The following is a 106,872-nucleotide window of genomic DNA, read 5'->3' on the forward strand; positions in this document are numbered from 1 at the left end:
TAATGTTAACTACAGCAGAAAGCAGCTGCTAAGACTCTGCCATAAGGAGAAACCCCCAACAGTGCTGTGATGACACCAAGCCCATTTAACTGAAAACCAACCAAGACACCAAATCTCAGCCCAGCAAGAAGTGTTTCCTTGGTAAGGTGCCATCACTCCTGCTCTACTACGGCATTGTTTGCCTGCCTCACTGAATGTGAGATCCAGTGCCATCTGGGAAATCCCCACTGGTGTGACTTGGCCATGTTCCCCAGACAGCTAAGGCGACCAAAGCCAAGGAGTCCTCCCAGCACAGAGCCACGTACACTGGAACACACTGTCCCACTTGCTGTGTTTGTTTTACGGGATTAGGAACATGCTTAAACCCAAGTGCATGTTGGAAACGGCGTTTCACACGCAATGCAGTCTGGTTTGGAGGGAACTAGCAATGTTTCTATGATTAAATGAAAATAATTGGGGTTAAATGGGGAGGAAAATGAAATTTCCTTGCAATTACTTAGATTTATTGTACCAATGAGTGACATATCTTGTCAGTTTTATCTACTCTCCATAGTTTTCCTTGTATGATTTTTTTTTTTCTCCCCTTTTAGAAATTAGTTTGGGCTCCTTTGACTCATTAATGAGAGATTACCTAGCTTGGCAAGAAGACCTGTGTATAGGAAAAGAGCCTTACTGATGTGGCTCTGAACCACTGATGTGCTCTTCTCCTCCAAAAACCTTTTCTGCTAAAACACAAACAGAATAACATATGGAATTAATTCTCTTCTTAGTGGTTTTGGTGTTAAGAATCAGAGAAAGCTGCTAATGTTGCCTGCTGTCTGTAAAGCCTATACTATATGATTCTCCAGTCTGTGGTAGCTTGTGATTAATGAGAGAATAACTCATTCAATGCACTTTGTTCTACAGATATATCTGCTTTAAATTAAGGGGGAAAAAAGCAAACAGACAAACAAACAAACAAAAACACAGATGAGTCCTTCCTGTTGTGATGTATGAGGCATAATCATACATAATCAATTCCTCCTTTTTTTTTCCAGCTGGAGTGAAAATAGGATGGAAATTTCAGTCTTTTCAATCAATTAAAATAATAATAATAATAATCAGCCAAATGAGAATGTTTTCAATGCTATGTTTGGAAAAACCATATGAATAGTGAAGATGTAAGTATATTAACTATGCTTTCTCAGCTTTATAAAAACATTTATAAGACATGAATGAATAACAGGGGAAATACTTTTATTAACAAACAACAAAACCCACAAGCTTTTAATACCTATTCCAGGAAGAAACATTTATCTTATTCAAACAGCAGTGTAGAAACCAGAAACAAACAAACCAACAAAATTAGATACTTTCCTGTGAATTTACATTTTAGAGTTAAAATCTCTTGATGGCTTCCAGGGAAGCCTTATGTCAGTTGTAGTTCTCAGGAAACAGCATTGCTGACTGCAGCATAAAGCAACTTAAATTGTGCTGATTTGGTAGGCAAAGCCTTTGAAGCTTGTGGAGGAGTCAGAATCTTAAGAAATGCCAATATTATTTCAAGGGGGGAGTGGGGAAGGGAAAGCTCTATTTCCAAAAAGAGCAAGTCTGGAAGGTAATTAAACTTAGCAGCATCCTAGAAGCCAACTCAAGGCTTAACTTCTGAGCTTAGCTTGGACTGAAGCTCGTGGCTGAAAGCTGATATGGGCTTTTCCTAAGTGTGGGGATAGTTAAAGTGTGGTCCAACAGAGCTGCAGCCTGAATATACTCTATTTTTAATCTCTGAGAAACAGCATGGAGACCATGCAGCGATCTGGCAAAGCCTAGAGAGTTAGGAGCAGAATGGTGGTTTCCACATTGTTATTTCTGAGGACCTCACCTCTATATCATCTGGATTGGTCTATCATGTATGAATCAGGTTTAGCCCTGGTAAATCATCAGTATTGCCTGATGCTAAGCAAGGACTCTCTGCCTCTGTTGAAAAGCATGAGGTATATCTACTCCTGATGCTCATGTTTGGTGAAAGAAAAACTATTTTGAGAAGGGAAAGAAGATACAAAAACTCTTCTTTCATTTTCCATTCCTTATGATGCCCTGTTAGGAAGGAAGGTTGTTTAACTACCGTGACCAAAGACATTCTCTGGTACATTAACTTAGCTGAAGAATACATTAGTTCTGGTTGCTGAGTCTTAACCTCCGATGCTTCAACAGAATTCAGTTTTGTAAATGTCTAATGAAGAACATGATGGACTTTTTTAATGAGAAAACCAAGAAATGGAATTTGCTTCATATTTTAAGAAATTAGACTATATCAAATGTGTAATAAAAATATTTTCTATAGGATTTTAGAATATATACATATATAAACTACCTTAATTTTTAATGCCCTGTTGATATTGATGTGATCTCTACAGTATCTAAGTGTAACTAAATGAGGCTGCCCAGCAACCTCCTTTATACCTCAAACAGTGATTACAAAACTTGAAGCCTTGTCCACACTGTAAATTAAACCTGCTTGAAAACAGGATCTGAAATCATCCATCAGACCTGATCCAGCACCCACTGAATCTAGGCTAAATCTATTCCTGACAGTAGGAGCTGGATTAGGCCCTAGACACAGACTCAGACTGATAGGTCTCCAGCTCCATTGGCTGAGCAACACTAAAGGCACCTGAAGGAGTTACTATGACTCTTAAGGCATGTCCTGATAAAAATGAAAAAATATTAGATTTTTATTTATTTATTTATTTATAAAGAATATTAAGAAATACTTAGACACACTCTTAAGACAGTTTGGGCATATTTGCATTTCATTTTGAATAAGGGCCCAAACTGACTATGCGTCCTGGACATACCCTGTGCTCCTATACAGAATATAGTCTTTAGTCAAGCTTAAGGCGCGATGAGGGGGATCATGATTGAGCAAAGAGCATTTATGCCCTTATCCTTCCTGCAGCATACATCTCTGTACATTCACTTGCTTGCCCAGTCCATGTAGAGAAGATAAGTTGGCATCAGGTCCCTAGAAGAGCTCCTATGTCAAATGCCTGGCAGAACCTCCATCATGCCCACCCCACCACAGGGAAACCTTGAACTGGTGACAGAGACAGGACCAAGAAGCACAATGTGCTTTATATTACAGTCTGGCCCTATGTCTACCCAGAGTACCATGGACTTAGTTTGAGGTTGATCCTCCAGTACGCAAACAAATCCAGTTTGCGTTCCTGTTTAATCTAGCACTGTGTCTAGAGCAAGTTCAGATTCATATTTCATGCAAGGTTTGAAGCAGTGTAGACAAGGCGTAAGGGCCAGATCCTGATCTAACGCAGGCAAAATCTGCCATTATCGTTGGCCTGAGCTCTTACCCTTGCATTATACTTTAAGGTAGGTAGCATGTGAGTTCTCCTGCTTTAAAGAGTTAATATAGGGAATTTGACCACCAGCAGAGGCAAGTTTCTCACTGAGCTTTCGGTTCATCAGCTCCATGTGCCTGGTATTTTTCCTAGCTTGCCGGAGAGACCTCTTGACTTTCTTCACCCGATCTCGCAGCTGTTTGTTGCGCTTCTCCAACGTTGCCACCTTCTGCTGCAGCTTCTTCACTCTGTCCTCCTCCTCAAACAGGGCTTTCTGGACCGAGGAGCACATGAGCTGAGGGGACAGATGAAATGAAATAGGAACAGATGAGCTTTACACAGAAGCTTATTCAAGTAAGGATTTATTCAGGTGTTCCCCAAAGGACTTCACAACTTTTCAAACGCACAACAGCTTTTTCGAAACTCTATTGACTCTTTTTATGCCTCTTCTGCTAAAAAATTTTGCTTTCATTTCTGTATTCAGATAAGATGCAAAATTGTAGATTTTAATGACACTGATTGTTCACAATGACTTCTGGGGGCTGTTTTGAAAGACCTGTTAAGCCCATTGAAGTTTGATTCATGGAGGAAGGTTGACTTGTTCATGATCTGAAACTGGAGTTCAATCTAAGGATGTATTGCTATCAAAAAACTAGGCTTGATTCAGTTAAGAAGCCCTTCAGAATCTCCAGATTTTGATGCAAGTCTGTCCTGTGTTCTTTATTTCAGTATGTGCTATAAACACAGAACCTGCAAAACATAGGACAAGCCGTTTTTATCGTTTCATTCCTAAAGTTATCTTAAATATCTCATTTAATGGACTTCTCTCTGCTGAAAACCCTGAAGTGTAAAATCTCAGCAGTATCCAGGAGCATTCAAGATTCCATAACTTTATCAAAAGGTTTTTTTTTTTGGGTCATTGACTGAAGACCACTTCTTTTATTTTACCCACTCTCAACTTATTGCAATACTGCCCCCAGTAGAGTCATTAAGCTCTTGATGTTTTCTCCCAGCTGGGGCTCTTAAGTAAAAATAAAATAAAATAAAATAAAATAAAATAAAATAAAATAAAATAAAATAAAATAAAATAAAATAAAATAAAATTATAAAAGGAACCAGCTTCAAATATATTTCATTGTGCACATGGAACTTTCAGCTGATTGCTGCCCTGTTGCCCTGTTACACCGTGAGGGAAGACAGTGCTTTCTGCTGAATTTGTGTCCTATATACATCTATGTTTTATTGTGAATCCAAGCACTCCTAGAGCTATGATGGGCTTTCTCTGGCAGAACATTTGGAACAGAGAATGTAAGCAAACAAGTATATCCTCTGTAAAGTGATGAAGAACTGCTTGTTTCTTTCCACCTGTCTTTGTAGTATTTTCAGCAACTGAAAGTGAGGGAGTCCACTTTGATGACTAACATTTGATTTGCTTTGGAAACCCCCAGCAGCAAAAAACATGGTTGGTCAACAGAACAACTGCTTTCAGTAGCCATAAGCTCATGTTTCCTGCACAAAAGCATCACAGGGTTTTCCTGAGAAGGAATTGCTTACCCCAACTGCCCTCTCACCAGGAATCTTTTATAAATGCACACTAGGAAGGCTGTGAGTTCTCAGATGAAGGCCAGAAACTACACAAAAGAGGAGGGAGTTTGATTTTGATCACAGCTCATTCCAAGAGCTTTCTGAAAACAGCTGGTACCTTTTGGCTGTTGTGTTTGCCAAACCCCTGCAAGCAGAACTCATCTTGAATTTAAATCCCTACACAGGAGACCATTGTGTGGACGAGATGTTTGCTGGGAATACAGGAGGTGGAAATTCCCCTTCCTTCTTGCATTTTTCCTTGTGTACTGATGGACAGCCATGTACTGATAGGCATATCATAGAAACTTCTCATGAAAGCCAGACAGCTCATTTGCTCACATCATTCCTTTCCCAGATCTTCACTCTCCAGCCTGAATGCAATGGTTTAATGTTTAAATTACCTGGAGACGTCAAAGAGACCATTGGAGCAACACAGATATAAAAACTAAGACCCACATAACTTTGCCTACCAGTGGGGCAGGCAATAGGTAGAGCTTCACTGTCTAATAGGACACCTACCTGAAATCACAGGACAACTAGCTGAAAAATGAACTCCTTTTATCCTTCTATGCAAGGAAAAGCAAGAAGGCGAGGTCCACACATTCTCACCAGCTGGTTGCAAACAGCATTTCTCACAGGCTCTGCAATAAGGATCATGTCTAAATGTGAGTTCTGTCCTACTCCTGCTGCTGCTGCCGGAGCTGCGGTTCACATGGGTGCACTCAAGTTATTTTTAAACTGTTAGATCTGATGCTGAGAACTGTGCAAATGTGACAGCCTGGAGCTCAGTCCAGACAGTGTAATTAACCAGGAATAAATAGGTGAGGAGAAGCCAGCTTTTGGTTCATGTTGCTACTCGACAATTTTTGTTTACTGCCAGCTGAGATATCCCCACTTTGGGCAGTCTTTCCTATGGAGCATATCTATAAAGAGGAATCTCACACCCCATTTTGTCCAGTCTCACAAGTCCATAAATATGCAGAGTTTGCACTGATGAACAACAAGACCAAGCCTTAATCCAAAAACATTACTAGAACTACTAAGAACTGACTTTCTTTTTCTAGGAATGACTCATGCTCCCATTCTCCATGACAGCTTGTCATGCCAAGTACACTAGAGAGTTAATGTCCTCTTTTTTGTTTCTTTGTGACATCTCATTTAAAAGATGATACCGAAATCTTCATCCAGCAAACTAAGTCACTCAAGAATCAGCGGCAGGTAGTTAAGCAATAGATCTGAACTGCTGTACTTAGCACGGTGTACATGCCCACAGACCTGGGAAGTGGAGTGAAGACATCGTAGTCCTTCAGACAAATATGTGAATTGTTTTTCAAGATTTCCTTCAGAACTCACGTTATCAAATGACCTACAGAAGATTTGTTTGCATTGGACATTTCTGTTTGTATACTCCACAGTTGGGTCAGCAAGTCGTCCTCAGTGGTATTTAAACAAATCTGGAGCAGTAAAAGATGTAGCAAAAAAGGTAGCACAAAAAGATCCACACACATTCTTATGTTTTAGACCAGACAGCACACAGCTGTGAAACCACAAATTACATATATTCAAGCATTTGTCTGAAACATCCTGTCACAAATACACCCGGTCTTAAGTTTCACCACATCTAGATGATTTACTCAGTCTGTCTATCTGCCAAACGAATCAGCACTGCATTACATCAAACTGATTTTTGGAGTGTCACATTACAGGCGTGTGAGCCCTTTGCTAGATAGTCTGAATTGACATGTGTAAACATTCTGTCTGATTGACAAACAAATCTGCCTTCTGAAAGTGTCATTAGAATGAGACAGTGGATGAGAAAACTTCCACTGACAAAGGTATGATGGTAGTGTTCATCCAACACAGTTTGTCCATACATGGCTGGAGTCAGTGTTGCAGAGCTCAAGTCACTCAAAACAGCATTGGTACCCAAGTTTTGGCCGTCATCTACCAAAGGGAGAGAAGTTGAGATCTAGCCAGTTTCTAATGCATACTTCCAATGGGTTACACTGCTAAAGAACACTGGAGAGCCATTTAGGACAAGACTTTAAGTTGCACCGGGGGAGATTCATATTGAATATTAGGATAAACTTCTCAGAATGAGTGGTGAAACATTGGCACAGGCTGCCAAGGGAAGTGGTGGAGTCACCATCCCTCAGAGTGTTCAGGAAAAGGGTTGATGTGTCACTGAGGTTCATGGGTTAGTAGGCATGGTGAGATGGGTTGACATTTAGACTAGATGATTGTCTTCTTTGACCTTAATGATTATGAAGAAGTCTTTCATTTGAGATCTCCTAAAAATATCTTTCATGGAGACCTGGGGATAAGTCACTTTGGTTTCTTGTCCCCATAATATTTTCAGGACCCACACTGCTGACTGTGCTCATGCTACCATGGGATGCTCCCTCAGCACCCCAAACTGAGCATCACCCTAACACAACCTGTTGGGAGCATCCAATGGAAACACAGCCCAAAGGCTGAGACTGAGAAGTGGATCTTCTGTTGTGCTGCCGAGCCTCCTCCACACTGCACCCCAGCAGTTCATCACAACCCCACACTGCTCTCCTCTCTCTCTTCCCTTCTGTAAGTCTGTCCTGCAGCAAAGGTAAAAGCTGTCTGAATCTGCTGCACGTTGATTTACTGCTCTGTGCTTTACCACTGTTAATGCTATATAGGACATCTTAAACTGAAACTTTATGCAACATGAAGCACGTTCCTCCAGCTCTATTTGTCTCAGCACAGTCGTAATTCATGCACTCTCTCAAGAGGGGCTTTGGAGCCAAACATAGATCTTTATTTTTCTTTAACTCCACCAGGATTTATTTCCCCAAGCCCTTCTCTGTCCTTAGCAAAGCAAGCTCTTGGTGAAACTAACAGGGACACGACACAGCTCAGGCAAGCAAACCTTGTCTCTCCTGGCAGAAGTCCTCTCTGAGCCATGCCTTGCCATCGACAAATTTCAGACAGTGAGCATCACTTTCTCCTTTTGTTTGGCCCCTTTGGGCAGGTTCACTGGGAGCAAGCAAGCTGGATGGACAGAGAGATGATGTGGTGAGGGGTAGGAGGAGGGATCTGGCAGCCCTCCTCCAGATGGGGTTTGGGATGGAGTCACTTAACCTCCAGTTACTGGAGCTTTTCAGCCAAGACTAACACTCCTGCTGACGTGTGGAAAAGCCCTTGTCAGCACTGTTAAACCATCATGTTGGGGAAACTTGGTTAAACTACCACTGCTTGCTGCAAGGCTTCACCTTTCAGAGGTTCTGAAACAGGGTCTGAGGGCAAATCCAGCAACACTGCCATTACTGGGAATAAGCTGCTATTTCCTTCCATTGCTTTGTACAGAACACCAGGGTACATACAGCCAGGATAGAAAAATTAATGGTGGTGGCTGTTCTTCTAAGGATTACTGGATCAGCATTTCTGCATGATGGACATGATTTGGTGGGCTTGGTGGTAATGAATTGATGGTTGGACTAGATGGCATTAGTGGTCTTTTCAAACCTTAATGATGCTATGGTTCTATTTACTGTGGGAAGTATAAGGCTTGTGGCATAAGCTATCAGCTAATTCAAACTGTTAGAAGCAGAGATTCACTGGGATAGGAAGCACTGTCTGCAGGGGCCTCTGTCAGCTTACAGACACCCTGACATGTTTTAACACTGCAAATAATGTCTTTCTTGCCCATTCCACTGCCTGCTAAAGGCAGATTTTCATTTTAAACCTCTAATAGGCAGCCAGTCAAGACAAGTAATCTCAACATTCCCAGTCATCAATGGAAACAAATGGCCATGTCAACAGGGAGACTTCTAACCTGACTTAGGCACTTACTTGGAGAGGGTCACTTTCTGGGACCCTTTTCATTACTTCAGTAACTTGCACTGACTGAAATGGATTGCACCCAGAGACCCACAAAATGGCAGCTGGCATCACTAGCTACCAGGGGAAGCTGCAATGGCAGCATAAAGATATTTGGAGGTTGGAGGAACTTGCCTTAGCAACAGAAGTAAACCCATATTCTCCAATCAGGGGACTTTTAAAGCAGCCTGGTTGGTTTTGATCTGCATTAAGCTGCTGTGTGGTAGAAAACCACCTGAAGAATCACTCAAGGGCCTGCTGGGGCAGCTCCTGGCCTGTGTTTTGGCAGGTCTCTTGGTTGATGCTGTGCCCTGAGCAGATGACCATGGGCCATCTCCCTGGAAAATGTGAATGGTATTTACAAGCTGTGACGTAAAACCTGAGTGCCAGCAGCTCCACCAAGGCACCGACTCAGCACACAGGATGGTTAATTTACTGGGAAGATTATTTTTCAGAAGGAAAAACACCCGCAATCTATTCTTTTTCTTCTGATCTTTTTTAAAGCAACAACCTTAAGCTGAACAACAGATTTTTCAAAGAAGATCCTTCCCCACAATGAAGCACTTTGAAAAACCAGACCTTCCTCTCTGGCAAGAGGTCTGAATGAGGTGACTCTCATCTGCAGTGGGTATGGCAAGCATCCATTTTAAAACCTTGCCCTTCAAACTTGCAGGCCTTGACTCTCTGCAGCCAGACTAGGACGGTTTTGGATAACACGGGGTGGGGGTCTGGAGGCCCATTAGGGATAGTAAAACTACTTTCATCCCTGAAAATACCTAGATAGAGGTCTCTAGCTCCAAAACCACACAGGCAGAGCATTGCCTGGGCTCTGCCTTCCCTGGAAGCAGTGAGTCCTGAAGCCTGAGATTCTGCTCAGGGGGAAGATGTGAAGATACCAGGTGACAGCCTGGCCCAGTCCCTCCTGATGGGATGGGGGATGATGTTGGAAATGTGAGTCCTTGATACTTGCCTTGATCACTGTCAGCACCCAGGAAAGAACCAACTGAATTATTCCTCGTATTTGCAGAGGAAAGAGGAGATGCCTTAAAGAGGAGAGAAACCACACGAATCAAGAAGACAGGAAAGGAAAAAAAAAAGATGTGGGGTATGAGCCAGGCTGCCTACCACAGGCACCTCACTGGTGCCAAGTGAGCAGATAAGCCGGTTCCGACAGCAAATCCTTAAATTCCCTGCACAGCCAGTGGGAGACAAGGTCTGTAGGAAGAGAAAAAGAAATCACTTTGGTAGGACCTCACTTTGGTACACCTCAAAGCCCCTTCCCTCTCCTTGCTGAACATAGAACGGTGTGGGTGAGAGATGTGCACCGGGAGCCAGCCAGCTGCTTTTTTCCATTTGCTCTGAGGTGGAAGGGCTGCACGCTTGTCTTGTTTCCTTTGAAAGCATTCCTCCCAGCAATTTGCCCAAGATGCCACAGGAATGCGGTGGTGGATCTGGGAGGGGAGAGACCAAGTCTCACATCTAGGCAGCTCAGGAGGAGCAGCCATCCTCCTCCTTGCTTCTTTGGAGATGCAGAAGTAAGGGCTGAATATTGGGCTCAATCCCACTGTACCTTGTGCTTCCTGCATTACCAGCATCCCTCCCAGCTCAAGGCTGGGCCACACTTGGGTGTCCAAGGTGGAGCAGGGCATGGGGGTGGGGAGGCTCCCATGGCCACCCCAGGGGTTGATCTCTTTGCCCAGAGAGGTTTGGGTTTTTTACCGAGAGTAGTTATGGATCCCATAGGCATTCAAGGCCAGGCTGGATGTCGCTCTGGGCAGCCTGGTCTAGTGACGGGCGGCCCTGCACTTAGCAGAGGGTTGAAACTAGATGATCATTGTGGTCCTTTTCAACCCAGGCCATTCTATTATTCTATGACTCTAAGATTTCCACAGTTGTGGTGCTGCCTTGACAGCCTCTTTGCTGAGACTTGTGTCTCTTCTCCATTAAAAGTACCCTGAGTGGGCAGTGAAATAACAAACAATGGGTACAAGGGCATGGAAAGGCAGAGAGCAGCCATGCCTCTGCTCCCGGCTTTCCCCATCCCATCACTGGGGTTACACACACAGAGGGCAAACCAGCGCTAGGGCTTTGCAGCACAGCTGCAGTCCAAGGCAAAACAGCAGCTGCTCTGGTTCCTTCTGAGCACTGTCACAAGTAGGAGATATTCCTGATATTTCCTGTCCCTGGGGAATGTAGTGCATTAATTATTAGTTGACTAGTTATAAGCAAATGACACTGAAGTTAAAAGTGCAGTACCAGCTCAACCAGTGCAGCTCAACCTTGCTGAGCTTGAAGGAAAACTGTGTAAAGACAAGATTAAATCATGTTCTTAACAAGGAAATAAAAACATCTTCTCTCTGCCGCTGGAAGCAATTTAGATGCTGAGAATGAGCGAGTTTGTAGGTCTGCCTCACAAGCTGTGCTGCTTCATGGATTTCTGCATGTTATTCAGCCTGAATTCTGATAACAATTGAGCTGTTGCTTTTTTTTCCCCAGTCATTTTTGTCTCAGAGTTAGTGCTGGAGTTTCAGTTGGGCTTCGAAACTCTCAAAGAGGTTATTTTTAATGTAGCTTGTACAAAAACATTCCACTTCCACAGACATCAAAGTTTCCAAAACTCACAATCCACTATCATTTCCAACTCTGCTTTTCCCTACAAGGTATTATTAATGTCACAATGAAGCTAATTAGCTCTGATATGCCTGTAACTACTTTGCCAACATACCTTGCCTCAAGTGTATTGTTCCCTAATTGAAAGTTGCTGTGTGACCGTGTCTATACCTAACCTTGTTTTGCTTGGCATGTATTTCAATAGGATTAGGTCACCATTCCCCCTACACATGCACACAGTGAATTAATTAAATATCAAGGAAGGGAGACAACCAGCAAGACCCAGAAACAAAATTGATTGTGTCTTTCCCTCTCACTGTTGGGAACACAGAAAAACAGGGCACGGCTGAGCAGAGTGCATGGCAGCTTATGCGCTGCTCATTGCTATTGAAACGTCCATGTTGGTTTTTGAATGAGCTCACCTCTGCCTCATGCTACAATAGCTCCTGGAAGTTAATTTAATGGTTCTGTTAAATGTGCACCCTTATTTAACAGGGTAACAGTGAGGGAAGAACAGCATATTCAAATATATCATCCCTTGAAGCATCACGGAATCATTAAAGAAAAGACCAATACTCCAACTGCCAACCCAATCACACTCAAGCCAAACCCTCCCAGCGTAACTTAAGGCCATTACCTCTCATTCTATCATGTTACCTGCAACTCTAGATGCAGCTTAAGCTAAGAACTAGCATCAATTGGTGCAGAAACCAAATCCAATATTCATTTGGATGAGGATTATACTTGTTTAGACCGACCTTACGCCTGATTTGGAGTGTTTGCTTTAAGCATGACTTACTTCAGAGCAATATTTTACAGCCTGTAGGAGTTACCTGGAGGCCCAGCAGAGATGATCAATGATTTGGAGTGGCAGGTGAATGTCTCCGGAGATGGGGCATCCACACACATCTCTGGACAACACACTTCAGTGCCTCACTACCCTTATTAAAAAAAAACAAAACAAACTTTTCCTTGTATCCAGTCTAAATCTCCCCTTTTTAGACTGAAACTATTTCCATTTGTGAGCGATGAGGTGAGAGGAGAAGGGAGCTGAGCACTGTGTAAACGAGGTTGACTGGGGTCACAAACCCCTTGTGAGTAAGGCAATGCCAGCAATCTGTTATACACCCAACAGGTTCAGAGCATGGATGGTGAGTGCCTGCATCCTCTATGCTGAGAAGTCAGAGCAGCAGGAGACCTTCTAGCCTCCTACTTCCTCATCCCTGGGCTTATTATTCCCAGCTGGCACATACATAAACTTTTGCTCCTCTGTCACTTCTGAGGCCAAATGGAGAGAGAGAAGCAGAGCAAATCCCAGCAGGGACGTATGCAAATGCTCAAGGTGTGAGTACAATGCATTCAGTGACATCTCTCATGAAGTCACAGAAGCGTGGACGTTTGCTTTAAGTGGTGCTCGTGTCTCCTCCTCATCACATATATCATACTTTGGGCAACTCTTATACACGGGAGGGAAGCCCATGCTGAGAAAGGCAAATGTTTAAAGTTAACGCAACATCTATAAAAGTCATGTTCCCCTATAAATCCCTCCACTCTGGACGTTTTGGCTTCGTACTTCACATAAGCTGCTGCAGCTGAGCTGCCTCTACAAACAGATGGGATTTCCTTGGCCACAGGCTCAGATAGAAACGGCATGTAATGCTGCTGCAGGAAAGCTTCTAGATTTTGAAGAGCAAAAGTAGGCGCTGTGAGGCGACCTGCCATCCTCTGATGCCTCTGGGAAGCCATCACTCCTGAACAGGTAGAGGAAAGGCCATAGATATTTTACTTAATTATTTGTCACATCCACTTGGGTGTAGGGAAGCAGGGGGGAAGGGGGAGGAGGAGGAGGGTTGAAAAGGGCACACTCCAACCTGTATTTGGCTGAGTTTGGTGCATCTTTTCAGAGAGTCTTTGCACCACCCTACTTAATGCATCTAACCTAGATCCTGAGTAGGAAACATTGGTTTTATGGGCTATTTTGACAGCCTGGAGAAAAAGAAAATTCTCCGGAGGATGAGTCAGAGCAACTAATTCAGAGCAGGAAAGTGAGCACTAGAAATAGTGTGGAAACAGCTCAGTGTGGTGCTTACGCAAACAGCTGGAGATGCCCCTGACACAGCAGGAGCAGCACTGACACTCTACCAAAGCCTTTCCCAGTAAGCATGAGATACATGAAACCTTAATGGAATCAAGAGCAAAGGCACTGAAATCAGCCTGGAGGAAGGACAGGGGCTTGACAAGAGACATCTGTGTCTGCAGAGAGCCAGGCTCCTGAGCTACACCATGAGCCCAACCCAAGCCAGAGACCTCAGCAAGGAGCTGGTGGCTTTGCCCCTTCCAAGCCAGAAGAGAATCATAGAATTATAAAGGCTGAGAAAGTCCATTAAGATCATGTAGTCCAATCATAAACCCATCACCCATGCCTACTGAAGATAGGCATGCTCACTAGAGGTGACGGAACAAGAGGTGATGACATGTAGGCAAAGGAGAGGATGAGGCCTGTTATTAATTCAAGGCACAGATTCCCACAGAGGTGAAGAGGAAAAGCTTCACTGAGGGTGGGGAGAGCAAAGACAAAGGCACGGCAAAACAAATATCTACTATCTGCAGGCGCTCTGTGGCTAACATCATGCTGAGAGAGAAGCTGAGGAGGCAAAATGCTGGGGAGACTAATCAGCAGCTCCAAATAACAAACTCAGAGTGCTAACATCTGGTTGATGGGTTGCTGCTCTCTGATAGTCCTGTCCCGCTGTCCTCAGCTCCGAGTGCTGCGTGGGCTGTTAATCCTGAGTGGCCCCAGACCACCCTGCATGCAATAAATGGGCAGCAGACTGCTCTGAAAATGGCAGAGTTTGGTAAAAAGGTTCTGGGATGCCGTATTTCAGGGATTACCCTCCTGTCTGCCTGAGTTTAAACGACCCCAAGCATTCAGGGCATTAATTTCTACTTTCTATAGGAGTCAAAGGCTGCTGCTTCTCTCCAGTACAACCTCTCAATAGGGTCCTGCTCCTGAACCAGCATTTGAATTCTCCCTAGAAACACTGGGTCATGGAAACAGGGTCATATTTAATGACTCAAGTCTCTCTCTACAGCTTTGCTATGCTTTATATACACACAGAAATATCTGCTGGGCAACTTATTGCCTTCTACAGGGAAAAGCTTTTCACACAGGATGGCTTACAATGTCCATAGAAAATAAGGTCTCCAAATAAGGGTGAGTGTCCCAGTGCACACAAGCCTGCAGCTCTCATCCCAGCCTTTTGAGAGGTGATGAAGGAGGCAGAGCTGCTCAAGTGACAGCCATAGCAGCTCTGGACACCATGTCCCCAGGCTGATGAGTGCCATGTGGTGAACTCTAAGAAGAACCTAAATTGGAAAGCATGCACTCAGCTGCTGGTTCATGTAACAACGGTGACTCTCAGCTGTTTAATCCTAAATTAATAACTGTGTTGGAGGGGGATAATTACACTGCGCTGCACACTGAGCACACAGTGACACCTGAGTCACAGTTCAGTTACACTCCTGTTTTCTTCACTTTTTTTTGTGAATAACTGCCTTGTAATATGCAAAATCTGGTAAGATCCTGCTGTCATGTGCACTTACCTGTAAAGTCTGCTTTATTATTGGCTAAATATTTATGGATAGGCATCAAGTGTGTCTCTGTAAGTCTGTACTACCATTTGTATATGTGCTTTTCTAACGGTATGAAGATGCTGTAGATATTTATTTTGTTTTTATTATAGTTCTCTGACACTCAAGTTAAACATGCTTCGCCAGTTTTGTATTGCACCCCATTAGCAATAACAAGAGCCAGGACCTGGACAATCCTAAATAGTATATAAGATTGTTGAGGCACTGGCACAGTCTTCCCAGGGAAGTTGTGGATGTTCTATCCCTAGACGTGGGATAGAGCATGATCATGGGGCGCTGAGCAACCTGATCTAGTGCCTAAGCTGGCAACCCTGCCTGTTGGATAGATGATCTCTGAAGTCCATTCCAACTCCAGCCATTCTATGATGCTATGATTCTGTGAAATGAATTGCCTCCCACCCCTGCAGCAGTAGCAGCTTATAATATCTGCACCAGAAACCATCCATACAAACTGCCTGACATCACAGTAACAATAGAGAACAACAACAACTACAACAAAACACACTGTGAAGAAATCCAGACCTGGGCTCCAGTCTACTCTCTTAACCAGCACACTTCTGTTGTCTTTTGGCAATGGTAATTTCAGAACAGCAAAACAGCAATTATTTTGAGCTCCGTTATCTGAACAGCTTGTTCTCATTAAGCAACACACACACTTCGCACCTAATCAAAGCAGGCAGATAAAATGAGTGTCCTAATCAGCGGAAAGAAACTAGATGTCTCCTTTATGGAAAGGGCAACCATCAGTTAGTGGAAAAGCAAGAACTAGTTTCTCTGTGCTTCATTCTCTCTCTCTAAAAGGGATAACAGGAAACATGTCATTTTGAGAGTTCTCTGAGCTGATATATTCAAAAACTAGGAAAGTCTACATTCAGAGTTTGGATGGTGTAAGAATGGAAGTAATAAGGGAGCCAAGACCTGTGGTCAGATCCTTCACTTTCATGGAGAGTGATCTCAGTGCTTCCCCATGGAAATTCAGAGGCTGAGACCAGAACCCACAGTTTTCTGCATTGCCTGCCATAGTATCCCTGTCTCCAGCAATCTGGAAACTCATTTTCCAGGAAGGATCCTGAAGAAATTGCCCAGCATTGGAGCGTATGACTGGTTGAGCTTTCAATAATCAGGAGTTTAGTCAATAAAATTTGTAACACAAAATCTGCATCTCTGAGTGTCGCAGATTAAGGCATGTAAATCCACATTATACAAGAAGAGGAAAGTTCCCGGTGTGTGAATGTTTGGGTCAGATGGGTTAGTGGCATCCACGGGATCTGTGTGTGTGTTGTATCACATTTGTGATAGATGAGAGGAATTGTCAGAGATGGGAAGATCACGGATCCTAATCAAAATGGGGACACTTTTGGAAATCTCCACACAAGTCTCATTTGCCAAGAGTTTGCTCTATTTGTCTTATTTGAAGACAAGTGTAATCTTGTTAAATATGCTGATACTATTATCTGCTGAAGAGAGAAGAATGAGATGTAGATGATCACATATAGGGCTGTGCTCTCAGAGGTTTATAACACTGAACAGAGGGATCCACGTGGCATTAAATAATGATTATTCTATGTTTCTGCCTGTCTTGCAGGCAAGGATATACCTGGTCAAGTGAATGAAAGTGGAGCGGTGTTCTACACGTGCCTGCTAAATTACAAAGGACAAAAAGCATTTATTTCCCTGTAAAAACACCCACTAGGAGCCATGTGTTTGTTGGCTAAGAGCTGTCAGATAATTATCTGTCATCTAGATGGGACAACTGTGTCCTCTGCTAAGTGTGTGGTCACTGACACATTGGCAGTGGAAGGGCATAGGCATGTCCATGCTTCTTCTTGGCTCCAGATGTACCTGGTAGAGGATGCATGCAGATGGTTGGGTGCTAAAGTCCCAAGACCAAAATTTTCAAGCATGACCAAAGGAACAACTTCCAGTAATCATTCTCATTAGGATATGGATGAATAAACTAACCGTCCTTTAGTCCATGTTGATCAACAGGGACAAAACAGGTGCAAGCACCTGGGCACTAACACGCCAATGGTCCCACCTCTTCTGTATTAACGTGCCAACAAAACATCAGAAAAGCAAGCTGACAAATACAGAGGGGATTTTTATAGAAAGGACAGGAAATATTTATTATCATTCATTGGCTGTGGCAGAAATTTGAGCTTGTGTGGGAGAGTATAACAAGAACTGAGCACTGTAGGGGTTGTTGAGACCCTTTCCTGCAAGTATCTGAGGCCTCTTTCCATCAATTAGATGTGATTTAGGCATAATACATGCAAACTGCAAACTGCAGCACAAGCTCATCTGGAAAGACTGGATAACAAATGCGTTTAATCTGATTCCAACACACACAGATCTCCCAGTTCTGCCTTGGTCTGTTTAATGCTGTTAATAAACACATTATTGTGCTGATATTCAGCACCTACAGTTCTAATGACAGCCGATGTTATTGAAAGATAACACAAACGGGTTATCTACTCCGCTCACTCAGTATATCTGTAAGCCATTTTAAGTGAAGAAGCACAATAATAGTAACTTTTTTTTCTTAATTGCATGATTTCAAGTCTTTTTCCTTCCATCCACTCCCCACCCAGAGATCCTGCTACTTACTAACACATCTTTATTTAATCTTTTCCTAAAATAACCTTCTTCCACTGAGAAATTTGCAAGTGTTTGGGGAGGGGAGGTGTTGTTTGCTGTTGTATTGGAAGAAGAGAAGGGAAATTATTTCCTGGCTGAGATTTATGTGTCAAGTTTTAGCTTGCAGCCAGACGTTTTAGCCAAGTTATAAAATCTGAAGATAATTCCAGCTCTCCTCCTCACTGACATTTAAGAAGTAATTCCTGGTATGTGTCAAAATAAAAGAAGGCTTTGCACTGTGGAGACTTTCAATAGAAATGAGACCTACCTTTGCCTAGAAGCAAAGGGCAGGAAAAGATGTCACTCTAGAAAGAGCTGTTCATCAGAAGGAAGGAGCTCAACTAACTTACTAAAAACTGGTTAATACATTGTCAAACCCATGAGCAAGAGAGAGAAAGCACACAACTCTTGCACTTGTCAGTGGATAAAATGAAGATGGGCTTGGTTGAGTCATCAAAATCATTGGAAACTTCCATAAATACCATAAGGATGCTCTTGATCTGCTGAGAATATACAGATCATCTCTGGAAGGTGTTTTGATCCTTCAGGTAAAAGGATCCATGAGTCATGGGCACTGCTGTGCTCCTCCTTCCTTTCTGTCACATTTGCCACATCAGACCAGGCCAGATCATGCTGGGAAGTGAAGTGACCAGAGCAGTCGCCAATGGACTGTCTCAGAAGGAATAGCACAGAGGCTGCAGAGATGAGTAACCACATCTACTTCAGTTGAACCCACTGAGAAGGGGTTAAGACTGTTGGCTATATCCATGCTAGTAAGCTGGAGCAAAGCTCCAGTAAGCTGGGAAAGCTTCATTAAAGAGTAGCCCTCACAATCAATGCAGCACAGTGCAGCAGCTGCTTTCTTGACTCCTGTCCTTCCCCATGGGCCCAATCCAACCTCTCAAGGTCTCAGAGCTGGGCTCAGATGCAGATGGGAGGTGGTGATGAATGTGCAACCACTCCAACCCACACAGCTCTGGGGTTGTGTAATCCAATTGTAACACAGAAATAGAAGCTGGCATCTTCCCAAAGAGCCAACTACTACAGGAGCTTGCTGAGTTTCTCTTACTTTCACTGAAAAGCTCAAGCAAAGAAGACGGCTGGCTGGGCTCTGAAATAACCTCCCATAATTTCCCTCTACTCCCCAGCCTGCAAATCTTTACAGTGCTGACATATACACTCTCCCAAACTCCCACATTTTTTTAAGAACAGTTGAACCAAATGCTGGGAGAAAGCAAATCTTGTGAAGCCACCTTGGCTGTATTTTAATGCCTTCTGGAAAGATCCTAATGCAAGACAGACGTTCACGATATGTTTGCACTTGTAACTAAGCACTGGCTACACTCGAGCTTGGCTTTAACAAGCTTTCCCCAAAATACCACACATGAAATACAGGCAAAGAGACAAGGATGTTGGTTTCAGAGTTACGTGTGACAGAAGGCAGATGTCTAGAAGCTAGAAGTGAGTAGAAGTAGATATGAGGATTTCCATACTCGCTCCCATCTCTGTTATCTACTGTCCACACCTAAAAGCCTGTTTAGAGTTCAGTTAGATCAGAATTAATGCTCTGCTGTAGACTCAAGGCAATGAGTCCAGGGCTTTGACAACATGACCAGATAAGAATTTGGACAAGGTGACAGAAAGATGAAATTAACATGATAGTGAACAAATAAACTGCCATTAGTCCAACAGCCACATGACAACTTACATCTACCTTTTGAAGTCAGTTGCATTATTGTTGGATAGGTGAAAGCTCACGCCTTAGGTCATTTATTTGAATACTCAAATTGAGTAAAGACTGTTGAAAATGCAGGCCACAACCCTGTACAACATTTTGATTGCTGAAGAAAAGTTTCCCAGACATTTCAAAGCTTCGTATTCAAAGGCCTTTTCAGACTCTTAAAATAAAACTGATGCATTTGTAACAAAAGTCAAGAAACAAGAAAATTACAGGGATAACCCAAAATGAACACTACTTGATTCAGTTTCTGAGCTGAACTCAAAAGTCCAGTCTCATTCTTTGGTTTGCAGCCTGACTTGTGCCCCTTTGACTGGACAAATCCAAACCCACATCTACTCCAGACATTAAATGATTAAAGAAAAGCTCATAGAGCAGTGTTTCACCTTTACTGCTTTATCTTACCAAAGTATAACAATACCCTAAGCTAATAAAGCCACTTTTAACCAAAAATTTGGACAATGGCTTTAGATTTCAAAATCATAGATTACTTTATTTTGATATTGTGAGTCACAGCTCACAAGGTCTACACAGAATCATGTAGGAGAAGAGGAAAACTGAGAGATCCCTTAAATGAAAAGATGGGTAAATATCCTCCTGTATCAACTCACCTGGATGTTAAATAGCAACAGTAATGATAAATCAGCAGTTCTGATCTGAGTTTTGAATCATGGGCTGTGGATGGAGCACAGTGAATGCAAATGCAGTTTGCTTGGACTTCAGAATTCCCTGTTAGGAAACAATGAAGTTACAGTAAGGGCCACAACAAAGCATGTCTGTAGGAACTGCAGCTGGGCACTCAGTCTTCAGTGTGTGTATGTTACACATTAAAACCCCTCTAGGCACAAATAATTCACACACAGCATCTGCAAGGCCTGCAAGAGTGCAGGAGAAAAGGAATACAGATGGAAGAAAGCCACTGCTCAGCTCTAACAAATTACAATCAATTCCCTGTTACAGATTTTCCATGTCACTAAGGACAATGTGGTGTTATGGGGCACTTTCACTCCTCATCATCAGCAGTAAAACCTTCCCAAAGGCTACCTCAAAAATCCCTCCCTGGATTACTGTGAGAAGCCTAAAAACTCCCCTCAGCAGCTGTGAGCAGATGTTCCTCCAACATCCCTTCTGACAGCTGCTCTACACCTCTGAGAGTGAGGCCACGCCAGCAGGACCCGAGTGATGCATGGCCACATCCCTGTCTGGTGGCAGGTCAGCAACATGCCACAGACCTCCGGCTCCTTTCTGCTCCTCTTTTTAACTTCACAGTGCTAGTTGAGTGGAAGCAGTTTTCTGGATGCTTTCCCATTTCCTTAATACTTCAACAAACAGTACTAAGAGCATGGAAAGGCTCAGCGTGCATGTTTAAGGAAACCCAGTCTTGACAAGTACTACTTGGCCATCACTACTGTGATGGAGATGTACTGGCCTTTGCTTTTCCCCTGTTTTTAAAGCTGCTGTACAGAGTGCTTTATTGCATTTGATGGGAAGCTTTAAAAGGCTTCTGTTCTGAAGTGGTTTTAGAAGGCAGCCTCCATACAGCAATGCTTTTCCTCACTCTGACTCTTCAGCTATTGTTGAGCATAGTAAAACTGTGCAACAGGCAATTTTCAGTCTTGCTTCCAGGGCTGCTTCTTGTTCATTCCTGTGGTTGGATTTCCTTGCTAAAGATCATAGCTGTACCAGGTTTCCCATGTCTGAAATGGACGAAAATCATTAAGGATGGGCTTTGCAGCAAGAATACTGAATGCTCCATCACATCATGCATGGCTCCAAAAAACACACTTTATGTTAACCAGTCTAGAAAATATCTGAGAAATAATATATGAAAGGTTAGGTCCAGTGTGGCCCAAGAAGAGATTTGGACTGGATATGAGGAAAAGGTTTTGTATGCTAAGAGTAGTGAAACAACAGAACAGGTTGTTTAGAGAGGTACTGGATGCCCCATCCTTGGATACACTCAAGGTCAGGCTGGATGGAGATCTGAGCACCTGATGTAGCTGTGTTGTCCCTCCTCATTGCAGGAGAGTTGGACCAGAAGACCTTTAAAGGTCTCTTCCAACTCTAGTGATACCAAGATTCTACAATACTAGGAGCAACAAAAATCAATCTTGATCAGAGCAGATTAGCTTATACAGTTGAATCTTTGATCTGATTTCCTGCACAAAGTTGTCCAAAGACATCACTTATGCTCACTGAATGACCTCAGCAAGTACATATCTTTCCTAGAAAAAAGATCCAACCCCCTTTTCACTGGTGGGGAATTCATCATGACCTCTGGCAAAGTAAAGGAAAGATTAATGATTTACTTGGGTTTAAAAAATGCTTTCAAGTTGGGTTACATATACATATATTGCTACCAATTTCCAGTTGCAGATCCAAAAAAACAAAAAAGGAGAGAGATCTAAAGCAGAACACTTCTGGTTTGATTTCTGAGTCAGGAAATCCTCTCTGTAATTGCAGTCTGCCAGGTAAGTCCTATACTCCCACCCACACTACATCCAGGTGTTTAAGGAGGTGCTGCTTTCCTTTCCAGAGAATTGTGGTGGCCTCCAGCAATCCCTAATTAGCACCTTGCTGATCCACGAAGCACTGAATACCACTCGCTTCTCTATCACTCGACTCTGTAACCAATAATTACATATTTGTCAGGCTGCCAAGATGCTCACACACACCTGCACACTGCCCACACGGTCCTTACAGAGAGATTTATAATAATTAATTGTAACATTCCTATCACAAATCTCTTATCCTGCTTCCAGCAGAGGCATGCAAGTCTGACGACAGGCATGTCTGACTTCCCCCGCTTGTTTACCGAGTTCAAGTCAGTTAAGACTGTCTTCCCTCTGTATCCTTTGATGCTTTAATTCATTATTAGTTTTTTTCTCTTGACATCTAAATTTACATCTGGGTGAGGAATGGTGCTTTTAATTCTTCTTCTTCTGTTTTCTTCTAGTTATTTGCTCATGTCTTCCTGACTAGTCTAGACAGCCCTACCACTTGCAATTTTCCCAAGATGGATGCTTGCCAAATTGCACGTCTCTCCTCCCACAGAAATTGGGCCCAGTTTCACAAAACCAAACCTCTTCCCACAGCTCACCATTTCCCCAGCTAGCTGTTGTCTTCCAGAGCTGAAGGGGTGAGAACTGAAGGCTTTGTAAGGCATTCATCACCTCCTGGACCCTTCCCACTTCCCAAAGGTATACAATGGCCATGCAGCATCCCACCAAGCTACATCCCTCATGCTGGTGTTCCTGTTCCCTCTCTACTTTATGCTCACCACGGAACATCCCAAGTTGCTAATGCAGATGAGTACTGCTGTAGTGCTCTTCTTGTTGGTCATGATGCTGCCCTTCTTTGCTAAAGCAGAAGGCTTTGTTCAAATCTGTCTTCTCCCTGATTTGTTTCTAATCTGTTTTGCATGTTCTTCTTTTTCTTCTTCTTCTTTTTTTTCCATACAATATTCTGTTTTTACGTTCTTCTCAGTTTTCACTTTCTCTTGCAGGTTGCTGGCACTGTTGACATCCATCTGCATTTAATCTTTTTGGGGTTAAGTCTTACACACAAATATTTGCTTTCCCTGTTGGCACTTTCAGCAGTCTAAGCAAAACTTTGAAATTTCCCTGTGGCAATAGCTGTGGGAGGTCCCAGACAGTGAGAGAAGGGGCTTCATTCCCTCATTCCTCATATACTTGCATCTCATAGCATTTGTGGTAGTTGATTCCCATCCAGGATAGGGCAGAAACCACCTCCTTTGAGGCTTAGCCATCAATACGGTCTGCAACTTTGAATCCTGCACTATGGGAGGATTACAGGACAGAGACCTACACACTCATAAGCTCCATGGAGAGAGTAAATAGACTGACAGTATCTTCCATCAGAAGATCTGGGTATAGCAGATGGCATAGTATGGAGCATTCTCAAATCAAACAGGAAGTGATGATTCTCAATGAGACCGGACAACTTAAGGAAAGATAATGCCACTAAAATCAACTACACACAAAACACACCACCACCAACAACAAAACATATATATAAATTAATTCACAACAGAGTTATTGAACTGAAAACATTGGAGGTCAGGAGATCATCAGGAGGAACCAGCATATCTCATTGCCTCCTTTGTACAGTCTTCCCTGGATACCTGTTTTAGCTGTTTGTTGGGTTTCCTTGTGGAAGCAAACAGGTGTGGACCATCTTTCTTTACATATGGAAAGAATGAATGGTTACAACTGGCTCACTTCAGCTCTTTCACAGCTAAGCAGTTGCCAAAGAAAGTTTCTGCTCTGAAGCTCAGCTTTGCCTGATAGCAAGACATTACACATAGATGTATTTACCCTCTGTGTGCCCAGTGATGTAGACAACAAGATTTTCACACTGTGCTTCTTTTTGATCCACAAAATTTGTGTCCTTCCTCTTTTCTTCCTTTATCTTTTCCATCAATAGGAAATAGTTCATAGCCATCTTTAGAAGGCAGGTCCAGGAACAGAACTATGAGTACAGGTCCTATGGCCATTCTGGAAACATACGGCCGGCAAAGAGGCCTTCATTCTGATCCAGTACAACCATTCTCATTTTATTACTAATAAGATGGGATAGCTGTAATACATAGAATCATAGAATAGCTTGAGTTGGAGGGACATTAAATACCACACAGTTCCAACCCCTTGCCATGGGCAGGGCTGCCACACACCAAATCAAGCTGATGCCCTCAGAGAGGACCGAATGCTAACAGTTGGCTGTTAATGTTTAATATCCTCCAAACTTCCTTTTGAGAGAAACATTTGAGGAAAGTTTAAAGAAATTTTATTCACTGTTGAAAAAAATAATAATAAATTTCACCTCAAGTGTGATAAGAACAGCTATCAGTTGTTGGAAGCCAAAAAGAGGAATGTCACCTTCCTTCTCATGGCTGGGGAGAAACCACCCTGCAGCAGGTGCCAGAATGGCACTCCTGCCACCTTAGAGATGCCTTGAGTTAAACAACTAAATGACCCAACAGAGCATGTGAAAGCCCTCGCAGCTTACTGAAGTCACTGTTTGCTAACACTGGAGCAAAACCATCTTGTTTACTGCTGTAGTTCCATCTGTAAGCATTTATGAATCTGAAATCACAAAGCTTGAGTCATTTTGATTTATTAATGGCGCAGTACCATGCTGATTGCTGCTGTGTCTGACTGCTATCCCATTAACAGAGTGATAAACGAGGTCCCAAACACAGCATTTCATCTCCAGAAGGTCTCATTTGGGTTCCCCTGGAAATGAATCATATGAAGGAGAAGTGAACATGAAGATACGGCTGGTCTCCTCTGGGTCCCAGTACTGTTGGCAGGGAAAGATGCCCCTCAGGAAAATCACCACCTACTTGACCACCCAAAAATGGGCCAGTGTTCACTTCCTACCCTGCCAACAAGTACCCAGGCTCACAGGTCTCCTGCAAGACCTCCAAAGAAGTCAACTTTCCTTCACAACCCTTGGCACAGAAAAACGGATGTTCAAGCATCCCATTAACTTATACTACCACTTTAGTGGCTTCGTAGGAACTTCTACATGATGCCTCCTGCTCACATTGGACTTCAATTGATGAGGTTTCTGAAGGTTGGGGTTATTTAACAGGTATGATGATAATCTGTGTAAAACTGTGCGTTTTCCACTTCATTGGCTCACCAGGTACAAATTCCTCTTGACTAGAACAACACTTATACTCCTATAAAGCTAAAACTCTAAGACTTTCTTCAGGGATGCTTTTCATTCACATATTTATCTTCTTGCTGAGATGTTTTTTGCACAATTACTTTGACCCTTCAAACCTTTTTTCCAAATCTTTTTGAAATAAGAAGAGAAAAAATTGTAGTCTTTTACTCCAGTTCACAACCTGCAGAGTTGGATTCAGCTCCAGGTTAGACAACCGACTCTATGGAGATAACCCAGTAGCCTATATAGAGGCGCCTGCTCTCCTTTCAGTCCCTGTCCACCATCTGCTGCTTCACTTTCCATGGAAGCAGGACAGGGCCTCAAACTACTTCTGATGGTACAAAATACAGGAGATATGGCAATTCAATGAGTTGCTTCACTTGTATGTAATTTAATTGCTACGTCAGCTTTTAAAACCAAAACAGCACAAAACTCCCACTCCTTTTGTAGTCTAAACTTGCATTCTCTGCGTTTTCCTCATAAGGCAACTATTTTGCACTAATTCAGGGCTTCCAATATTGGAACATTTGTCAAAAGAATTTCTGTACTCCACTCTGTTGGCTTCAGAACTTTAGAGAACTGTATGGAGTGAAATTCAGCCTTTCTTCCCATTTTGCAAGCAATATTGAAGAGGACAAGCTAATGCCTTTCAAACACTACTCAATGCATATAAATATGTATATATATATCAACCACAAAGCCAATCCCAAGCCAAAATATTTATGCATAAAATATGTGGAAAAAAATATGTTTAAAATCCCATCAAGAATATATATTAGAAGATCAAATAGAAAAAGCCCTAAAATCAGTGCTGAAATAATTCAAAAAGCCTAATGAAAAAGGTTGTCTTACACGGTACTAACAATGCTACCTGGATTAGAAAGCTTATTGTGGTTGTTACTGCCAGCTTTGGGGTCTAAGGTATTCTGTGATTAGAGATATAGTTTCCTTTTGATAAAGTTCTGTTAACATGTGTTTTCATTTCTTTTTTTTCTCTCCTCGCACCATCTTGAAAAAAATTCTTTTTTTTTTCTCTGTAAATAGAACTATTTACACATTTTGCACCATTTCCTAAATCAGTCTGTAATTGACAGCAAGCTTATAAAACAAGAAGACTAGGGGCTTTGGAATTTCAAAACACATGGAATTGCTTTAAAACAATTTAGAAAATTGGATTTAAATCCACAAACTAAAAGTCGATGTCTTACAAGCACTCAAGAATTCTTATCCAAAAGCATCTTAAGCTAGAAGATAAAGAATCCAATAGGCATCATAAGCTCTGAGCAAATTCAAGCCACCTGCTCCACACAGCATTGCGCAAAGGAGGACCCTGGGCTGGCTGCAGTGCTTGCCTCAAGCTCTGGCCTTTACTTGAATCCACTGAATCTAAGCCCAGAATGTCTGTATGAAGGAAAAGCACATGGTGAGACAGACCCACAGTCATGATTAGGGTACTGTAGAATAAATGCTGCAGGAACACACCAGTCCCTTTTAGATCACATTAAGACCAATCACTGCTCTAGACAAGAAGTTAGAGATGCCACATGCAGCTGACAATGCAAGCACAACTTGGGTCAAAGAAAGAACTGGAGGAGTGATTCCCTTAGCCCTGCAGAAATCATTAGTCACTGATAAATACTCAGACTGGTTTTGGAAGCATTCAAACCAAGCCTACCTCCCTAGACTACTAGACTACCTCCCTATCTACACAGGACGGTCCAGTGGCTCTGGCACTAAAGATCTGGATCTCAGTCCCAGAATCAATCTTTAGTTCTAGGAGAGAGCCATCAGCTGCTTACTATAAGGGAAGTGGAAACCTTTCTACTGCTGCTATATGAACTGCCCATGTTGTCCCCAGGCTGACACTGCAGAAGGTGAGGTTCGGGTGAACAGTAAATCCCCAGAATCTGTAGATGAGGGAAAAAAGATGCTGCCCCCTGTCAGATACTGCGGTGCTTCAATATCCACAGCCCCTGCATGGGGTACAGACCAAGCCTGGACACTACCAATGGTATGTTAATGTTTAAAGCTACATGTGGGATTAGGAGCAGGTTAGAGTACATGATTCGCCCTGGGCAAGCCTGAGATTACTCCATTTCAAAACAGAGGAAATGCTGTAAATACCACAGCAAATGTAATTACCAGAATGTGATAAACACCACTTTGTTAGCAGCAACCATGGGAGGCTTCTCCTGTTTCAGATGATTCTGACAGTGAGCAGAAAGCAAATTCGAGGTCAATCCTGATGTCTGGATACAGAACCAGGTAGGAATGGCTCTGCTTTGGGCTTCTTTTTAATTAGCTCCAGTACGTGTTTAGTCCCAGGCGCTGATGTTGTGATAGAAGGATCCCACTCCTTCTCATTCTCAATGTCATTAAAGTGATTTGGGAGCAGCAACCGCCCGTAAGAAGCAGCTCCTGATTGCCACTGATTTGGAAGCATTGGGATATTTCACATCAATATCTCAGCTGCCCATATAGACATAAGTTAAATATTTGGATTTTGTCACTGAATGTGTTTTTGAGCCATTTCTATTGCAGCAGGAAAGATTTGAGCGTAAAACACTATTTCCTGGATACGTTTAATCAAAGTTCTTCACTTTTGGGAAAGGAACCAAGAATCACATTTGCTCCCTGTCCTTTGAAACTGAGATTTAGGAAAACACCGGCTCAATTAAGATTTTAATGGGCAGATCGTGAAGGGGCAAATCTCTGAACCCAAAACATGCTGCTGCCCTAAAACATATATAAGGCAGAAAAACAACTGCTGATGGCAGCAACAACTCTTCCATGGGGCATTATTAAAGCTGTTTCCAATCCACATCACTACCTTATCCCAAAGCTCTGTCATGCCCCATGCAATAGATAATCCTCCAGAGGCAGGAAGACTATGGAGAGTCTCTTCTGACTAACAGACTTACTGCAACCTCCCAGCTTGAATCAAAGCATGTAAATAATGGAGATTTCACCACATTGGTTGGCTACACATTTCAGTACATTATATCCTCATTTCCTACCTCTATGCTTGTTTTCTTTCTCTTATTTATACCCATTATTTTTTCTTTGTCTCTACTTACAGCTATCACTCCAATACAGACACATGCAGACCAAGAACAATCCACCTGCATCCTTCCTACTGATAAACCATGTACATGGAGATTCTCAGCTTAGAGCACTGTTTGTAGGCCAGGAATAAACTTGTAGCATTTCTTATCCATTCAAGAGCACAGGCTGGTGTCCAACACAGCTCTCCCGTGGAGCTCATCATTCCTCCCCTTAGAATCACAGAATCATAAAAACTCATTAAGTTTGGAAAACTCATTAAGTTTGGAAAAGACCAATAAGATCACCCAGTCCAATTATCAACCACCATGCCCACTAAACCATGTCCCTCAGTGTCACATTTACACTTTCTTTGAACACCTCCAGGTATGGTGACTCCACCACCTCGCTGGGCAGCCTGTGTCAATACCTCACCACTTTTTCTGGGAAGAAATTTTCCTAATATCTAACTTGAACCTCCCCTGGCACAACTTAAGGTCATTACTTCTTGTCCTATCGCCATTTCCCAAGGGAAGAGGCCCACCTTGCCAAAGCCTCCCTTCAGGCAGTTGTAGCGAGCAATAAGGTCTCTCCTGAGCCTCCTCTTCTCCAGACCAAACAATCCCAGTTCTCTCAGCAGCTCCCCATAAGACTTGTGCTCTAGACCATTCACAGCTTTGTTGCCCTTCTCTGGACATGCACCAGGGCCTCAGTGTCACTTCCACAATCCTACACAATGCTTTTATGTGGAAAGAGCTTTCCTGCTCCACAACAAAACAGAAGATATTGAGTAGATGTGGCTGTTATGTTCATGCTTCAGAGACTCTGAAACAAAACTTTTCCCCATGCAATGGAAATGGGGACTTACATCATCTCACTTTCTATTTGTGTCCTCAGCCAGCATCAGCACAAGCTGTTCTTCTACTCTGACTTTCCTTTCTCTCTCTCCCCAACTACCATCCAGTTATGCAACTGAGTTTTTTCCACAATATATATATATAATCAAGAACATCCAGGAGAACATAATTGTGCTTTGTAAAGTCTCTGGAAAGACCGAAAGCAAGACAAACAAGTGAACGTGCTCTGAAACAGGTTTGCAGTGAAGATGAATGGAGGTGACAAACACATTGCATTTTGAGGCAATAAAGAAAACATGTGCCATCATCATCCAACAGCATATTTTGGCTTGAATAAGTAGTCAAACCCCAGGTGCTCACATGTCACACATCTGAACACATGTCCCCAAGGATAGGATAAGACATGGATAGGCAAAGGGAAGGGCACAGGAGATAGAAAAATTAGTTAACAGATTACAGACAATCATTTCTAATCTCCTTGGAGATAAATCCTAGTTCCTTGAACTAGGGAACACAGCCTCGCTTCTACCATCCTCAGAATGAGATAGCCCTCCCTCTGCTCTTTTCACATTACACAGCGTCATGGAAAATTGCTTCTCTCACAGTAAGTTTTTTTTCCTATTGGACTTCATTTTACAGATAACTGGACAGCAGTTGTAGCGGTATCGTTCCAAAAAAAACCTCTAATTGTGGCAGTGAAAGGAGGTAGCCACTGTGTCAGCTGCCAGAAGCACCTGCAACAATTCTGGCAGTAACCAGCTGCAATTGGCCATGCCAAAACCCTATTCTCCCAGTGCCCTGAAAATGGTTTGCATTGGCTCTGTGTTCCAGGCTGGCAGCAAAGCTAAACCTGCAACCACGTGGCTGCCCATGCCCAGGTTCCATGGGGCATGGACATTTCTGCAGGGAAATTTGGAAAGTCACTTGGCTGGTGGAGGCAGTATAGATATTAGAAGGCTGCATCACAGCTTCCATTAAGGACTTGAACTACTGCTGCCTCTGAGCCAACTTGGCTTCCCCTTCATGAAAATAAACATCAAAATACATGGGCTGGGAGAAAATATGTCCCTGACTGAAAGACCTCATCTCCCTTCAAGGCAGAATGGCTGATCCGGTTACAGGCAACATTATAGGCGTCCCATCTGCCAGCTGGATTTCCACAGTTGTTGTTTTTAATAAACATTTTCTCCTTTTTCTTTTCTTTTTTTTTTTTCTTTTTAATGTCACAGGTGAATGAGGAAAGGCACAAGTGGAAATAAAGTACTTCTCATTGCATACAGGGTTGACTGTGGCCAATAACTAAACCAAAGTCCGGCTCTGCTCACAGCAAGACAAGTCTTCGTACCAAGGACAGAACTTAGCCTGGGACTGCTGGTTCTGGACCCCATACATCATCCTTCCCATCTACTGAAAAAGACAAAGCATGAATCTTCACATGCAAGAACACCTAACACATCTACAGACTTACAGATTAGAGAGAGTCTCCCATATTTGGGTTGAACAACAGCTTGGGAGCATCCATCATTCGCTGTGTCTGCTCCTGGCCCAGAAAACCTTCCAGATATTCACTATGAATACAGTCCTCAGAATGGCCAGCCCAGATTGTGACCTAGGAGATGTCTCTTCAAACTTTCCACTGCCTTCCACAGGTATCTGCCTCTACCAGACTTCATGCTAACACAGAGGGAACATGACCAGGCTGACAAACATCCCACATCTCCAATCTGCCCTGAGACCATAATGTTGACATCTCACTTGTGCCACACTCTGTGGATTTGGCCCCATCCGGTTTGCTGCATCTTTCTTATACTACTGGGAAACATATTGCTTCTGCTCTTGGCTATGAGTAAGAGCCCGGGTGCTTGCAAAAAAAATCTTTATACAGCTGAGCAAACACTGAAGGAGAAGCCAGACCAAGAGATGAAATGATCTGCTGTGGTTGGGGTCAGATGCCTGCTCATGTACAGAAGTAGGTAGCCTCATGCCATGAAATCCAGATTAATTTAATGCATTTGGCAGAACTTATTGAAAATGTGGCTCTGTATAATTAAAAGCAGCCTGAAGCCATGTGGGTCTCCGCTCATCACTAGTTCCTGGAAGGATTGCCTTCAGAGGCAGCAGCCATGCACACATACTCATGGCTGCCCAGGCATTTCCTCGCCTGGCAGGCTGGAAGCAGGATAATTTTGAGGATATCATGTACCTCAATGTGCATAGTCAGAGCAGGCTGTGCTCTGCAGCAATCTACATCCACTGATGGTGAGCACTATGGTCCAGATTTCTCCACCAGTTGGTGGAACACTGATATATTCTCACCTCTTCTTGCTTTGCCCTGCACCAGGCTTCCAGAGTTCAGAGGGTGGGGAAAAGCTCCCTTTTCAACCCCAAACTGAGACTAATCACAACTGATATCAAACTGAAGACTTTGTATACTGCTTCAGGTCAACCCTGCTACGTGGCACCGTATGAGAACAAATGGTAAAGCTACCTCATAATAAAGAAAAAGGGTGCCTCTATAAGGCACTCTAGTAATAGAGACATTTCCCCATTTCCCTGCTTGGAAATACTCTAAACACCTTCTGGGTGCTACAAATAAAGGAATGATCATGTGCAATGGAAACATCCCATGGATTTTGAAGTCTTCCATGGCCTTTTGTTCTCTATTTTATCAGTCTGTGTTCATGTGGGAAGACAGAAAACTGATAGGGAGTTGCTTACCACATCCCTAAGGATCTCCCATCACAGGCTGAGTGGGAAATGAGTCCATGCCATTTCCACACCAAAAGACTCCAAGGGACATTACCCAAATATATCAGCTATCTTGTGGTTTCCCTTCATCCCAGACACTTTTCAGCAGTTGTCCTTCTCATTTAATGCAGCTCACAACTATGCAAATCAAACACAGATTGTAGGGCAGGGATACTCTCCTTGGGTGGGTTATTGGAAGGAAAACAAAAGCACAGTAGAACATCATTAAAATGAGATGGAAGCAATGGGCATTCTCTGTCATGGTATTTTGCTGCTTCAACAAGCTGCAGGGAAAGAAACCTAATGTAAAAAAAAAAAAAAAGAATTTCAAACCTTTATTGGACCCTAATTTTATCTACTTTGAGGTCATTTTGCCTTGCCCTTGACACACTGGAGTTTTAAAGAGAGTATTTTCTATTTCCTTAGTCCCTCAGGATCAGGATAGGGAGGATCCTTCATGTAGCTCATGCTGCAAGAAAAATCAGAAGGCCAGTACATGGGAATTAAAGAAAACTGCCTTAACCAGCTGGACTACAGTGGGCTCCACAGAATGCACTAGAGCACAAGGATGGGTTACCCATGACTGGCACTTCCCAGGCTTCCAGTTCCTCCCCTAGAACCGAGAGCAGAGAGGAAACCACGAGAACAAACATCCAAGTCATTCTCTGGTAGCCCAAGGAGCTGTTGTGGAAGATGCTGTTTCTCCATGATTTAAGCCTTACTGGTCTTACGAAGTGTCTCTGAATGTGAGCCATGACCATCCACCCAGCTGAGGTCACCAGGACAAGGAAGAGGCTACAAGCACTGCTGCCCAAGGATGGGTTCAGGGAGTGACTCAACCCAGTGGCTCCCAATGTATTCACATGCCCTTTGTTGAAATACAAATAGCTCTGAAACTATTTCCTCCATTTCCGCAGAGGAAGAATGCCATTTAATTCAATTTATTTCTTTGTATAATAATGGGAAAGCCAATTATGCAATTACAATTGCTTTTCTTATCTGATTCCTTTTTTTAGCTGCTTCAAAGCCTTGCAGGTGTTACAGATGGTCATGAGGTGCTTGTTACAGCAGCCAAAGTGCCACTGGAGAGGAAGATGCTAAGCAGACATTTGTAGATTGGCTCCTAACTAGTTAGTTACCTTGCTTTTTATTAGGAATGCTGACAACTTCCATGAAAGCTTCATTATTACCCATAGAAATCTCTAAGGGTCTCTCCGAAATTGAGAAGGAAAATAATTCACCTAAATCAGCTGAAGTAGCAGCCGGGATGCAGGTCTGATGATTGAGAGGGGAAAAAGCAATTCATGGAGAAAGGCTCAATAAAATCTCCTCCTGCAAACTGAATAAGCCAATAAAAATGAGCCTCCCCATCAATTTGTTAACAAAACCAAGAGCTAAAACTCCTCTGAGTAATAACTAACTGCAAGCATGTTCAACACTTCTGTAGAGTTGACCCTTATACTTCCATAGACTCTCCATAAACCGGGCCTCAAGTTACCCTGATGTAATCCTTTCTATGCAGAAAAGGCAGCAAGGTCTCAATTAAGAGACTGCGCAGCCCTACAGAAAGCCATTCAGGGGGAGAAATGTGAGCTACCAGCTTTGTACTGAAATGTGAAAGCCTGCATGGGGCACTGCAAGAGGGGAAACTGCTTTCTCATCACCTCCTCTCAGCTTCAGCAAGCAGAAATCAACTCTCTGCATGCAGAAAAGTACCACTTAGCATGTAGCAAAATCTGTTACGAGAAAGAGGCATTGGCGCATTTGGATAGCAAGGAGGGTGATGATGCAATGCTGAATGCTCATATCTATCATCCAAAGAAAACTCTGAGGAATTGGATTTGATGATCCTTGAGGGTCCCTTCCAGCTTAGGATCGTAGAATCATAGAATGGCTTGCATTGGAAGAGACCTTAAAGATCTTCCAGTTCCAATACCCCTGCCACTGGCATGGTTGCCAACCACAAGATGAGACACTAGATCAGGTTGCCTAGCACCCTGTTCAACCTGGCCTTGGAACACTTGGGATATTCTATGATTCTATGACCTCTAGGACTGCTTTTGAGCAAAAAAAGAGGTCCTAAGGCTGCTCCCTAAAAGCATCAGGAGCTTTCAGCAATGCAACTCCAGTGCTACTGGCTGCACCAACCTACAGACAACAACTGGGTGTAATGCAGGGTTTAGTGAGCAGTGTCAGAGGCACTGGGGGAAGAATTGGATAGAGGTCAAGAGGACTCCAGGGCACTTCCCAAAGCCAGAATGGAGCTGGAGGTTGTGCTTCAGCCAGCACAGCACAGCCCAAAAAGTGCACATTCTTTGATGTATCCGCAGGTCTTCCCTCGGGCATCAACTTGAGGCTTGAGCACAAACACAGAGCTTTTAAGAATTTTAATCAGGTTTTTATTACTCCTTAATTGGTCCTTTCTTCAATAAAAACACCTTATTAAAGGAAACTGCTGTGACTGCAAGATTTATTTTATAGGCAACTACTGCATTTCTCCAATGGGCTGGAGAGTGGGAAGAGCAACCTAAAACCGTAACTCCAGAGGGGAAATGTAGAGTTCCTGTATCATTATATCCACCAACATCAGCTCTTAAGCTTTAAACAGAAAGGAGAGGAGTTGCAGTGATTCGTTAAGCTCCAGCTGTGGTGCAGTAGAAGCTCAGGGCTTTAGCACCAATCTTGTGGTAAACCAAAGCAAAGCAGGAGGTCTGTGAACATCTCCGAGGGGCTGAGAAAGGTCAGGATAGAGCCTAACTGAACACAAGCGTGGAGGCCAAAATGAAACTGCCTGAAGAAAGGACAGCTGAGCTACTGTTGCTCTCCAAAATGGACAGAACAAGAACCTGAGTAAATTCATCAGACTGTGGAGTTGTTGGAAAACCATGGATAGCAGCACCTGGCCCCCAGCCCAGACGGAAGGGGCTTAAAGATGCAGCTGGAAACAGCTTCCAGCAGCAGTAGCAGTCAGGACGAGGAATGTGTTATTCCCAGCAAACTGTCTGGGCTCTGGTCTCCTTTTACCATGTGCCCAGGGGCTTTCCAACAGTTGTAAGGTTTCCTGTGCTCCGTATCCCTTTACTGTGTCAGTGTGTTGAGGATTTGCTGCACATCTATTTGCTCCCCAAGCGCTGGGCAGAGCAGGAGAGAGGAGGAGAAGGAGCCAGCAGCTTTTCATTCCATGGGACGGCCCTGATGGGGCTGCAGGGAGCACTGGGAAAAAGCCTTTTGGAGTCTTGTTGCTGACAGAGCCACATGTGAAGATAACCCAAGACTCAAAGGTGGGACCCTCAGTTCCTCAAACTAGACCTTCACCTTCTGGTTTGAGGACATCAGCACCTCTGTCTCTTCCCTCAGACTTGATCCCATCACCATTAGATCTGATAAGGCAAAGCAAGGAGCGAAATGCCAACAATGCATGTTGGGAAGAGATTCCAACCCATGCTGGGAAGAGAAGGGTAATGCTAAGAAGGGGAAGCAAATTCTTAATGCGGTGGTAGCCAAGAAGCCTATCTATCTCCAACACAAGAGCACAGATGCATGGGCTGAATGGGTGCACAATCCAAACTATTTTTAACTAGTGCAGAGGAAGCTTTTACTTTTCACTGCAAAAGGAAGCAGACAATGTGGCCATCAGTTGAGCTCAGTTTATTCCCTCACAGGGTGTGTGCAAAGGTATTTAAAGCCCCCAGCTCTGGCTGTAATTCCCTTTAATCTGCTCGCAGCTGTGTGGGGTCAAGGAGCACGACAGCTGAGATGCACTTTTGATCCATGTGCTCTAGGTTCTGCCTGTGGTTTCCATTCCAGTGAGTTGTACCATTGGCATCACTAAGCACCAGTACATCAGGGTCCCCTACATTTGGCTCCAAATGTGTATTTGAATGTCAATAATCCCCCTTCTCTCCCCAGAATGGGACAATGGCATTCTCAGGACATCCCAAGGACTGGGATCATGCCCATAGTGCCACTGGCACCTGGTGAGCAACACAGCAGTTCAAACTTAGCCCATGGGAAAAGTCTTGGTTAGCTGCTGCCAGAGCTTCTGCCATCACAAATATTGTGTATGAATCCACAGGACACAATAGATCATACATGTCCCCTTCCATCCTGACCTAAAGAGATGCTTCAGATGTTCTCAGCTCCCCGTGGAAACCACCAGCCTCGTAAAGCAAAGTTTGGCATTAAAAGAAAGAGGTCTCCAAGTTCCAGTTCCGCAAGTGTATATACCCAGAACATCACTGCAGGTTGCTCCTCTCTGCCAAAGAAGTGTTTATGAAAAGCTTGCGTTTATTACAAACACTACAGCCCCATAAAGCTCAGAAGCCACAGGCAACAGACACCAGCGGACTTTCCGTGCTAAAAATACACTTTCTTCAGGGAGAGTTGCCTAGAGGGTGAATTACTACTCGTGCTCTCCCTTGGGAGGAGAAAGGCACCTTATTCAGCTTGCTCCAAAGCAGGTGCTGGCATTACTCAGATGAATGTGCCCTCAAGAGTCTTTATTCCCCCGGCAGCTACAAAGGCAGCTTAGGACGATTACCTCCGAAATCAGTGTTTATGCTGCTGTGTGAATTAGGCAAGAATAATCCCTCACAGCCTGCAGTGGTCCAGACAAGAGCCAAACCAGGAGCCAAAAAGCTCTACTCCCAAACATTTCCATTGAAATAAAAGTGCGGGTTCTGCAGACAGCAAAATGACAACAGGATCTTAATTGATTCTGGTTTTCCATCCATTGCTCATGATCAAATCAATGTCAGGCTTTGCTCAGCCCCAAGGGAAGTTAAAGGGTCAGCAAAGAGGTGAGCACTGAAAGCAGAACTTAACATCTCCTCACCAGCAGGGTGTTGTCTGCCAGTGATGGTGCCAACAGACCAGGAAAATTAGGGGCCAGCCAATCTACATACATATATACATATAGATGTATACGCATACAAATGACACTTGAATGTCTGCGCCCACCTAGAAAACAAAGCACCAAAGAGCAAATAAATCCCTTACTCGATTATCTTCTTGGATCTCCCAGTCGCTGGAGAAGCTCAGGGCATGCTGTGCCTGCGAGCAGTTGGAAAACTGGAAAAGGCTGGCAAACATCCTCCTGTTCTCCTGGGTGTCCGGGAAAATCGCCTCCTGGAAGTTCACCCCATGTGGCAGGAGAATGTAATTCTCATCCATGCTGAAACACAAAACATGGGGCAGCTGCTTTAAGGCTCTATTGCAGAAGTCACCGTTGTCCCCCAGCTCAGCCAAGTGCCACCAAAGCTGCATGGACAGACTTTGAGCCATCGCATGGCTCTCAGCAGTTCTAGTACTTTGCTGCCTATATTCTCCATGGATTTGACCTGGTAGCTGCAGGGAGGACCTGGCAGGCTCCTGCTGCCCTGCAGATATCAATGAGCTCCCAAAATACGTCAACTCTCTCTTTAGGTCTTCGGTTCCTACTGAATTTGTGTTGCTTTGCTCTTGACCCCTGAGTCAAGCTCCTTCAAAGTCAATAAATAACTTTTGGAAGGCATGTCCTTAAAGATATTGTCCCAGACTGAGCACTGGACAGCATCAGAACTTGTTTAGCTACGCACCAAGTGTAAGGATATAGCGAGCATTTCGAAACAAGCCACAAAGCAACATTTTGCAAATGCTTCTGGATTGAAAGGTCAGGGCAATGGCTTTGTTCCCACATTGTGGTTTATTTTCTTATTCTTTCAATGAGCCCAAAGTCACGATTTGGCTGGGACCAACAGAATGCTGCTGGGTGTGCATTTGGGGATTGCTCCTATACTCTCATGCCAAACTTCGGAGAACAGGCACTGGCCCTTCTCCAGCGCTGGAGAAGAGCTCTGTTCATGAAAAAAACAAAAGCAGCAGCACCCAGGGGCTGCTTAACAGCAGCTCAGCATTAAAGCAGTGCTGGGATATCCCAGCTCCGGATGTTTCTTTGGGGTGGATGTGAGGAAGATGAGATACTACGTGGAGAGCAGCGGGATGGGACCAACCCTCCCAGTCCTGGAGGATGCCCGGTTATGTGCCACGGCACCCAGACCCCCCCGGACCCCCGAGTTTGGGACTCACCGGAGGAAGAAGAAGTAAGCGTAGCCCTGCATGACGGTGTGCGAGTGACACGAGAAGTAGCCGAGCCCTGTGAGGTTGAGTCGGGAACCGGCGGGCACCTCCAACATGCTACCCCACGCTTGATCGCACAGCAGTTCGATCTCAGCCGAATAAAAGAGTCCCCCCGGGTTGTGCTGCGAGCTGGCACCGGAGGGGAGGTCCCGTTGCCAGGGCAGATAATTGTAAGCCCCGTAGGGATCGGGATGAAGAGCCAACACCCTCGCGTAAACGATGATGGAAGCCAGCTCGGCTCGGCAGCCCTCGCTCAGCGGTCGCCACTCGGCCGGCAGCTGGCAGCCCCCCCCGGCGCCCGCCCCGGCCCCCAGCCCCAGCGCCAGCCCCAGCAGCAGCAGCGGCCCCGCGGGCGGCGGCATCGCGGGAGGCTCCGAGCCGGGGGGGGGCGAGCCCGGCTCCTCTCCTGGACCGGCACCGAGACTGGGGAGTGGGGATAGGAATAGGGGAGAAGAAGGGTAAGGGACAGCTCGGAAATGTTATAGGTGAAAGGGGTAGGGAGGGGGTGGGGTTGAAGCAAAAGGTGGGAAAGTCAAAGGTGTCCCCCGTAAATTAAAATGATAATAATGAAACTTAGAGGGTTTGGGGAGTGAAGGAGTGAAGATGCAAAGGGGTGAGGGTGCGAAGGGGTTGAGATGAGAGCAGCTGAGATGCAAAGGGGAGGGCTGGGAAAAGGCAGAGACATGAGAAGGGGCAGAGATGCGAAGGGGAGGGAGGGAAATGGGAGAGGTGCAAAGGGGGAGGTGAAAAGGGAGGGATGCAAAGGGGAGGGATGAGGAGGGAAGAGGTGGACGGGACGGACGGGACGGACGTGCAAAGAAGAGAGAGATGAAAAAGGGCGGAGATGCAAAGGGCAAAGCACAGCTCCGGGGGGTTAAAGCTGCCGCTGGGCATCCCCGGACCCTACGGGGAACACTGGCGGTACCCGGGGCTCGGGGAGGTGGAGACAGGTCGAACAGGGAGGGCAGGGACTGAGGGAGGTGCCAGATCCCACTTGCGATTTCCTTTCCTAGAAGCCTGCAACTCTTTCTCAAAATGCAGCTGATGAGAAAGGTAAAAATAAAAAGGCGGCTCTCTGAGCGGTCACTTCCCACCGCTTACTCCATAGAACTGCGGCACCCTGGGGCTTCTCCAGCCTTCGGGCAGATGGCTCCGAGCCCGACCCTTCTCCTGGCACATGCACTGCTGCGGAGCTCCCGAGCATCCCCAGGGGCCCCGCACCATCTGCAGCCCGAAATAGCTCCTTCTAGTTCAAGTTTTCGTCCTTTTCCCACATTAGATCTGGCTGGTAATAACGTGGCCAAGAAAGAGCTTGGGATGCTGAAAATAATAATAATAATAAAATAAATAAATAAAGTCTTCTGTTGGAATATGGATATCATGCAGATGTGGTCCTGGTTAAGTCTCTCCCTAACGCTGATGACTACTGAAAGTTTGACTGTAAGTCCTGGCTGAATCCTTTAATCCTCTCCTCTGTCTGTCTGTCTGTCTCCATCTGTTTCTGCTCTCCAGAAGGACTGGGAGCCATCAGGAGCAGAAGATGCCTTTTGGTTCCTTGTTGGTTCTGCGCCCAGGGCTGGGGGTCCCCACGTATGGACAGGATTGGAAGCACTGTGCAAAAGAATGAACCACAAGTTACACGACACTAAGCCAAGTTCACGACAGGGAGACATCTTCAGTGACAAGTGTCTCCCTCGGTGATAACTTCATCACATCCAGCTGTTGGCAGGAAATAGCTTGAGGAGTTTCATAAAGGTGATATTCCTATGTCATGATGGCACAGTCCCTCGATGAATTTAAAGGTAGTTTTATGCAAGAGAAGCAAAGTTGCTAAAACAGAAGCAGATATTTTTGTCTCTTTTTTCTCCTAACAAATCCTCCGGAATGATCGATGGAGCTTTTATAGCATTTTTTTTTTTCACAATGTGTTTCTTGGAAATCAACAAATGGTTTCATAACCTTCGGAAAAAAATCTGAACAGGCAATCTGAAAAGACTGCTTTGAAGGAAACATCCTCAGGAAATCCCAATAGATCAACAAGTTTAACTGTATTTTGAATAGCGTTAACCACCAGGACAAAGTGTTTCTCTCTGCTTTGGAAACTGAAGGGAATACATTGTGGTAGGGGAGGCTTCGCGGCTTTATTCAGTACATTTTAGATATGGAAATAAGAGCAAAGGAGGAAAATAAAGAACTGAGGCTGTTGCTGACTCAGAATGGTGGAATCATTCAGGTTGGAAAGGTCCAATAGGATCATGTGGTTTGACCATCAACCCACAGTTGATGCAGTATTTGGAGCCATGGGTTATTTTGTCCCAGGAACCGAATTCTTATGGTAACATAAGACACAAGCACTATTTCTTCAGTGTATACCTAAAAAATTGATATCTTCTGGAAAGAAGAGAGCCTGTTTTAAGCTCCATCTCTGTTTACTGTGTGTTGCAAGTGAGTAATGGCCAACTGTCCCCAAAGCACTTGGAAATATTTAACCTCAGCTGAGCGTGTTCAGCCATTGCTCACGTTTTTGTTAGCAACCACGTAACAGCTGTGAAGAGGACAGGGAAAAAGAGAGAGGAACACAGGCAGCTCAGAGCCAGAATGTAGAAGTGTCTTTAATTAACGCTACTGTTAATTGTCTGAATTAAACTGCTCTCATGTGAGCAGAGCCCTGGAATCAGTGAGCCATCTCAGAACACACAATAGCAATTGCTAGCACACACTGGCTCTGTTTGATGCTCTCCAGTTCTCCTTTTGGCGGTGATTACCAGAGTGTGGAAGCAAGTAATTAGTGTTCTTTGGAATTTCTCCGTGATCCTGCAGAGGTGGTAGTGTCAGCACTGTGAGGACACAGAAGGAGTCCACAGGGCTGATTCAGAGCTGAATGAGCTGAAATGAGGTCTTGGACCCAGTTCTTGAACAGATACAGTACACATGAAATTAAAATACCTGACCTTAAAGCGCCTGGATTCCTTGCTGTCTCCCATTTATGCATGCTGTATCTGGTACAATTGTAAAGGTTTGGGGTGACTCCTCTCATGCCCCATGTGAGATGTCCCCTGCTGGGCCCTTCCCCTGTCAGAAGCTCATCAGCATGTAACTTTGCCTTCCATCCAAACAAGCTGCTCCCTTGGGCTGTTTTTCCTTGAGCTCATAAACCACATTCAGATCAGTACTTTAGTAAATAATTACAGCCATCTGCACTTGGATCACAATGATTAATGACATTTTGCTCTCAAGTTTTTCTCTACCGAAGTCAATTTTCTCTACACCGTCAATTTTCTTCCTTCTCCCTTTGTTTCTGAGGTAGCGAAAAGAAGCACGAGGACCCGAATCCCTTCCAGCAGCCTTCTCTCTTCCAGCTCTTGATAACATGGAATCAGTGACTCAAAGTAAGGATTTAGGAACCCTCCCTGGAGGCCACATCTTTCAGATCTGTGTTTGCTTTCTCTGCAGGGATCCACCATCTGATCTGAGACGGACTTCAGTGCAGCATGAATATTTCTTTGCTGTGAACTCAGCATGGGTCTGACAAGTGCTGTAGCCAAAACCCAGCTAATCAGAGGAGCGTCAATGGAGCCAATTAGCTCTCAGGCCATTCATGCATGTGCCACAGTTATTCACTCACTTCCTCCTCTGAGATAGGCTTCTAGGCTTTGTGACAGGCCTATGGCTTTCCCAGGCAGGAGCTCTTCCTTCTCTTTCTCACATCTTCACAGATATTCAGACCAAAGGTTTCTCCCTCCAGACTGTGTGATCTTCTTTGCTGTTTCTATGGTGATACAGGTGATTTAGGCCTTTCAGTAAAATACAGCTTGTCTCTGCCTCTTCTTGCCTTTAAAGTATTGAGAGAGTGTTAGTCCAGGTATTAAACGAGTGCACAGTACTTGGAGTCTGGTTGCCCATCTGATGGGTGCAGGTGATCTGAAACCTCAGCTCAGCTGTCTTTTATTCATACATCTGCAATGATTCCTTTGTAGCCCAGGCTACAGAATATCAAAACCAGATTTCTTCCCCCACGTCCGCCCTTCTATAAAGTAGGAAACCCACAGAGGAGCATTCAGCTACATTAGTGTCCCAACAGGAAGAGATGCTTTCATTACCTGCGTCTGTCTGTGCTTCTCTAAGCTGAGTCATTCTTCTCATGCATTCTGATGTTTGTTCCATTATATTTAATTGTTTTTATGTAACTGTCTGGGCTGGGTGATTCCTATTTAAAAATAATAATAAAAATAAATAATAATTAAAAAAAAAAACAAACACATGTTTTGTAGTTCTTTTAGTTCTTCTTGCTCTCCAGTTTGACCAGCAGGTCCCAACTCGGACATGTTGATCTGTTGCCTTCCTTTCCTGACTTCCTACACCTGGGGATGATGAGCTCTTCTGCTCTAAGGAAAGTAAAGAGCTTCCTCAGCTTGGACTTCTCTCTCCATTCTCAGGGTCACGTAGACCAGATGTGACCTTTCTGACCACTCGCACAATTAAGTTGCTGTTCAGGCTCTTTTCTCTAATGTCTTTAGTCCTGCAGCTTCTTTTCCTGTGCAGACCCAGTCTTGGCCCACCGCTGTCCACCCAGCTTGGACCTATACATACTGATTTCCCATTCACAACTCATCTCCATCGTCCACCCACATCGAACCCCTGCTTTATGCCAGCTCCTATGGGCAAGTTCTGAGGCAAGGACCTCCTCAGCTCTGTATTTCTCCAGCATCTGGAACATGAGTTGTGACAACAGGTCCAAGAATAAGAATAACAACAGTGTGCAGGCTGATTCCAGCCCAAGTCAGCAGAGGCCAGCAGCGCTGCGCTCAGAAGGCTGTTCATAAATCAACATGAAATGTGCTGTCTGAGCACAGCTCCCGGTAGACACACATCTGCATAACACATACGTACCACCGACACAACTGGTGATGGGAAAAATATCGTAACATACCATTCCCACAGCCATAGAGGAATGAGTAAAGATGTCTAATTCTCCTGTCTCTGGGGTGAACTCTGGTTTTCAGTGTTCTTTTTTCCTGCACAGACCAGAGATGAACATTGTATTATAGAGACTGATCTTCAAAAAGCCAATGAGGGAGTAGCGCATCCACTTCTTCACCCAAGAGCTGTGTTTATCCTGCTAGAAAGGGTTGAATAAGGATGGAGCAATTTGCATTGGTCACTCTACAGAAAAAATCGTAATGGCAAAGTAAAGTTTGCATTTCAGTCATATCTCAGTCAAGTGAGGTAACTCTGACCACATTTTTTGCCTGTCATTGTCCCTTCCACACCCTGTCATTCACACTGGGTATCTTTGACTATAGAATCACATGAAAAAAGCAATGTTGGTCAAGTCTGAATCTTAATGCAGGGCAGAGACAAGAGGAGAGAGGCATCTATAGTGAGCAACCTTGGCACAATGTATAGTTAATGCAATTGAGCTCACACTGTGCTCAGTTTTCACAAGTGGGTTCTTACCCTGATGAGTTAATTCCCTTTGATGTCCCTCATGTTACTCCCCTGCTTTTTCTGAGTCTAAAATAACCCAACTGTCCATCTTGCTTATGGAATTACTGAACTTTTAAGAGAACACAAAGTGCACTCACATGAGGATTTGGGATTAAACTTCTCTTGTTTATGTTAAACATAACATCTTAATTCTTCCACTGCTGAAGGGCAAATGAATCTCTGCAGCCCCAAAGAAACCTGCTTTCAAGCCCTAGAGCAAAGGTCAGTGTGATTTATTTCTCATTAGAGATGTTCTTTCCAGCAAAGTTGCCTCATGGTATATGACAGACCTCTTAGAAAACACCTTCATGCAATTTACCTCATTTTTACTTAACTATAGCCCATTGTAAGGCAATATGTGCTTAATATTCACCACGTTTCTCCTCGTCAACTGCAGAAATTAGCAGAGTATCTGAATTTTTTTCCAGGGATGTGAAAAGGGACACAAGTGCCTGCTATCTATATCTCACCAGCACCCAAGGACCTCTGGATTCAGGGATTGAATCCCATTGAATCTGACAGTTCTTCCAGAATTTGGCTGGGATCTCACCTCCCAGCTCTGGGGAGAGTGGGGAAAAGGCAGAGGGGAGGTGAGTGAAAAGGCAGAAAAAGACTTGGGGTGAGAGAAAAGGGTAGTGAAGAAAGTAACTCATCAAGGAAAATTTAAGGCAGTGTTGGATTAAGCAGATCTTGCTCTTCTCTGGTCTGATAGGGCTTTCTGGATCTTTGACACACACTTTTGTGTTTGCTAAGCAGTTGACATAAAAGCACATCATCCCTGCCATTGTGCAGGGGGTTTATTTGGATGTTAGATATTGTCCTTAGCAAAGGATAAAATCTATGCTTAACTTCGTGAGTTGGCTCAAGTATGGTAGTGAAACCGGCTCTGATCCAGTTCTCCTGGTGGAGATTGCTTCCTGTTCTCATGAATCGGATGGCTCTTTGCTCATCAAAACTGTCTGATTTAGCAGTTGATGACACACGTACAAGACAGGTAATACAGGAGCTACAAAATCCATCAGCAGCAAGACAAGCAAATACTTTGCTGGATTGTACTGCCTGTTAGCAAAGCTGCTAACCCTGGCTCCTCCTTGGGTTATATTAACTATTTGGGTTAAAATATCATGTTTTGCATGTTTATCTTGGGTAGACGTAAGGAAAACATTTTGATGGTCTCTTCATCAAGGCTAAAGAGGGATGTCTTATTTTACCTGTGTTGAAGACTGTGCTTCTGTGAGTAGAGACAAGGCCTATATATACGGCTGAAAGGCTGAGATGGAAAAGGAGATTGACTGGAAAGATAAGATTTAGGAACAAAAAAGTCAGGCCATCAATACTAGCTTCTTACTGCATAAAGCGATTGTGAAGGTGCAATTCTTAACATACTAATGAACTCAGATAACTGGAGACAAGCATCACAGGAAAGTCCACCTAGGTATTCTAAGTTTTGCCTCTAAAGTTCTGCCTTAACACCATTAATGATTCCAGGACAGAAGATTTCAGGACATCTGCACAATAAGCAGTGGAGATTAAACCTTCACTTTCTACTAGGGGAGATTTATATTGGATATGATGAAGAAGAAGTTTTTTATAATAAGGGTGGTGAGGCACTGGAACAGGTTGCACGCACAGAGTGGTGGTGGATGGTCCATCCCTGGAGACATCCAAGGTCAAGCTGGTTGGGACCCTGAGCAACCTGATCTAGCTGTAGGTGTCCCTGTTCATCGCAGAAGAGTTGGACCAGATGGCCCTAAAGTATCCCTACCAACTCAAACAATTCTATGATTCTATGAACCTAGCTATTCTCTAGGAGAGAACAATCCAAACAGCTATTGAGGTCTCACCACCTTGAATTAAGCCAGGATGGTTAGGAGACATCAGTAGTTCTTTTACTGCTGAAGATTTACCATTTACGTACAGCTATAAGTAGGAGCAAGTTTGGGTCCATATTCACAGAGAACTTGTTGAGACACCAGAAAGTACCTTCTTTGTGGTTCCCATTTAAAAACAGAAGTGTAAAACAAGCCAAGATCTCTAAAAACCCATTTGTTCAGGACAGTAGCCCAGTGCAATGTCCAGAGAAGGGCTGCCTTCTGCAGGCAGTATTGAAAACCCAGCTACAGTGAGACTGCAGCTGAGCACAGGCATAGCCTGAGTAAGGTGCTGAAACATTCAGAAGGGGCTTTTGCAAGGTGGACAGCCTGAAGAAGACATCTCTGTTACTCAGAAGACCACCTGTTTGCAGGAGTTACTGGGAATCTGAGTACAGAATCACCCACAACCCATTAGTTTGGTGCTGAGGTTGAGCCCTGAGCCACATAGGTGATAACATATCCAAAGGAAAAAGTAAAAATCTCATTTTCACACAGATGTACGTTAGTTTCTAGCTCTGATTAAATATATCCCAGCTGCTAGGAACAGCTGTGAGAGATTTTTCTCCTTTGCTTTTTTTTTTTTTCAAGTGTGATGTATTCCTCCTCTTCACCATCACCTTGTGAAGGAGGGGAGGAAGAGCCTCAGATAAAAGCCTTGCTGCAGGGCAAGCAAAGATCCCAACTGCAGTTTTGCATAAATCTGTCACTTAGATTCTCTGGAGAGCAACTACAAGCTTGAAAAATAGCATTGAGCAGCAGGCACAGGTGTGAACTCCTCTCTCTCTCTCTCTCTCTCTCTCTCTCTATTCTTTTTTAATGAAAGTTGCTGTGAACAGCAGTTCATAGATGTGTTATTAGTAAACCAGAAATGAAATTAGTAAGCCTGTAAAAGAAAACTGTCCACCATAAAATCCACAGTGACCATCTTGCAGTGCTTCTGCTGCTTTCTATTCCCTCTAGGACAATCTGTGAGGGAGCTTTTGCTCTCTCTTACTTTTAAATGCAAATACATCCAAGATTTGCTGGGTTTGGCTTGGGGCTGGGAGGGCGGTTTATGAGGAAGCTCAGTTATATCTTTCACCCCAGGGTCAGCTTTGCATCCCACAGTAAATTTGGCTGCTTCACTTGAAACAAAGACACAGTGTTGTTCCATAGGCTTTTCTCCTCCATCCACGCACTTTCATCCCCAAGTGCTCCAAGTGGCTGGAGAAGAGGGGCCAGCAGAGTTGGCTGCGTGGGCTGAGTTCATCCTAGGCTCCCAACAGGCTCCTCTGCCCCCCACCACGCCCTACCTTTGTCCCTAAATCTTTCATGTTCTCATCAAGCAGGAGGGTGTTTGGTGTTTGGTTACCGTCTCCATTGTAAAGGAGGAAATTGCTTTTGCAATTGCGGTCCCGGAGGCTGTACTTTTCTTTTGCAATTAAACCTTTATCAGACCTCACGCTGCAGTGCTAATGTGGACTGAATAGGTGTTTGCTGACAGACATTGACCTACAGCCTAAATAATATAAGGGAAACTCTTCTAAGCTTTTTGGCTTTTTTAAAAGTCTTTGCCTAGTTCATGGTTGAAGCTGTATTTGCAGTAAATAAAGTGATATCATTTAGGACTGTATTGGGTACTACCAGCATCTGTGTTTAAGTCACCTTCTGGGCAGGATGGGGTGACCACTTCTTTGTTGTGGGAGCACAATCTTTTGGGGCTGATCACCACTTTTTCACCCCAGCATTTGTGGTAAAGAGGCAGATCACCTAATCAGCTACAATCTGAGAGAGTGGTCTATCTACCTAAAGGGCAGTTTTGCATTTCAGTGCAGTTGTGTTGAAAGCCAAATTAATAACAAGGTTTGGCCAAGTCCTGCAAAAGTTGAAACCTGACTTCTGGCTCGGTTTCCACCTGACAAAGAGCACGATTTTGATGTTCCTTTCAGCAGCATTGCTTCCCATTGCAGCATGGAAGTTGTGGGTGGCTACTCTTCAGATTGAGAGTACCGGCGGGTCTCGTGAGTCATGGTGGGAGGGTGACATGGGGTTGGATTTTACAAGGTGAAAAGTCAGCATCTGTGAAGTTTCTGCAGCCTAAGCAATTAATTTGTAATGACAGAGCTAGCATAAATCCTACCACTGCTGCACATGGCAGCGCCTGGTGGTGTTGCTGTGCGGCTGGGAGAAGTGCCAGAAAAACAGAGGAAAACAAATGTCACTCCTATCTTCACAAAGGACAAGAAGGTGTACCTAGGGAACTGCAGGCCTGTCAGCCTCACTATGATCCCTGGGAAGGTGATGGAAAGCCTAATTCTGGAAAACATTTCTAGGTGCATGAAGAAGAAAATCTCCAGGAGTAGTCAGCATGGATTTATAAAGGGCAAGTTGCACCTGACCAAACAGATAAGGAACTCACCAGCCTGATGGATGAAGGAGGAGCAGGGGATATTGTCTTCCCTGTCTTCCTTTAGGCCTCTGACACTGATCCCCATAAGGGCTGAGGGGTCATAATGGACATCAAAATGAACTTGAGGCAGCAACGTGCCTGTGCTACTAAGAAGGCTGATGGTATTCTTGGCTGAATTAAGGAAAGTATCACCAGCGGGTCAAGAGAGAAGAACCTTTTGAATAAAGAGGACAGAGCCAGGTTCTTTCCAGTGGTTCTCAGTACCAGGACAAGAGACAACAGGCACAAACTGGAACACCAAAAAGCACTTCTCTGCTGCGTAAATGGTGGAGCACTGGCTCAGGTTGTCCAGAGAGGTTGTAGAGTCTTCCCCTTGGAGAAGTGATGAGTCCTGCATGGACTGGAAAACGCAGAGTATTTTGTGAAGGATGAAATAAATGCAAAGTAAAACAAAGCTGACCCAGCAGGTTGGGAGTTGGACTTGTGATATGGGAGTGTAATTCCTTTCTCTGCCCTTGGCTTCTTGTGGCACTTTGGACAGGGTACCAAAGGATAAATAAGTAAATATATAAGTAAACATACGGCTTTGTCTCATTATATCCCAAATACCCATTTGTAATATAGAGATAACATCATTTTCTTTGATCACGGTGATGTGGTAAAATAGAAATCCCAGTGTTTCACAATAACAAAGTCGTAGACTACATCCAGTTTTCTGTAGGAAAGATTACAAACAAAGAATTTATAACTATCAAATTAAGGAAAAGAAATACAGCAGTGAAAGGTTCAGAATTGCTAACTTTGCACTGAAAGGTTCAGGAAAATGCCTGGAGTTGTGAGTAGGTGCCAGAGAAATTAATTATGATAATAAAACTTCTGGGAAGACATAGAAATGCTGGAAGGATCAAATCATGTTTAATTACGAGGAACATTTTTGTCTTGCTAACACAGCTCTGTCATGCATTCGTGTTTTGCCTCCAGAAATGTTAGGGGCCAGGATGTCATTTTTTAATGCCTCACAGGTCATAGTAGAGATGGTAGAGCACCCAGAGCTTTGTAAAGGAGGCCAGGGGATACTCCCTGAGAAGACACACACTGCTCAGGTAGGAATTCCTCTATGCAACCTTTGTAGGAACAGGCAAACCCCTTCCTTTCTTTCCTCCTCTCCTCCTGGCTCTCATAGACAGCTCTTTAACAAATGGACTTCATGGTTGGAGCTTCTTTTCCTCAGGTAGTGCTACACTGACTCCCAAGGGCAGTGGGCAGAGACACGAGGATAACAGTGCCTGCTGCAGTGGAGAGCTACACAATCTCTACTTCACTGATATATTTAAAGGTATGTTCAACAAACTCTTACTGCAAAAAAAATCATTCATAAAAAGTCAGCCCTGATGGCATTGTTGGCAGCACAACTACCTAAGCTCTCTGTGTAGGAAGTCCAGGTCACCAGTCACAGTTTAGGGCTGTGCAGTTTCAAGATGAATTAATTGCCTCCTAGGTTTCCCCTTGGCTCTGCAAGGCTTTCCCTGGATTTGCACACACTACCAGCTGCTACACAGAAAGCCAGCAAGGAAAAATAGGGTTGGGAGAGGAGATATGGATGAGCCCTGTCTAATCCGGCTCTGGGTTTGTTTGCTTCTGGAAATCATGATCCCTTTGTGCTGCAGTTTCTGTTGTGCTGTAGGCTGTTGAAAAGAAATAACAACAAGAACACATGGCAAGCAATGCAAATGAAAGGCTTTGATCTTTGCTGTTTGAGAGAAGGGCTGCAAACTCCACCCTGCCAAAAGGCTGCACTGGCTGGGCTTCTCAGGAACTTACCCTTATGGCTTCAGCCAATTCACAAACTAGGCCCACAGCTGCAGCCTCTGTTGTTCCCTTAAAAAAGATTTGATACGCAGCAGTAGAATTCCTACACACATCAGTATGGAAAGTGTTCTTGATTCTTATACCTCACGGCAAATATTTCTTGTAGCAATGATATATCATTCTCCACTGCTCTGTTGCAGCACGTGGCCTGCCCTTGACATGGTACACAAAAGCCTGGACACGATGAGGGTTCAGCTTCTTCCTGATGGATGATCCCATTCCTCAGCAATATTTGAATGCCCTTATTCAAGCTGTCTGCCTTATTGCTCTGCTTAGGATTCAGAACACTCTTCCTGGATACTCTGCAAGAGGCTCCCTGGAGATCCCATGAAAGATATGAAATCTTTATGTTCTGTTTTCTGTCTCTTGGCTCTACAGTGATGCTGTTGTGTGCCTCATAGATCCCGGCATTAATTCTCAATGGCTTTCTTTGCCTGCTATATCCTGATGTCTCAGATATAACTTATGTCTTTACACCAAGTTCACAGGTAGTCCACCCCATTAGAACAACACAAACCTCAGAGCAGCCACCCGTTCTCAGTATTTATCTGTGCTTCATCTGGATTCCCAGAGCCATTGCTTTCAAAGAGGATGACACCATGAAGGCAACTTCTGTTTGCAAACTGCAAAATAGGGACATCTAGCTCCAAATGTTCTTCTACATTGCAAGGGAGTTGTACTAGGCAACATCTAAGGGTATTTTAACTCAGGTGGTTCTATGAGAATCCATTGGGCTGGTATGCTCTCCAGATGCACCCCTACCAATGGTTTACTGTGATGACTGAGAGAACCTCTCCCTTTACCACTACAGAATTTTACCATGGTTGTTAGAAGCTTATTGCGATCTCCTGGAGGCAGGTTAGCGCTTCAGCAAGATGATTCTATGAAGCACTGCATCCTGGCTGTGTTCTCACCCTGCACTGCAAGAAAATGCCTTTCAGAAACGCCTCCTGCAGTGCATTTGTCATTTGACAAAGGTGTTTATTGCCTTCTTTTTTTCCACTTCCCGAGTTAAAAACTATTATTTGTTAGGCTCTTTCCTTCTTCATTTACTTTATGTTATCAGCTCTCAATGAACTCATCATTTAAGCTTTAGGATGAAACGTGGAAATTACACTTAAGCCCCTGGGGAGTTCATTCCTACAGACTAAAGATGTTTTCAGACCATTCTGCCTAATTCCATCCTGATACCAAATGATTCAAGAGAGCAATCCTTACTCACTTCTGCCACTCCTCCAGTGAGAACTATGATAATACAGCGCAGGGATTAACAGGCTGTTTGGCTTTTTAGATGCTGGTGTTTTTATTCCATTTACCACCTCTGTCTGCACCTAATTCTCAGCTAAGTTAGCTCAAGCAAGGAAGTAACTGCTCTGATTTCAGTGAGAGAGGGTTTAGTTATCTGGCTGCCTGCTTAGGTCAATTATTAATGTTAGATTGCTATTGATTTTGCCTCTCTGAGCTTAGTGGCAAACAACTGCTGAAAAATGAAAGTGGAAAGCAAAAGAGCAAAGGAGGAAAAAAGCTTCCAGAGAAGGTAGGTTGTGTGTAATCCATAGGGCCCTGGAATTACATTAATCAGTGGAAAGGGGTAGTTGTTTCCTTCTTCTCAGATTCATTTAGTTGCTGTCACTCAGTGTATTCTTCTCCACGTTCTGGGTTCAAAGATGGGGTGTTTTGGGGTAACAGCTCCAGGAAAAGGATCCATTTATGACAGCTGGCTGTAACCAAGGAAGCTCTATAGGTTTGGTACATAGATATCACACTGAAGCACTTACAGGAAAAAAATCAGATACAAAATTAAAGTGATACATCAGCCCGGCTCTCAATCTCAAAAGCAATCTTCCTCATTCAGTCCCAGAGTGTATTTTACTGGCTGCAGTTTCAGGCTGCCCAAAACCTTAGCTGACCCTTTGCTTTCAAAGAATGAAGTAGAGAAAACGTCCCTTAAGTTTATTCTCATGAGCTCCCCATGCCTCAGCCTTAAGCTATATACATCCTATACAAAATTCCTCCAGGACTACACAGCAGCCTTCAGAAGGGGTTCTCTGCTTTGAGACACATCTGTGCTGCCAAAAACTGTGGTGTCCAGCTGGGACTCCAGCACCCAGCTTCAGCCTGGAGGAGGAACTACTGGGGCTTTTAAAGAGGTTTTTGTTCTATATCATTACACTTCCTTCACTTTTCTGAATCTCTTGCATAAATAACCCTATTCTAACAGACACAAGATATGATGCAGTACAAAGACAAGACTGACTTCTCTCTCTTTGCAGCACACAGATTGAGGCCAGGTAGAAAGGAAGAAAGAAGCCAGCAGAAGAATCAGGAGAGAGGAAGGAGTTAAAGAGATGGCTGCAGGTGATACAGTGAGTACCACAGAGACTGCAAAGCTGCCTGGGGTCCTGTTTGACTCTGCATCAAAAACTGTGCAGCTCTGCCCACTTTGGGGGTGTTTAGCAAATCAGATGACCACTGTACCTCCTGCTCATTAATAATCTACACAAATAAAACTATTATTATTATTACAACAAAGGAAACAAGCAAGTGAAGAAGGGGGGAAAATTAAATGTATGGAGTGAGCTTCCACTTAGAGGTTACAACCTATGGGTTACAACCTATGGCTTAAAGAGTTCGTAATGGGTTGTTTCTTTGTCCTCACAGAATTCAGCATTAGAAACGCTTCCTTGTCTTGCAGCAGGCTTTCTTCTATAACATCAGCTTGTTCTCATATCTGTGGTTGGTTTATTGCTGCAATTATAATAATTGATCAACTTGTAAAAACTGATTATAAAGTCTGCTCCCTCGTCTGTTTTGTTCCTTGACTGGCTCTTGCTTTGAAGGCAGCAGGGATTTACAGTGGGGGCTGTCTGTAGCACCCATCCCCTCCATGGTTTTCTATTAATGTTGCCTGGTTCAGGAAGAACAGTTTAGCTCTCAAGGAGTGCGGTCAATAGTTGTTTTATTTAATTACCAGAGTCTGAAAAGCAAAGTCTCTGTGGATCTCTGTGGATGGGAGACGTGGCAATAGATTGACATAATAATCATTAACTCTCCATGACAAGATGGACCTTCAGAGATAAAACAACTATAGAAATCATTGCCATGATAACTAGATGGATATTTCATCTTGAGGACATGAGATATCCAACTAGCAAGATTTTCATAGCAGTAGTGACTTAAATTGACACCAGAAGCTGGAACAGAAGAAGTTCCAGACTAACCCAAGGAAGAACTCATTCACTGTCAGAGTGATGGAGCACTGGAACAGGCTGCCCAGAGAGGTTGTGAAGTCTCCTTCCCTGGTGATATTCAGGACCTGCCTTGGTGACCTGCTGTAGGGAACCTGCTTTAGTAAGGGGGGGTTGACTTGGCGATCTCTAGAGGTCCTTTTCAACCCAAATAATTCCATAATTTGGTAAATAAAATAAGAGTATGTAATGAGGGTACTTCAGAAAAATACATTCATTAAGATGGATATCAGCAAAAACTTCTTTATAGAAAGGGTTGTTAAGCACTGAAATAGGCTCCTCAGGGAAGTGGTTGAGTCACCATCCCTGGATGTGGTTGAAAACTGTTTGGATGTGGTGCTCGGGGACATGATTTAGTGGAGGGTTGTTAGTGAGGGTAGCATGGTTAGGCTGTGGTTGGACTCGATGATCTTTGAGGTCTTTTCCAACCTGAGAAATTCTATGGTTTTTATTTATGCCACTACTGGTAATAATAATGGTTAACAACTCAGAAGCATTGTTTCATATCCTAAGCAGTTTTACAAGAACTAAAGTTGAACCGTTTGCTAATGAAGAATGGTGAATAAATAAAAATCACAGGGGGGTTTTAGAGTAAGCTACAGCAACCAACTGAAGATAAATGTGAAGCCAGAGAAAACAGGTTCACATAAACCAGATTTAAATAATATGTAATTTGGTCTGGGTGTGTTTGTTTCCACAAGTGCACAGATGTCCCCACCACACAGACCCCAGTGCAACAGAAGTCCTTTTGCTGGGGAACTTGGACCAGATATAGAGGATGGCTCTGGCCAAGGGGTCCCATGATAAGAAGCAGATCACAAAGGGAAGGATAGAACCACTGTAAGAGGGAACTGTGAGATGAAAGTCTCACACTGAATATAAACATCCAGGTATGTTAGCCTAACATCTTTCTCCAAAGTTACTTTTATGGAGATACTTGAAATTGTAATAAATAAATAAAACCCTGCTGCTCCATATGGGAAAATCTGTGATCAAAATCTTCTTTCAAGTTACCATTAACATTAAGGCATTTAACATGTGCTTGTGCTGAAGCACATCAGCAGCTATTTAAGCAGTTCTGGGTCTTTCATTTTTCAGTTGTTAGCACTGTTAGAGCCTAAACCTCTACTCAGGCTTTGTTCAATAGCAGCACAACATTGGTCCAATCACGAGTGTATTTCAGTGCTGTGTCTCAAGCCTCAAACCAACTTCTTTTAAGAAGGCCTGAGCGCCCTCACCTGTCTGATGAAGTTTTTCTGCCAGCATTTAAAGTCTATTCACAGCCTTGAATAGCCTCAGAAAAAATCACCTTTTTCTTGCAAAACGAATTCTTCCCAATATTCTTGTCACTTGCCAAGAAAAAAACAAAGGTGAATATGGCTGAAAACTCATCATTCCATGCCTCCTTGCAGCAGGTGCATTTCCAGGTACAGTGGGGAGTTCCTTCAGCCATCACAGAGATAATTCCAGGCTACGACACAACGAGGTCCACAGAGTGATCAGAAAGATACCAGAATTTGGGAGATGTGCTTGCAATCTTCATTTCCATTCAGCAGAAGCCACGAGACCAAGAGGAGGATACGGCCCTACTCTAGTGCACAGCTCTCTGGAGTACTGCTGAGTACCACCAAATGTCACAGCAAGGCATTCGAGGTGAAAGCAAGCAATCTTTTCAACTAAAAATATAAGAAGTGGATTTTCAAAGGGATTTAGATGGTAAGATTGACAAAGAACTGGGTGTTAAATTACATGTGCCACCAGGCTTTATTTGAGAGTTCTGCCTTTTAAAATCATGCCATGCTTCCATCCAAACCTCACTGCTTTGAGCATCGCTTTGCAACCATGGCTCTGTATGCTAAAGTGAATGATGGGAGCATGGGTCACCTCTCCCTGTGGCCTGTACAGTGATATGGGGTTACAGACACCACTTTCTTCTAGTGATGAACAAAAGAGCATTACAGGATAGAGACAGGGTTACAATAGGGTTATTTACAAGAGATTTTCTGCTCTTTCACTTGGTACTTCTAGAATAGAGGTTTCTTCGGCCTCATTCTGGCATGATTTCTTACAGCTCTCCCTCAGCAAGCTCAGTCATCTCTCTTTGCCCATGAAAGCTCCATTTAGCCTGGAACCCCCCTTTTCAGTTTCCTCTGTCCATAGTTCTCCAGTTCCCACCCAGTAGCTCCTTAAAATAGTCCCACTTTTACTTTTGACCATCCTTAGTCAAAAGTAAAGCTCCCTCCCTGCTTCTAGCACTCGGTCACATTCGCTCGTTGATCTGCCTGTGTTTTTCTGGCGTGAATGTTCTTGGCAGCAGCACCACATTCCAAAGGGCTTCAGATATTTTCTCAGTCTGCTGCCTTCTTGGTCCAAATTTCACACTCAGATACAGCAAAAGAAAAGGGTAAAGATGCCCGTGTTTTTAAACACGTATGGTATTTCGGAGCTCCTGACCTATTCAGCTGATGATGTTCTGGAAAGAGAATTGGTGCCACCTATTGGAAAGAGAAAACAAGGACGGTTGTCAATTCGTTTGCTGCCCTTTCTGAACATTTATCCTTTTATTTTCCTACTTCCCACTCTATCCTTAAGGGTCTAAGGACAAAAAGCAGCCACAGATGTAGTAGTAGAGGATGCCTGAAATTTACTGCCTGAGTATCTGTTGAGCGGTCATGAAAGGACACTATAGGATCCGTAGGTCAAGGATCCTATAGCACTGCCAAGGGCAGACATTGCAGGATGAATCAGAACATTTCTGACATAAACACGTAAACTATTATGTATTTCACAAGGCATGCAGTCCCTCCCCTCGATCAGTGGCAGAGCTGGGCCTGGTGTAGCCCAGGGTACAGTTGGCCCTTTTGATGGCCTACCATATCCCAGTTATCTTGTAGTCACCCTGTGGTTATGATCTGTGGTAATCATATTGCTATTCTTCTCAGCCAATGGATGCTTATAAGGCATCCAACCATCAGGCAGCAGATTACTTTATCGTGCTTCCTATTGCAGAACCTTGTACTTGAAGGACGTCATATGGGGCATTCCATATGGATGCTGTTGATGGACTGAGAATAAATGGGGTGTTTTGGGGCAGTTTTACTTCAATCAAACCATGACATTACAACTTTTATACATACCAGCAAGCTCAGAATTAGATAATCTAAAAGCTGCACTGGAGGCACTATTATTTCTCTTCTGTGTCACTGCATAGAGATGTTATATAATTGCAATTGTAAAAGGAGTCATCCATTCAGCTGTATGTGGGAGGGAAAGAGGTACATAACACACTGCGAATTCGACTGTGCAGGACGAGCCAAAAGCAATCAATTAGATACATTCTCTGTCATTACCATTTGCTTCACATACCCTATAGGGATCCCTGCCCACATCAGGTTTGTCAGGCTAAAAACGTGACCTTTGGTCATTTATTCCTACAGTTTTATTTCTGTTTTGGCTTGCTGGCCACAGCATTTGATATTTCTCTCTTTTAAGGTAGTAATAGCATTAATAGAAATCAGTTCAATACTGGACTGGTAATCCATGAGATCTAAGACTGAATATACCACACCATCTGTTCATGGCAGATAAATATTCAGTTCATGCATTTGAATTTCACGTTCTTTGTAGCTGTTCTACTATAGATCATCATGTGAGGCCTGATACCTTTTAACATAAATTTTACCAGTTGGGTGTGAGCCATCTCCAGGTCATGGTAGGCCTTAATTGTTTGTAATAAAAGAATGCACTTCGTTATCCCACTTCTCTCTGGGTTATGGTGACATCCATCATGCAGTATTGCTGACTACAGAAGTTGGATGCACTTCACAACATCCCTTCTCCCCCACACGCCTGTGAAGAACATATCTTTATGGTGTTTTCCAATTACCTGCCAATTGGAAATTAACCTTAATCAGCAAATCTGAAGGCACAGCAAACTCTCTAACATTTACTTTGGCAAGAAGCCCAGATGTTAATCAAAGGTAGTGGTCCTTCAGCAGACCCTCTGTAGATAGAATAAAATAAAGCTCTTTAGGAACCCAAGCTCTTCAGAGGAAGCAATCCAGACTGATATAGTGCATATTCATGGTGTACTGAAAGAGCAGTCAGTCTTTGGGCTGTCTGTACCGTATCTATGGGATCCTGGCCAAAATCAGGAGTTTCCAGCAGCTACCACAGCACCAGTCAGAAGCAAGAAGGCAACACAGACTGGAAAGACAGGAACTGCTGAGCCAACATAAGAGAGTCAGAGACAGAGTGAGTTCCACATAACATAAAACAGACACAGGCAGATAAGACTGCAGCACTCTGTGTATATACACAGAGATAGACATAGATGTTCTTCCTCTCTGAGCTTTCTCAAGTTCAAGCCTTTGTCCCTGCTTTGTTAGATTCTTAGGGTTCAGCTCCTGGACAACTGCAAAAACATCCAGGCATGGTGTAATGTAAAATAATTCAACACAACCCTCTTGTCTTTTCAGACTAAGCTAAGCTGAGTTATCTCACATTTCCTAATATACAAAGAGCGTTTCCATGGGTGAATGGAAGTGAAGTTCTGGCTGCAGGGTTTGGAGTACAGCTGGAAAAACCAGTCCACAGAAGAGCCTGCCTTCATTAAACATAGTTTACAGTTTCAATGTGATAACATTTTCAAATCGAAAGGACATGTTTTCAAGCCAGGCAGTTATTTAATGAAAGACTGATATTTTCCATATGGAAAGCTGACGTTTTAGCTAAAATGCCTTTCTGCATTGAAAATGAAGGAATCAGAATAACATAGTTGGCCCTAAGAACAGTCACCCCAAGATAATTCCAGCCTAGTGTGCTATTGCTTGGACATGATGATACTGAAGGGCTTTTCCAACCTAAGTTATTCCATGATTCTGCTCATGCTGGAGATTCATATCTTATGGTTTTTAGTTGCATGGGATTTGGCTGTCCTGCCACCTCCAAGGTCTCCACTCTGACAGGAAAAATATGGAGCTCCATGAAGTGACATTCAAAGGGATGCCCAGGCAAACAAGACCCATCCCCTGAGAAGCCTGTTTCCCTCTGTATTCCCAGGGTTGAACTCAGCAAGATGCTCCATCCTTGGCACTGTCCCTGTGCAGGGCTGCCATACACTACAACATCAGTTCAACCCAAGGCCTCACACAACCCTGACACTCAGCAGCAGCTCCGGAAACGAGGAGCTCGGGAAATCCCCTTGGAGGAGGCGGGGCGGGGCGGTGTGTGACGGCGGTCAGCTGAGCCGGGCCAGCCGCTGCCATGGGCGAGTTATGAGCGGGGTGAGCGCTACAAGGGGCCGGGATGGGGTGAAGCTGCGGGGAGCGGCGGCCGCGGCCCCCGGTGGAGGCTGAGGCGGTGACGGAGAGGCTCGGTAGCCGGGCGGGCCGCGCTGCTCGAGCTGCCCGTAGGCGGTGACTCAGCGGCTCCGGGGTGGGCCTGAGGGGAGGATGGGCCGCACTGGGGAAGGGGAGAGGGGAATTAATGTCTTCTTGTGGCTCCCGAGGGATTCCCGCAGTCCGGGTTTCAGGGAGCGGCTGTGGACGGGGCAGGGAGGCCGCCTCAGAGCAACGCGTCCCGGGAGCCGGGTTGGATGGGGAGGGAGCAAAGAGACTGAAAGCGAAAACGTGAGGTGAAATGGGCTGTGCGGCCCAGGCTGGGAATGTCCCGAGTAGCTGGGGAGAGGCTGAGGAGCACCTGCGCTGTTCTTCTGCCCCGGGACGGAGAGAAGGGAACAAAAGGGTTTTTTTATGTGTTATTCCCACAGGGAGGGTCTGACAGGGAAAGGCTCCGTCTGAAAGGTGGGTTGGGAGTCAAATCCATGCACTCCTCTGAGGGTTTAACGTGTTATGGGTTTAGTGGGATCAGAGGGGTTGGATGGTCTGTGTGTGTGCTGGCTACATGTACAGCTTGCTTGTCTGGGTAAAAACTAAGTGTGGTGGTGTTTTCTGCCCCGCTGTACTGAGCAGTGGTGATGCCTCACCTCAGTGCTGTGTTCAGTTTTAGGCTCCTCACAAGAAGCCCTGGAGTGTGTTCAGAGAAAGGCAACGAAGTATTGAGGGGTCTGGGGGACAAATCTTACAGGGAGCAGCTGAAGGAACTGGGGTTGTTCATCTGGAGGAAGTGTAAGAGGCACGGGTTAGTGGGTGATGGGTTGACAGCTGTTGGGTTAGATGATCTCATTGGTCTTATCCAACCTTACTGATTCTGTGATTTACTGAGCAATAAATGTTCTTTGCTGACCTCGTAGTGGTCACTGCAGAGATGTCCAGCAAGCCTCAGAGCCGTCCTGCTGAAAATGGAGAGCACTGCAGGAGTAAAATGGAGAATGGAATGGACAGCGTGGCTCCCCCCACCCTCAGTACCTACACACCCGAAGAGATGGTACAGCAGATGAAAGAGCTTATTACTGAGAACAATGAGTTAAAAGGTGAATGTGGATCAGTTTCTTCTTCGGGTTCAAATCTCTTTTTGACCTACAAGTATGAATTCTGTGTTTAGTCTTTTTGATTAACCTCTTATATCTGACTGGCATTCACTCTATAAGCACCTCTGCAGGTGGTAAGGCTGATTTGACAGAGCAAAGCACATTGAATTGGCAAGGAAGATTGGGGGGAGAACACCCCCTAAGCTAAGCTTCAGAACTACACGCACAATGTAGTGCTGTGTATTTTGGGAGGCAAAGTAAAAATATGCTCTTCCATCATCAGCTTTGAAAAAAATCTTGTATCTTAGAATGGTTGGGTCTCCCCATTGCAGATTTACAGAGTGGGTACTGTACTGTTGTGTTAGGATGCTCTCTGAAAGGAGCTGTATTCTCACAGACAGAGAAGGGAATTGAAGTAGACTGTCCTGTGCTGTCCTGTAGTAACCATTTTGAAAGCCTATATGTTGCACCACCTGCAAAGTAGCATCCATGACTGAGTCTGTCTGGGAGAAACTAATAGATTTCCCTGAAAACACATTATGATTAATGCCTTGTAGGTAATACGGCTTTGTTTCTGAATTCCACCTCAGTCATTTGTGGACCTGGTCTGAGTTCTCTGCCTCAGAGTACCATGGTTATCTGTCAGGGAGGTTGCTTCAGGAAGCACCCTGGTATTCTGCGACAAGGCTCTGTATCATACAAGATAACATTCCAGGACAACAGTCGCAGCTGCTGTAACTCGTGCCTTGCAGAATCACTCTCCAGAGTTACCTTTACTTACAAAACTTTTTGGTTATGTGAAGGACTTTTTGGCACTTTGTTATATGATGTGAAAACATAACGTCTCTTTCTGGTAAATACAACGTATAAAAGATTCTCAAGCAACTGGCTTTGAGTTTGTTGCTTTAAAAAACACATCTGAAATACTTCAATTGGCTTCATAAAAATCTTGTCAGCGTTTTGCAATGGTGAGACTGGAGTTGCTTCCTCACTGACTTTGTTGCGTACACTTGGCTTCCCAGTCAGGATGAAATGACGTTGCTCTAAGTTGACAGCTGCATTTTTGTTAATGCTTTTAATCACATTCTTAACTGAATGTTCAAACAGGGCACGGTTGGACATATTTGAGACTTTCAGTTTAATAGCAGCTGTTTTCTTGCATTAATTTACCATACACTTTCTCTACTGAATCTCAGTAGTTTCAGAATCTTCGTTCACCAGTTTCGTTTGTGTTGACTGAACATAACACGTGCTAGACAACGAGTACTTCTTGTGGGCAATATTTCTTGCTTGTACTTCTTGATTTAGGAGTAACTCGAGGAGCGAGAGAGTGTGAGCATGTTATTTCAGCAGTGGTTTTAATGGTATTTATTGTGGTGCTAAGGAGCTGTAATGAGTTTCAGTTCAGTTCACTGAGACATACGAGAAAGTGGTTTGCATTTCATATCTGATTACTGCTTATCCCTTTGATACTGAAGAAAACTGAGCTCGATGTAGAGGAAATCTGCTGTTTCATTGACAGAGTACTGATGTGAATCAATGACGTACTTGTCTCTGGTTGTCATTTAGAAGCGATGAAGTTGCACAACCAAGCAATGAAGGACCGCTACGAGGAGCTTTCTATCTGGAGAGAGAAGCAAAAGGAAGAACGAGAGTTTTACGAGACGAAGTTTAAAGAAGCCAAGCAGTGCTTGCTAGCCAAGTGCGCTGAAAATGAGCAGCTGCAGCAACAGCTTCAGAGCTTAAAGGAAAGAGAAGAAGGAGCTGAGATGGTAAATAAGAGAAAGATCAGTTCTCATGCATTAAAATTGAATGTCAGGATCTTTTAAGGGTGAGGTCTGGAGTTCTGGTTGCATTCTCCTTTTTTATCCTTATGCTCTAATGAGAAGTCTAGGACTTCTTTTATAAAGCAAGTCTTCTTGAAGTGCAGTAAGATAACATCATGCCACACATGAGATAATGAATAATTAATAATTAACAGTAATCATCAACGCTATCAACATCAGCAAAAAAATGAACACTTTTTGCCAACTTTTCATTCTGTTTACTGTTGGGTTGATGTAATCCCTCCCTTTCCTTCTTAGATTATCTCTCTCAGCATAGATTGACTGCTTTTGTATTTGTGTTTCTAGAGTCAAGCTGATATATAACTTCCCCCCCCCCAAAAAAAAAAGCTTTATTATATCTTTCATCAGTCCTGAAAGCCTTTTTACTGAGGTTCAGATTAGATTTGTTCTTCCGCTGCTCCATCTCTGGCTGAGCTTTCTCCCCCTGTCTCACCTTTGACTCTGGAACAAGTAGTTTCTAACATTGCATGTGAGCGCTTAATATCCAGTTAGCATCAATTTGCCAGTAGTACCAAAGACGCCTGTGGACAAAGTCTGGTAGAAGAAAACCTACTTTGTGTCCCACACATGAAGAGATGTTTAATAACAAATTTCATGTAGAGCTAAGTCAATGAATGGTATATGTACTGTAAGTATATGGTACTTCCAGTACTCTTGTGGGTTCTCTGTTGCCTGTTGAAGGATGACTGTGTCAGCCTTTTTATCCATAGTCATTGACAGGCTGTCATTTCCTCTCATGTGTGCTTGTTTTATGGAACTCTAAGAATTCTTTCAGTATATAAATCTGTATTGGTTCAAAAGTTATTAAGGGGGGAAAAGGTCATGTGTGAACAACATGATTGTGCAAGTATGGCTTTGTTAGGAAACCAGGCTAACGGTTGTTTTTCAGGATTGTTGAGGAAGTTCAGGATTTCATAAAGCTGGAATAGATTTGAAGGGAAAGTGGGGTACTTGTTCTGCCCATACCTGTTTTAGAGCTTCTTGTACTTTGGATAAGTGTGTTATTGGTGGAGTGATCCAATCTCCTTCAGCAATCCTACGTGCAGACAAGTAAAAATAAATCTCTGTTAACTATCTCATCTCTAAGAGCTCCATAAATAAGCTTTGGTTCTTCATTGATTCTTTACAGTTTAGCCAGTTGGTGTTAATGGTCATTGAGACAGAAACATTCTCATTTCTGATCATGATGCTCAGGCTGATAGTGTCATTTAAGTAACAGTTAATCTCTCTCTTGAATGCTTTGGCCATACTTTAATTCCGTTTGTTTTACTGTTATTATTTCTAAACATGAAAAAATATTTATCTGAACTTAGGTTAACTAAAATTAGTCTAATTTCTCTCACCTCTGTGTTTTACTGTTCACTGAGATGGATTATAGTCCATTGGTGCTGTGAAGCAGCACCTGTGTTTCATTCAAAGGAAATCACAGACATACACTGTTGCGTCCCTCAGTGAAAAACCTCCCTCACAGGAGGGCTTATCTTGAAACAAGTGCACAAAAACAAATGCAACCACAGCAGTTTAGAGATCTGTCTGGATTTTTCCAAGCAAACTTCAAAAGAGAAGAAGAGCAATGGGACATCACTGTTATGCTCAGGCTCTGCGTTCCTTGGCTGCTGTTCGATTTGAGTTGGTTAATGCAGGTTTTTGTTTATCCCAGGAGGGCTGTGCAGCTCCTGAGAAGGAGGCAAGGCAGCTCAAGTCCAAGGTGCAGCGGCTTCAGGCTGAGAAGGCAGATCTGTTAGCCATCATTTCAGAGCTGCAGGTCAAGCTGAACATCGCCACAGCGGAAGACTCCTTTGTGGAGATTGGGATGAACGTAAGTAAAGGGAATAATATGGACACAGTGAGATGCAGCCAGAAGTTTTGTTCCCAAGTTGGTCCTATTTGCGAGCTGGGTTTTCTTATTGTGCCATGCTATCTGATGAGAAAGTTGTGTCTGAGTGTGATTAAGATGATGGTGTGGTTATTTACCTGATGACATTTTTACAGTGAAGATTTGTCTTCCTTTAGTACGAAGCAGGAATCTCTACCAACGGCAATTATTTAGTTTTTTGCCTCTTTGAGAGGGAACAGGAAACTCTGCCAGCAACAGTAGCGACACAAAATACAGGCACAGTGAATCTGGAAGAAGCATTTCATGATCTTAACTGACGTGGGGCACTTGTATGTTATGAGACGTAGTGATAAAGGAGTAGAGAATTTATTACTTTCATGCTCAGAGTAAATTTCCATAGAATTCCATTTGCATAGAATCATATCCCAGGTTGGAAGGGGTCAGACACCAACTCCTGGATCCACAAAGGACCACCCAAAATACAAACCCTATGTCTGTGAGCACTGTCCAAATGCTTCCTGAACTTGTCAGCTCAGGGCTGTGCCCACTGCCCTCTGGTGCAGAGCCTTTTCTTCATACCCCTGACACAAAGATCTGCTACAAAGAAAGATCTTCCTTTGGACTACAGAGATCACAGAGTGAGCTTTACAGTGGGAAAGAGGAGCTATATTCAACATCTGTTGGCAGTGCTGGTTGTTGTTGCTGTGTCATCCTTATAAGAGAGTGGCTGAGGAGGTTTGCTGATATAAAAAGGAAGGCCTAATCTTGTTCATATTCTTTAGTCAGTCCTGAAGAGATGCAGGGAAAGGCATGTGAAATATGCAAGTTAAGAATGTGCAAACATGAGACTGATCTGATTTGGTGTTTTATTTTGTTACTTATTGTCACCATAGTAGTTTTTCCTGTTTTTCTTTCTTAAGTAAATCAAATCGCCCTGCTTAGTTCAAGTACCAAACTAATATTGGGGGGGGGGGGCGATTTTTTTTTTTCCTTTTCAGGAAGAAGTAAATAGAACTGCAAAAGAAAATCAAGATAATAAAAGTGAAATGGCCAGTAACATCGCTGTCTACATGTATGTAGGCTTTTGTCTGATTCAAACCTCAGCAGTGTGTTATAACATATCGTGGTGGGGTGGGCTGATAGTGCAGTGATATAGTCATTATTTTTTAGGTGACTAGACATAAGGTGTGAGCATTCAGTTTCAGTTACTTCTCAAAATCTGATCTTTACATCAGCTCCGGGGCATAAGGGACTTTCTTGCCCCTCACTGAAATTTATACCTCATGGACACGGACAGCTGACACCATTAAACTTTCCATTTTGGATGCTGCCCAATTTAAGAGCTAGATGGTTGTGACTGAACACTCTTACCCACCTTGTGGTCTTTGCTTCTGAAAAGGAGGGATATAGAAAATGCAAAGGGCATAGCAGGCCAGAAAGCTGTGCCCTGTGCATCTTTTCCTTTAAACTCTGTCACCCCCTACCTCACTGCAGAGGATTTTAATCCTCCCATTTTAATGTAATGCCATAGAAAGCTCATCCCTCAGCATGAAGTTAAGAAGCTGAAGAAAAAAAATTACCTATAGTCAGGGATGTAACAGAGGAATGCTGACCATAGGCCAGGCTGCAAGCATTCAGACTGTCATTAGCAGTGGCCTGTCAGAACACTCTGGTCATAAGATGTTGGCTGTGGGATTTGCTTCCCTTTTGATGAGTATCTGGGCCTTGTCTGCAAAAACACGCGGGTATATATATCTCTTGTACTATTTCCTGTGTCACCGCGTGTCTCTGTGCAGCACTGAAACCTTAGAGTGGTGCTGTTAACAGCTTCAGAGGAATGTGATCCACTCGGGATGGGTTCATTTCTGTAATTGTAGACCTGTACACTAAAAATCCCCTGATAAAAGTTATTTACTTGAAATATCTTGGCTGAGCACCCTCTTTGGGGTATTGAATTTTGCTCACCAAATGTATGTAGCTCACAGGAGTACATGCAGGCCTATGCTTTAGTTTCTGCTCTGAATTACAAAGTTGTATATAAATGCTGTTTCCCAGCTGAGCTTCTGAAATGTACAGTGTGTATAACCTATGTATCTTATCATATAGTTAGGGGATTTTGACTTTCTCTCTATGTGGACATGAAGGTGGGGGGAACGGGATGCAGTATCTCTATCACCAGGAAATTAACAGACCTTGTATTGCAGAGTTTTGTAATTGTTTTGGTTCGTTTCTGTGGTAGCATGTGCAGCTTGCAAAGAGCTACAGAATATGATGGAAGCAAAGTATCAAAGGAATTCCTTCTGAAAAAGGAAGCAATTTGCAATGCCCATCTTTGGTGGAACATGCCTTCCTTTCCTGGAAAGGAATGAAACTGAGTTAAGAAATGGTGCCTGTTTCATTGGCAAAAAATATTTGGGGGCCAGATAGTAGCTCTTAGCAGAAGGAGATGCACAGTTGGTCAGAATAAATGCTCCAAGCTTTGTTTTGTCTTGTCTGTTTTAATTTTCTTCTCTTAAATTCCAAGTTGTTCACCCAGCTTGATAAAAGGGAACTGCAGAGCACTGCAGAAAGCGAGGGCTGTGTTTACATGCTAGCGGGTTGCAGGAAGGTCATGCTTCTTGGGAATGAGATCTTAATACAGAATGTTGATTTTTCAGAACTGTGTGAAATTGTCCAAAAAGTAGAAGGGTAAGGGAGTGCTCTAATAACATCGGAACTGTTGTTGCTTACATGTGGTTTGGTTTGAAGCAGGAGCAAATCTGCAGACGAGACCAAGAATTTGGAATCTGAGGAGCTGACTGTGAGCCAGCTGCTCTGTTGCCTTAGAAATGAAACTCAGAGGAGGGAACAACTCGAGAAGGAGCTACAGGATCACAAAGAGAGGTATGAAGTAGGTGCATTGTAAAGTTTTCAGCTGTTTGCATTCAAGTCTGTTGCAGTTATCGACTTTGGGCCTGATCAGGGTGAACTGTCAGTATGAACTGGATGGGCAGTTTCTTGAGCACTCACTAGTAATAATGTTTGTCATAGCTCTGATAGGGATAAGCCACATTCTGTTCTGTGACTATGGCTTTCTCTGTCTTATTACTTCCTATCGTAGCGCAGATCAAGACAAATTACCTGTTGCCTCATGGCACAGGTGATGTGAAACAAAATGAGGACTAGTTGAGAATGTTCTTCCTGCTCATTCCTCTCTCATTATTTGCTTTTGTATGAATCGTCTACGTGTGGGGCTTAAGCCAATCATTTTGTATTAAACAAATATTACAGCCCTTTTTGTAGTACTGGTAGGCAACATTTAGGGATGTGAGCTTGGAAAAACTCCTTAGAAATGCTTCCAAGAAGTTTAATTCCAGACTTACCTAAGAGAGTTTATCCAGTGAGACCTCCATAAGTGTCCTTTTGAGCTCAGTCATACGTATATCAGCAAGACTGCTCAGGCATGGAGGATTGTCTAAGCAGTAGCTGTTCCAAATCTATAGTTTGCAGAGACTGTAAGACGTCCTGGACATTACTTACGATGAAAGGTTAGTGTCACAGTAATTGTTTCTGCGTAGTCTTCCTAGAAGAGGTAATGAGCCATAGCCAAATGATTCTTAGAAATCTCAGCCTCTGTAAAGATCAAAGGAAAAGAGAGGCAATATTAATCATTGGGTTCAGTGAACAGACCCATTTTCCGAGGATAAGCAGTTTTGGACTGTATCAGGGATTGATGACAGTGGACTGAATCATTGTCTTTCTCTGCACCTGCACATCCATTGTAATTAAATATACATGCTGGGTGTCCCGTGTTAGATGCTGCCATGACTGTGCAAGTGTTCCTGCATGTCAGTACTTTCAGCTCTGGTTCATGGCTATGATGTTAGGAGGGCTTGGGTGAAATCCCTGAACAGTCACAGTCTCTGTTGGCCAAATCCATTGTTACTGGATTCTTCTGTTTTCCAGAATTTCAAAGATGGAGAATGAAACAAGCAGCTGCCTGGAGAGCGGGACGCAAACTAACCAGGAGGAGGAAAGTTCAGAGGCTGTGAGTACCTGTCATTCTGAGCTGAGTTCTAGCAGTGCGCAACTTACTTGGTGAGACCAACAACTTTGGGGTCTAGATTTCCACTTGCACAAAGGGAGCAAGAGGCAAATATCTTGCATGAGCTGCAGAAGTGAATTTTGAAGTCTCCAGTCCACATCTTAAAGGAGATTCCTTCCAAATTACACCAGCCAGCAAAAAGGGATAAGAGTGATGGCTGAGAATTAGGGGAAGTGTGGTGTAACTGCAGTTATGCTTCACCATCCTGGTCCTTTCCACTTAAATAGAGGGAGATGCATTCATTTACATCACCACAGAGTCTTCTGAACTGGATGAATTTCCTCACTGCTGGCTAGGTCAGCTTTTAGATCAGAATCTACTGGCAGCCTACGGTAACACAGACCCTGTATGGGGAGCTCATATGGCACCTGATATGAATTTTTTCCTGGTAGGATGTATTACAGTGGTAGAGCAGAACTATCTTGGATTGCAACACAGATTCAGGCAAGCTTAGCCGGATAGTTTCAGTTTAGGCTTTGAATGGGTATTAGGGTTGGAATTCAGCTCCAGATTCAGCTATCTAAATTCATATGCCTGCAGTTGTAGGCTTCTCCATAAGATGCATAATAATGGCAAGTAAGAATGCCTGTGAGGCACTGTGGGTTATCTGAGGTACCATGTGGGGCTAGAAAATATGATATGAAATCTGCTGGAGACCTGTGCCCTTTAAATAAGTTTCCCCTTGTCCTATTGCTATCAGACTGTGTAAGAAGTTGGTCTCCCTCCTGTTCCTAAGATCCCCTCAAGTACTGGAAGGGATGAGATAACGAGACTGAAGTGCTTCCAGCTACAAAATGTACCTCCAGACACTAAAAGCAGCAGGAGTCGGAGATTCACCTCTTGTACATTGTGGGGATGTATTTGAGGTACTGAAACCCTGAGGAGTCTCTGTGTGCTGGGTTGGAGGAGCACACAGCTGCTGTTTCTTTCCTCCTCCTGCTTTTGGATCTTTCATTGGTCTTCATCCAAAGCCTAAACAAAAGAATCAGACTCACAACAAAACTGGTAGTTTTACTAGAAATCTTTTCTTCTTGATTCACAACATTGATTCATGAATGGATAATAATGAAATTTGGAGTAGGAAACTAGAGTGGAAGGGGTATTACCAGTGTAGGGTGCAAATGGCAGGAGGAACGGTACAGTATTTTAGTCTGCCTTCTCTACTTGCAAGCTGCTGTTTCTGTCCTATGTCTGCTGTCACACCTCTTTCTAAGCAGGCCACCAATGGTAGATGTTTGACAGATTGTAAATGCATGGAGGACTGGCAATACTCACTGCCTGTCTGCTTTTCTTGTATGTTTTTAATCTGGAACTCTAAGAAACAATGTATGCGGGTCACATTAAAAGTCAAACCTAATTATTTCCATGGAAACTCCAGCCGCTACGAAGAGCAAGGTAGCACTATTTAATGGAGCAGATTCTCAGCTACAACATGCTGTTTTTCAGCAATCACCATTGTTAGCTCTGCATTTTTGCCAGCGATGGAGAGGCTGCATGCCATGCTGCTACCAATCTGCATCAGAGGGGGTGACCCACTGTCACCTCTGCAGGAACATCACCCACTGCCTCACTGTGCTCACATCCACTCCATAAAAGCTCAGTGAATTTCAATGGATGCAGTTGTTTCTGCGTGGAAGAATTCAGTGACACACCTTTGCTTCATATACACTTCCATATCAGACTCTGTTTTGTCGCTGCCCCTTGCTGACATTCATTAGCCTCTCAGTACCTAAATGGAGCCTATAAACAGGAGAGGAGTCAACTCTTTGAAAGGGTAGTTAACAGCAGGACAATGGGAAGTAGTTTTAAGTTGAAGAAGGGAAGATTTTGGTTGGATGTCAGGGGAAGTTCTTTACTATGAGAGTGGTGAGGTGCTGGAACAGGCTGCCCAGAGAGGTTGTGGATGCCCCATCCCTGGAGGTGTTCAAGGCCAGGTTGGATGGGGCCCTGGTCTAGTATTAAATGTGGAGGTTGGTGGCCCTGCCAGTGGCAGGGGAGTTGGAGCTTCATGATCCTTGAGGTCCCTTCCAACCTGGGTCATTCTGTGATCACATGGCAACAAAATGTAATAGAAAAGAATATTGGTGGGAAGGTTCAGCCCCTATTGCCATACCAGCAATGTCTGACTGTGATGTGGGCCAGCATAATAAAGTAGGAGACGTTACTTTCAGAGTTTCCCTTGTACATGTATTACCTGCCTGAATAACAACAGTAATAGAGTTCTCTTTGAGTCACCCAGGTTTTAGGAAAGTGTTAAAGTCACAATGTGGTTCTGCCACACTTAGGACTAATCGGTAATTGTGCAGCTGAGCAGAAGGGGCCTTACTGCTGAGCTGGGAGCGTAATGGTGCAGACTGACTCATGCTGTACTCCCTGGAAAAAGAATAGTGCTTCCTAGTTAAACTACTTAGTTAACCTGCAATTTTCCTGTCTTAAATTATCCAGGTGTAATTTTCCTTATTTATTCTTTTTTTTCCAAAAGATTGGCAGTGAAGTGGAAAGTCTGAAGAAACAGATTTGTGCCCTCTTTAAAGAGCTCCAAGAGGCCCACGAGAAGTTAAAAGAAGCAGAACTGATTCAGAAGAAGCTTCAAGAAAAGTAAGGCTCAGAAAACAACAGTTGTGCCCTGACACCTGTTTATTATTGTGATGACAACTCCCACCTTGGGAAACAGTAGCTCTACAAATAGCAAGTATTGATTTCATGGGAATGCTGCCAAAGATTGCTCCTTCTTTTTAAATGGAGATGAAAGTACAGAAGCACAGTAATTGTCATAAAATCTGAGTTGCCAACCTAGTTCTACAAATGGAAACCCAGTGCTTGGCATTTTAATTAGGGGAAGTTCTTCACTAGGAGAGTGGTCAGGTACTGGAACAGGCTGCCCAGGGAGGTTGTGGATGCCCCGTCCTTGGAGCTGTTCAAGGCCAGGTTGGATGGGGCCCTGGGCAACCTGATCTAGTAAATGTGGAAGTTTGGTGGCCCTGCCTGACAGGGGGGTTGGAGCTTCATGATCCTTGAGGTCCCTTCCAGCCTGGGTCATTCTGTGATTAATATTTGAGTCTCAATCCTTGTTGACATAAAGGCAGATCTTGTTTTCTCTTTCACATCACTAATTCTAATCACTCCATTTTTTGGCCCTGGGTGAAGAAGCTAAGAGACCTGGTTACAAACCGTCTCACACAGTCTGTGCCTTTGAAGACCAACTTGTAGGTCATTAAGAACTGGAAACAAGAGCTTCAATTTACTTGCTTAGTTTTCTGTCAAATTTCAGCTCTTCGAGGTTCATAATAGTAAGAAAAAACACATTCTGTTTAGTAGCTTTATTTTCAGGTAGTGGTGTAGATATATTTTCATCTTTCCTTTTTCTTCATCAAAATAAGCCTTTCAAATGAAACACCTAAGGATTCTTTTTGTGTGATGCCCATTATGCCAAATCCATCAGGAAATGGTGAGCGGGACAGATCAAGTGTGTTCTTTTTTCCCCTTCTTCTGTCAGGTGCCAAGCATTAGAAAGAGTAAACTCAGCTGCTGCAATGGAATTGGAGGAGAAGCAGCAGCTCATATACACCATCAAGAAGCTGGAGCTTCAGGTGGAGAGTGTGCAGGCAGAGGTCAAGCTAGAACAAGCCAAGACACAGGATGAAAAGTGAGTATTGGTTGTGTATCATGGGGGTGTATTGTTAGTGAGAAAGGGAAATTAAGGGAACCTGACAAAAGGGAATTTCAATCTGAAATAGGAGCTTTGTGTTCTACCCTGTTTGAAGCCAAGTTATGTTTATAGAGGCTGAAGTAGAAACCTCAGTGTCTGTCTATGTCACTTTGAATCTGAAGTCTCCACACCAGTCCCAAACTGTATCTTTTTGTCTAGAGAACAACAGAGAGGAAAAAAATGGAGCTGTAAGCTCTGATTGGTATCTTGCTTTTGTTGTAAAGCCCAAGGCAGATGAAAGTCAGGAATGATATGCAAGTACAGGAAGCAGAAAGAGGACAGCAGCTTGTCAGTTTGACTAGCAGAGGGTGAACACAACCACAGGTTGGAGAGTAAGGCCAAGTCAAGTGATAACAGTGATGGGAAATTGATGTGTCAGTGGTCTCTACAGTTCCATTGCAATTAGGAAAGTTAAATATGAAGTGAAGCTGAGATAAAGAGACTGCCTGTTTGCTGCAGCTCTCCCCTTGTATGAGCAGTTCATGTAAGGAGGTTTTAGGAGAGAAAGAAGTCTTCAACTGGGACAAGGAGGGTAGCATTGCAAAATGAAAGGTGGATCTGTGTGAGAACTTTTAAGTGTTCCAAACATTTGCTTCTTTTCATAAACAGGACAAGATACAGCAGCTTGCAGGACGCTTACAACAAACTCCTTCCTGAACTCACTGAAGCAATGAAAACAATCAGTGAAATGAAAGCCAAAGAGGTAAACTCACCAACAGAAGAAATCATAGTGAATGAGGAGGGAGTGGGAAGGGATGTGAGAATGTATGTGGGAATAAATTCAGGCCCAAAGCAATGGACTGTGGAGATGAAAGTTTTCTTCCAAGGGCAGGAGGATTAAGTAGCGAACTTCCACTCAGAGCAGAGTCACATTCTGAGCTCAGTCTTCGTTCTTCCTCGCAGCTTGACAGGGTGGATAAAGCTGTGGTGGAAGAACTGAATGCAAAGGTGTTACTGGCAGAACAAGCCCTTGCTGCAAAGCAGCTCCAGATGGATGAAATGAAGCAGCTAATTGCTAAGCAAGAGGAAGACCTTGAAACCATGGCTGTGCTCCGTGCTCAGGTATGAGTCAGAAACTGGCTGGTTTGCTCACCCAATATTCAGAAACCAGAAGGAGCTATTTAATGGCTCAGTGTGGAATATTGTTTCTCTGTTTCCTCGATTCCAAAGCCTAATTCCCTTAGTCAGCCTGCATTGCAGATCCTTGCAGGGCCTGAAGCACCATATCCTACACTGGAGCATGGCACAACAATGCAGGCTTTGACATGGCATACTATTATGGTATATAGACTTGGTTCAGTCTAAGTTACTAAATCTCAGTGTGATTTAATTTCTCTGATCAGATGGAGGTTTATTGTTCTGATTTCCATGCCGAGAGGGCAGCAAGAGAGAAGATCCATGAGGAGAAGGAGCAGCTGGCTGTCCAGCTGGCATACCTGCTAAAAGAGCAGCAAAACCTTGAAGATCTTGGCCGGTGAGAACAGACTTTGGCTGGAGCTGCCTTTGGTTTTGTCTTGTCTTTGCTGCATGCTAGCACGTTGTCTTGGTAGCATCTCAGTTAAAAAGGCAAACAAGTCCTTGGGGCTTTCTGGAGGAGCGTCTTCCAGATTCATGAGTGTGTAGCTCCCTAAATCCTGCTGATGTCAGTTGTTTGACCCTGATTTCAGCAGGACTCTTGCACTATCTCAGTAGAGCAGCAGTGTTTCTAGGTCCAGAGCAGCAGTTGTGAACTGAATGCAAGAGAACATGAGTTACTTGTAGATCTTCTGGCTTACTTTGAAGCCTTTTAACTTTGTGGAGGCAAAGGGAAGATACCTTCTATTAAGTCATGTTTTGTTTTCAGAGCACTTTTAAGTAACTGCCCTGTTTCTCCTCAGAAGCTCTTTGGCAGAGATGCAGAATCGCCACGGAGCCAGAGCACCAGATCGAGAGCGCTCACCTCGCCTTGTCCAGAGAGGTACTGTAAGCAGCCTCCAGCTCACAGGGCCAGGCCCAGCTGTGTTCAGTTTAAAACACCTTTGCTTGTCAGTAATGTAACAGGAAATCACGTATCTTCTCTGCTTGCAGGAACTGGTAGTCAAGAATGGCCAGAGCAGCGGAATATCTCAATATACTCCTGTCCAAAATGTGAAGAAATTCTGCCCGATCTGGACACGCTGCAGATTCACGTTATGGACTGCATTAATTGAATAACCCCCTCTGGTTCTTCATCTACTGGAATTTCACCTGCCAAACACAGTTGTTGTTTTTTCTTTCTTGCTTGAGTAAGTTCAATTCTACATCCAGCAAAAGGGGATTTTCAAGGTTTTTCTCATTTATTTAATGGGAAAACAGAAAAACCTCCTACCCTACCCTGTACTCACTGGACTTGTTTTATCATGAGTTAGAAAACAAATTCTTCCAGGTTAACAACATGGATACATTAAGGAACTCCCTGTGTGTCTGCTGCAATGAAATCTTGAAGGAACGTTCCCCTGATGTGCTCTGCTCTTACAGCTACCCCACAGCATTGCTGTAGTTAAAAAGGAGATGAGATGTATGCCCATCAACTACTGTAAGCCTGTAAATACTTCGTCTCTCATATATACTATTAATCAGGAAACTAATATATGAAACAGCTGTTTGGGAAGCTTCCAGTAAAATGGAGTGTGTTGTATTCGTTGAGCATTTAAAATGAACCCACCTCTTTCTCCAGATGGCAGTTTTGTTGCTGCCCTTGTGACCATACTAATCTGATGTTATATTTTTGATGGCTTACGTAACTTCTTGCTTTAGCTGGACGTAGATAAGGTCTAAGGCAGATCACTGAGGTCTGGTTTATGTAGCTCCTGGTGTACCCAAGTCACTGGGTTTTATAAAACTGTTTATTTCTAAGGTGTTGTCTCGATTCTTCTTCGTTGTAATAAATGTATTTGAAGCTGTACAGTATCGTGTCAGAGAAAGCTGAAGTGGATGTAACCTAATTTAAAGAGAGGAGTATCATGGATTTTCAAATCTCAAAATAAATCTATTACAATTAGAAAATTATCAATGCCTCTTAATATTTTGGATGCTGAAAGGGGGTTGCTAATACCTGTGACTGGAAAGCTTGTGTAGAAAGAATCATAGTGCATTAGTTCTGTTCTTGTCCTCACTTTGGATCTCAACAGATAACAGTTCTTGGCATGCTGTTACACAAGGGAGGAAAATACACAACTCTTAACAAGATATAAACAAGCACGATCAGCTTATGATACAACTGCAATAAGCAATGGTGATTGTCATGGAAGCTGAGCTATCTCAGAAGAGAGGGGCTCTGGTTTGGGGATGGCACAACACAACAGGGTTCATAGAAAACTCCACCAGGCCTCGGGTTCAGACAGCTGCAAGGGTAAAGATGTCAGGCTGTGTGATGAAGTCCACTGCTATCAGCAACACCTAACACAGCTTTTCAGATATGGGAGGAGAAATGTTTTATAAGTGAACACCTGACGCTTCAATACATTTCTGTTACTCTGAAGTTCAGACCAAAGTTAAAAGGATGACACATGGAGATGCATGTGCAGTAAAAGTAATATATATAGCTTATGTCATCTTGCGATCTTGAGCTAAGAAGAATGGAACGACTCTATAGGAGAAAGCCTTAGGGATGCTGGATACCACAACTGAATGTGCACTGTTACAGCAGATATTCTGTACTGCTACATGACAAATTCCCCTGTCAACCTGCTTCAATAAATAAGCACTTCTCTAAATTGTCCTGCGGATGATGGAGGAGAAGAAAACGCTGAACAGATCAATAGTGGAATTAGAAATAAAAAATTTCACCGACTGGGTATTTTGCTTCAGACCTGACAATGAAAATAGTCCAGAGCTGATTCATTCCAAATAAAGCTCTAAATACTGTGAGATTTATATTTCACTCCAAGCAGATTAATATTCTTAAAATACACACACAAAAAAACAACACGTCTGTAGGTGTTCCTTGGGGCAAAGAAAATATTCCTTCACTCTATTTTAGTGTGTGAAGGCAAGCATTTCTCATGCTATGCTGTCAGTGAACTCTCAGCTACCAGTAGCAAGAAAAAACCATCTCTTTATTGCCCTAATAATTAAAGCAAAGATTTGTCTTTATTGTTGCAGTTGTCACTATTGTTCTAATTATCTGCTGTAAGCTGAATGCCTGCTTTCTGTTAGCTATAGCTCACGCTCCCACACAGCTTCATCCATAATTTCAGCTAATGCAAGAGCTGCCTGAAATCTATTGTGAGGAGATATTTGTTGGCTTGGTTGCACCCTTCTTCATCAATTACAAGCACTCCCAGAAGATGCAATCTCTTATTGACTTTTAATTAGTTCCTCACGACAGCAGGATTTATGGGCTTTTTTTCCCCCCTGCATCCAGTTTTATTACGGGAGCTTTGCAATAGTTATAGATTCCGCAATGATCAAAAAACTGATGGAAATGCTACTAGGCCAAAATCAAACTAATAGAATGACAATAGAGCTGATTTCATCTGAGTAGCATTAACCTTAATGGAAACATAGAAAATCGATGTGAAAGGCCAAAGGAAGAATTACTTATACATCTGTCAAGCCAAACTTAATCATTTTAAGAGGCTTCAGTCAGAGAAGGATCTGAGCACAGGAATACCAACAGGAAGACATGGGTGTGAGCTGAGGTAGGTCTTCATAGAAAGATAAAATCTAATACTGCAAATTCATGACGTGAGCTCACCCTCCTGGGAGCAATTTGAGGTGATTTATGAGTATAATTCACATTACAAGGGTAAATTCATAATTGAAAGAGACTAAAACAGAACGCTCGCCTATCATCAGGGCTCTCAGTCTCCACAGCATCACTGTGGAGAAACAACCCGCAGCCAAGATGGCGCCCGCGCCTCCAGCACTAAAGATGGCGCCGACGCAGCGAGCGACGTGACGGCGCGCATGAGCGAGGAGGGCGGAGCGGGGTTGGAGTTTTGGCGGGTGCTTGGAAGGCGGAGAGGCGGTGAGTGCGACTGTGAGGAGAGCGGGGCCGTGTGTGAGGGGAGATGGGGGCCGTGTGCGAGGGGAGATGGGGGCCGTGTGTGAGGGGAGAGCGGGGCCGTGTGTGAGGGGAGCGGGGCTGTGAGGGGAGAGCGGCCGAGTAAAGGTGTATGTTTGGTGGCCCTGCCAGGCAGGGGGGTTGGAACTACATGATCCTTTAGGTCCCTTCCAACCCGGGTCATTCTGTGATTGTGTGAGCCTGAGGGAGATCGGGGTTGAGAGGGAAGGAGGTTAATGGGATCACGGGTACGAATGGAGAGGATCCCTTGAATGTGGAGATCGGGCTGAATGAAGAGGGAATCCTTTGGTGGAAGAAGGAAGGAGGGATCCCAGGATGGGGGGCTGGGATCGGCCTGTGGTGAGGATTTATTCTCCATGTTGTGCCTTTGTGCTGCATTTGGCTCTGATCAAGGCAGGCTGCACGTGTGGGAATAGGTGTGTGGCTTAAAGTTGAGTGTTCTCGTGGGCAGCTGTGGATGGAGAGTGTGGTGATCTACTGAGGGTGCTGGCCTCCGTTTGTAGGTGATCTCCATTCCAACGGTATCCATTTGTTCTGTGACAGAGTCTGTTTCGCCTCGGGGGGCTGTGGAAGGAATCGTGGTGAGATCATGGATGGTAAGGGATTAAAGCACTGCTGTACTTTCAGTAGGGAAGCTTTCTGACCAAGAGCAGAGAGCTCCATTAGCCTCTTAACAAAGGAAATCATATTGTGCTCCCTTTGGCTGTGTCTGTTGCCTTCATCACCCTCATCCTCTTGTGAGGCTGCATTTGAGTCTTCCTCAGGGCCAAAGGCTGAATACCTTTCTCATGTTGCTCTATGTATGTATCTCCACTCTGTCTGTCCTGTTCCTCTCCCTGTTCTTAGAATCATCAAATCTTTTCAGTTGGAAGGGACCTTTAAAGGTCATTTAATCTAACTCCCCTGCAATGAACAGGGATATGCACAGCTTGATCAGGTTGCCCAGGGCCTGATCCATCCTTGTCTTGAAAGTCTTCAGGTATGGGGCATCTAATACATCTCTGGGCAGCTTGTTCCAGTGCCACACCATCCTCACTGTAAAAGACAAGGAAAAAATCCAACCTACATCTGTTCTCTTCAAGCTTTTTGACCTTTTGCTTCATGTTTCTCTGCTGCTCTGTTCACTTTCTTGAGCAAAAAGCGTATTCAAGACAGTGACTTGAATGTTTGATTCTGTAGCAGCTTTCCTCTAAAAGGATAGAAGTAACACCGAGTTTAATTTCTGCTTCAGGTGATGAAGATCTGGATCTGCTGGTCTCCCTCCTGGAGGAAAATGAGGGAGCTGAAGAAGGGAATTCTCCTGAGGAGGAAGATACCTCGAAGACTGAGAAGGGAGAACCAGATGAGTATGATGAGCTCTTTGATGCAGAAGATGATGCATCATACACTGAGGAGGTGGATGCTGACAACAGCATAATTGATGAGGAGAAGGAGAACCTGGCTGAGCTGTTTGGAGATGTGGATGACCTGCTGGAAGAAGAGGAGGCAGAAAACACTGTCACAGCTTCAGTTCCCAATCAGGGGGAAGAGAAAACCAATGAAGAATTACAAGGTTTCTGTTTGAGCATCTTTTAAATGGTCTCGTGTTCACTAGAAAAGATACATGCAACATGTTAAGGAATATAGCACAAAAAAGTTAAATATTGATATAAGTCAGCTCTAGGCTGCATGGAAAGCTGTCCCTTCCCTGTGAGCCATGTAGAATCAGAGCTAAATCTATCCTGTAGCTCTAGTCTTTTTGTTCCTAATCTGTGATGTAGTAATACTGCCAGGCTCCCCAGGATTTCGTTAATACCTGTTTACTGTGGCTTTTACTGCTGTCCTCATTATTGTCCTTTTTCTTCTTTCTTTCTTAGCTGAGCTGAGAAAACTACAAGAGCAGATGAAGATGTTGCAGGAGCAGCTGCAGAAGACGGCCATTGGGCAGCAGTCCAGTTCAGACCCTGGGCAGAAAGCCTCTGGTAACAAGACTAATTAAATGAGTTTCTGATTTGTTAGCTTCCCAATGTGTAAATTATAGGCAGCTGATAATCTGAAGTGGGAACCGAGTAGCAAAGAGGAATGATGGTCTGTTATATTCCTGTACAGGTTCTTGCACAGGTTGTTTCTTGCAGTGCAGACTAAATGAGCTGTGGTTTTGTTATTGGCATCATGGATTGATTGAAATGGGGCAACTTCTATGACTGCGGTGCTCCAGTGTTCTGCTGGAAAAGGTTCTTTCTTAGTGGCAGATGTTGGTGCAATCAGATGTTGCTACACCCAGAAAATACAGCTGTGTTCGTTGCTAATGCACATTGAGTGTAGTAATAATGAAACAGGGAAACTGAAAAGCAAAGACATGTTCCTACTTTCTACAGCTTTCTGGCTTCAGTGACATCAAGAGTTTAAGGTCAGAAGGAGTAAGAATCATTGGGGCTTTCCCAGACGTTGCATTTCACATGCTGGCAATTAAGAGTTTCCACGTAGGACCCTGACTTGGATTTATTTGAACAATTACTTAGTTTGGAGTAATGTTTAGTATGTGAGACTGGATCCTGAGATCTCATAAGTGCTTTTGTTTTCCTGGCTAGGTAAATCTCTCTGTCCACCCTTAAAGGAAAGGAAAGCTCAGAAGCTGCAGGAGTCACCGTGTTTCTCAGCCCAGCTGGACAATCCTTTACCAGCAGCCAAGAAAGGAAACCAGAAATCAAAAGCCTCCCCAGCAGGTATGGTTCTTAGTGAGCCTTCACTGAAACACACAGGGCTTTTGCTGAGAGCCTATGTAGTTCACAGCAGCAGCATGGACGCATCCAGGGCAGTATTTATATTAACCAGTTCTGAGCTGACTCTGAGATCAGTACAATATTAAGACAGTTATAGACATTTTATTCCTCGCTTGTGCTGGACCCCTGTGTCCGGTCAAGTGTAAGTGAATGTTATGTTGAGTTACAGGTTTTCTTTATCAAGATATTATTTTATTTTATTTCCTGCTAAAGAGACCAAGACTCCTCCACCACGACAAGTCCTCAGTCTGGCATTTCAGCCCCTCACATCTGCCCCGGGGAACACACCCAATAAGGTGCCCAGAGAGAAGACTCCTCACGTGTCAACATGCTCCAGTACAACACAGCAACCCGTGTCTGTGGAAACCTTCTCAGGACTGAGATTAAGGTCAGCAGCCCAGCACTGACCCCTGCATGGGGAGGCTGTGCTCAGGTGGTGGGACTGAATGCACTGTGATGTGTTAATTGCGCAGGTTGTGAGCAGAGGACTGGGGGTAACACAAAGCCACAGCATTGCCTGCTTGCTTATTAAAATCTGTAATTAAATAAATCTGTCATTTTATTATCGCTGCCTTCCCTGACGTATCCTCAACAATGGGCACAAACAAGGTCTTATTGGGCCCCAACTGAGCAGATTTGGTTTCACAGGCGGAAGCCTCGGGAGCATTCAGAATTCCCATACTCCCCATGGCCACGAGAGGTCTCTGAACACTCACTGTGCCCTCCTCACCAGAAACCATGCTGGATTTCTAGCATATATCCAGGGAGTTGTGATATTCAGTCCTTCCTGAAGTGAGAAGCGTTACTGAAGGCTCAGGGCTAAGTTGCAGTGCAGCTATTTGGACAAAGAACAACGTGTTTGATTTGTAGCTCTCCGATGTTTGTACAGCATTTGGAACAGAGGGGTTTTGTTTCAAGTGAGCTCAGGATGAAATAAGGCACAAAGGCATTTTGCAGTGAAATACGTTCTACGCAGGAAAATGCTGAGTGCTTTTGGCTGTCTGCTCATTTATGTATATAAATGTGTTCTCTTCTACATGCTATATTTGATGCAGAAAACCCCGGGTTTCATCAGCTGAGATGGACAGAAAAATGGCTGGCAGGAAGCTGATCCGACTGTCCCAACTGAAGCACAAACTTGCTACTGAAAATCTAGAGGAAACAGACTGGGTAACATTTGGAGTCATAGTAAAGAAGGTCACTCCTCAGAGCACAAATAACGTAAGTCACTTTGCTGTATTCCCTCTGGATCCTAAATGCTGGTTTTCTATCCTGAGAAACTCATTCAATTTCATCAGCCACCTCCTTGTAGTAAATGAAAAGCTGCTGTGTTAGAGATCTGGGGACATGGTTTAGTGGGAGCTATTGGTAATAGGTGAACGGTTGGACTGGATGGTCTTTTAGGTCTTTTCCAACCTTGGTGATTCTATGATTCTATGATCTTAGCTCATGTGCTGCTCTCTTGCTTTAAATGTGCCAACAGACTGTGCTTCCATAATTCCCCTGGAGATCATTCTGTCCTATATGGAGCACGTGTCCTATAGAACTCCACTGATAAAGCAGTACTGAATATGCCTTGGGTTTGGTTGAGTGGGGTCAGGAGCTCTATTCAGCAGGCAGGATTGCTGCCCAGCTCCCATATCAGGAAGATTTTGTGCTGCTTTGGTCTCTAAGAATCCTAGTACTGGCTGTGTGGCATGGCTGGACTGAGGTTACAAATAATAACAACTCTTAAAACACAACTACAAGAGGGGGGTGCAATTGGTGTGTCCTCTTGCCGAGCTGAAAGCAAAGTGAATGTTTATTCCAGGGCAGAACCTTCAGCATCTGGCGGCTGAACGACCTGCGTGATCTCAATCAGTGCGTCTCGCTCTTCTTGTTTGGTGATGTCCACAAAGAACTCTGGAAGACAGAGCAAGGCACGGTCATTGGGCTGCTCAATGCCAATCCTATGAAACCTAAGGAAGGCTCAGATGAGGTGAGAGCAGATTGGAATTACAGCAGTCTGCCTAATGCAGTTCAGTCTTACACAGGTATTTACATGGTGTGTATTTGCTGCCAGCCTTCTGGACTTCAAGGAGTCCTTTTAAGATCCTTAAGACCAGAGTTTACTGTAGCATTTAACCTGCTCTTGGTAGGTCACTCAGCTCTGCAGATACAGGAGAACTGTATTTTGATGGCGCTTTATTATTGAGCTGCTTTCAGCCCCAGTTTCTCTCTCAACAAGCTGAAAAATGAAGGGGGTGCTCATTTCTCTCCTTGTTCCAAAATGATGATTAAGAAGACGCAGTGTTTGGTTTATAAAACAAACGACGTGTTATGTATTAGTAAGTTGATACACAATGCTTAATTTGTTTAATCAATTACTTATTAACGCGGAACGTGACAAATTAATTTTCTCCATGTATCAAAACATTTAAGGTAGCTTCATTTTGTTAATAAGTTAAATGCTTTTTTAATATCTTTTTAATTGCGCTGGAATGGAAACCGCTTTTACTGGCTTCTGTGGAGGGTAATTTCAATGGAGTATTTTGCATTTGAAATTCTCCAAATGGAAAAATTAAGAATCTCATTAATTGTCGATTAAACTGTATAATTGCTTAAATTAACATGGCTAAGCAGTGGAAGTCCTGCTGGTGAGCAGGAAGGCATCCAGAGGTAATGTAAGGCAGTACTGAATGGCTCTTCTTAGCTGGAATGTACACATGTAGAATACATTAAAACTGACTTCAAGATTATTTCTTGCCTACAAATACAAGTCCCACTATTTGCAGTGCAAAGGTGATGCTCCTGTTGTATCACAGCAGTGAGCTTTGGTTGTACTTTGGCATATGGAAAGACAAAGAATTCCATCTCTTCACCTTCTGAGGATGCATTCATTGAAATATAGTAGCTGTGATGACTTGAGAGCCGAGCAGTTGAACATGAACGTCCTTTATTAGAGCATCTAGAGAGAAGCACATCCAGTCCTCCTCACGGCACGTTCTGATTTCTCTCTAGGTGTGTTTGTCTATTGATCACCCACAGAAGGTCCTGCTCATGGGTGAAGCTCTGGACCTGGGCACCTGCAAAGCCAGGAAGAAGAATGGCGATCCCTGCACACAGATTGTGAACCTGGTTGGTACCTCAGTAGCTCAGAGTATCCTGTAAGGTGTTGGTAAAAATGTAGCTGCTGCTTTTGTGCTGCTTCTGTATCTCAATGTGTGGAAGTGCTGAGGAATGTAACCCGGAGGAGCTGTTTGTATGACAGGCCTGTAGCAGCAGCACTGCAGTTCCCTAAATGCAAAGCTAGTGCTACAGTGACAAGCCATGGTCTGGACTCATCTCACCACCTCCTCCCATTTTCCTTTGTGCCAGTGCAAGCACTGCATCAAGGATCTCAGCCAAGGTGAAGTGACAGGATGTTTTACTTGGCAATGGGTTTTGGAGGCCATCTTAACCAGACTCTTGGCCATAATGCCCATAAACCAACAGAATATTTGTGCCTGCACAACCACTAGGGAGAGAAGAGGGTAAAAGGTGGTGGGATTCTTCTTATGGAGACTGTACAGGCTTGTACTAGTTTAAAGGACTCAAAGACTGTGTCACTTCATGGCTGTGGTATCATTAAGAGACCTGCAAGGAACCCAGTGATAAGTCAGAAAGGTTACTATTGGTGGGGAAGCACACAGAGTGAGGAGAGGAAAAGGAAAAGGGATGAAGAATTCAGAAGGAACTAAAAGCATTTGAAATGGCAACAGGGCAGAAGGTTATGTGCGGGTTCCATGAGGGGAACAAAGTAAATTCTATCTACCAGCATCCTACAACAGACTTTCTTTCTCTTTTCAGAACGACTGTGAGTACTGTCAGTATCACATCCAATCCCAGTACAAGAAGCTCAGCTCAAGGCGGGCAGATCTGCAGTCTACCTTCTCTGGTGGCCGCATTCCCAAAAAGTTTAGTCGGAAAAATCCCAGTTTGAAGGAGAGGTTGTGCCAGGATGGATTTCACTACGGAGGAGTCTCTTCAACAGCGTATGCAGCTTCAATGTAAGATAAACCACATATTTCTCTTGAGCTAAAGTACAGTTCCCAGCTTCCATATACAAGTGTGAAGCTCTCTCTATAAGGGCATCTATTTAGTTAGAATTCCCCATGACTTAACTGCATCCATCAAACAGGAACGGATGTCCCATGTGTGGTGTAATCCTTCTGGCCTCATGGGATAACAGAGATGCTGTTTGATAGGCAGATTTCATCAGTCAATGTGAAAAGATGTGTTTTTACCTCCATGTTATTACTGCATTGTGAAGCCAGTGGGGTATTGTGTTTCAGGAGGTTAAACGACCTTTATCGTGAGGTCCCAAGCATTGGAGACTCCAAGATGAGCACTTCTCAGTGCCATTCCCTTACTGCACTTTGTCATGGCTCATTACCTTTTAATCCCAGACTCGGTGTATTCTATATTTCCTCCTTCTACTCCCTTTCTTGACTGAAATGATGCAGTAACACTGCGTGTTAACGAAAAGCCAGTGATACACAATACCTCATGTATTATTCAGTGGCTAAGGTCAGTATGCATCTCGTGGTAGAGCAGAGGGGTCAGACCCTTCATCCAAATCCCCCTGAAGACAGCTGTGGAAAGATTCAAGTCACAGCTGGATCACGTGCTGTATCAAACCACTTTGATTCCCTGCCTGCTGCCATCTGAGAACTGCTGTGACCTCTCAGTAATGAAGCAATTCCAGCCTCCTCTCCAACCCTGGAGCTGGCTGTGAGTGAGGCTTAGCAATGACATATGCATTGAAAGAATATTAAACGTAAGGAATGTGTATCCCAAGCCAGTGAGAAAAAGAATCCCAAGCATTGTGCTGGAATTTGGACTTAAGATTAATGTTCCCAAAGAGAGAAAAATGCCAGGAGAGAAGCACCAATTTGGACTAAAGAGCATCTGGAGTTTTAGTGCTGGGATGGCATTCAAGCCTCTGTCCTTGCTCTGAACTTAGAAAAATTGATGTTCTGGTTTTGTTTCCCCTTTGTAGGGCAGCTGCTGCAGTGCCAAAAAGGAAGGTTCAGACCACTCTCTCCAATATGGTCGTGAGAGGAGCTGATGCAATTGTCCAGGAAACCAGACAGAAAATTGGTACCAAACTTCCCACGTAGTCTCTTCACCCTCCAGATATTCTCAGCTTGATGTGTAGCTGTGTCCCAGGACCCTGTTACCCACTGAGTGAATTAGGCAATGATTGCTACAGACCTTTGCAGGCTTTCTCAGTTGATCTAAACTCCTTTCTTCCTGAGATCACAGCTGCAAGGCAAACGTAACTAAGCAACTGTGTAGCTCTGCTCACCTTTCTGCAGCGGTGCCCCTGCATTAAGTTTCCTGTTCTGCCTTTGGACAATGACAGAAGATCTTTGGAGGATTAATGAGAATTGGAAGTTCTAAAAACTTTGAAGCAGAGAATTTATTTTAATTGATTAAAATAGATGACTTCTGTCAGTCTTGGGAACTTCCAAGGAATACTAAGTATAAATCAGAGACAGGTCTGCAGTGCAGGGGGCCTGATGAGTATCCAGCCTGTTTCTCGAGCTTTCCTTTTGTCATCTTCAAAGCATGTTCCTTCCATAGCCTTTGGAAACACATTGATCTTCTCTGCCTCCATTTCTTTTCTGAAAAGCACTTAATATTGCACCTTCTTTACACTCAATGGAGAGCAGATGATAGGTTATTCAAAGCACGCACTCCAGATGTTGCTTAGATGTCTTATCCACATTTTAGTTCTTTCAGTTGCCACCACTTCAGACAGCTTGTGTCATCTATGTGTGCTGTCTCTGGCCTTTAGCTCCTCTTAAGTCTTCATGGAAGAGATGTGATGGATGAGGGCCTTTCAGGCAAAATCTGCCATAAATGGGAGTGATAGAACACTACAGGAAACTAGGCCAGTGGAGGACTGAGAGACTGATGGAGTTGCTGAAGGGGTAGATATACCAGCAGTGTGCAGTGCTTGGACAACCAAACATAATGTAGAAGTTAGCCCTGCTTTGCAGGGTAGTGCTTGATCAGGTGCCCCCTATAAGTGTTATTTCCAACCTAGACTACTTTACGTCTTTAAAGCCAGGTGTGCTTCCCTTCCTGACTCCAATTATGTTGGATGTGTGACTCTTCCTCCCCAGGTGCAGGAAAGAGACCTATGTCGTGTTCTGAGGAATTCAAAGAACTGCTGGCACAGCCAACATTTGGAGCACGAAACCTCTGCAAGCACTGGACCAAAGCAGGTATGTCCTTGTGCCTGGGAGCACAGCTCTTTCTTAGCAAACGGTGGTGGTGTTTTACACTGTTTTGTTTTTACAGATGCTGGAAAGAAGCAAGAGGCGGGTTTCCAGTCTATCTCTGCATCAGCATTGCTCAAGCAACAGAAACAGAAATTGCTGGAGGCCAGGAAAAAGCGATCTGAAGAGATTCAGAGACGGTAAATACAGACTGACTTCCACAGAAGGAGGTCCGTTATTGTGGCCCAGTGCAGCTGTGGAGGAAACTTGGTTTTTTTTGTATACAAACTATTTATTCAGTGTGGAATCAAATACTCCAGTGTGCTGCCTAGCAACTGGATGGCATGGTGGGAAGAGTAGGAAACTGGGGTCAGGACTCCAGGTTCTGTTCACTGCTGGCCTACAAGGGTCTTCTGCATGCAGGAAGAGGCTGATGTAGCCTAGTAGCCTTCAAAGTCTGAGGTTTAAGCTTTGCTTCTGTTCAAGGATACAAAACAGAGCCTGAGGTACAATCATTTCGATACTTCCCCCAGTCTGTAACAATGTTACAGGGGACTTCCCAAGCTAAAGGTGGTGCCTATTAATATCCCTGAAGAGATCTTTTTTCCCCTACAAACCTGTCCAAGCTCTGCCGTGACTTAAGTAAACTCAAGTATTTATGTGACTGGTGTGACAAAGAACCCTGCTGCTTTTAACTACCTGCTCCACAAAAAGCCCATTTCTTTTGAAGCGCGTTCGGCCCTTTTCTGTCAGCTTCATTTGAAGCCTCTCTGCTTTTGTTTTGGAAAGCAATTGGCTGTTCACCTTTTCTAGTGACTTCTTCATTTCAGTGACCCAGTGAATCCTTCACCAGTTTTGTTTTGCTCTCCTGAATGCCTGAATCACTAAATGGTTTTCTAGCAACAAAAGGCCAGTGAGGGGAAAAAAATCACCTCTGTTCCTGTGTGTTTCTCAAACCTTTCTGTCCCTCATACCCTTATTTCAGTGGATTATTTTGTCTTAAAAGGTTTCTCCAGAACACAAGTAAAGCTGGCAGCCCTGCTCTCCCATCCACCTCCAAGCAGCCTTCACTCCTGTCCCCAAAACCCGGGGCAGAATTCCCCAAAGCTGCAAAAATGTCCGTTCCTCCAAGGCCCAGGCTGGGCACAGGCTTCTCAGAAGGAGAAGACATCCTTTTCTTTGATGATGGGTCTCCACCTCCAACACCAAAGCTGGACAGCTTGGCAGAAGCCAAAAAGGTAACAGCTCTTTGAATATGTTTTGACTATGAAGAAGGGGAAGTTAAGGGAAGTTGGAATTGTGGGATGCAGAGGTCTTAAAGGCTCCTTCCAACCCAAACCATGCTGTGACTCTGTGATCCTCATACATAGGCTAATTCGTTCCTCTTCTCATGGCACAGATCTGTTCATGTGTTTATGAAAGAAATTCTCTCTCACAGAAAGTCTATTAGGAAGGAGTGTAACATTTTGCAAGTATGGAAAGGAGCAGTTATATGTGATTTCCTACTGATTTCTTCTGCAGGACCTGCTGATTTGTGGAGCAGTTAAAGCATATCTGCAGAGATATCCTGATAACACCCCTGCAAGGGTCATGTTATAGATTGGGAAGTGACTAGGAGCTGTGTGATGTGTTGAATTAGATGTACAACAGTGATAGGGGTTTTATCAGGCCTCTCTCTGTCCACTTCTGTGCTCAGACCAGTGGATCTTGTTTCCTCCACTTAACAGACTTCTGCTACTCCTGAAAGAAGGAATACAGGAACCAGGCTGATCACAAACACACTCACTGCTTCTTCCTGTTTTCTAGCTGGCTGCGATACACCGACTACGAGCAAAAGGCCACATTCTTGCTAAAACCGATCCAAACAGCATCAAGAGGAAAAGAGCCGATCTTGATGGTGTCCTAGAAATCGCTGAAAGAGTTGAGAAAAATGTTGCTCAGTCACAGAAAGCAGAAGCAGAGAATGGTAAGTAACATTGGTTTTATAGAAACGAAAGAATGAAATCACAACCTTTTCCTGAACTTAAGGCTGAAATCATTTGTTTTTCTTAGGTGTGGATGAACAGGAGCCTGCCCAGAAGAAAAGACGTGAGCAATTGGCCTATCTGGAGTCAGAAGAGTTCCAGAAGATCCTCAATGCCAAATCCAAGCACACGAGTGTCCTGAAAGAGGTACGGCCTCAACCCAGCCATGACTAATAGCTTAGAATGAGGGTGCTCTTAATACTCCTGATGGTGACTTGAGCAAGAAGTAGGCACCCAAATGTATCGTAGGCACTAAGGCAGCATGATGAGCAGCGTCAGGGATCCCTGAGCATGTTCCTAGGAATACTGCACCTCCAGTAGATATGGCTCTTGTGCAGGATGTGTTAGTATGAATTCCCCTTTTCCTGTGCCCCTGCAGGCTGAAGCTGAGCTACAAGAACAATACTTTCAGCCGCTGGTGAAAAAAGAAGAAATGGAAGAGAAGATGAGGAGCATTAAGGAAGTGAAGTGTCGAGTGGTGACATGTAAAACGGTGAGTGAGGTGGTCGGGGTGACAGCAGGAAATTAGGACACGGACTGCAGAGTGATAGCGGGTCATCCTGCAGACCCCCATTAGTCACTCACCTGGCCATAGTTCAGTGCAGGTATCAAATGGAGACTGCTTAATTCCTTGCTGAGAGCAGCTTGTGTGCTGAGTGACTTTGAGATATGAAGATGCTGTCATGGCAGGCTGTAGTGTTATGCTCAGCATCTCCATTTGTTTATTACCGTGGGTTCTTTGGATGTTGGTATTCTGCCATTAATTCCCTGAAGCACTTTGTACCAGGACCCTCAGCCTGGGCCTTACATGCTGGTGAAGTACTCACAGCTCTCTTTCTCCTTCCTGACAGTGTAATTACACCTACTTCAAGCCTCTGGAAACCTGTGTGCAGGATAATCACGACTACCACTGGCACGATGGCATCAAGAGGTTTTTCAAATGTCCTTGTGGCAACCGAGCTATTGCCCTTGACAGGCTCCCAAAAAAGCCCTGCAGGTAAGAAATAAACCTTGTAAAAGAGCACTTTGGGCTTGGGAGTCACATAATAACATCCCAAAACTGTAGTGTTAGTCCCACCTGTTAAGTGGTGTGGTAGAAGTGTGGGGTCGTTTAGGACCCCCTCACACTGTGTAGCACACAGCTGTCTTCATCTGCCACCTTCATCTTTCAGTACCTGTGGCCTCTTCAAGTGGGAGCGAGACGGGATGCTGAAGGTAAGTGTCAACCAGCAGCTGCTGAGCATCCTGATGCTCTGCCTGCTTCTGGTGCTTCCATCCCTTATAAGCTACCAGCAAAGCCAAGCAGCTCTGCATCTTCTCAGTCACCTACAGGCTCTGCTTTAGTGGAGTTTCTCCTTTTGCCTTCTGTTCTTGAAGCTTTGCTTTAAGTAGCCACGGAGAATTTTTTTTCTCCGTATCCATAAGCAGTCAGAATGTGAATATTTCTTCAGTGTCTGACTGAAGAATTGGATAAATTAGACCCAACTCTATCATAAAACATGTCAAGATGGCTCCCAGTTCTAACTTTCCTCCATGATTCCTATTTCTAGGAGAAAAAAGGGCCGAAGATCGGTGGAGAAACACTTTTACCGAGAGGGGAAGAACAACCAAAATTCCTCAATAGCCTGAAGTGACCTGAATTCTGTGTCTAACCCACACATTTATTTACTGGAACGCCAGGAGGATTCTGGCTTTAGGGATGAATGAGCAGAGAAATGAATTCCTTGTGAGAAGGACATCCACAAAGTCTTCACCAAACCACTGCATGGATACCCAGCTTTGATCTTAAGAGTGACTGAATAAGGCTGCATGCGAAATACACATTCGTGTCTGCTCTTCCTTAGTAACAACTCCCACTTTGGAAAGGTGTTTTAATGAATCTGGCATTGCTTTGTGAGCACTTTTAAAGAGCAGAGTGACTACATTTCATAGCTTTTACCCTTATTTCTATCTCTTAAAATCCTTCCCTGTTATTACCATGCAGACTTCTGATGCTGGCACAGCTTCCAGGAGGCCAGGAGCTGTCTGAGATGAAGCAAGAGCAGATGGCTCAGCAGGAGGGCTATTGGCTCTGACCTGTGCTCAGTAGGTGTTTTTAGGTACCTGAAATCACCAGCTCTATGTGCTGGTGAAACAGCCACAATCTCCCATCCCAGTGGTCCCATCAATACCTCTTTTGTTTGCTTGCACAAGGGCTGCAAGTAAGTGACTATTTTAAGCATCTATACACCAGCTGACCTCCATACTCTGCAGCCCTCCATCTCCAGGTGGTGCTTTTGCTGGGCAGGTTTGCTCAGCACATTACATTCATTTCAGTCTCGTTTTTGTACTGTTTGTTGTGGGGCAGGGGGCTGTCACTGTGATCAGTGATTGCAAACATGGAACTGTGACGCTGCTTGTTAATGTCTCCATGACTCAGAATAAACTCTGTGCAATAGAGTGCACCCTGGGTTTGTATGGGTTCATTTCTCTATGGAAGAGGATCTTCCTTTTCCTTCAGAGTTCTTTGCTGAATCACCAAAAGAAATTGGTTCATGGTCCATAAGCAGCACCCAGGTAGTTGTGTTTTCAGTTATGTTTTCTTTTCCATTCAGACAGGTGTTACTCATTTGGAGTCCACAAAAGCAAGGAAATTCTCCATCAGCCTTCAGGCAGGAAGCTGAAAGCTTCAGGGCTTTTGCCAGCTTTCCTATCCAGCCACTGGAAAGGAAGTTCTGCAGAAATGAAACTGTCAGAGGTAAGGTAGATACCTCCTTCCGAGGGAAGGACTGAAAGCAATGATATCCATTGATCCCTGCATGCAAAAGCAGGGTGCGGGTACTAAAACCGATTGCTTTGCTTAAACCAACAGTAAATGAGGGAGTGGTGGGGGCTTCACTTTACCAATTCATTGGGCCTCAGTCAATTTTTAGAGCTACTTATGCCAGAGGTGGCTCCAGGCCAACAGAAGCAGGCAGGAGGAAATCTCTGCCCTGTCAGTTCACAAACCCTTGCCCACACTTGGTCAGGTTACCTTCTTGGAGCTGTGAATACACAGGTGAAGGAAAAACATTGTATCTATCTCTGTGCTCCATGATGAAGTGAGCCCTGGGTCGCAGGATAATCAAGCAGCCCATGGGAAGGTTTGATGGCTGGAGTCACAAAACCAAGGCAGACATGAAATGATTCAGCAAAATGAGAACAATAGCAGCTTATCCATGTAGAAAAGACACAACAACGGTCACCCACTGCTTTCCTCAAAGAGCACGCATAAGTGATGAAGAATACACGCCTCCTGTTGGAGGGAAGGGAGAAGAGCACGAGGGGCTGAGGGTATCTCCAGTGCTGGGTCAGGTCAACTTTCCATCAGGAACCATCCTTGCTTAGGAGAAAGGTATTGCTTGCATTTAAACTCTGGTCAGTTGCTCATCATCCAACAGGGAGCTGTGCTGAAAGCTCCTCACACACCCGAGCTATTACAGAGAATTCCCAAGGAGAACATGACAATATGGCTTCAGGAGCTGGCCCAAAGCTGCAGGTGAAGCTCTAAGCACACTCTTTGCTGACACAGTTACGACACCAAATGGGTTTAAATCTTGTTCTGTGGCACAATCAGAGCCCAAACTTGGCTCTTGGGTCTGCAGCTGCTCTGTGGAGTTGCACCACCAAACTGCACTCGCTGCACAATGTGCCTGCATGGAGTCTGGGCACCTCGGCAAAGGAAACAGCTCAGGTCTCAGCTTCGTTAAACTGTGAAAGCTTCTGAAGAGCTGAATCAGCTTTGAAAGCCCGTAATATGGTTAATTAAGCTTCCTTTTTTTCCCCCCCATTTCTCTTGTACGAACGTACAACTCTGATCTGCAGCAGTAGGCACCAAATCCAGGCTTCAAAAACCTTTCCTCTGGCTCCTGTTCAAGTGCCATCCTCTGGAAGCGCTGAGCATACACCAGCTGTCAGGGAGGGCACAGATTCAATCTGATGTCTGAACTCTTAGTCTGGAACAACATATCTGAACTTTAAAAAACAGCCTTCCTCTGCATTCATTGTCTTTCACCAGGCTATAGATCAGCTCTTATTTTCAACATGGAAAGCCTCTTCAAAGCAGGTGCCCCTGCAGGACTGGGATGCAGCAGCAGGGTTTGGTGCCTTGTTGGTGCCTTTATCATGTGGGAAGGGCAGAGCAGAAAAGGACTGAGGACTGCGTTTTTTTACTGGGGTATACAACTCCATGTGCATCAACAGGATTTCTGAATGGCAAGAACACAACACAGCCTCCCGGTGTCATTTTACTCGCGTTTAATCATTGTTTCCAAAAACAGATTCTGAAAGCAGAAGAATCCTTCAGAAGTTGAGGAAAAATACTATGAAAGGCGAGAGATCATTTCAGTGCACATCAATCCACCCTGCCACCCGGTACATGCTGAGGGGATTCTAACCACCTTCTGAGCAGGCAATACCAAAGGCACGCTTACCAAACTGCCCGTCTCAGCAGGACTCCCTTGTTTTACACAGCCCGACAGCAGCTGTGTGAGGCCAACAGGAGGATGCTCTGCAGGCTCAGTGGTTTCCAGCTCTATCAGACACACGTTTAGCTTGTGCCAGTGCTGCCTGGTTAGCTACCACACCACACCAAGCCATGTCTGAGGAACTGTGCAAGCAGTAATATTCTGCTCCACCCATTTTTCTATCCAAGCTGCTGCTTTCCCTTTACCCAGTTCCCTGCGGGTTCTTTCTGCTGGTATCAGTATGACTTCCCACGTGAGCTTATCCTGTACTGAAGGCTCACACGAAACTGACTCTCCCTGCGCTTCCTTTGCATAGAACAGGACGTTGGGCAGTTTAAAAATCACACTTGCATAAAAATCTTACATAGCATCAGCTCAAAGGTCTGTCACAGGAGAAACCTTAAAAACGAGAGTGAAGACATCAAAAAGATCAAGGTGGTCTTTAAAGACCATTATTCTTTGATTGTCTGAAAGAACCACAGCAAATCTGTTTTTCTAGGTTAGATTTTCCTTGACGTACATCAGCTGTTTCAACCTCAGTGCAATTACTTTGTATTAGCATAAAACCATTTAGCAGTGCAGCATTGGGCTAAGTTACCAACACAGAGGTCAACAAAGCGCACAGAATTCCAACTGCTGATGTAGGGTCAGTGCTTTCCCATCACAGCAGCTCATAAAGGCACATTTTTCCATCCTGGTCTTCGCAGGTTGTTCTACAGATTAATTCTTTCCCCTTGCACAACTCGTGCTCTGAAGGTCCAAACATCCTTCAAGACAAAAAGGAGACAAATCATACCAAGACACTGAGCATCCTTTCAAATCCTAAAGATCAAGAACCGAAATACAGCCAAAATTAGGGCTGAGGCACAGCTTCTACCTGCAGGAAGGGGATCATTTGCAGCTCTGACACAGGCTGGAAGATACCCAGACTCGATTCCAACAGGTGACAGAAGGGAAAACATGAGTAACACAATGGGAATGATCCTTGCTGAAGGTGTCCTAACCTGCTTGAACAGCACAGTGCCTCCTTTGTACACTTCTGGGCGACTGTAAAAGCTCACAGTCCAACATCTTGCACACTGCTGCACACGAGCACGCACTATTCCTTGTGCAACAGAAACCAGCTGGAAATCCTACATACAAATACAATCCCTTAGACAGGAACCAAGTTCTGAGCAGACACAGCTGAAGACTGCAAAGGAGAGGGGAAGCCTGCTGTTTACTTCACAGAGATAAGCCTTGGGCAAGTTCTCTTCTTGCTTTCCCAAGGATTGCTGAGTTCTCATTATTAGTCTTGGGAAGGCAAAATGTGATATCTGGGCACTATTTGGGAGAACGCTTTAAAGAAAAGCATAAAGCTACAAGAAAACACAGACTCATCTAAGTCAAATGGGCACACACGTATTCCCAACTCATGAGCTGGAATGAGCCTCCATGTGTATCCATTTGGACTGGGAACTTCACTAACTGCAGGTGCCAAAAGTCAATCAGCTGGAACTGTACAAACAATAATTAAGTCCAGGCTTGCCAAACAGAGGCTGACACCCAGCCCTACGTTGGCACACGCTGGGAAAATAAACAACAAGCCAACAGTGTGAAGAAAAGCCCTCCTCCACAACAGCCCAGATATTGCACGGATTTAAAAGGAACATGCTGCCTATCCCATGTAGGCTTTGCTGCCTTGTTACTGGATGTGTACGTATTTGTGAGCTGCTGTGGGTTAAGAAATTCCTGCAACAAAGTTTATTTTCCTTCCAGTGGCTGAACCTTGGAAGACTTTAGATTTGCTTTCTATTTTATGCAATGGTTTCAGTTATTTAGCAAGAACGCATTACGCCCATTTGTTTATCTTTCTGAGGCAGATGTATATCATCGCCTGCATTCCTGCTGTAGTCTCAACTCCAAACAACTGATACAGGATTATATTTAACAACAACCAACAACCAGTGAGATGTGGCTCCTTGTTTTTAAACAGAAAACGCACCTGCCAGTAGGAGCTGAACCCATGAGAACTGTGGCCAAGCACAGAATTGACTGCACCTCATTACTGCAAACTCAGGGCAAGAGATAAATGCATCTTCCTGCTTTATCACACGGTCCAAACACAACTGCAAAGAGCTCTGGTTCAGACACACTCCTCAGGACAAACATGGAGCTGAGGGATGCAGGGAAGGGTAAAGTTCTTCATAAGCCTCCTTGCTTTGTGTCATTCATCCTCCCTGCTGGGCTGTCTGGTCAGAAAACCTAAAGCTTTCTGGTGTAAGCAGCAAATGTGAGCAGCCTCGGGGCTGCAGAGCGCATGGCTCCTCCTCACTTACACAACTCCAGCTGCAGTCACCTCAAGAAGTGCTGACAGTCTGCACAAACTCAAGATGATCTCTAAGGTCCCTTCCAACCTGAGCCATTCTGATTCTGTGATAATCCTGCCTGCAGAGCAAGGGATCAAGGTACATTCTCAAAACCCGTTTTGATAAGCAGGGCTGCAAGAGGAGCTCGAGGGACATGAAGGATACACCTGGAGAGCAGGATCACTCCTCCAGCAGACAGCCAGACAACAAGAAGTCTTAGCAGCACAAAGGTCAAAAACAACCCAAAACCTGCAGCCACTTTCAGAGTTCTGCACCCTTTATTCTGCCAGGCTCCATCTGTGACATCAGACAACAGAACTGTCGTATGAGAGAAGCTGAGCAAAGGAGACTAACCTGGATGGTAAGGAAGCACATATATCGAAGTCTTACCTTGAGGTCCAGATCAGGCATGTCATATTTCTTGTGTGCTATTTCTTGCACTTCCTTCTCCAGGTCTGCTTGGGTTGTGTTCTTGACATCAATATAATGGCCATCTGAGCTGGCAAAGTGGCAGCTTATACTCTGTGTGAGGAAATGGGCCGTCACTCATTCCCAAACGTATTGCAAAGAAAGAAAATGGTAGGAAAAAGCTCCTGTGTCCCAGATGACAGACACCCCACACCATCCTTACTGACCAAGTCAGCAAATTCCTTCCTCCTTTCAGACTATTCCTCTAAGCGTATCCCTGGAGAAACACTCATGCACACATGCTCATCTTTCTCCCCTCTTCCCATCCCTCTACCTCCACACACCAGAATTAGGCAGGATGCTTCCAGACACCCTGGAAATGATAAAGCAGCATCGAGCTTTCCATCTTAAGTTTTTATAAGCTTTGAGTGCAGTGCCCAGATTTCACTTGAGCGTTGAACAGCACAAGTCACATTACTGTTCTTGACAACAAGCAATGCACTGCCTACTTGAACTCAGATTATCAGCAATTAAACCAGCAATCGGAGAAGCTGGAGTCAGAGCAGCTCTATGTCAGATTCTGTAATCAGTTTGTGGTTAAGCAAAGTCTAGGAGAATTCAACAGCTGAAAACTGGATAAAGAGCTATGTCAGCAGCAAGCAAAATCATGACGTTTCCAAGAGTGTTGAACCACAGCCCTGTTCAGGGAACTCCAAGAACTCATTAATTAGTACCAAATGCAGAGTAACAACAAAGCTCCTGTGCTTCTGTGGGAAACTAAACAAAGTTACAGCTCCGCTGCATTGGAGAGAGCCAGCAGATGAGACTCCCAGTAGCTGATGTGCTTAACGAGTCTTTGCTTCTATGATTGTAACCCAAATGTTCATGAGCTTGCTAGGGGGAGAGGTGAAGTATCATTTTGATCAGTTTAAATATACATAAACAGAGCATTAGTTGGTTTCTTACCTTTCGGAAACCTGATGTCTTATTTATCCCAGAGCCGTGAATGAGCAGGGGATGGAAGAACACTGTGTCTCCCTTCTCCATGACAAGGTGAACCTTGGGACTCTTCTCGTTGTAATCAAGTATCCCATGAAACAGTTTGTTTGTTTTACCCTAGGAAAAATAAAATAACGTAAAATAAAAAGCCGAGTTAAAATAACTCAGTTAAAGATGGAGCAAGTGCAGATTTCCAGTGAAAGAAAAGCAGGGAGGCTCCTGATCTGTGAGCTTCTGGGCAGTCCACTCAGTATGTTCAACTAAGAGCCCACCTGCTTGCCAACCAGTCATCCTACTACAAGTCTGAGTTACAGCAGGTTAACACTGCTTCTGTTTTCTGAAGCTCTATGCTGACAACCAAGAATTTCTCTGCTGGAGAGAACAGAAGAGCACCTTTGGAGTCTGGCTTCCTGCTCCCTGTAAAACCATCATCTGTGCTGGGCCAGGTGAGGTAGCATCTGTTCTTCAGATGAAGATAATGCCAGATATTTCACTCCAACCAGCTGTTTGTTTTCTGTTTCTCTTCTACTGCAAAGCACACGTGCTCACCAAGCAGGAATTAATTCACAGGAGAAGGGAGTCCTCAGACTTGGCAAGGACACTGGAAAATGGTTGCATGTATTCATGCAGTCATGCCACAATGTGCCAGACTACTCAGAAACCTTAGGTCCTGGCCCTGAACTAGGGGTGCAATTCAGCTCCAGAAAAGGATCTCCTCCAACACCCAGGTTCAAAGCTTGGAGAGTATTCTGGAGAGCAGGCCAACATTTCTCCATGATTAACCAGGCATTTCTTGATGAAGAAACAAAGTAACCTCACTCGACAGGGCTTTAGGTGAAGTTGGGTACAAGAGCAAATCTGCCCAGGTTCAGGAGAGCCGCTGCTAAGTTATATGGAGTGAAGTAAACTAAGCAGCTCTGCCAGAAAGCAACAGTGAGTGTTTGGACAGGCAGAAAAGCCATGGTTGGAAGCCTCAGCTCTGACATGCTCACCACCTCTCCATGTGAACCTTCCCCAGCTGCAGCACGGTCCCAACACACACAGTGCCTCCATGCAACTCTACCTCCCACTCTGGATATCCGTGAGGCTTCAGGGGCAATGTGTGTGTCCCTGGCAGGACAACGAGGCACCCGTTATTCTCATCAGCCCTCTGCATGGCAGTCCAGGAGCACACGATGCGGTCTGCCGGCCGGAATGGGAAATAGTGCAAGTCCTGATGCATGGGGTGGAGGAAAGTCTGTTTATCTGCAACACAAAGCCAAAATCTTCAGCTTAACAAATAAGGCATGGTCTCTTCCTTCCTATGAAGACACTGCACTCGTATCATGTCTGAAGAAGGCACTGCTTGCAAGCATGAAGGCTTTGCTGATTTTACATATGCTCCAGACCACCACTGATTTGGAAATGAAATGGGTTAGCTTGTGCTCTCATCCCTAGAGTCCAAGACCAAAAGCAAATCTGTGCACTTACATCAGCAATGGCATGAGAATAAAGCGTGTGCCAGGAGGCTGCCTGGCCGTGTGACACTTCAGAAGACTCCTCCTTTGGTGGCCTCCACCATCCACTCTCCACGCTTTTACCTTTCATGGCTGCTGTCCAATCTGTGAACGTTTAACCTACACAGTATTGCGTAACCTCTCCCAGTACAAAGACTTTCAACAGCAGCACTGGAAAGGCTTATCCAGAAGCCATTTGATCTACTGCTGTGTTGTAAGCAGAATCAACCCCCCCTGAGCTGCGCCAACAGATGTTTATTCAGTCTTCTCTCTTCTTGTTTTAAATCTCCTCACAAAGTCTACCCAGCACTCTACTAACCTTCCTAAAGATTCATTTTCCCCCTGAAGCCTAGACCAAAAAACATTACTGAAAATTTGATTGCTACTTCTCTTCCCACTATGGAAATGGAACCGTATCCGTATCATCCTCTTCCACACCAAAACCTTTTACATATTAGATGATTTATTTTGCCATGGAGTTTACACCTTGGACAGACAAAGCCAGGACATCTCCCTATTCATCGCTCTTGTATCAGTAATGATTTGAATTTCCAGCAGCAGCCAAAGCCAGGCTTCAAAATCCTTCCTTTAGCACACGTTCAAATACCTTCATATAGAACCACTGGGTGTGCACCAACTGACAGTGAGGTCAGGAGCATATAAACTCCGAGCAAAGGATGATCTCTGTATTTATTGCCTTTCACAGACGTCCACAGAAACACTTATTTTCAACACCTTTGAAAAGTCAAGCTTAAAAGCATGTCATGTTTCCAACAAGGAGCCTTTGTGCAAGTGCAGCTGGCTGAATAAGGAGCTCGCTGGCCCACCCTGAAAATCAGTGGTGCAGCCAAGAAAATAACAGTCTTTATATGAAACAGACAAGAGCAACAACAACAAAAAAACACTTGAAATTGAAATACAATGAATGTTATCACAGTAAGTCGTGATTTAAAGAAAACAACCTATACCACAAGGTGCCTCGGTTCTGGCCAGATAAACAACATACGCACATTAATTTCTGTACTTATCTTTCCCAAGATCTCCTTACCAGAATCTGGAAGTTTATTGATGAGCATGGTGTGCATTGCCATTATGTTGGGCCCAGTGAAGCACTCGACGTATTTGAGGATCTACAGGGAAGATGACATCAGAAAAATATATCAGAAACATGAGAGATGAAATTGCTGAGGATGAGGGCACAGCAGGTGGGTCACCCACCACAGGAGCTGATGAACTTTGCTTTAAGTTTCCCCTCCAGGCCTCCATCCATCCCATGTTCATGCAGAATGAACAGAGGATGGTTTAATATCTTCCCTCATTAATATGTGTATGGGAGTGACATGCAGAGGCTTTAAGGATAATGGATATGGCTTCAGCACAACCAAAATAGTTTCTTCAGGTAGGCATTAAAACCCCAATTAATTCGTATATACTTTTCCACAACCGTTCTGTTTTAATTTAAGTTGGTTCTTTGTTACCTGTGGCAGAGTACAGTATCTGAACAACTCCTCGTTCTCCTGGAAGTCCTGCACTTTGTTAACGACGCTTTCAGTCTGGCCGTACTGGGATCTCAGGGCCTCATTTTTCATAATCATGGCTCCGGGAACTCTCACCTCTTTCTTACAGATCCTCACAAACTCCTTCCTGAAAAGGACAGGGAATAAGAAGATGGTCTATTTTCTCTATTTTTGGCCAAACGACCCTCCTCAAACACACTGAATCCAGCAACACCACGCACACGCATTCAGTTAAAGCCCAACTTCGTGTAGCCTAAAGCTTCCCCAGGATACTGCTGTACATAAGACCCACAAGCACCTTAGGTAAAGCATCCTGTACCTGAAACGCTCAATGTCTTCATCAGAAACAAGCTTCCTAATGAGCAGATAACCGTTGTCTTCATAGAACTGCCTTTGCTCTGTAGTCAAGATATTGTTGTCCAGAGTAAAGCTGGGAAACACAAGGGAAACACGTTAGTGCACAGCAGGTACAACGAGAACACCAGACCCCCATCCAATGCCTGAAGGAAAACAGTGATAAATCCTCCCCTTGGCAGGTTCTGTGCTTTGTTAGTTTGGCTTTTCCTCTCTATAAATGAGGTTATAACTTACCGAAACTTCCCCGGCTGATGAACAGCACTAACTTGTGCTGAAGTAGGAACGAATGTCTGGAATGAAAATCAAGGAACTGCAGCACAAAAGAGTAGAACAGCTACACATCCTGAATCCTACAGTATGGTTCACAATGAAAGCATGCGCCTTGTCCACACATATAGGAAAGTCAGTACAGAGCCCGAGACTTCAAAGGGTTTACCTCCAAAAACATGAAGATATTTAAGGAGACGCTCATTGGAGATGTTTACTTGCCTGGTCTCCTTATGCTCCAGAGAACAGTCAAACCTACCCAAAGCCTGTGCTGTCCCCTGCAGGTGCTTTTCAATCTCTCCCCTCCAATTGCTGCTGTGCCAAATTCAGAGCCAGAATTCAAATGAGATGAACCTGGGACTTCACATTCACACAGCGGTGGCACAAACCTGCTCTGCCTCCAGTTACTGCAGAGAGCAGATCCCTCCAACCCTCACAGGGAAAGCACAGACAGAAGAAAACCTGCATTCCCTTATGTAGAGACAGTACAACCTCATCCATAGAACAATGAAGCATCACTTGGTAATGAACACTCACAACAGCTTTGCACAATGGTACTGAAACTTGACGCAGGGGAAAGGACAACAAAAAGGAATATTATCAAGTGGATCTTTATGTGCTGGTCCAACTGGGAGACTCCTGAGCTTTATAGAGATTGAAGACCTTCCTCCATGGCTCACCACAACCTTCTTCACGAGCTATAAAGGCATGAGCTCTTCTAGTACAAGAAGTAGGTTTTGTTATCAGTTTCATCTACAGTCCATATGCTGGGAGTCAGTTACAGCGGGAGAATCCCCAGGAGCTCTAACAGCACCACTGCTATGTGACCTAAGTCCAACACCCAAATAACACCAGCTGTGTGGCTGCCTTCTGAATCTCCCATTTCCCTGCGTGTTTGAGGTGGCCTTTAATTCTACAGCCTGTGTGCTATCTCCCCCCAAACTGCTGTGTATATATATCCGATATGCAGATAATATGCAGATTCCAACCTTATGAATATTCATGTCTCAAGTACACCAGCTGCTGAGCCCATACGACCAAGCACAACTCCATGGCACGCAACAACCCTGCTGCATCCCAGCCTGGAGCACCAACCCGCACAGCCAGCACACAGCTCCCACCCCACAGTGCCAACATCCCACCCGACGCATTAAGGATACGAGAGCAGGGGCTGCCCGCGGGTTCAGGTGCCGCAGGATGGCGTCCAGCCGAGCCGCCGGCCCCGACCGCTTCCCCAGCTGCTCCATTGCGCCCCGCAGCCGGAGCGCCCGTCCCGCAGCCCGAGCCTTTATACGCAGCAGGGGAGGAGCGCAGCCCCATCATGCTCTGCAGACTTCGCATGGGCTGCACATGCGCCGGCAGCCGTGCATGCTCAGAAAGGAGGATGTCAGGAATTAAGAGCTGGCAGGGTTTCCAATGGGAGGGTCCGCTGGAGGCTGGGAGGACGCGGGGAAGATCCCTCTCATCTGACTTAACGCTGTGAGTTAACTGACGTATTTAATGAGAATATAAAGGGACTGGAAACAATCATATCTGAGATCAAAGCTCCAAAAGTTGTCATTTTTGTTAGCTCCCTGCTGCCACCACATTGTTTAGAACCACACCACTCCTCTTCAGATCCCTCATGGCATTGTTTAGCTTACCCTGTACCATCAGAGTGACAATCCGTTTATCACAGAATGGCCTGGGTTGAAAAAGACCACAGTGATCATCCAGTTCAACCCCCTGCTGTGTGCAGGGTCAGCAACCAGCAGACCAGGCTGCCCAGAGCCACATCCAGCCTGGCCTTGAATGCCAAGCAGCCCAATGTATGCAAACCTTCACGCCTGCTCAGTTGGTTCATCATTCCCTTCTGCATGAGCAGTCCAGCCAGGTCCTGCTCCTCTAGACACAGCGTTACTGCTGCAGTACAGCTCCAGGAGTGTAGCTCTGCTGTTGCTCCAGGCCATCTCATGATGACAGGGTGTACCCCCAAAACTCTGCATTCCACCTACTTCAGGAGGCTCAAGTCAACAAGCACCTTGATGAAACGAGAGCTCAGCGCACTAAGCTGCAGTGTGTTAAACAGAAACCAAGGTTTGGATGGTAAGCGATTCTGAACTTAACCTCTATCCCCCCAAATCTGAATCCCTTCAAAAACCAGTGGCAAAACTCCCAGTGCTTTAAGTAAAGGTGTACTGTGACAAGGTGTGAAGCCTAAACTGCATTCCAGATTCTGGCTCTTGTGGCCAGCAGACCCACATTTCAATCAGCACGGAACCCATGGATGTCTGCTTTGTGGGACTATAAGAGAACACAGGTGTTCACACAAGCGGGACAAACAAGATTAGGAACCCAAAAGAGAAAGATCTCATAAGACAAAACTACAGTGTGTAGTCAGGGGGCAATATACAGGCATGATGAAGGGACAACAGCAGCAGCTTTGACAGCACACATCTCTTTACTGCCATAAAAATCAGACCTTTGACTCCTGATCTATGGTAAAACTCTTAGTCACAGCTAATCAGTATATGCAGATACACCTTTGCAATCCAGAGCCAATCAGGAACCCAATACATCTTCATCTGTTTCAAAATACAAGAGTCCCATCACAGAGATAAGGCCAAACTGCCCACGTCAGTTATGACACACACCTGTTGTAACGCAGCTGTTTCTTCCCGGCCCACGTGCTGAACAGCATCTTATGCAAAAGTGTCTTTCACGTCTGAAAAAAAGAATAAACCAAAAAGGATGTGTGGTTAGTAACACTGCTGTGCTGATATAGGAGCTTGAAAACTAAGATGCTTTCATAGATATATAAACACATGTACAATATATACATGCATACATTGTGCATTTTTAAACTAGAATAGTTCAAGCCTCAGAAGCCCATCTCCCTGTGCACTGATTGCAATTATTCCTTGTTAATTATTGTTTTTCTTGCTGCACAAGCCAGTGTTGCTGCATAGTGCCAGTAGTGTTAGCAACTCCCTTGTTACTGGGTCACCCTGTTACATCACATCCCGGTGTGACTGTAGAGACCTCATCCAACTGGGCACAGGGCAATGGGTGGTTGGGGTGACCGCCCTTCGTTTGTACCATCACATTAATACAGTCCACGACCACACACATGCTTTGATACAATAAAAGATGGATTTCAGGCATTGCCACCACTGTGACACACAACAAGACTGCTGCATTCACTCTCTGAACGAGTATCATGAACCTATGAGAAGAAACAAGGAGAGTCTCTTTGTTAAGATAACCAACGATGACATTTGTATCTTTATTAAAACCAATGGCATTTAACAGCAGCTGCGTCTTTGCAAAGTATTTTTTAGTGCTATGTCTGTCAGTTTACCAAGTTTTATAGGAGGTTTTTATACGGCTGTTTTGCATTTGGCTTTTAGCTTTAATGTTTTCACTTCATTAAATCACAAAACTAATAAAAATGAAACAATCAAGATTTCTACGGCGGTACCGAGACGGGTCTAATGCACAGCATTGTAACTTAATAAGCATCTCAACTGTCTATTAAAATCCACACTAAGATCAGAACTATAATTCCAAAGATGAGGTCTTCTGAAAGCCTAATTTACTGCAGTGGGAAGTGGCAGCTGCCACAATTCAACTAAATGAGCCTTCTCAACTTAGATGTGAAGGAAAACAGATGTAGATGAGACAGCAACACCAAATCTACCACCGACACATAAGTTCACTTTTCATTGTCAGGAGCTTCATGAAGGGCTTTTGTATACGCATTAGCATGAGAAGGGAGACAAAGGAAAACATAGACCCTGTACAGAATAACTAGAAGGAGGCTATTAGAAAAAGGGCATGGAAAAAGTCAAGGGACTTGATACCCTTCCTGCCTTGGACATTGCTGGTATAGTCCGTCCTCTGAGGCTTATGTATATGATGCACAAGGAAAGGCTGAGAAAATAGTTCACTTGGAAGAAGAGAAGGCTGCAGAGAGACCCTACAGTTGTCTGCAGGTACTTACTAGGGGATAGAGAGAAGAAAGCCAAATGCTTTCTGAAGATATGCAATAAAGCTAAGAGACAATAGGCACAAACCACAGCAAAGAAAATTCCTACTAGATGTAAGGAGCAAAGTATGCAGAATGGGAATGGTCAAATACTATAATAGGGGGTATGGAGAGAATGAGAAATGACGACTGGAGATATTTCACTGCACACAGGCCAACATGACAAGCAAGAGCTCAAAACAGCATAGGCTGAAAAGACAGCATTAGCTTCAACACATCTTAGGCAATCACACAGAATCACACACACAGGCAATAGAAGGAAACAACACTACCTTCCACAGAAGCAACGTTCTGCCTTCAGATCCTGGCTCCAGCTGAAACTTCAAGCTTAGGGCAACCCCTACCCACACACTGAGGCACTGCAGCCCAGCATCTCAAGTGTGAGAAATACACCCAGGATTACAGCTGGCCCCAACTTCTGCACTGTGGGTGGGCACCCATGCACACTAACTTCTATATCTCCTAAGCAGAAAACCGTTGATCAGTCCTCAATTAACAGCAAAACTTCTGTTCTGAAGAATACCTTAAAAATCCAACTTCATACGACATGACAGATAGTTTTGGTGTCTTATATTCCCCTTACGCAGGAGAAAAAGGAAAAGCTGAGGAAACCAACATGATAGAGGTTGTAACAGACACTGCCTCTCTACAAATACATGCTACTTATCAATCCTGCTGTTCAGACCAGTCAGTTTTCCACCTATTAAAATTCTTCCTTCTCATTCTCTCCTGCTCTCACAGCTTCCATGGAGCTTTACAAGTCGCCTTCTCACCAAGTTGCAGATACCTGTGTACATAAATAAAAGCACGTTACATTTCTGTGACTGCACAAAGCCAAACACTGGAGTTCTACTTCTCACGTCTTTTTGATACCCAAATCTCAAAAAGCTCTATTTAAAAGGGTATCAAAGCACAGGAAGCATCTACTGATCGTTTAAAGCATTGAACTTGCTAGCCCTCTTCATATGCAGTACTACATATCACCCTATAGCTCAGGCCTGACTGTCTTTTATGTAGCAAACAAAAGTTCTTACACAAATCACAGCAGTCCTTATCTGATAAAGCGATGATAGCACAACACTTGGAACACATGATCATTCACTCTGAATTGACACATTCAGAAATACTCATATCGGCTCTGACCAGAGATAACACCACATCTCAGCTGCCCAGAGCAAGGAAGCACTTTAGCATGCAAGTTCCTGCCATCAGAAAACAGAGAGCCTTTGGCTGGCATTTCACCTGGAAGAGCTTTTGCTCACAGCTGGATTCAACAGCTGCAATGTGAAGTTTCCTCAGAACATCCAGAAAACGCTCTGAAAAGGTTTTAGTAATACAAGAACTCGATTGATGTGAATGTTCGCTTACCTTGCTCGTGAAGCAGCCCTCCTCCATGCACCCTTCACCCCTGCAGATGAGCTTCAAAGCCATTCAGAGCATGTTTAGAAGAAGAGTTGGTTTCACACCTGGCTGATTGCAATTTATCAACATAACGAGTGAAAAGCAGTTGTCTAACAACCAGTCCATTTTCCTGCCCAGTACATGCTTCTAATACATACCCAGCACCTGCTTAAAACACAGCCAGTCTTTGTAACAAATGCTTCCACACAGCACTGACTGCTCTGTACACATTTAACTCTTTAAATCTTATCAAGTAATGCATATAGTGACAGTCTTTCCCTCCATCACAAACAACAGAAGCCCAACTACATGACTTTATATCAGAATACAGAACTTCATAAAACCACAGGGGGATAAAAAATAATGACTTTTTTTTTGCATAGATAACCAGTTTTGATGCTTTATTTTGGTGCTCAGAACTGCTGTGAGAACTCTCAAGTTATCTTCCTAGAGCAGCAAAGTCAAAAACTCAGTTACTGCTTCGAGGCCGTTGTGAACATCAAACTTACAGACCTGTTTTCCAGGAAAAGAAGAGTGATGTTTTAATTGTTTCACATTACCCACAAAAGGAAAAGACAATTCTAATTCTTTACAAGGTGTCTGTTGAGAATATAACTCAATGGAAAAAGATGAGCCAAGTTTTGCCCCAGGTGTCAACCATGATCAAGACTAGAAATGTAAGCCTTGCTTGATGCACAAGACAGATTCACCTGCAGTGAGTCATTATTCATAGACAGGAGCCCTCGTTATTCATGCTGGTAGCGGTATTGATTACCAAAGGTTTTCTTCTTCCTGGTCTGAATATCAAGGAGATCATTCCACAATCTGGGAAACTTTGTAAAAGAGCTGGTTCTGTGAAATGCACTCAGTTCCATCATGCTGCAGAATTGCATGGGTTGCTTTGGCTCCTGTGGGCTGGCAGAGCAGAGTTAGCAGTGAATGTGCTACAACAAACCCTCAGAGGAAGGATGGGTTCGGCACTCACTCCATTCACAGGGCTGCTCACCAACTCTCACTTAGGTTAGAGGAGGCACAGCCAGGAGACTTGCAGAGGACACGATCCAAAATCATTGCATATTCTGTGCTGACAACCAAAATAAACAAAACGAAGTGGACAACAGACTTGGAAATAACCTGTCTGCCCCCAGTCCTGACATGCAGGAGATATTCTAGATTACCATGGGACGTCACAGCTTGCAGAATCAAGCAAAGGAGTAATAGCAACAATCAGTATCATTACACTCGCAATAATATACAAAAGTAAGGAGGATTTCTCCTCTTTCCACTCTGTAATTCAGGCAGGAATCAAAAAAGTTCATGCTTTTATACAAGAGCAATAAAAAAAAATTAAATATTTATTTTGAATAACAAGCTAAAGTTCAAGCTGCAATGTTGGCAATGTAGATTTTAAACACAGATCACAGAAGCGTGCACAAAAATGTATTTGAGCAAAGAACAAAATAATACTAAGAATTATACTAAAACAGCTGCTGATTTTAAAGGAACAAAAAAGGCTTGTAATCACTATACAAAATATAAAATGTATTAAACACTACCATCCACAGAACAGAGGTTTATTTTAGCTTGATTATATTTAAAAATTATTTGTGAAGTTATTTATATAGTGAATTGTAAATGAATATTATACAGTAACCTCCTTTTGGTCTGCAAAACCTTTGTTGCACTATAGCACATCCAATCACATTGCAAAAAAAAAAAAAAGATTTTTTTTTTCCTTACCATCAATAAAGAAAATCATTGATAATACAGTAAATGTTGTCAGGTCTACAAATAATGAGATTAAAAAATGACTCCTTCGACTCTGAAGCTATTTCCATGCAAAGTCAGCACTTGATCGTTTCAACAGAGTGCACTACACCAAGCAATGTCCAGGGTCATTGATGCTCTTGGTAAGACTAAACCTTATAAAATAAAAACAAAAATCAAAGATTGAATGTAGTCATGCAACCCTCTCACTACTGGGTATACCCCCACTGTGTCGCTTATCAAATTTATTGCCTTTCTGGAATATCACTCAAGGCATCCAAATTAGACTTATGATAAATATACACATAATGAAAGGACACAAAATGCTATTTGACACTACTACTGGTAATGTCTGTGCTACGTGAAAGCACCTTTAAAAAGAGCCTATGCGGCAAGAGATAAGTGTCTAAAGATTCAAAATGAATCAACAGTATTGGATAACAATATAATTCTCAACTCAGAAGCTGCCTCAAGATTAGGTGCATCTTCAGTTAATGTAACAGGAAAAAAAGGCAATGGATTTTATTTCATTAATTGTATCCACTCATAAACTGACCTAAGGCCACCAGATGTGCAGACACAACAAATTTTCTTTTTCTTTTTTCTTTTTTTACAGTTCTTTAAGTTGTAGCATGATAAAGGAATAGATCTATTTAAAAACAAACAGCTATTTCATCTCTATTAAGAGGTGGCACCAGGCGTCGGGTTCACGTTCTGAGTGGCCACCTGTGGTGCAACTTCAATGATTCGCGGTTTGTCTATGATTCTGGCCGTGCGGTTGCCCTTCTCTACAATGCCAATAATCCACGCTTGGTGACCTTCGCCGTACTTTGGAGACTTGATCTCGGCACAGAAACGTGCTGCCTGTTCTCGTGGTAAACAGATGAGCAGACCTCCTGCAAAGAAAAAAAAGCAGCGCCTTTAATGTCTGGTTGCAAGGAATTTCAACCTTCGTCTGCCAAACTCCTACTCAGACAAGCACTCGGTGACTTCTGTCCAACTGCAGGACTCCAAGAAAGGCCATGGTGGATGAATGTGAGCTTTTGTTTTACAGAAACAAGTTTGCTCCTGAGTTCTGTGT

At 44.0% G+C, this 106,872-nt stretch overlaps 5 protein-coding genes across 28 annotated transcripts in view; 2 read left to right on the plus strand and 3 right to left on the minus strand.

The window, feature by feature from the left end:
• Nucleotides 1-1,215: 1,215 nt before the first annotated feature.
• CCDC3 (coiled-coil domain containing 3) lies at nucleotides 1,216-41,379 on the minus strand. 2 transcript variants are annotated; one of them, XM_085551557.1, is made up of 4 exons: nucleotides 37,815-41,379; nucleotides 36,747-36,921; nucleotides 20,019-20,136; nucleotides 3,479-3,630 (listed from the first exon to the last, which is right to left on the minus strand). In XM_085551557.1, exons 1-3 carry the CDS (start codon nucleotides 38,225-38,227, stop codon nucleotides 20,050-20,052), a joined length of 675 nt encoding a protein of 224 aa, XP_085407683.1. In that variant the 5' UTR covers nucleotides 38,228-41,379; the 3' UTR covers nucleotides 3,479-3,630; nucleotides 20,019-20,049. The 2 variants fall into 2 exon arrangements, with proteins under 2 accessions (XP_015726415.1, XP_085407683.1); XM_015870929.3 differs by lacking the exon at nucleotides 20,019-20,136 and having other exon boundaries at nucleotides 1,216-3,630; nucleotides 37,815-38,782.
• A 16,558-nt stretch (nucleotides 41,380-57,937) lies between these two features.
• OPTN (optineurin) lies at nucleotides 57,938-73,666 on the plus strand. 11 transcript variants are annotated; one of them, XM_015871750.2, is made up of 14 exons: nucleotides 57,938-58,168; nucleotides 58,986-59,165; nucleotides 60,732-60,934; nucleotides 62,670-62,828; nucleotides 63,845-63,918; nucleotides 65,595-65,729; nucleotides 66,792-66,873; nucleotides 69,413-69,528; nucleotides 70,427-70,576; nucleotides 71,249-71,342; nucleotides 71,543-71,701; nucleotides 71,983-72,113; nucleotides 72,517-72,596; nucleotides 72,707-73,666. In XM_015871750.2, exons 2-14 carry the CDS (start codon nucleotides 59,000-59,002, stop codon nucleotides 72,826-72,828), a joined length of 1,671 nt encoding a protein of 556 aa, XP_015727236.2. In that variant the 5' UTR covers nucleotides 57,938-58,168; nucleotides 58,986-58,999; the 3' UTR covers nucleotides 72,829-73,666. The 11 variants fall into 11 exon arrangements, with proteins under 11 accessions (XP_015727236.2, XP_085368421.1, XP_085368450.1 ...); XM_085512295.1 differs by having other exon boundaries at nucleotides 65,598-65,729; XM_085512324.1 differs by having other exon boundaries at nucleotides 65,598-65,729; nucleotides 72,520-72,596.
• A 1,917-nt stretch (nucleotides 73,667-75,583) lies between these two features.
• On the plus strand, nucleotides 75,584-89,164 carry MCM10 (minichromosome maintenance 10 replication initiation factor). Of its 9 annotated transcripts, none has more exons than XM_085512250.1 (20): nucleotides 75,584-75,662; nucleotides 76,230-76,282; nucleotides 76,918-77,238; nucleotides 77,543-77,647; nucleotides 78,257-78,391; nucleotides 78,662-78,836; nucleotides 79,504-79,669; nucleotides 80,259-80,426; nucleotides 81,449-81,565; nucleotides 82,277-82,476; nucleotides 83,469-83,569; nucleotides 84,601-84,702; nucleotides 84,779-84,896; nucleotides 85,703-85,934; nucleotides 86,503-86,662; nucleotides 86,749-86,867; nucleotides 87,100-87,213; nucleotides 87,572-87,717; nucleotides 87,893-87,935; nucleotides 88,271-89,164. In XM_085512250.1, the coding sequence occupies exons 2-20, from the start codon at nucleotides 76,276-76,278 to the stop codon at nucleotides 88,352-88,354; spliced, it is 2,613 nt and encodes an 870-aa protein (XP_085368376.1). In that variant the 5' UTR covers nucleotides 75,584-75,662; nucleotides 76,230-76,275; the 3' UTR covers nucleotides 88,355-89,164. The 9 variants fall into 9 exon arrangements, with proteins under 9 accessions (XP_085368376.1, XP_085368360.1, XP_085368323.1 ...); XM_085512234.1 differs by having other exon boundaries at nucleotides 75,584-75,641; XM_085512197.1 differs by having other exon boundaries at nucleotides 75,584-75,629; nucleotides 76,190-76,282.
• A 1,814-nt stretch (nucleotides 89,165-90,978) lies between these two features.
• PHYH (phytanoyl-CoA 2-hydroxylase) lies at nucleotides 90,979-99,857 on the minus strand. The gene is made up of 9 exons (XM_015872351.2): nucleotides 99,757-99,857; nucleotides 98,564-98,619; nucleotides 98,292-98,402; nucleotides 97,934-98,099; nucleotides 97,504-97,585; nucleotides 96,023-96,204; nucleotides 94,927-95,076; nucleotides 93,943-94,074; nucleotides 90,979-91,971 (listed from the first exon to the last, which is right to left on the minus strand). Exons 1-9 carry the CDS (start codon nucleotides 99,841-99,843, stop codon nucleotides 91,918-91,920), a joined length of 1,020 nt encoding a protein of 339 aa, XP_015727837.2. The 5' UTR covers nucleotides 99,844-99,857; the 3' UTR covers nucleotides 90,979-91,917.
• Nucleotides 99,858-105,345: 5,488 nt separating this feature from the next.
• The window catches only part of SEPHS1 (selenophosphate synthetase 1), a 23,852-nt gene continuing 22,325 nt past the window's right edge, over nucleotides 105,346-106,872 (minus strand). For all 5 annotated transcript variants that reach the window (XM_085512340.1, XM_015872021.3, XM_015871950.3 and 2 more), the window contains one exon: nucleotides 105,346-106,687. In XM_085512340.1, the coding sequence (XP_085368466.1) occupies nucleotides 106,473-106,687 (215 nt within the window). In that variant the 3' untranslated portion in view covers nucleotides 105,346-106,472. The remainder of the gene's footprint in view (nucleotides 106,688-106,872) is intronic.

Source organism: Coturnix japonica, chromosome 1 (genome assembly GCF_054131305.1).
Source record: "Coturnix japonica strain WE chromosome 1, WE-NBRP24, whole genome shotgun sequence".
In the NCBI taxonomy this organism is placed as follows: Eukaryota; Metazoa; Chordata; class Aves; order Galliformes; family Phasianidae; genus Coturnix; species Coturnix japonica.

What these genes read in the sequence shown, in the direction of transcription:
- MCM10 (XM_085512207.1), top strand. Translation starts at nt 76,002, where the DNA reads ATGGGGGGCTGGGATCGGCCTGTGGTGAGGATTTATTCTCCATGTTGT. An exon ending in GGAAACCAGACAGAAAATTG is followed by an intron (nt 83,570 to 84,600) that starts GTACCAAACTTC and finishes CTTCCTCCCCAG; the next exon opens with GTGCAGGAAAGAGACCTATG. An exon ending in GAGTGGTGACATGTAAAACG is followed by an intron (nt 87,214 to 87,571) that starts GTGAGTGAGGTG and finishes CCTTCCTGACAG; the next exon opens with TGTAATTACACCTACTTCAA.
- PHYH (XM_015872351.2), bottom strand. Translation starts at nt 99,843, where the DNA reads ATGGAGCAGCTGGGGAAGCGGTCGGGGCCGGCGGCTCGGCTGGACGCC. An exon ending in CGCGGGCAGCCCCTGCTCTC is followed by an intron (nt 98,620 to 99,756) that starts GTATCCTTAATG and finishes TTTTCATTCCAG; the next exon opens with ACATTCGTTCCTACTTCAGC. An exon ending in AGACATCAGGTTTCCGAAAG is followed by an intron (nt 94,075 to 94,926) that starts GTAAGAAACCAA and finishes TTCCTCACACAG; the next exon opens with AGTATAAGCTGCCACTTTGC.
- CCDC3 (XM_015870929.3), bottom strand. Translation starts at nt 38,227, where the DNA reads ATGCCGCCGCCCGCGGGGCCGCTGCTGCTGCTGGGGCTGGCGCTGGGG. An exon ending in GCTTACTTCTTCTTCCTCCG is followed by an intron (nt 36,922 to 37,814) that starts GTGAGTCCCAAA and finishes TTTGTGTTTCAG; the next exon opens with CATGGATGAGAATTACATTC. An exon ending in AGATCCAAGAAGATAATCGA is followed by an intron (nt 3,631 to 36,746) that starts GTAAGGGATTTA and finishes CTGTCCCCTCAG; the next exon opens with CTCATGTGCTCCTCGGTCCA.
- OPTN (XM_015871422.3), top strand. Translation starts at nt 58,398, where the DNA reads ATGTCCCGAGTAGCTGGGGAGAGGCTGAGGAGCACCTGCGCTGTTCTT. An exon ending in TGAGAACAATGAGTTAAAAG is followed by an intron (nt 59,166 to 60,731) that starts GTGAATGTGGAT and finishes GTTGTCATTTAG; the next exon opens with AAGCGATGAAGTTGCACAAC. An exon ending in ACCTCGCCTTGTCCAGAGAG is followed by an intron (nt 72,597 to 72,706) that starts GTACTGTAAGCA and finishes CTCTGCTTGCAG; the next exon opens with GAACTGGTAGTCAAGAATGG.